At 50.9% G+C, this 121,896-nt stretch overlaps 2 protein-coding genes across 4 annotated transcripts; both read right to left on the bottom strand.

The window, feature by feature from the left end:
* Positions 1-1,102: 1,102 nt before the first annotated feature.
* On the bottom strand, positions 1,103-53,236 carry Slc41a3 (solute carrier family 41 member 3). Of its 3 annotated transcripts, none has more exons than XM_045152418.1 (11): positions 53,218-53,236; positions 36,762-37,064; positions 24,401-24,508; positions 18,848-18,919; positions 15,523-15,667; positions 13,490-13,636; positions 12,543-12,687; positions 9,036-9,115; positions 5,360-5,494; positions 3,349-3,497; positions 1,103-1,880 (listed from the first exon to the last, which is right to left on the bottom strand). In XM_045152418.1, the coding sequence occupies exons 2-11, from the start codon at positions 37,032-37,034 to the stop codon at positions 1,671-1,673; spliced, it is 1,464 nt and encodes a 487-aa protein (XP_045008353.1). In that variant the 5' UTR covers positions 37,035-37,064; positions 53,218-53,236; the 3' UTR covers positions 1,103-1,670. The 3 variants fall into 3 exon arrangements, with proteins under 3 accessions (XP_045008353.1, XP_004671739.1, XP_045008354.1); XM_004671682.2 differs by lacking the exon at positions 53,218-53,236 and adding an exon at positions 47,625-47,716; XM_045152419.1 differs by lacking the exon at positions 53,218-53,236 and adding an exon at positions 37,947-37,964.
* A 1,678-nt stretch (positions 53,237-54,914) lies between these two features.
* Positions 54,915-105,326, bottom strand: Aldh1l1 (aldehyde dehydrogenase 1 family member L1). Its single transcript, XM_004671680.3, has 23 exons — positions 105,176-105,326; positions 100,094-100,243; positions 98,176-98,410; positions 97,564-97,729; positions 94,770-94,871; positions 94,044-94,133; positions 92,904-93,041; positions 90,652-90,777; positions 88,150-88,241; positions 84,293-84,440; positions 83,248-83,367; positions 81,063-81,190; positions 77,416-77,566; positions 75,848-75,918; positions 72,204-72,309; positions 70,668-70,755; positions 66,075-66,168; positions 64,402-64,501; positions 62,863-62,961; positions 58,927-59,092; positions 56,935-57,040; positions 55,620-55,819; positions 54,915-55,173 (listed from the first exon to the last, which is right to left on the bottom strand). Exons 2-23 carry the CDS (start codon positions 100,218-100,220, stop codon positions 55,118-55,120), a joined length of 2,709 nt encoding a protein of 902 aa, XP_004671737.1. The 5' UTR covers positions 100,221-100,243; positions 105,176-105,326; the 3' UTR covers positions 54,915-55,117.
* Positions 105,327-121,896: the final 16,570 nt, after the last annotated feature.

Genomic DNA, 121,896 nt, shown 5'->3' with positions numbered 1-121,896 from the left:
TTTATTCCCTCCAGCTTCCTACATGGCAGGAACTCCTTAAACTTTCTCTTTTCTTTCCACGCTTTTCCTTAGACCCTCCACATGGGATCTCTAGCCACGTTGGGTACCTTTCCTTGGCACTACTTCTCTCAGTAGTAACTATCTTTCTCAGTGTTTTTAAAATTCAATTCTCTGACTAAAATTAGAAACGAACCTAGGGTCTGGGATGCATGGCCTTCCCTGGCCTCTCAGCACCATGTTCCATTCCTATCACCTGGGCTTCACTTAGTGTTCTTAGCTTAGGCAACACCTCATTATCTCCTGTTCCTCCTTGGGCCTCAGCTTCAATGCCTCTTTCTGAGGGCTCTGCTGGACTCCTGTCTTGGTCACATCTTTACTACATGCAAAGCTTCAGGCAGACCACCTGGTTCCGTGCCTCCGGCAGCTGAGACCTCCAGGGACCACCAACCTGCTCAGGCACTGAACTTCTCCTTGGGTTTGGACAACGGGAGACATCACTGGAGATGAAAGGGCAGAAGGTGGAGATGGGATATTCTTTTCACTAGAGACCATGGCTCATCTTAGGCCAGCTCTGCTCCAGGTTAAGTGAGCCCCGGATGGTGACACCCCCATGACGCCTAGCCCCAGGTACTCAGTTATTTGTACGCCATATTTAACTGGGACGCTGAGCGACAGAGCATCTATGGCAATGGTTGATGACGGAATGAACAGACATCTATTTTACCAAACCAGACCTAAGGTCATTGCAATGTGTGGATAAGAAACGGGGAGTAAGCATGCTTCATAAACATGATGACATCCATCAAAACACCACATGTGCCCCACACACCTGTAAGCTCTTGTATGCCAATCCAAAACCAAGGGTGAGGCTGTGGGACAGTGAAACTCAGTTCAAGTATGTGGGAGTCACCTGAGGTTTGCTAAACCCATATGGGGGTGTTACCCCCAAAGGCTCCTGAGGCAGCCTGGAGGTAGGATTGCAGCAGAATGTGCGTTTCTGACGTTTCCTTGTTGCCAGACTGGAGACCACACTAGGAACGCTCTACTAGGAAGACGTCAGAGCTCCTGCAAGTCGCCCACTTGAAGGATGTGAGAGGCTGAGCACGGTCTCATCTGTGCTTTATTTATTACTTGTCTCATTGCTGAAGCCTAAACAGAGGGCTCTGTGAAAAAACAATAGGGAAATAAAACGAAAGCAGCAAGAAGATTAAATTGTGGAACAGGTGAGGGGGACTGGGGCCGGCCCAGGGAGGGGTGCACATTTGTGGTGGGTAACAGCAGCACAGCCCAGCGAGCGGAGTCCAGTGATGGCAGCAGTCCTGAGACCTGGGAACACAAAGGGGCCCCAGCTGGCTCCATCTAATCCAGGTTCGGCTGGTCAGCATGCCTCTTGCTCAGCTCGGAACAGCTGCCCTCCACACACGTGTAGGCACATCCACATGCATTCCAGGTGCACACACACTCGCAAGCAAAGTTCCTGTTTATTTTAGGGCTGTCTTGAACTTATCGATCAGCTCCAGAGTCAAGGTGTGTGGGCACTTTGGCACATTGACAAGGCCACCACAGAGGCAGGCTGGCAACCAGCCCAAGGCCTAAACAACAGCAGACTCCACCATGGACCCCGTCGGTGTAAGGAAGTTCCACTGCGAGCCGCATCTGGCTGGGCTCGGTCAGGGAGGCACGGAGGCCAGTTCTGAGAGGCCAGCCAGCTCTGCTTTGCTCCCCAGGAGTTCATCGAGGAAGAAGCAGAGTGCCAGGAGGCCAGTGCCCAGCAGGTCCCCCAGCCCTGTGAGGTAGGGGATACAATGGTTGTCAGGATCCAGGGACCGGTGCCAGATCAGACGAACCAACACTTCTGCCAGGTACAGTAGGATTATCACCTGTCAGGAGAGCAAGGTGGGAAAAAAAAGAGACCATGCATCACCAAGGAGCAGCAGCTGGGTTTCAAGGACACAAAAAGTGGACATGACAACTCCAGCTTGTTCCCTTCCTCCAGTTCTGCTGCGGCTACAAGCCTGAATCCCGCTTTGGTGGTATTGAGGTGGTGGGACCTTTAAGAGCTGGGGCCCAGAGGAAGGCAGCTGGGCCATGAATGGATCAGTACTGTGTTGGGGGAGGGGGCTGGTCCCCTAGGTCTGCAGCAGCTCTTGTAAAGGAGCCATCCTGGCCTTCTCCCACTCTCCTGCTCCTCACTTACAGGACCTATAGTACGTGGCTTGTTAGGCTTCCTTTCCACTTTCCTATGTTCTGTTAAAAACAAACACGGGTGCCATGATGGTTGGCCCCTTCAACCATGACTATTTGTCAAACAGACCTCTCCTATCAGTTTCCCAGCAGCACAAACCGAGCGCAGCAGGGCCTGAGGCACAGCTCTGAACTCACGCAATGGCACAGAACTCAACTGTCACGTTCACTTCCTGGTAACTAGGTCCTTCTCCCAGCCTTCCTGAGCACCTGAGACCTGCTGTCGCTGGTCAGCTGTGGCCTGCTGCTGCCCCGTTCCTGGGGTCTTGCCAGTACTTCTACTTGGGGTTTGCTTGAACCCCTCTCCCTGGGAGGTTGGCTCAGCCCTCCTAGAAACTGTCCGGAAGTCCATCCAGCCCTGGCCAGGTCCCTTCTCCATAACTGCATGCGCTTGGGAAGACTTCTTGGACTCACCCAAGCCTGGCCTCTGAAGTGTGTATCATGTTGGGACTGCAAATGCCACAGACTTGATAGTAACAGCACCCTCCTCGAACTGCCCACAGTGCTCCCCAGAGGCCTCTCTACAGAAGCTCCAGGCCCAATGGGGCATCAGCTGGAGTCTCTGCAGGCAGTGTGTCGAATACCACCCAAGGCAGTATGAGCTGACTCCCCCACTGCTGTCGTCACCTGCCAGTCCTGAAGGAACATTACTTGAGCCTTCCAGCATGCCCAGCAGAGGCCTGACTCCTGGCCCACCCACCCTCTTTGGGCAGTGGATTGTTGAGTCAGCCTGTTTCACAGACACAATGCATCCTGAGGCTGTTCTTCAAACCATTTACTAAGTGGCCAGGGGAATGCAGCATGTGTGCACTGTGAAGGGTGTGGGGGAAGTCATGTGGTATACAAGGTGTGCAGTGTGGGGTGTGCAGTGTCAGCGTGTGTTTGCCTCTGTGTTCTCTAGACCATGCCCATCCCATTGGGTTCGAACAAGTTGAACAAGTTAGCTGAAGCCTTGGAAGATGGAAACTGTCCTGTGTGCCCAGGAGCCAGGACCCCTCATTGTGCTTGGTGCCTCCCCTAGCAATGTGGAGCTAAGCAGTCCAGTGGATCTGAGTTGCTGGCCACGAACCTCACAAGGCCAAACTTCTCCCCTGCACTCTTTACCTGGATCAGGCACGCCAGCAGATAAAACACCAGGAAGGACTTGCTGTTTGTCACTGAATGGCCTTCCACCAGGAAGATGATGTAGAAGAAAATCAGATGGCCTGGGATCAGCAGAAAGAGCAGGACTCGGGCTGACACAGAGTTCACTTCTGGAGGAAACAGAACCAAGAGGGCCACGTGACCTGCTTGGCAGCAGAAGCCACCTTGGCACAGGACAGTCGCTGATGAGGCACCCACATTCATCTGTTCATCCCAAAGTGTTTGCTGGGCATCTGTGATGTGCCAGGCTCTAGCAGGTGGGGACCCTTTCCTGGCCCTACCCTCAGAGGGCTGACATTGGAGGAAAGAGACAAGGATTGAGTAAGCATATATGAAAACAAGGAAGGTTGTTTCAAAGTGCCACAAATACTGTGAAGAATATAAGCTCAGGTGGCATTGCCGGGCATGAGGTATGTATGACTGGGGACAACTCCTGAAGGTCTGAAGACCTCACTGGGATATGGCACTTAGACCAAGATCTGCCTTTGGTGTAGAGGACTCTGAGCAGAGAAAAGGGCATGTGGGGGAGGTGCTTAAGGAGGAAGGCGGCCAGGGCTGTGAGGGCTTGCAGAAGCCGGCCATCTGGGGAGAGTGCTGGCCTCTGGGCCCGTGAGCAGCTAACCTTACATGGGCTGCTGTGGCTCTGTGAACACAGCTGGGCTGTGTTAAAAAGCCTTGGGTTTTCCTCTACTCTCAGAGTTTAAGAACTTTCAATAAATCAGATTTACCCTGACTCAACCATGAATACTTTCTGAAACTATAATATGTGACTGACTGACTTCTCAAACAGAATTTCAATAAAAAGCAAGTCTCCATTTACCTATGATGTGTTTCATCCTAATAAGGGGAAAGTCCGTGTATCACAAAATCTATCATTAGGAGAAATCATACTAAGAACAAAAGGCTTTATTTGGGGGTTGAGGGTACAGCTTAGAGGCAAACCACATGGCTGGCATATTCAATGCCTGAGTAAAAATGATTTCCTTTTCTTTAAATAAAAGAAAAGAAAAACTAAACCGGGGCTGAGGAGACAACTTAGCAGTTAAAGGTGTTTGCATGCAAAGTCTCCCGGTCCAGGCTTGATTCTCCATATACAGCCAGAAGCACAAAGTGACGTAAGTGTCACTTGCACTGGCAAGAGATCCCAGAGCGTGCATGTGCACATGCGCGCGCGCACACTCACTCACTCTCTCTCTCTCTCTCTCTCTCTCTCTCTCTCTGCCTGCAAATAAGTAAAAAATAAAAAGAAAAGAAAACTCAAAAGGAAGAAGGTAAAATTCTGGAGGGACACGAGTAAGCAGGGGCTGCATGCTGTCCTGGAAGTGAAGGAAAACTGAGTATAGCAATGTGTGTGAGTGAATAAATGACAGAAGAAAAAGCTCCTCTATGAGGAAATGACAGACTAGAAAGACAGCAGAAGCTGTGTGTACTTGGGAGGCTGAGGATGGGGCAATCATTTGAGCCCCAAATTCAAGGCCAGTCTGGGCAAATAAAGACCACCACAAAATAAAAACCAAGGGGATGGGGAATAAACAAGCTAAAAAGAAAAGATAACTGGGACTTGCAAGAAGAGGGAGATGCGTCTTCCGACCCTCCTACCTAGCACAATATCTACCTTGGACACTGCGAGAAAGCAGCAGAAAACACCGAGTGGAGGGCAAGGGCCAAGGGCACCAGCCAGAGGCCTTGAACTCCAGCGGGTTCCTTCAGGCTGTTTTTTTTTTCTTCATGGACCTCAGACTGGGTCATGAAGAAGTTGGCATCCTGGGAACATGAATGCCAGGAGACAAAAAGTCTAAACATGGGTCTGGTCTTTTGAACTAAAGGTATACGGAGGGGCTGCCAAAGCAAGCAGAGACCTTCAGATGGTGACCACTGTCCCCACACCTCAGGACAGGCTGCTACCCCACTCTGGTCCTGTCACATGACCGCTCCCCTCACATACACACAGCCTAGGGAAGAAGAGACCCACCTGAGGTGCAGAAAGTGGAACATGGGTTCGGACAGAACTTTTTCATCTGGAGGGGCAGGACCCCGGGGGTGCTCCACATATGCAGGAAGGTGGAGATACGGCTGGTCTGAATGGCCACCAGGTTACCACCGACACCTGTGAGGGGAAAAAAGTATGCTTCCTCTTACAGTTCCCCATCTTCCTCCTGGAAGTCATCCCTGACCGACTGAACCTTTGCTCTCTTCTCCTTCCTCCCACTTGGCAACCCCACAAATGACCACCTTCACGGCTAGACCTCTAAGATGAGGGAAGTGGGACCAGTAAAGCTGGTGGAGGACAGGACCTGCCTGAGACACAGCTCCCCGAAGGGTGAGGATGGCTCCCATTTTTAATTCAGCCCCACAGATAACTCTCACTAGCTAAGCCAGATGTATGCCAGGGACCCCAGGGGCAGAAGCCAACAGTCTTGCTGGCTCTAGCAGGGAAAAAAGTCCAAGGACTGTGGAAGAGAATGGCTATATATTTATGACTTATTTTTCCTGACCCAGACACATTTATAAACAGGAAGAACAAAAAAAGTCTTCAATTACTTGGTAGCAGTTAACAAATTCAGCTCTTACTCCAGTCCCTAGCTTTTCTTAACCCACCAGCTCTGTGGCAGAGGAAACACCTTTGCACTTCAGGCCAGAGGCAGATCTGTGGCCTGCCCCACTGCCCACCCCTGCTTACCGTCCCGCTGTGGTCTGGCCTGCTTGGCCTTCTCAAGCCCTGAGCGGTCTCTGAAGGTGATGCCCAAGGAGTCTTTAAGGAATTTCGCCGCCTCGTGCTGTTCTCCTTCACCATGTCTAGCCACAGTAGGACTTAACCAGGTATGGGCCAGCAGGGTGGTCCACTGACACCCAGCATTACAGCCACTGTCCCCATTTGGTGAGCAGGGAAAGCTGTGGACATGTAGGGGTGGCCCAAGCTATTTCTGCAGCACCAGGATGTCAGGGCCTCAGGACCAAGCCAGCAGGGTGATGACTTATCACGTTTTGTTCCTCTCCTGACTGCCCGGTTCTGCACAGTGAACTGTTAGACCACAGACACCAAACCACCTGGGCTAACAGCCCAACGCCCCAGGTGGAGGGTGAGGCAATCACAGGAAGGGGTCAGAGCAGATCAGGATGGCAGGGATGGTGGCCCAGGAAAACCATAGCACAGGGCCCATGTGCGGCCCAGAAAGCCCGAGAAGACAGAAACCCACAGTCCTACATGTTAAAGTCTGAGATTTAATGTCACCAGTGAATCTTAAAACAAGCAGGGCTGGAGACATGGCTTAACATTTAAGGTGCATGCCTACAGAGCTAAAGGACCCAGGTTGAATGTCCTAGAACCCAGATGCACAAGGTGGCACATGCATCTGGACTTTGTTTGCAGCAGCTGTATGCACTGGCACACCCATTCTCACACTCTCCCTTCTCTCTCTCTCTCTGAATAAAGAAATAAAAAATATTGCTTTTGGTATTTAAAAAAAAAAACAGGGCTGGAGAAATGGCTTAGAGGTTAAGGTGCTGGCCTGAAAAAGCTAAGGACCCATGTTCAACTCTCCAGATCCCACGTAAGCCAGATGCACAAAGGTGAGGCAAGCACAAGGTTGCACATGCCCACTAGGCAGTGCATGCATTTGGAGTTTGAGAGCTGTCACTGAGGCCCTGGAATGTCAATTTTCTCTCCCTCTTTCTAAAATTAAAAAAAAAAAAAATATGGCCAGGAATGGTGGCTCACGACTTGGGAGGCAGAGGCATGAAAATCACTGTGAGTTTGAGGCCAGCCTGGGACTACAGAGTGAGTTCCAGGTCTGCTTGGGCTAGAGTGAGACCCTACCTTTGGTTGGGGGGCATAGCTGGGCATGGCAGCTCATGCCTGTAATTCTAACACTTGGGAAGCTGAGGCAGAAGGATCACTTTGAGTTTGAAGATGGCCAGACTGGACTACTTAGTGAGTTCCAGGGTCAGCCATGTCTACAAACTGAGGGTCTGTTTCAAAACACCAAAAAAATACTTTAAGAATATTTTTAAGATGGTGTCTATGAGAGCCATGGAAAGGCTTCCTTTCCTGGGATCCTTTCAGGCCCCTTTCACCCGAGAAAAAACTTTCACTCAGCTGCCCAACCACCTCCAAGGAACTGGGCTGGATCTCTGAGGACTGGTATTGAAGAAGACTCAGGAGAAAGCTAGCTTCTTTTAGGCAGTTTCAGTTAGGGACAGGAGCCCACAGACAGAACCTGAAGGTGTCACTATGCCTTGGAAGGAGTGGAACTCACGTCTGATCCAGATTCATCTACAACAGCTGCAGTGGCCCCTGCTGCCCACAGACTAGCATCTACCTAGATGGGCTGGCCTTAGCTACTTAGATGAACTGGCCTATTGAGTCTGCCCTTTGAATCTACAAAGCAATCGTCTTCCCCTTACATACCTGAATCTAACATTAAAGAAAAAATCCATTTTCAACTGGCTGTAAAGGCTTGCATGTGCTCTCTCTGCCCTGTGGTCTCTGCCTGGATACACACATTTGCCTGGCTGTGGGTGAGGGAGAGCACAGCTCTGTTTCTTGGCCTGGGAAATTTTCTATTGCTTCTGCTTTATGCTTTGTGGTGACTTCTCTCTGTAAGGGCATGCATGATTTTCCTCTGATCTCTAAGTCCACCACGTGTGTATTCCCTTTACACTCTTGATCGACCACGTGGGTGTTTCCTCTGAAACCTGTGCCTGGAACCTGTGTAACTTCTCTACACTCAGGGTAACCATGGGTCTAACTCTGTTTACTACCCATTTCTCCCTGTCTGACTCTCTCTCTCTCTTCTATTCTCAAACCACCACTACTTATTCTTAACTTTCTTCCAGAGAGACGCTCAGGGCAGCTGTGCTTTCCGCACAAGCGTGTGTTTCTTCTGAATCTCCCTACGTAAGCTCCTAGCTTGTCTTCCTTCCACATGCTTGTGGCTCTGCTCCAGTCTTTCCCTAAAAACCTCAGTTTCTCTTAAAAGAGGCTCATGAACGATGCTGTGCTTTCCACACGAGTGCATGTTTCTCTTACCTTCTATGCGCTTATGACTCTGCTCCAGACATTTTCTAGACCCAATTTTTCCTTAAATAAACCCACAATTTGTGATTTCCCTCAATAATTCATAATGTATCCTTCTTGAGTCCCCATTTTTTAAATCAATTCTTTGTTAAAAATGGGATATAGACCCAAAGTTGGGGTTCAAAAGTTTGGGAGACCTCTCCTGAACCCCAAAATCCTGCATAAGTATTCAGGCCCAACAGGGATCCTGTGATAGTTAATCTCTTTTGTCAACTTGGCAGAATTTAAAATCACCAAGGAAACAAACCTCTAGTCATGTCTGTGAAGAAGTTTCTAGAGCAGGTTAACTGACGTTGGTGGATTCACCCTGTGGGTGGTGCCATGGGCTGGGGTTCAGGACTGAATGACAAAGAAGAGCGTTAGCTGAGCAGTGGTGCCTAGTCGTGTCTGCTTCCTGACTATGGATGTGTGAGACCAGCTGCTTGGTGCTCCTGCCACCATGCCTTCCCACCATGGTTGACTGCCGCCGCAAACGACAAGCCTGCCTTCCTTGACTTGCTTTTGTCAGGTGTCTTGTCTCAGCAATAAGTGACGAGCACAGATCCCCACGGGAACCATGCCAAACACGTACCACATATGACCGGAGTCAGGACGGCCATGCCTTTGTATCGCTGTTGAGAAATGGTCTTTCTCAGGATGAGGCCTCCAAAGCTGGAGAAAGAGAGAGCAATGGCACCACCCCCTCAGAACTTGCACCAGAGGGCCTGGCCAACCACCCATTGGCCTTCCCGCCAGCCTCAGTGAGCACTGTGCTTTCTACTGCGACCCAGCGGGTTCCCAGGCTCCCTGCCGCCACCTCCATTCTGAGTTACCGCTCTTTCAGAAGGCCCTTCCCAAAATGACAATTGCCTAAAAACAAAAGCCTTCCCAAGGCTCCATTGCTGACTGGGCTCCATCTCAGGATGGTTCCTAAGCATGACTAAGACACTGTTCAGGGCAAATATACTGTGCCCCACTATCACCTCAGGCTTCTTGTTCGCAGGGGATGCTGCTGTGAGATCTTGCTTCCATTGGCAGCTGGAGTTCAGCTTGCCCAACCCTTAGCCTGCATAGAGGCTTGGAGAAAGCAGATCATTTGTGGAAGGAGCCTTGGACCCTTCTGGAAGCAAGGACATCTGTTCCACACCTCTCTGCCCTGAGTGTGGATCAGAATGTGAGAATGGACTGGGATTGTTGCTAAGTTTTGTAGCATGAAGGGAGCCTCAAAAGTAAGGCTGGATGGTGTTAAGAGTCACAAGCTCACAGTCCTAAAGGTGCCGCCTGCAGCTATGCTGTGGGCAGTGACCACAGGATCCCAGAATCGTTGCCTTGGGGCCATGCGGAGAGGTCCTGCAGTCTCTGCAGAGGTCTGGGCTAGCCCGTGGGCTGTGAGTCCATGTCACACACTACCACAACGGGGTTAGGATGCCACAGCTCTCATCTCGCCTGCCCAGCTTCCACTCTTCCTGGCTCCCGGGTGCTCCAGCAACTGCAAGCGGGCAGCCTCCTGAGGTGAATGAGGTCTAGGGTTCTTGGTGAGGGACAGAGCACATTGGTAGAGCCCAACTGGGGACAGCAGCAGCAGCAGCAGGTACGTTACTCCAGCCCTGACCCACAGCACCGGTCACCCTTGCGCTGGGAGAGGAGGCAGCCAGGCAGCTGCAGGAGCTCCCTGTGATGGTGAATTCTGGTCAGTGGCCTGACTGGATTAAGGAGTTTCGGGACATTAGCGTGGCACCCTGGGTGTGTCATTGGCAATATGTCCCAGGAGGCCATATCTCTGCCCTGTCCTCTCCCTGTCTGCCCTTCTCTGTGCTTCCTTGTGTGCCATGGCATGACCAGCTTTACTATACACACCCCCATGTTCTGCCCAAGAGCACGGGGCCAAGCCCCTGTGGACGGAACTCTCTAGAACCATGAGCAAAGTAGATAACTTGTTCCTCTGCTAAGTTGTCAGAAGTCAGACATATTGTCAGAGCAACAAAAGGGTAGCAGAGAAAAACCGGTCAGAGATGAAGTTATTGCTGAGATTAAACCTGACCATGTCGTTCTTAACTCAGCAAGTGGTTTGCAGCAGGGAATTTGGAAAGGTTGGGAGAAGCGGGCTAGAGAAGCCCTGCAGTGGTGTGCGTGGGGCTGAGTGGCAATTCTGACTGGGGTTCAGAAGACCGGAATGCCAGCAGGAATTAGGACGGTGAAGGCCTGGGTTCGTGAGGCTTCAGATAGCAGTGAGGACTCTACTGGGACGAGACTACAGACCATTCATTTTACATTCCAAAAGAGACGTTGGGGCTGGAGAGATGGCTTGGTGGTTAGGGCATGGGGCTGTGAAGCCTAAGGACCCAGTCTGATTCCCCAGTTCCCACATAAACTAGACGAACAAGGTGGCACACGTATCTGGAGTTCATTTGCAGTGGCTAGAGGCCCTGGCACACCCATTTCCTATCTCTCTGCCTCTTTCTCTCTCAAAGAAAGAAAGAAAGAGAACAAACTATTTAAAAATGAGACTTTGGGCTCTATTTTGTTCATGTCTTAAAGCTCTGTGGGAGACTAACAATCAAGACCAGCTCAGTAGAGAAAGTGTTCAGACTGCGGCATGGTTATGCAGGCTACTCTTAGCTAGATTTACAGTGAGAAATGGAAACACAAAGAAGATGTAAAAAATGTGTCACCTGGCTAGAAAAGGAGCAAACTGAAAGCTGTGGATGAGGCTGATGTGGCTGGCAGAGAAGTCAAACTGTGTGACCTGGGACAAAGGGAAAGATGCTTTGAGGGCATCTTAGGACTTCACAAGATCCTATGCATCCCAGGCTCTGTGGTGTGAGATTACAAATTCATCTGAGATAGACTTTCCCTTGAGAGAGCCACAGGGGCTCCCTGCTCATCCAAGGCCACCTAGCGAAGGGTCTTTTTGAGTTCGGCCCAGGCACTGAGAGGCTGCCGTCACTGTAGTTCAAGAATCAACATGGCTTGAATTGGCAGCAGACCCTGGGTCTGCACACGTGGTTCCAGTTTGCAGGCATGCAGAACACAAGGGTTGGAGCTTGGGAGACTTGCTACGCAGATTTCAAAGAAAGTCCTTGGAGGCAACCTAAGAGGGTGAAACCTATTCTGAGATGGGGACGCTGGGATGTTCAAGGTGTCAGGGATGTGGAATGTCTGCTAAGGAAGGTTGTGGCTACAAGAGAAGCCAGTCAGATAGAAGCCATGTGGGCTGGAGACAGCAAAGCTACCGCGGTGGGACTTCCCAAGCCTGTTGGAACTTACATTGTGATCCCATATGTCCCATATTCCAGACATGGAGCTACAGGACTTAATGTTTGCCCTACTTATTTTAGTCTTACTTCGGTCCACCTCTTCCTCGTAAACTCCCTGTTCCTGTCTTTCGTAATGGGAATGTTTACTCTGATGCTGGATGCTGGGAACACACAACTTGTTTTTCATCTTACAGGATCTCACAGCTGAGTCTGCCTAGTGCCCCAGAAGACAGAGCCTTTGAACTTAAGACTCCTGAACAATGTTAGAATTGTTACAACTATGGGCACCGTATACAGTTTGTGCTGTGAGATGGATTTGAGCATTCTGGAGGTCAGGGTGGTTTAGAGATTTGTTTGGGGGTCAACTTGACAGAGGGTGTCTGTGATTTAGTCTTGACTGACAGCTTGACTAGATTAAGCACAGCTCGGGGTGTCACTGTGAGCCATTTCCAGAGCACATTAGATTATGAGCGCTCTGACCGGAACAAGGAGTTAGTCCCTTGATAAATTCAAAATGGGACAGCATTACTGGGAAGGGGTTAAGGCAGGAAGAACTTGGCCTCGTTGGAGGAAGCAGGTCACTGGTATGGGGTGTGGGTATCCTGGGAAGTGACACCTTGCCCTGGCCTCTTCCTACGTGCTCTTCATCCTGCTCCCTGGTCAGCTATGAAGTGAACAGCACTCCACTCACAAAGATGTTGTGCCCAAGAACATGGGGCCAGGCAATCACGGGCTGAACCCTCTGAGACTGTGAGCAAGGAATCATTCTTTTCTTCAGCTGCTTCCATTTGGCATTACTTGTCACAGCGATGGGAAAAGAGATTAAAGACACCTCCACTTACCTGCTAATGGTCATGGCCAGTATGATGGGAAGCCACCCGATCTTCAGGATCTTCATGATGGGGGGGTTCTGCTTGGCGATGAGAACCCACAGCGGGGTCAGAGCCAGGAAGCCGATGCACACCAGCGGTGCCAGATACCAGCTGTCTGAGAGAAAGGAGGTGTGTGCTTTATGTGGCCAGTGCCAGCACCAGGACCTGGCTGGGGTGCAGTCTGTGATGTAGAGGTGCGGGGTAATCTCACCACTGAGCATGGACCATCCTACCACAACTGCCAAAGACCTTCAACCATCCCATCAAACAACTGTGAAGGATCCTCTGTACCCTCCACGCCTACTACACTCACCTCTACATCTCTTATGTTTTGGAGGCTTCAAGGCCCTACATGCCCTGCTCAGGCTCTCCCCATGCAGCACTAGGAGTGGGGTCTGACCCCGTGGCACCCCTGCATGTGTGTAACAGCAACTCACATTCTCAGCATTCGGGACAGGTGATAGGATGAAAGAAGGAACGAGCCTGCTCCTGGTCAAGACACCCCTGTCTCCGTGGGCCAGCCTGGTGGCTTATCATGTCCCCAAGTCAACTCTAGCAATGAGGCTGATGAAGAAACTGGCATGTAGAACAGTGTGCTGTTACCCTATGGCACATGCCCTTGAGCACCTCTTGCCTACACTTTATTCTGGTGTCTGGCTCGTGAGTTTGACTTCCAACATGTACAAAGAACACCACCTTCCGCGAGAACAGTCCTTGGACCCTACTTGTCTGGGTAGCAACAGGAGGAATTCCCTCCTCCTTCCTTCTGTAAGGTAAGGGGAGGGCTTAGGCTCCACAACACCAAGCTCTTTCCTATAGGACTGGCACCCAGTTGAACACCAGGGCTTGGTGCCCGAGTTTCTTCTCAGCCCTACTAGAGACCTGTGCAGGCCCCTCCTCCTTGCAGCCCTCCCTACCTTTGTGTCTATAGAAGAAGCTGCTAACCAAAGCCAGAAGGGACAGCGCCATCAGGTCTCCCAGGCTGGCTGCGATGGGTGTGGCGATGTTATCTGGGTTGACCCCGAACTTCCGAGAGCCAATCACTATGAAGACCATCAGCACCCCTGCAGAGGAGGAGACCATAAGGAGGCTTAGACGTCAGGGAGAGAATCCGCAGCTGGTTGGGAGGACCTCAGCAGATGGTTACATTCATGAGAGCCTAGACACACAATAGGCTTCCTCAGTTTCTCCCACTAACCCTAAAGAAGGACAGGACTCAGGCCTCACTCTGGGTCCTGAGTGTGTGATGCCATGGAGGGGTTTGGATGCCTCAATGACACACCTGAGCAGGGCAGGTAGCTCCAGGCTCCCAAATCACTCAGAACTACAAAGACATGGCGCTCACAGTCCCTGCTACATGGAGCGCTGATCCAGAGATGCTCTGAGTGACATGTGAGCTGGCATGGGATTGCCAGTGTCTGGGGGTCCTCTGAGAAACCACTGTGCAGATTTCTCAGGTCATAAACCCGAGGGAAGATGGGGAGAGATGGGCCCTGTGGCAGGAGGGAGGAAAGGCAGGTGGCCATGTGTTCCAGACAGCACTGTGGAGGCCTCGGCCTGGCCATCAGAGACACTGCCAGGGTCCCAGCCAGGAGCCTGGCTGTGCTGTCAGTAGGCAACAGAAAACACATATCCCTGGAGTGCAGATTTTGATGGGAGACCAGAGAGGCACAATTTCCATGGGTGCCAGTCCCTAGGGTCCTCTTTTCTGTCTGAGGGTGCCTCTCCTTGTGCCCCAACTTAGTTTAGCAGACTCACTTGATTCTTTAAGGTAACATTATGTATGCTGGCTGTTAGGGTTCTACCCAGGGTCCTCTTGGGGTTCTAAACTCTACCTAGGGTCCTGGGCCACTAAACATCATTGCAGCACCCTGGTTTTAATTCCAGCATTACAAAAAGAACAAAATAAAGACAATTTGCAATTGCCCCTCAGTGTGGTCCTCAAGCCACAACCACCTGCCAGTTAGTGCTCAAGCCACAGCCTGCATCTTTGAAGTGAACCCTGAGGTAATGGGGCCCATGAAGGGATACCACTGTTTTGGGAATGCTTGTGGAAAACTACTCCCAAGAGGGCTGGGGAGAAGGCCTAGTGGGTAGAGTACCTTCCCTGCAAGCATGAGGGTGAGTTGAATCCCCAGAAACCATGTAAAAATGTCAGGCGTGGTGGTGTGTCTGTAATCCCAGCGGTGGATTCCTAGAGCTTGCTGGTCAGCCAGTCTAGCCTAATTGATTATTTCCAGGCCACAGATAGAGCCTGTCTCCGAGGAGGTGGATAGCACTCCTGAGGAAAGACACCCAAGGGTGTTCTCTGGCATCCACACACATGGTGCAGCCACCCCTCCACACACAAAACTAAGTTTTCAAAAAACCTTCCAAGCTGGGTGTGGTGATGCACACCTATAATTCCTTCAGTGTTTGGGAGGCTGAGTCAGGAGGATGCTATGATTGAGGCCACCCTGGACTACACAGTGAGTTCCAGGCCAGACTGAACATCAGAATGTGAATGTCTCAAAAAAAAGAGATGGAACAAATCAAAACACGTCCATGAGCATTCATGTCACAGCTACTGAATCAGCTACTTTCCTGTTGCTGGGACAAAATGCCCAACTAGAGAAGGGAAAGGTTTAATTTGGCTGTGTATGGGTCTGTGAGCCAGGCTCAATGTTCATGCAGAGGCCATAGACTGGACGAGCAAAGCTACCATCCATGTTCAGGGTGTCTGACCTCAGCATGGACAGTGACCTGCAATCAGCATGTCACAGCCAGAAAGAGAGAGAGAGGCGGGTGCTCCCTCTGGCACACACTGCTGTCTGGGGACGGTACAGGGAGGGCCTGAGGACCCATTGCTAGATACCCAAAGTCCCACCCCAGTACTATACTGGTCCAGTGGCTCACAGCTCTAGCACCTTAACAGGAAGAAGGAGGAGGCACATGTGAGGACAAGACTCACCAAGGGCAAAGGCTGCAAAGAAGGCAGTGAAGATGCTGCTGGCACACAACAAAGACACCTTGGCAAAGTCCAACTCCTCCTTGGACATCAATCCCAGAAGCAGGGCCACCATGGCAGCCAGGAACCCCACGACAGTGGCTTGTACCTGCCAAGGCAAAAGTAAGATTCATGAGGGTCCCTCTGGCCACTGCCATCCTCCTTGCCTCCCAGTCACTCCAAATGGTGAACACATTCCTTCTCCACATCAAGGCCTTCACCCTGTGAACTGCCCAGAGCTACCCTCCTCCCTGGTACCTCCCTCCCAGCTGATTTCCTGGAAAGCCGCCTTGTTCGCTTCTGTCCTCTGCTGGATGCCACCTGCCGCTCTGACGCTCAGGCCTCCTCAGAGCTCATAGCCCCAGGCTCGCTGGTCCCAGTAAAAGTGCTCAGTAACACAGGCATCAGCAGCCAACTGACCTCAGACCCTGTGGGAGGCCCTAAACCCATAACACATGCCTGTGCCCCAACCAGACTTCCTTGGGGCTTGCCTTACATGTGGTGTCCCCAGAGCTCTGGGCCACTCAGAAGCACCTCACCTACAGAGCTCCAGGTCTGAATGCAGTGTCATCACTGTGAACTCAAAATGTCTGCATGGAATAGTGTCCCATTATCAAAGGAAGAGGGAACTCAAGTAGAAACAAGAAGAGCTTTAAAAAAAACCAAACAAGCAAACAAACAAACAAAAAAAAAACCCTGAAAAATGCTCTCCACATTAACCTATATAATTTCAGTTAAAATCACACATGATTTTTCACAGAACTTGACGACACACTTCAACAGTCACCTAAGATGAGTAACTGTGCGCACAGCCCAGACAACTCAGAGAACGGTCAAAGGGGAAACTTCAGCACAGTCATGATCAAAACTTGCTGTAAAGCTGTTGTAATACAAGCAGCATGGCACTGACAGAGAGAAAAATAGCTCAGCAGGACAGAATGAAGACCTGGAAAGCAGTCATGAGCTATAGGAATAAATATGAGAAAATTTACTCACAAATGCATGAGGCTGAGTATGGCACAGGTGGAGGTTCAAATTGTCTTGTGTGGGGACTAAATAACCAGGGTGGGGACAAGTGGGGAGACCTGCTTCATATCATTCACATGCCCTTAAAAATCAAAACCCAAGGTGTTGGCTGGCCCTCATAGTGCTGGAAAGCCCCGTGGGAGCTGCTGGAGGACAACGGTCACCAATAGCATGAATAAGCAGGGGACCCTGAGGACTACAGAATCAACCAGCAAGTCAAGAAGTGCACACTTGTGCGACAGGGTCATGCAGCCTCTGCAGATAACCAGCTGTTCTCTGACGGGACACGAGGCCCACTCAGTGGGAGAGAACTCATATCTGGTACTGGAAACCAAGACGGAATCCCATGATCTGGAAATTCAGATTTCAGTAAGAAGCCCCCCACTGCTCTCTAGAGAAGAATGGGCTTACACACCAAAACATCCCTCTCAAATAACTTGGCATACCTGCTTTAACCCCAAGATGCTCTCACTCTTGGTTGGAGAATCTGCCTTATTTTATCGACGGCAGAGAAAACGGAGGAGAGCCAAGATCCACTAGTAAGACAAAGCTAGCCGGCTTGCCCACCACAAAACATGCCACCTCTACCACAGCCCAGGAGAAACCGCAGAGGAAGTGGCAACATGAATTCTGCTCTTACTGCCAGCTTGACAACCAGTTCCAGGGTGATGGTGACACATACAGTGATCAACCAAAACCCATCCAAGCAGAAATCCAGAGGCTACAGAGAACTCAACACCAAATCAGCCTGCCATGGCTCGAAGAACATTGCAGAACAGGGGGTGAAAAGATTTAAGAGGATTGTCTCACAAAACAACAACAAAAAAACATTAAAAAACAAAACAAAACAGGAAGACTCTCTTTTATAGATACAACATATTATTTCCAGAAAGAAAATATAAGGCTAGGTATCTGTAATCCCAGCTACTGAGGGGACTTAGGTAGGAAGCTCATAAGTTCAAGGCCTGCCTGGGCTACTGAGTGAGTTAAAGACCAGCCCGTGCAACTTAGCAAGAACTAGTCTTAAAATAAAAAGTAATAAGCCGGGCATGATGGTGCACACCATTAGTCCCAGCACTTGGGAGACAGAGGTAGGAGGATCATCGTGAGTTCAAGACCACCCTACGACTACATAGTAAATTCCAGGTCAGCCTGAGCTAGAGTGAGACCCTACCTTGAAAAACCAAATATAAATAAACAAATAAAAATAAAATAAGTAAAATTGAGGGCTGGGGCTTAGCTCAGTGGTAAAGATCTTGCCAAATAAAAACACCCAAACCTGAAGGAACCCTATCTGATGCCAGCACCCCTCTTTGGTTTCCAGCTGTGAAATCACAGCTCAACATCTTCAGGTTTCCATATTTTTAATGGATGACCAAGTGAATGGAAATGAAGGATGGGTTTTGGGCTGAGGAAACTGCTCAGTAGTTAAAGATGCTTCCTTGCAAAGCCTATCAGTCCAGGTTCAATTCCCCACCGTCCATGTAAAGCTGGACAGCATTTGTATGCAGTGGCAACAGACATACTCAGACATTCCTTTGACCCTGACACACCCATACACAAGCATTCACACACATACATGTGCAAATGATTTTTTTCTTTACAGAATGGGCTTTTTTTTTTTTTTTTTTTAATCCAGCAAGGCTATGTGCCAACTTTGGGTCTCCAGTGTCCCACAACTTCCTGTGTGGCTTGGTCTTCAGGTTGGTGCATTGGGAGGTGGTGGGACTTTTAAGAGGAGACATCTAGTGAGAGGTCCCTTCTGTCTCTCATTTCTTGGACACCATGAGATGAACAACTAACTTTGCTACACCAAGGCTTCCCCACCATGATGTACAGACATTGTCCTAACAGCCTTCCCTCTTGCCTGCAGGCAAATCTAGCCCTCACCTCCATCTGCCTTGGGCCTACTGGCTGCAGTACACAGACAAGAGCCCGGATGAGAACTTAAGCCACGGAGGGCAGAAGGAAGTACAGTCCCAAGAAGGATGTGAAGGGCTGAGGGGAGAAGAGACTCCCAAAGGCCTGGGAAGGGGAGGAGGGATCAGGAACAGAGCCCACGGGAATGTCCAGGCAGAAACGACCACTGGAAGGTCAGGTCACCGGAAAAGGGAATTCCCTGTGGATGGGTGGTCCTTGATGGCGGACTGAGCTGCTCCGCAGATATGGTCTCAGTCCACAGACCAGGGACAAGGCTCACATTCTCCAGGCTGCACATGCACAAAGGGAGGCAGGACTGGCATCGGTCTAAGCGGAGACTCACCTGAACTACGGCGAGGTTGCTACTGGTGACTCTCCGCTTCACCTGGGGGTCGTCCATTTGCCCTGTGTTGGCCTGGCACGAAGAGAAAGAGACAGAGTCAGTTTGGCTGGACCCAAAGCAGCCAGGCCCTTCTGGACCAGGCAGTCTCTCTGGAGGAACTCAGGACATCACGTTTTATAGAGAGCGAGGACAGAGATATGGACAAGTGGCCTTGAGAACCAAGCAGGTGTCATGGACTGTCCCTCCACACATGCACATACACAGAGGCACATGTGCTATGGACACTGTCCAGGGCATCTTTGGCATTTGAGATCATGTGTAAACTCAGGCAGGCCTTATGCTGCGAGAAGATCAGTCAGGCTGTGTCCCTCCAATCTCTCCTCTCTAGGTATAGCCCAGTGATCACCAATGGGCCTGTCTGCAGCAGCATCTCACATCAGGATGCATTCTAAGTCCCTCCTCAATTAGGACAGAAGCAAGTTCAGAAATAGAACTGCCTCCTTTAAGCATGCTAGCTGGGCCAGGAGTGGTGGCCCATACCTGTAATCCCAACACTTTAAGAAGTGGAAGCAGAAAGACAGGAGTTCAAGGTCAGCCTTAGCCTGTCTTTTAAAAAACATGGAATAAGCCAGGCATGGTGACACATGCCCTTAACCCTAGCCCTTGGGAGGCAGAGGTAGGAGGATCGCTGTGAGTTCAAGGCCACCCTGAGACTACGTAGTGAATTCCATGTCAACCTGAGCTAGAGTATGACCCTACCTTGTTAAAAGAAAGAAAGAAAGAAAGAAATACAATAAAATGGCAGTTGACTCTTTAATGTCATAACAACAGATCTCAGGATACAGAGCAAGGTTCCCAAGCAGGTGCACCGTCCCAGCTCCTTTCCATTGAATTCACTGAGCACCTGGCTTTCACTAAAGCAAGCCCACTGCTAACAGCCTTGTCCTTCTTACTCACTAGTAGTCCCAAGAGCTCTGAATTCAATCCCAGCAGCACAGGTTTGTTTTTTTTTTTTAAATTTATCTATTTATTTATTTTTTCAAGGTAGGTTCTTACTCTAGCCCAAGCTGACCTGGAATTCACTATGTAGTCTCAGGGTGGCCTTGAACTCAAGGTGATCCTCCTACCTCTGCCTCCTGAGTGCTGGAATTAAAGGTGTGTGCCACCATGACTGACTCTTATTTTATTGATTTTTTTTAAAGAAGGGCTGGAGAGGTAGCTTAGTGGTTAACGGCACTTGCTCGCCAAGCATGCCTGCGCAGGTTCAATTCCCAGTACCCACATAAAGCCAGATGCACAAAGTGGCGTATGCATCTAGAGTTTGTTTTGTAGCAGCAAGAGGCCCTGGCACATTCTGTCTCTCTTCTCACAAATAAATGTTTAAACAGTTTAAAATAAATAAAAAATATTTTATTTAAAGCAATAAGTAAAAGAAACAAGGAGAACAGGGAGGGGGAGGAGAAGGAATATCTTTTGCCTTTAGCATGACTGAAGCCTGGGACATGTCATGTAACTGTTACCAGGCCTCAGTCTTCAATAGTCCATAGTCAATAATGAATACAAGCAGACAGACAAGAACGAAGGTGGCGGTGGATTTGCATAAAACTCTTGATCAACGAGACTTATCAGTATATACATAACATGGCAACTGTGGTGGTTGGATTCAGGGGTCCCCCATAAACGTTGGTGTTCTGAATGCTAGGTTCCCAGCTGATGGAGATTTGGGAATTAACGCCTCCTGGAGGGAGTGTATTGTTGGGCGTAGACTTATAGGTGTTATAGCCAGTTTCCCCTTGCCAGTGTTTGGCGTACTCTCCTGTTCCTGTTGTCTACCTTATGTGGGCCAGGGGGTGATGTTCACCTCTGCTTATGCCATCGTTTTCCCTGCCACCGTGGAGCTTCCCCTCAAGCCTGTAACCCAAAATAAACCTCTTTTCCCCACAAGCTGCTCTTGGTTGGGTGATTTCTACCAGCAATGCAAACCTGACTGTGACACCATCCAACAGAAGATATATACATGCAGTACTATCCAACAACAGAGGACATTGCTGTCCAACCACAGAAGAGGATCAACAGCGCTCTCAAATGAGCTAGAACACCCTCCAGTGCACATGGCAGGTGAGGCGGGAAACTAGCTAGTGCACGTTAAGACCGAAACAATACAGTTGTGGTGGTTTGATTTAGGTGTCCCCCATAAACTTAGGTGTTGTGAATGTTAGCTCCCCAGCTGATGGATATTTGGGAATTAATGCCTCCTGGAGGGAGTGTATTGTTGGGGGCAGGCTTATGGGCCTTATAGCCAGTTTCCCCATGCCAGTGTTTGGCACACCCTCCTGTTGCTGTAGTCCACCTTCTGTTGGCCAGGGGGTGATGTCCACCCTCTGCTCATGCCATCGTTTTCCCCTGCCATCATGGAGCTTCCCCTCAAGCCTGTAAGCCAAAATAAATCTCTTTTTCCCAGAAGCTGCTCTTGGTTGGGTGATTTCTACCAGCAATGAGAACCGGACTGCAACAACAGTGTATCTTTTTCAATCACAAGAGAATGAAAATAGAAATTAAAAGCAGAAGGACCAGAGAGAAGATTCCAGGTTTGGAGAACAACACATTCCAGAACAATCCATGGGCCACAGAGGAGATCACAAGGGAAATCAGAAAATATTTTAGACAAATGAAAATGCAAACACAGTACACTAAAACTTAGGAAATAGCTGGGTGTGGTGACACAGGCCTAGAACCCCAACACTTGGGAGGTGAAAACTTATAAATACATAAATAAATGTAACCAAAAAATAGATTTTTCAAAATAAAGAGTAGTCACAGAGTAGGTTGGGAGGGGAAGGAGGACTCGGAGATATATTTCAGGGAGACAGTGTTTCAGTCTTGCAAGAGGAGAGTTCTTCAGATGGACGATGACAACTGTCATGCAATGTGAACACACTAGGGCCACAAAGCTGAGAATATAAGAAGTGGTTCCAGTTTTTCTTTTTTTGTTTTTGTTTTTGTTTTTCAAGGGTCTCTAGCTCAGGCTGACCTGGAACTCAATATGTAGTCTCAGGGTGTCCTTGAACTCATGGCGATCCTAAGTACCCCTGCCTCCCGAGTGCTGGGATTAAAGATGTGCCACCACGCCCGGCGGTTCCAGTTTAAAGGTTTTTGTTGTGTCTTTTGGACAATTAAAATCTGAGGTAGGCCTGGAGGCACAGGTCTGTTATCCCAGTCACTCAGGAAGCAGAGAATCTCAAGTTCAAGGCTAGCCTAAGCAGCTCAGCAAGACAATGACTCAAAAAGAAATTTTAAAAGAGGTTGGGGTTTTAGCTTAGTGGTGTTTACTTAGCATGTACAGGGCCCTAAGTTAAATTTCCATAAACAAACAAGTAAATACATAAATTGAGAGAGATAGATCTTGTTAGCAGGGTGAAGAGATAAGCTATAGGTGGAGAAAAAGTGTGTCACATGTGCCTGCACTGTGTTCTCAAGCAGCTCCTTGGGCTGTTGGAAGAACACGGCCCCTACAGCTCTGCAGTTCAGGACACTGACTGGGTCTCAAGTTGCCAACAGTAGATGGCAGTCTCTTGTCCTCTGAAAGGTCCAGGGAGCATAACTTTACTGACCTCCATCACACCCAGCTGCTCCTCCCTGACCTTCTCCAGCACACCCAGCTGCTCCTCCCCTGACCTTCTCCAGCACACCCAGCTGCTCCTCCCTGACCTTCTCCAGCACACCCAGCTGCTTCTCCCCGACCTTCTCCAGCACACCCAGCTGCTCCTCCCCGACCTTCTCCAGCACACCTCACTGCTCCTCTCCTGACCTTCTCCAGCACACCTCGCTGCTCCTCCCTGACCTTCTCCAGCACACCCAGCTGCTCCTCCCTGACCTCTAGCACACCTCGCTGCTCCTCCCCTGACCTTCTCCAGCACACCCAGCTGCTCCTCCCTGACCTTCTCCAGCACACCTCGCTGCTCCTCCCCTGACCTTCTCCAGCACACCTCGCTGCTCCTCTCCTGACCTTCTCCAGCACACCTCGCTGCTCCTCCCTGACCTTCTCCGGCACACCCAGCTGCTCCTCCCTGACCTTCTCCAGCACACCCAGCTGCTCCTCTCCTGACCTTCTCCAGCACACCTCGCTGCTCCTCCCTGACCTTCTCCGGCACACCCAGCTGCTCCTCCCTGACCTTCTCCAGCACACCTCGCTGCTCCTCGCTGACCTTCTCCGGCACACCCAGCTGCTTCTCCCCGACCTTCTCCAGCACACCCAGCTGCTCCTCCCTGACCTTCTCCAGCACACCCAGCTGCTCCTCCCTGACCTTCTCCAGCACACCTCGCTGCTCCTCCCTGACCTTCTCCGGCACACCCAGCTGCTCCTCCCTGACCTTCTCCAGCACACCCAGCTGCTCCTCTCCTGACCTTCTCCAGCACACCTCGCTGCTCCTCCCTGACCTTCTCCAGCACACCTCGCTGCTCCTCCCTGACCTTCTCTAGCACACCTCGCTGCTCCTCCCCTGACCTTCTCCAGCACACCCAGCTGCTCCTCCCTGACCTTCTCCAGCACACCTTGCTGCTCCTCCCCTGACCTTCTCCAGCACACCCAGCTGCTCCTCTCCTGACCTTCTCCAGCACACCTCGCTGCTCCTCCCTGACCTTCTCTGGCACACCCAGCTGCTCCTCCAGCGAGGTCCTCCCCGGCCTTCTCCAGCACACCCAGCTGCTTCTCCCCCCTTTCTCCAGCACACCCAGCTGCTCTCCTCCTGCCACCTCCCTTTCCTCTGCTACCTTCCCTTCATGAGAAGCCAGCTGGAGAATCTAGGAGAATTCTCCACCTCAAGATCCTACATTCACTCACATCTGCATAGACCTTCCTTTCACATAAAGTAAAGGTTCCAGGAATCAGGGCTCAGCATGACTTGGGCTGCTGCTCGGCTCCCACAGCCCATCTTTCTCCAGCATCACACCCAGCTGGGCCCCGCCCAGGCCCCCTGCATGTCAGTTGCAGGGCTCTTCTCTCTCCCTTGAACACAATATACCTTCTCTGGCCACTGCCTTTTCTCATGCAGGATGTCAAGTGGGCATCAGAAAAAGGGGGAACCATTCTGTATTGTGAGGAGAAAGAGAATGTCTAGGAGGCACTGGTGAGAAGAGCTGGCTGAGCCTGGTGTCATCCTAGAGAATGGTTAGCACAGGCCTCTTTGTCTTCTCTACTCAACTTTCTCTGGGTCTACAATGCCCACAGAGGTGTCCTTGTGCACGTGTGAAGGAGCCCTCCAGTACCCAGGTGGCAGTATGCAGACTCCAGGACACAGAGACAGGACACACAGAGCCAAGTGACACTGGGGCTGAAGGAGAAATGAAGGCCCAAGGGTACTGCTGGTTCCTCATCAGCAGCCCAATTTGACACTGAGTAGGAAAACAGGATGTCAGGCAGGGAGAGGTGACCAGGAAGGACATGGGAAACAGAAACCCAACAACATCTATCTTGGTGAAAAACCCAATTCCCCACCCATAAAGGGGAGGACCCATGGTGGGAACATTGTCTCTAGACAGCTGACTGTTACTTACAGCTGTTGAGAGCCGTGACGCCAGCGTCATCTCCAGGTTTCCTTTCAGGCCCACCAGCGGCTGCACCAATGTCAAGAGGTCTTTGACCTCCACAAACACGGGCCAGTGCTGGAAGAGAAAGAATAAAAGGGGATAAGCCAACTGTCCATTGGCACGGCTCTGCAGATCTCTTCAGAGGACCTCCAGCACAGCCCCCATGCCACCATGAGATGACCGGCTATACCAAGTAGTGTCTTAAATGGCTTCAAATAAAACACAAAAGGATGAGGAAGTTATGATGCTTTAAACGCCATTTATTTGGGCAGTGAGATGGCTTAGCAGTTAAGGTGCTTGCCTGCAAAGCCAAAGGACCCAGGTTTGATTCCCAGGACCCATATAAGCCAGATGCACAAGGTGGTGCAGGCGTCTGGAGTTCATTTGCAGCGGCTGGAGGCCCTGGCGCACCCATTCTCTTCCATTTTCTCTCTCAAATAAATAAATAAAAGTAAACACCATTTATCAAACCAGCACTAGTACTCTTAAGCAAGTCCTCTCCTGCCTCTGATCCTCAGAAGCCAGGGAATGGACAGGGCCAGTAATGGATGCCAACAGTCTGGCCCAGCCTGCAAATGTACTGTAGAACCACCAAACGCAGAGTTCTGGAGAAGGGAATGACTCACCATTCAGAGTGAAGTCATCTCTCCTTAACGAGCAAGGGCTGCAGAGCCTTCATCCAGGACCTGCGTGCCCATGCTGCGCCAGTCCTGCCTCCCTCTGCTCCCTGCCACTGAGTGCAAGTCACCACCTAGCAGCCTCCTGGCCCCTGGGCTTTCCAAAACAGAAAAATCTATTTGATAGAAACCTGGTATCTCTGCCAAATGTAAAAATAATAAAAATATGAAGACAGTATGGCAGGCGTGTATGCTCCAAGAAAATTGGTAGAGAGAAAACCGTTATTTGCAGAGGTGAGAACCATCCTTGCCTGCTTAATGTGCAATTCACTCTTTTCTCCAGCTTGAGTACAACTTATACATCAGCCTGGACCCCTACCTATCCAGGACTCTACACAGGATCCTCAGACTGTGGAACTCTGGGCTTAAAAACAAATTTCTACTTTTTCCTGAGGGGACAGGAGACCTAGGATCTGGTTTCCATCCCCTCAGACAGGAGCTGTCTGAAGGTGCACAAACTCAAATCACCTCCAGGAGGCGCAGGAGAGTCTCTCCAGGCAGCAGTATGTCTTGGAAGTGAGGAGGTAGCAGAGCCAGGAGGCCCTGTAACAAGGTATTACTTCTACTGTTCTTGATTATTTATGAGAAAGATGTAGTCTTAACTTGGCAGTAATTTTATTAGTATAGACTCTCAACATTTTTTTCCATGTTTATAATTTTTATTCCCTCTTGAAAGTGCTTTTACTTTTGACCAAATTTACTAATTTGTTTAAATCTTTTGTGATAAAGACATTAAATCCTTACAAAACAAAACAAAACAAAAACCTTCCTGCTCTCAGATCAAGGGATAGAGCCCACTGTTTATGGCTGGCTCCTTTTCTCGGCTTATCTACAAGACTGAGATGCGGAACCCTGGCCTGGCTTGGAGGGAGTCCCAGTCAGCCCTCCAGACAAACTTCAAAGGTCAATGTCACCAGGCAGAAGCCCACCTTATCAGCCCTGCTGCTGTCTCATCTGCTGCAGCATGGGGCCCAGGCCTGGCAGGAGCTGCCTATCAGCCCTGCACAAAAGATACCAAAACCATCATACAGGCACTCCCACCCCAGGCCAGGGCTTGGCTGGCACACTCTGTCCCCTTCCACGCACGCCTTCCATGGCCTGGACCCACGTGCACGCTTTCTCAGCCACACACAAGGCCAAACACACCAAGGTCCACACGAGAACAAACTCCTCTCTCCAAGCCTCCTCCCTGCCTCCCAGTTTTCTCTCCCTCTCAGCTCTATGCCGTGCTGGTTGGCTGCCATCGACCCTTTCCCTAAAGGACACAGTAACGTGCCAAGGGTCAACATCGTGAGCTCTTGGAACTCCTATCTGCTGCCCCTCTCCCTGCAGGACAGTGCTCATGTATGAAGCACCCACTGGGACCCCCACCCTCTGGCCTCCATGACATCACCCTCAGTTCTATGCTGGCCTTCCTAACCATTCCATCTTGGCTCGCTGTGGGCCCTACCTCCTCCATTTGACCCTTAGTACTGACTTCTCTTCCTGCCTCACCATCCATTCTTCTTTCTTTCCACACAGTCTCCCTTTCAAGAATAGAGTTACCAGCCAGGCGTGGTGATGCACGCCTTTAATCCCAGCACTTGGGAGACAGAGGTAGGAGGATTGCATGAGTTTGAGGCCACCCTGAGACTATATAGAGAATTCCAGGTCAGCCTGAGCTAGAATGAGACCCTACCTTGGGGGTGGGGGGAAAGGAAGAAAGAAAAAAAATTGGGCTGGAGAGATAGCTTAGTGGTTAAGCACTTGCCTGTGAAGCCTAAGGACCCCGGTTCGAGGCTCTATTCCCCAGGTCCCATGTTAGCCAGATGTACAAAGGGGATGCATGCGTCTGGAGTTTGTTTGCAGTGGCTGGAGGACCTGGCATGCCCATTCTCAACCTCTCTCTCTCTCTCTGCCTCTTTCTGTCTGTCACTCTCAAAAAAAAGAAAATAAAAAGAATAGTTACCTTTCAACAGCTAGATCGACAGAGCCATGTCTCACAGGGCAGAGAGGGGACCTGGATTCTGTGGTTCCACTTCCTTGCTTGTTTGGCACACTCTCCTGTTGCTGCTGGCCACCTGATGTTGGCCAGGAGGTGATGTCCACTCTCTGCTCATGCCATCATTTTCCCCTGCCATCATGGAGCTTACCCTCAAGTCTGTGAATCAGAATAAACCTTTTCCCCACAAGCTGCTCTTGGTCAGGTGTTTTCTGCCAGAATGCGAATCTGACTGCAACAGTAGCTCAAATGTGTGTCCACCACATTTACATGCTGAAGCCCTAACCATCAGTGCCTCAAGGTGTAACTGTTTAGAGACAGGGTCTTCAAAGAGGAGATGAAGTTAAAATGGGATCACATTAGGTGAGCCCTAATCTCATATGGCTGGTGTCCTCGTAAGAAGAGAGGAGGACAGATGTACACATAGAGAGAACGTAGTATTTACTTACTGGCTTAAGACACTGAACATGCTGGAACCTTGACTTCAGGCTTCCACTGCGAAAAAGGGGGTTTCTGTGGTTGACGGCACCTGGTCCATGGTGCTGTGACAGCAGCCATGGCAGACCAAGGCAAAGAGGAAAATGTTGGGTGCCACCGTCCATCCAGGGCATTGCTATCTCTGGAGTGGCATTTGCTCTCATTTGGAATGAAAAGTAAATCCACTGGGCTGGTGCATGAGCCAAAGCCTCCATGTGTCTCACCAGCCTCTCAGCCGCCTACCACTGTGTACCAACCCCAGCAGAAGCTCAGCTCACCATGGTCAAACTCCGCCTGTCCTGTAGAGGCCCCTCTGGCCTGGCTCCACTTCCTGCTCTATCTATCGAGACAACATCTTTCTATCCCCAACCCGACATTCAAGTCATCATAACTCTTAAGCCCTGCCACTGGCCTCTCCAGCAACACTTTAGCGACACCTGCCCGTCATCAAGGTCTTAATCCATCAGTCATGGTGGCTGAGGCACAGAGCTGAACACACGAGCTGTACGGTTCTGCACGGATATGGAAATGTCACACTCAAGCAAAGCAAGCGCGCTGCTCACTTTATGAGAACAACCTGTCTGTGCTTAGTGTAACTTAGGCTCCTGGACAGAGCAGACAGAGCCTCTCAAGCTGGGCAGGCAGTGTCCCTGTCCTGACAGAAGCCACCTCTGTTCCTTACTCTTCACAAATGTGCACTCCCATCCATCCATCCATAGGCTGCATGCTGGGCTTGGCCTGGAGCTTGCTTTTTCCCATAGCATCCTAGAAATTGCTACATTGTCCTGGACATCTCTGAGCTGGGCCTTGCTCTGACTGCCCCTCCTCCCCCACATAGGACTGCTCCCTGCCTCCATCTCCACCCGCTGCCTCGCTCTCAGATGACTCTCAAGCACCTCTGAGCCTACATCAGCTGAGGCACCAAGGGGAAGAGACAGTCAGGCACTATCCAGATCAACAAAACTGCCTCGGGGAGGGGGAAGACGAGCTCTCACGGAGGAGGCGGGGCTGAGATCACGGGAGAAATGTCTCACAAGCTCTCTAGGGATGGACTAACCCCAGCACCCACAAGGGCGAGCACCCAAACCCCGAAGTGTGCAGCCAAAAATGGGGAGGGGTCAGTGAGCCGTCCTTTCAACTTGGAAACTCGAGAGAAGCTGAACAGCCATCACCGTGGGGGAGAGGAGACACTGGGAATACTCAGGAACATGGAGCACTATGATGGATGTTCTTGTGGAAGTTAAACGTAAATTTAATTGCACGGATTAAAGAGCAGTATTGGGGCTGGGTGGAGCTCAGTGGTAGGGTCTGTGCTAGCGTGCATAAGCCAGTCCCCAACACATACCCACACAGAGTTTTCAAGTGTAAAAGCATTGCAGCTCGGGGAGGACCCTCATCCATTCACATTCATATGTCCGTTAACAGCCTCGGCGCTCGTCACAGCGTTCCCCCATCACTGACGGTTCACCTGGTTTGCCTACAAACACTTGAGCCCGGTAACAAACGCAGAAGTGACAGCAAACCGCCCCAAGAGTCAAGCTCGGGGTACAGCAGAATCCGAAGTGGGGGTGAGGGGCTGGGGACAACTCTCAGCCAACGCCTGCCAGCTAGAGACTGTCACACTCCTCGCTTGCTGGGATCCCCCACGACAGGCACCTTGTCCCCCCCACAGAGCCACATGAGGACTCTAGAGGAGGCGGGCCTGACGCAGCTCTGCGTGGGGTGCCCACCACCCAGTCCACGGCAGCTGTGAGAGGCACACACTCAAGCACTTCATCCTCACAAGTCTGAGGGGCAGATGCTGTCACTCTCCCTACTTTACAGAAGGGAAACTGAGGCAGAGATTAAAGATTCCTGCCCTGATTAGCCCTTCCCAATCAGCCCACAGTCAGTGGCAAGAAGGTGGCTGCGGACATCTGGGCTGTGGGTTCACGGACGCTGCTTATAGGACGATGCTCTATAGGCAGCTCATCACTGACTTTCAGGCGCTGAGGTTCCTAGTGGACCCTTCTGCCAGCCCCGGTGACAGTGTGACCCCCAGCTCCTGCCCTCCACCCTGACTCCTCCCCCTCAAGAGCCCAGTACGCACTTGGACAGTGTTCATCACCAGGCCGGCCACCATCATGCCCAGGCCCGACAGCAGTATGGGTACAGCAACTTGGCACGCCATGGTAAGGACAGACTCAGGGAGGACCCCATAAGGGGACCGGGTAAGCTTGCAGCTGAAGCCTCGCAGCTTCTTGTCCTGAAAGCGGAACTCGAGGCTGAGCTGGGTAACCACCATGACTGGGTCCCAGTTGCAATCCCAGGAGCAAGAAGGCCAGCCAGGTGTCCTCTCTCCTCCCTGCCCACTAGGACTCTCTTCTGCAGAAGTCCATGCAGATGGAAGGGGTCCAATAAGTTGCCAGGTGTTCCCAGATGGCAGCGTGGCAGAGGGCCAGAGGGAGGGAGCGAGTAACAAAGGCCAGGTGTACTCAAAGCCTCATGCTGGAGACTGCCAGCTCCTCCTGTCCATCCACAGGTCAGGTTCTCGTCAGAGTGGCCGTTGTGTCCCCAGGACCTCCCTCTGCCAGCCTGCCAGGGAAGCTTACTGTCCCTCTGCAGCGACCTTGACAGTGTCCAACAGTCCAGCCCACGCCAACCTGGGCTGGGCACGAACGGAGCCCACGTGAGCCTGGCTCTAGTGAGTGTCCATGCGGAGGTCAGCACTGTCCTCTGCACATGTGCCCTGGGCTGCTGTGCCCTGGCCAAGAAGGGCTTGGGGAGCTGCAGGAATACCTCTTTGGGCAAGCCTATGGGGGTTTATCCTGCAAGGTCAAGACCTCTGTTGGACCCCAAGACAGAAACCACGCCTGTGGTCAGTTTGGTAAGCATCTTTAGGGGCTCATGGCCACAGGAAGAGGCGGTACACGGAAGAGGTACAGTCCTATTCTCCCTCAAAGACTGGAAAACTTGCCAGGCATGGTGACACATGCTTTTAACCCCAACACTTGGGAGGCAGAGATAGGAGGATTGCTGTGAGTTCAAGGTCACCTGAGACTACACAGTGAATTCCAAGTCAGCCTGGGCTAGAATGAGACACTACCTCGAAAAGAAAGAAAAGAAAAAAGAAAGAAAAAGACTGGAAAACTTGTGCTTCCACAATGACTTTCTACAGTTAGCAAGGTTAGACTCCACTTTGCTGATCACTCTCTGACCCAGAGGGGAAAGGACCCAGCTGGGAAGCCACATTAGATTCTAGGGATCCTAATGCTGGGTGTGTTCTGAGTTGCCAAGGGCCAGGAATGGTATTCAGGCCCTCATCCACAATGGCCCTAAGCTGAGGGTAATCAATGGGTAAAGAGGGCTAGGTCTTACTTCTGTCCCCATTCTCAAGGCACTGCCCCCAGGCACCTGGGCTTGTTCTCCCCCGGGTTACTTATATCATGTTCAAGTCTTAAGTCCCTCAGCTTAGAGGTCCTGTCCTCACCCCACTGCTGCCCAGGGGAACCTTCCCCACTAACTGTCCCCCTGCCTCCTGAAGTCTTGATGTGCCTTACTTACAACTCTTCATCTACTCGTTCAGCTGACATGTTTTAAAATAACTTTTTAAAAATTTTATTTATTTGCAAGCCGAGAAAGAGAGAGAGAGAATAGGCACACCAGAGTCTCTAGCCACTGCAAATGAACTCCAGAAGCATGGGACACTGTGTATCTGTTTTTACGGTGGTAGTGGGGAATTGAACTCAGGTTGTTAGGCTTTGCAGGCCAATGCCTTAGCCATTAACTCACCTCTCCAGCCCTGGTGTGACATGTTTAAACCCCCGTAGGAGCTAGACCAAACAGGCCCTAGACTTCTTTGACCCTTGTTCTACCAGAAGCTAGCATCTCTACCCTGACCCTTCGCTGTGTGACGGCTTGACCAGCACAGCACAGTGGACTAGCCATCGTGTGGGGAGGCTTCTGGGCCTGTACCTTAAGAAATGGCAGTTTTGGGCTGGAGAGATGGCTTAGCGGTTAAGCGCTTGCCTGTGAAGCCTAAGGACCCCGGTTCGAGGCTCGGTTCCCCAGGTCCCACGTTAGCCAGATGCACAAGGGGGTGCACGCGTCTGGAGTTCGTTTGCAGAGGCTGGAAGCCCTGGCACACCCATTCTCTCTCTCTCTCCCTCTATCTGTCTGTCTCTCTGTGTCTGTCGCTCTCAAATAAATAAATAAATAAAAAAATTAAAAAAAAAAAAGAAATGGCAGTTTGCTCTTCTCTCCTTGGGGGTTCATACTGGAAAGCCAGCTCCATGCTAACCCCAAAGCTCTCCCTCACCTGTCCCCACTGCTCTAGTCCAGGGACACCGTCTCCACCATGACCTTGTGCCCTCTCACCCGGTCAGCAACCCACAGAGGCACTCTAGGGAGGCCACTGGCTTAAACACCCTCAATAGCTGAGGCATCACCTGAGAAGGAAGAGAAGCAGGGCGCTCACCTTTAGAAAAGCCAGGTCCACTGGAGCTGACCTTCCCCATGCCCAGCCATGTGCTCCACACAGGGACGGTCTAGGCCACGCCTATGCTCCCTCACACCCTCTGCTGGTCCGCCTGTCCCAGGACCCTCTCAGTTCCCAGGCTAATAGCTCCTGTCCCAGAATCCCCAAGTGTAGGCAGGCGCCTGTAGAGGAGTAGATTGCGGAACTGCTCACCTTCCTTCCTGAGGAAGGGCCTGTCTGACCTGCTGCAGCCTTTGAAGAGGAAAAGCCATTCCTGACCTTGCTCCACAAAGCCCTTTCAGAGTTACTAAGTGGACAAAAGACCCCCAGGCTTTTCTCTGACTGCAGCATAAAGCACCCATCTTTTGCAAATGAGGAAACAAGGCTTGAGAAGGCATGCCCACAGTCACAATGTCCACTGGCCCCCAAGACAGGCTGAAGACCTCCTCTCCAGGGCCATTCTCTGCTCTGGCAAGAAAGCCAGTCAGGGCCTGGGGCTCCATGGGAGAGTGCGCGTAGAGTGCTGTTACCCATGCTCCGGACTGGTCTGTTCACACATGCGTGTGAAGCAGCGGGAGCCGAGAGAGAAACACTGGCTTCTGAGAAGCCAACCAGTTTCAGGACATCAGCTGCTTTGAGAAAGGAGCCCTCTAGGTGGCGCTACTGCAGCTGCCGAACACTGCGGCAAGACGCCTGTTTCATTGGCAGATGCCCACTGCTGTGGTAGGTAAGTCAGCATTTTCTTCTAGCACTTGTGCCTCCTGCAGGGTCGCCACAGTTGGAAGGTGGCAAAACAGACAATACACTCACATGCAGTGGCTTCATAAACCGTTGTCCTCAGTGTCCGGAGACACAAGAGTAACAATCAGCTGTGCAGGCTCACATAGAAAAGCAGTGTCCAATTTAGTCTGAAACCATTACAAACTTGCTTCTTTGCTGTTCGAATGGAGCAGCATGCACGCTCACAGTGCACAGCTCACTGGCAGGGGCAACAGCAGCCTTTCTGCTGTGGTTTCTTTTTGGACGGTTGTAATTATTTGTTTTGGGAGCCATCAAGCTATCAGCAGAAATAAATAAAAGAACTCACTCAGATGAGAAAAAATGACTTCCCTGGGAAAGCTGAGAACAACACACATCAACACAGCTTACTGGGTCATAACCCAGAACATCAAAATGTGATTTTAAAAATAGTTCAGTGGCACAGTGGAAAATCGCAAAGCCGGACTGGGTTCCAGGCTGGACAGTGTGCAGTTCTGGATGAAGCATCAGGTGGTTCCCTGGGTGACCTTGAACAAGGCCTGTTCCTCTCCAGGCCTCCAGCCCACTCCACAGTCCTGGCCCACAGGGACTAAGACAGAACCGTAGCTCCCAATCCACAATACACACTGACACCCTGGGAGGGGCCCCACAGCTCAGAGGCAAAGTGCTATGTATGCTCAGCATGTTCAAGGCTAGGGTTCCACCCCCAGCCATGACAGGAGGGAGATAGACATGCATAATACCACATCCCTCCCAGCTTCTGCTGAGAACTCCACAGCAAACCTGAACACCTTCCCAGAGCAGCTTCTGGGTCTCCATTCCCCTTGGCCACCTTGAGCCTGGGCAGGACGAGCCAGGTAGCCATTCTGAGCGGCTCCTGAAAGCATTCTCCTTGATCAGGTTTCTGGTCCAGGCTCAGCAAGCACAGTACATGCACAGGAGCAGGGAAAGGCCGGAAGCCACCTTCCACCCCTCAGGCCTCCCCACAAACACCTCCTACAAGGAGTCTTCTGCAGCTTCTCTCCCCAAGACCGCCTCCCTGGCTCACCTTGGTACAGCCTTGCTCCTTGCTGTGGACTAACCAACTCATGCGCCTGCTGTCTCCCTCTTCCCTAGACTAGGAGTGCCCCAGGAGCAGGGGCACCATGGCCCTGTGCATGGCGTTTTATACACAGACTGTATGCTACCAAAATGAAGGAATGAACCAACAAGCAGAGAGTGGCAGAAGCAACAAGGAAAAGAAACTCAAGTCAGGGGATGGGGGTGTGGCTCAGCGGGAGAGTACTTTCCCAGCATGCAGGAGGCTCTGAGTCTCACACCCAGCCCTGAAAACATGAACAAGAAGTCCCAGGGTCCTTCTGTAGGATGAGTAACGTCAGGCTGAAAGCCATCAGGACAATGTGCTGTTCCAACATTTAAGAAAGGAAGGGCTCCGAATGGCCTAGCCATGGTTAACTCCCCCACCCCTGGGAACTCTGTTCCCATGGGCAAGGCCCTCAGCAAGGGTTCCCAGGCACCAGACCTACTTGTTCCTGATTAGTAGGCTCCAGTCATTGCCAGCCCTGGAAACCTTCTATGAAAACCACTCCCATTCCTACAGAGCCTGCCTCCACATCCTGGGCTCCCTGTGCTATGCGCGGCTCTGAGGATGTGCTGCATTCCCCACGTCGGGGCTGTAGTGTGGACGCCTAAGAAGGCGCTGTCACTTTCCCTCTGCCCAGTGCCCAGTGTTGCGATCACTGTCCCCATAGCCAAGGGTCCGCTGCCTCCCTCACCAATGCCGGAGGAGAGACGACAACTGGCCTCACACACGAGCCCTGGGTGACCCAGGGCCCCTACAGCCAACTCTTACCACAAGCTCACTGGTAACTGGCTGCTGGGGGCTGGAGAGCTACTTCAGCCTGCTGGGGCTGAGCCTCGATCTGGTGCCACATCCTCTCACCCAAGGGCACATCACAGCAACAACCCACAGCTGGCTATATTCAGAGTATGTGACTTGGGGTGTGGCCTGGGTTCTGGCAGGTGCTCTCAACCACATGGTTGGACTTACAAACTGGCTTGGCAAATAGGGCACCAGGGATACCATCCTCTCCATGCCCCGACGCTTGCAATTCAAACAGTGGTTATGGCTCAACAGGACCTGTGAGCCGCAAAGGGCTGCACGGCACACACATGCCATCTTGCACCAGAGGTTCTACTTGCAAATACCACTGCCTCGGGCAGGTGAGATGCCGCCTCAAGCTGACTTCCTGTAGTACTTGTTATGCAACACTTGTTAGTGGCACTGCCTCAAGGTGTTGCTGTGGACTACATTGTATCTAGGTGTATATATATCCTAACCCCCTAAACCTCAGAATGTGACTGGTTTTGAAGACAGGGGCTGGAGGAATGGCTTAGCAGTTAAGGCATTTGCCTGCAAAGCCAATGGACCCAGGTTTGATTCCCCGGTTCCCACGTTAGCCAGATGTACAAGGGGGCACACGCATCTGGAGTTCGTCTGCAGTGGCTGGAGGACCTGACATGCCCATTCTCTCTCTCTCTCTCTCTGTCAAATAAATAAACAAATAAATAAAATATGTTTTTTTAAAAAGACAGGGTCTTTAAGAGGCAATGAAATAAAAACGAGCAAGCCAGGTACTGTGATACATACCTACAATCCCAGTACTTGGAGGCAGAGGCAGGCAGATCAGTGCAAATTTGAGGCCTCCATGGTCTACATGGGGAATTTTAGACAAGACAGGGCTTGTTAGTGAGATCCTGCTTCAAAGTAACAAAAGCAAACAACACAACAAAAAGAAAATGAAGGCATTCAGACAGGTCTAAACCAATATGACTGGTGTCCTTATAAGAAAAGGAGATTTGGGGCTGCAGAGATGGCTTAGCAGTTAAGGCACTTGCCTATAAAGCTTCGGGACCCAGATTTGATTCCCCAGGACCCACATAAGCCAGATGTACATGGTGATGCATGTGTCTGGAGTTCATTTGCAGTGCCTAGAGGCCTCGTATGCCCATTCTCATTCTCTCTCTCTCTCTCTCTACCTCTTTCCCTTCCTCTTTATATCTTTCTCAAATAAATAAATTTAAGAGAGCAGGCGTGGTGGCGCACCTCTTTAATCCCAGTACTCGGGAGGCAGAGGTAGGAGGATCGCTGTGAGTTTGAGGCCACCCTGAGACTCCATAGTGAATCCCAGGTCAGCCTGGGCTAGAGTGAGACCCTACCTCAAAAAAACAAAAACAACAACAGCAACAACAATTTTAAGAAAAAAAGCTGGGTGTGGTGGCACGTGCCTTTAATCCCAGCACTTAGGAGGTAAAGGTTGGAGTATCACTCTAAATTCGAGGCCACCCTGAGACTACACAGTGACTTCCAAGTCAGCCTGGGCTACCCTGAAAAATACACCACCAACAACAGAATGGAGATTTAGACAGAGACACACAGAGAGTAAGGATGCAGGAGGAGAAAGATCTACAGGCCAGGAACCAGACACCTGCAGAAGAAAAAGCTTCTGTTTTTAAAGAAGACCACAGAAGAACCAACCTTTCCAACACCTTGACCTCGGGCTTCCAGTCTCTAGGCCAGAAACAAAAGAACTTTTTGTCCTTTAATCTCCATTCTGTAGGACTCTGTTATGGCAGCCAGAACAGACCAGTACAGTTGTTAAACATGAGAAAGGAAACAGTCAGGGAAATGTTGGTGTGTCTGCTCACAGTCACCTCATGTTTGAAATCCAAAACCACAGGAGCTGATCAGCTGTTCTGTTGTGCTTAACTTGGGTTGTGTTCAGTCTCTGTCACAAGTGACTAGAGGAACTTTGATACACAGAGAAGGTGTCAGGAAGGCGTCTGGCCCTTAGCCCATGCGACAGTGGAGTGCCCCCCTTCCCCCCATGCAGCTCCCTTTCAGGCCGGGCGTGGAGCACAACTGCCCACCCCGGCTCATGTGACAGTGTAGCCCACCCCCACACAGCTTCCTCTCACCTGGAAGTAGTTCAAGAGCAAGCCAGCCCAGGACAGGCCCAGGCCAGCAACCAAAAAGGGCACTGCCACCTGGAGGCCAATGGTCACCGTGGTCTCCCTGCTGGGCTCAGGCTCCAGTGGTTTGGGGGACGCCTTCTGGATCTCGAAGACCCCCAGATGTCCATCTTCGGAGGCCTCTGGGAGTGTTCCTGTGCCCTGGGCAGGTGGCAGCCCCAGCCCGTCTGGTCTGCCACAGCCTTCCAGCCTCCGCTGTCGGGCCTCTGTCCCTTCCATCAGCACACGACTGAGTCTGGCAGGCCTGACCTGGGAGACACAAAGTGGCAAGGTTGAAGGACAGCACTGTAGCCCCGTGCCTCCCCAGGACCTCTCAGACCCTGCCCACCCAGAGGCTGGTGCCATCTATCCACCTCGAGGTCCTTTCAGGGCCTGTCTCCAGCACTCCCACTCCCAGCAGCTTGCCACGCCATATGCACATATGTGAAGATGAAACACGCCTAGCGGAGAGAGCTGCATATGCTTACAGACTGGAGTCAGCACATCGGGGTGAGCCTCCAAGTTCCCTATCAACTAACTCAGAAAGCCTCCGAGGTGCAGCTAAGCGACACAGCAATCACCTAGCATGCATAATGTCCTGGATTCTGTCCCCAGTTCCACAATCAATCAATCAATCAATGAGCAAAACAGCAAAACTGATCAGAAGCACCTTGGTCTAAACACTGGAAATAAACCTAAGAGTAGGGGTTAAAAAAACTGCCAAGTCTCAGCAAAAAACAGACATCTCTCAGGCGTCACGTCCTGAGCAAACTGAAGAGGGGGTGTTTGAGGCCCCGTCGGGTTATTTCCAGAACCTGTGCCCCGTGCTGGTCATAAGCCCTGGGCGGCAGCTCTCAGTGTTCCCAGACTGCCCTGAGCTTGCCAGGCCCTCTAGTAGACATCTCACTCCTCAGTTTTTCTTTTGTTCATCTGTTCATTCGTTTGTTCTTTTTCATTTAAGTATTTTATTCATTTAATTAGTTCGAGAGAGACAGAGTAGGTGTGCCAGGGCCTCTAGCCACTGCAAATGAACCCCAAATGCATGGGCCACCTTGTGCATTTGGCTTACGTGGGTTCTGGGGAATCAAGCCTGGGTCCTTAGGCTTCATAAGCAAGTGCCTTAACCGCTAAGCCGTCTCTCCAGTCCCTTACTTTTTCTTTTGCTGGCAAGGTTCCTCCCTCCTCATTCAGCCTTCCAGGCGGCTATGGGCAGTTGTGTGGTTACTTTTCCATTGTTGTGGCCTGGCAGAAGCAATTTAAGGAAGAGAATATTTATTTTGGCTCACAGTTGAACAGGGTAGGCACAGTGGTGGGAGCTTGCTCACATCTGGATGGTTCAGGAAGCAGAGAAAGGAAGGTGCCCACGTTTAGTTTCCTCTCCCCTCTCTGGACAAACCCTCACAGACACACTGACAGGCATGTCTCACTAATGCCCTAGGCATGTCTTAATCTAATGAAAATTAACCATCACAGCTGCTAATTTTAGAGTGAGCACATGTCACTGATGTCAGTAATACCGTAAAGATTGGCATGTCTGTTTTTTGCTAAATTAATGAGCATCACGCTAGTGAGAGATCTTGTCCCAAAAAGCAAGGTGCAGAGTACTTGAAGAAGACAGCCAACACTGACCTCTGACATCTATGTGCACATACATGCACCTATACATACACATACATACAAACCAATAATCGAGGCTGGAGAGATGGCTTAGCACTTAAGGTGTTTGCCGGCAAAGGCAAAGGACCTAAGTTTAATTCCCAGGACCCACGTAATCTAGGTGCCCAAGATGGCGCAAGCGTCTGGAGTTCGTTTGCAGTGGCTGGAGGCCCTTGTGTGCCCATTCTCTCTCTGTGTGTGTCTGCCTCTTTCCCTCTCTCTCGCTCTCAAATAAATAAATAAATAATTTTAAAAAAACTATTAAAAAACAATAATAATAATCAAGGAGAAATTCTGGAGTTGGCACAAGGTATGGTGGGACAGGCCTATAATCACAGCACCTGGAAGGCAAGAAGATCACCCCATGAGAGGCCATCCAGGGTGACATGGTGAGACCCTGTCTCAAAAAAGAAAAGGAAAAGAAACACTGGGGTTGTGACACATATGTAGAAGGTAAAGGTCCCTGAAGAGCTGACCTGAGCAGACAGAGAACAGCAGGGCTGGAAAGGAAGCCAAGACAGATAGCCAGCCTGAAGAAAGAAATGAGAGAGAGAGAGAAGAATAAAGGGGGAGGGGGGCGCTCAGAGCTCAAAGCATCACGGAGCCCGTGAAGCATGACAACAAAAACACTATGGAAAGCCTGAGAGACGGAAAAGGCAGAACAGACACATGCGCATCGGTGGACAGACATTTAAAGAAGTGTTAAAAGGTTAGCTTCCTCCTCAAGAAGCCCTACAGATACCAAGTGTATATTCTCAGAGAGCCCCACACCAAGATCTTTTTTAGTATTTATTATTTATTTATTTATTTGACAGAGAGAGAGAATGGGTGCGCGCCAGGGCCTCCAGCCACAGCAAATGAACTCTAGACATCTGCGCCCCCTTGTGCATCTGGCTAACATGGGTCCTGGGGAATCGAACCTGGGTTCTTTGGCTTTGCAGGCAAATGCCTTAATGACTAGGCCGTCCCTCCAGCCTGCACACCAAGATTTTTGAAAGTGGAGAAGAGCAGGTGCTCACTGTGAGCAAGAGGGGAGCGGAGGGCAGGTTCCTCGAAATAAGCCCAACAGCCTGCTTCTTTTCTGAAACCACAGAGCTCAGAAGGCAGGGCTGAGACAACCGAACTGCCAACCATCGTGATTATCCTTCCAAAATGAACAAGAGACTGGGGGTCCAGCCCAGAGTAAAACATGTGCTTCGCATGTTCTAGGGCCCTAGGTTTAATCTCCAGCAGAAAGAGGAGGCAGGCAGAGAGACAGATGGAAAGATAAGATTAAGATTTCCCGACAAACACAGAGAGGCATCACTAACACAGCTGCCCTACAGGATTCACAAATCTGAGTTGCTCTGGCTGAAAGGAAGGGTCCCAGATGGCAGCTTGGGTTCAGATACAGAAATAAAGAACACCACTAAAGGTCATACATGGACAATTCTCTTTGAGACAGGGTCTCATGACATATGCCTAGCTGGCTTCAAGCTCACAATCCTCTCGCTTGTGCCTTCCACATGCTAGGGTTATAGACCTGCAACACCACATCTAGACATGTCTTTGCCAACCCTTCTGTGTCCAAGCAGCCAGACCGGCTCTTATCTCTCCTCCCAATGCAAACTGTTCTTGCTAAGGCCAGAGGTCACTCTCCTGACATGCGTGGCACTTCAAACAGTTTCCCCAGACCTCAGTGTCCCCCACTTCTCAGTTCAAGAGATCCTCCAGGGCTTGTCAATTCACCAGTATGTCCTTTCCACATCCTGGTCCCACACTCCTGCATCTGACCTCAGCCCCTGCATCTTCTGAAATTAAATGCACCCCAATTCAGATGTGTAAGGGACTCCTCATATGCTGCTGGCCTAGCAAGATATCAGTCTGACTCTTACAGCCCCTTCCTTCCTTCCTTAAAAGGCACCACTATCCTAGGGACCTTTACAGTTCTCTGTCACAACCCCAGGGTGGCATGGGAAGCCCTGAGCAGGAGGGAGGTGGGATGGTGTGTATGCTGTTTTCAAGGACTCAGGGACAGTGAGAGACCTCAGCCAACCCTCCCAGAGCCAGATTTGTCCCTACACCCAGAACACTGAAACATGATGAATTTCGTGGCTGTGAAATGCTTTGTTGGGCATGGAAAGAAAACTACTAAGTTCGGGCTCTGTGATTTCAAAACGGTCCATCCTGACCTTCCCTATGGGACAGAGCTGAAAATATGTAAGAGATATAAGCTTGGTTACCCATGATGCCAAGTGCTCTAAGGACAGTCCAGCACACATCATAACATGGTTAAAAACCAACATGAACCCTAACCTCAAAAAAAGGGTACATTTCCTAGCCCTGTCATGTTTCAAAACAGCTTTCCCTACAATTCTTAGGAAATAAAAGTTCCCACAACTAGAAGCAAGAAAATAAAATCAAGTTTTTTTTTTTTTTAAATTCTAGAATATTCTTCCATCAAGGATGTCAGGGGTGTGGCCAAGTGAAAGAAAAATTTGAAAGGACTATCATTGTCCAAGAGTAACATCAACATCAAATAACAAATACAGTGTAAATGTCACTATTTTTTTTTTTTTTGACAGTGTCTCATGTATCCTAGGCTGGCCTCGAACTCACTATGTATCTGAAAATGTCCTTGAATTCCTGATCTTCCTTCCTGAGTGCTGAGAGGTGCTACAGGCATGTGCCACCACACTTGCTTTATACAGTGCTGGGGATCAAATCCAGGGCTCTGTGCATGCTAGGCAAGCACTCTATCAACTTGAGTTACAATTTGAGCCCCAAATGTCACTATTTTCATTTTTAGTGGCACTGGGGATCAAGCCCAGGGTCTTGTACACTCTACCCAAGTGCTCTTCCATGGATCTATATTCCCAGGCCGTAACTGTCATTTTACAGTTAATTCTGCAAAATGCCGAGGGCTCATTAGCTATGAGAAGAGAAAAGCTGAGCTGGGGATGTGTCTCAGTGGTACCGCACTTGCCTAGCATGCATAAGATCCCCAGTTCTAACCCCAGTGCCACAAAAAATTAGGTTAAAAAAACAGAAAAGTGTTTAAATTAATAGAGGACATATGAAATAAAGAGTAGCATAATGAAAGAACATAAAATCAATTAATTAAAATCATAAAGGATGAAGCAATCTATTACAGAGACCTTCTCTTACTAATTTCAGTAAGTCCTACAAGACTGCGCGGCCAGGCCTTTTGTTAACTGTGCCATGGCTAAAACACTTCACAAGGTGACAAGTTCATGTCTACATGTGAGCAGGAGCAAGTAGACAAGGCCACATAGTACTGGCAAAGTGGGGACCGGGACAGGAAAGCTCAGTGGTGGAGCACATGGCCAGGTGAGGTAAACAATTGAGAGAGGGCCCCACAGTGTGTTCTAGGAGCCAGGCAACTGGAGAAGCCTGAGCCATGCATATAAGCGCATGAAGCTTAGATTGGGCACAGTGTGGTGGTATGCAGTTGAAGCACCCACTACTTGGGAGGCTGAGGATCACTCCTGCCCATAAGTTCAAGCTCACCTTGGGCAACACAGAACAGCTCTGTCTCAAAAAAAAAAAAAAAAAAAAAGGGCTGGAGAGATGGCATAGCAGATAAGCGCTTGCCTGTGAAGCCTAAGGACCCCGGTTCAAGGCTGGATTCCCCAGGACCCACGTTAGCCAGATGCACAAGGGGGCGCATGCGTCTGGAGTTCGTTTGCAGAGGCTGGAAACCCTGGCGCGCCCATTCTCTCTCTCACACTCTATCTGCCTCTTTCTCTCTCTGTCACTCTCAAATAAATAAATAAAAATCTTTAAAAAAAAAAAAACAAAAAACAAGACACTATACACCATCTCTGGATGACCCAGTAACTATACTGAGATTCAGGTGAGAGACAAATGAGCTCTCAATTTCTAAGAAACTAGGTCAGGACGAAGAGGTGGAGCCTCTGCCAGGCGAAGCCAGAGGAAAGCCTCACCCTCACAGCAACGCACTGCCAGGACCTAGTTCCCCACCCAGAATCAACCCATGGATAACCATGTGTCAACCACAGCTGCCCGAGATGAGACAGCAATTTCCTTTTAAATTTAGTGAGATTCCCTAAACCCTAGAAAAATGCAAAAGTAGCAATGGAATTATAGAAGTTCAGGAAAACAGCAGCAGGAATCTTAAACATAATGAACTCTCTTGTCTGAGGGGCATTGGGAAGCTCCAGGATGGCCTATGGATAGCAAAGCCCATAGAACCTCTGCACACCCTTCTGAGTACTTTCTGGGTCATTATACCTAATGCGAGGCCCATGCCATGTACACAGTCACCATGCTGTTCAGATTATGTGACAAGCACAAAGGTCTGTGTGTCCAATACAAACACAACTATTTTCTTTGAGCATTTTTGATCCAAGGTTGGTTTAATCTACAGATGAAGAGCCCACAAATGGAGGGGGGGGGGACCCACTGTACCTGCATTTCCTATCCATGATGTGTGAGTTTCCTAACCAGTTTAGTCTGAGTGAACCAGTTAAAGAGTACAATCACTGTAATCATGTGCATACTGAAAATATCGCAGGAGTTGGATGTACCCAATGTATGATTGTAATCAGATGTTCAAGAAGATAGCATGTGCGTTCAATTAATGCTTAAATGTATGAAGAAAAGAGAGTATCATTCATGGGGGAAAGACCTATAAATGTGTAGGAGCTATGGGAAACATGCAAGCTTCATTGCCTTTGTAAATAAATGGGGTGCACTGTGAGGGAAGTCCATTCCCAGATACTTTTTAAAGATTTTGCCTGTGCAATAAATACATTGCAATCTTGAGTCCCTGTCCTGAAAAGCTCTAGAAGGAGAAGGCTCTTCACGCAGACATACATCTCCAAGTCTCAAGGACAGAAAGAGAGTAGTGTCCCCCTTTTGCAGGCTCCATCTGCAGACTGGGCAGGGCTGGGCAGGGGCTGGATGAGCTGAGCAGCACAGAAAGACATTCAGAAAGCTTTCTGACCCTAAATCGGGCACTCAAATCCCTAAAGCCTACGGAAGGAAAAACAAAAACAAAAGATCAGGCATGTCAAATTCTAGTAGTACAAAACCTGAACAAAATTTTTAAAAAATTAAGTCTAGGAGGAAGTATTTAAAATATTTATTTTATTTATTTATTTAGAGAGAAAGAGGCAGAAAGAGAGAGAGAATAGGCGCACCAGGGCTTCTAGCCATCACATATGAACTCCAGACACAAGCACCACCACCATGTGTATCTGGCTTACGTGGGTACTGGGGAATTGAACCTGGGTCCTTTGGCTTTGCCAGCAAGCACCTTAAGAGCTAATCCATCTCTCCTGGCCAGGAAGAAGCATTTTGAACCAATAAAAGATGATGGTTGAGTGTGCCAAGAATAACAGAGAACTACAAATCAACTGGGGACAGAAAAATCAATGGGGGTACACTGACAGCCAAGTTATGGGAGCTGAGTGGGGAAAATTCAATCAGCTTAGCTGGGATTTAGCAGAGGTGAAGTGCCTCATCTCACCACCAGAGGGCCCCAAGGCAGGAGTAGAGATAAGGCCACACACCCATTAACTTGGCTGTGACCATTCAGGCCTCATTATCCTCACTCAACAGGCATGCATGTAGGTGCCCAGAGAGAGAGAGCTGGTCAAGGTATGCAAGAAAGTCGCCCAGGGCAGGCCAAGCCCAAAAGTCAGCCAGCATCAAACACTCATCCCCACCTGCTCTGTGCCCTACTTGGTGGGAAACACTAGTCAGTGAGCAGGAACTTCATGTCCTGGGAAGGTGGTCAAAAACACAACTCCATTGGTAATATCAGGGTGTTTCATGAGGAAAATGTTTTCAAATGCCACCTGTGTAACAAAAAATGAATAAAGGAGCCAGGTGTGGTGGCGCACGCCTTTAATCCCAGCATGCAGGAGGCAGAGGTAGGAGGACTGCCGTGAGTTCAAGGCCACCCTGAGACTACATAGTGAATTCCAGGTCAGCCTGGGCTACAGTGAGACTTTACCTCAAAAAGCAAAACAAAACAAACAAACAAACAAAAAGCACATACATTCATAAAAATGAGTAAAAATAAACAGTTGGACCTAGAAGGACAAAATGAAGGTGGCTCCTATGGGGAGTGGGTTGCAGATCTAGGAAAACCTCTGTCCTTTAGCCCAAGGGAGAAGTGAGGCCAGGCTGGGGGAGGACATTAACTCTAGAGTAAGACCATAGGGTGGAACCCAGGTTCAGTTAACCCCTAAGTATATCAGACAATGTTTAGTTGTCACCATAGAGAAGGGGTGCTTAAAAGGCCAGCCCCCCGCCCCACTCCCCACAACCTGGCCCAGTGACAAGTGTGGAGGCTGAGGAATGGCACTGCTGGAGAGTATGATTAAAGATTTGCCCTTGGGCTGGAGAGGTGGCTTAGAGGTTAAACGCTTGCCTGTAAGGCCTAAGGACCTCGGATCGAGGCTTGCTTCCCCAGAACCCACGTAAGCCAGATGCACAAGGGGGCGCATGCATCTGGAGTTTGTTTGCAGTGGCTGGAGGCCCTGGCATGCCCATTTTCTCTCTCTCTCTCTCTGCCTCTTTCTCTGTCGCTCTCAAATAAATAAAAATAAAATTTAAAAGTTCTTGTTCTACATTAAAAAAAAAAAAGATTTGCCCTTAATGTGAGCAGGCTTTGAGAGGGCCTGGGGCAGGGCTAACTGGCCAGAGCCCTTCACAATGTGCAGCCACTAATGCAGCTGCCTAAGGGACAGCCATACCATGGAAACATGCTGTTGCCATGCAGAGGCATTTCAGCATCCAGGAAGACTGACCTTCAGCATGGGCCTGTGGGCACCTCTTCAGTCATACAAACTAGAGCTCACCCAAAGCTGTAACAGGGACATTCTGACCCAGGTGGGCACAAGTTCTGAAACAAATTCTGATGGGCCTTGATTCAGCTGCCCACCACCTACCAGTAAAGAAGGATCACCTTTGGGCTTCATCTCCTTGACCTCACAGGTGACCTCCCTCCCATTGGAGTTCCTCCTCTCCCTACATGTGTGACCTTGCAAAAGTTAGGCTTTCTGTGTCTTCATTACTTCATTTTCCAGATGGAGAGATTACCTACTGCATAAGGTTGTGACAGTTAAATGGAGTGCAGTAGGCACCCTTATCCAGTTATATCTTCTGAGGTTTCAGTTACCTGCAACTATTTGTGGTCTAAAAATATCAAGAGGAAAATTCCAGAAATAAAGAATTCACACATTTTAAGCTGTGTTCCATTCCAAGAAGCATGGTGAATCCATTCTAATAAGGTTGATGAAATCTTTTATCATCTAGCTTTGCCCCACCCAGGATGCGAACCCTGTTTTTGTCCAGAGTATCCACACTGTATATGCTACCTGTTACTCACTTAAGAACCTTCTCAACAATGGTTAGGGTACCACAATGCTATTGTTCAAGCAATTCTTTTGGACAGGGGTGGGCGGGAGGGAGGAGGGGATCGAAGTAGGGTCTTGCTTTAGCTTAGGCTGACCTGGAATTCGTCTCAGGGTGGCCTTGAACGCACAGCAATCCTCCTACATCTTCCTCCCAAGTGCTGGGATTAAAGGTGTGTGTCACCACGCCCAGCAAGCAATTCTTATTTACTGAGGTCCCAAATCACAAGAGTAATGGTGCTTGCAATTATACTACAGTATATTGCAACAACTGTTCTATCATATCAGTTGTTAATCTCCTTCCTATTTAGTTTATAAATTACAAGCAAATGCCTTTAACCACTGAGCCATCTCTCCAGTCCTAGTTTATAAATTAAAATTTTACCATAGGTATAGGTAATAGTTAACCTTGATTGTCAACTTGATTGAACCTATAATTACCTAGGAGACAAATCTCCAGGCATGTCTGTTCAGGAGTTCCTACATTAGGTTAGCTGACATAGGAAGACCCACCCTAACTGTGAGATGGCACCATTCTATGGGTTGGATCCCAGGCTGAATAACAAGGAGAAATCAAATTGAATATGAGCATTCATTTCTCACTCTCTTTAAAAAAATATTTTATTTATTTGAGAGTATGGGCACAACAGGGCGCTCTTGCTACTGCAAGTGAGCTCCAGATACATGCACCAGTTTGTGCATCTGGCCCTACATGAATACTGGAGAACTGAACCGAAGGCTGGCAGGCTTTGAAAGGTGGCACCTTTATCCAGGGGGCCACCACTCCAGCCCCATTATCTCTCTTCTCCTCTTCCTCACCCCCACCTCTTCCTGCATCCTGAGAACTGAATGTGACCAGCCTGTCTCCTTTCCCACCATGATGAACTAACTATATCTCCTTCAAATTGTAAGTCAAAACAAACCTCCCTTAAACTGCTTCTTGTCAGATATTTGGTCACAGCAATGACAAAAGTAACTAATATGGTATGTTTACATAGGGAAAAACACACAATATGTAAGGCCTGGTACTATTCCTAAATCCAGGCATCCTTTTGGGTGCTTGGAGCATGTACCCCTCAGATAAGGGAAAACTACTGTGTTCTCCTTACAGGTCACCTGATCTGTCCCTCCTCCCCTATTCTGACCCCCTCCAGGCTCTACAGTGTTACATTCGGTCCTTAAACCCTTAAACTACAGCAGCACCAGGCCTGATACAGACAGGCAGGAGCCGCATCCAAAGGTGTGAGGAGGGGCCTGCAGAATCTGCATTTCTAAATGATCTCCTCAGGGGAAGTAGTTTGAGAGTACTAAAAATAAAAATTACAAACGTCTAAAAGCGTAGGATGTTAAAGAGATTTATTCCACAGACTGTGGATGGAGATGTGCGTGGAGCTCTGCAAGACGCAGGAGGTTTTCACTGAGCGGCAGGACAGCGCGGCCAGCCTGCGCTAGGGATGGGCAGCGAGCGCTCTCCAGGAGCCAGGGCGGCTGGGGAGGTCAGCGTCCGGGAAGGGAGGGAGGGAGAGGAGCCAATTAGTTCTGACTCTGGGGTGACAGGACCCTGCCTCAGCACCGAACCCCGGCCGGTGTCTTCCCGGGTCACCCGATGGGTGTCTCCTCACCTGCCCTTAGGTGCGCCCGGATCCAGGACCCCACTCGCCCAACCGCCTCACCCCTCCAGCCTGCGCCCCCCGCTGGATCTCCGCTCCCAGGCCCCTCAGGTACTCTCTCCATCGGTCTGTCTGTCTCCACCCCGGGTCGTAGTCCTGCTCAGGCCCGCACTTACCCGTCCTCCCGGTGGGCGGCGGCGAAAGCGAGGCTGCGGAGCGCGCGGGGCCGCGAGAGACTCTGCGGCGGGAGAAAACGGGAAGAGCCTCCGCCCACAGCCGGCCCCGCCCTTCCTAGCCCCGCCCCTCAGCCTGGACCACGGGCGTGGGCGTGGCCACGGGGAGGACCCGGACGGCTACGGGGTGGACAGAGGGCGGCCGAAGGGACCAGGGGCAGGGTAACGAGGGGCGGGGCTGAGGTTGGAGAGAGGGGACCGCGGGGCGGGGTGACCGAGGGGCGGGGCTGAGGTTGGAGAGAAGGGACCGCGGGGCGGGGTGATCGAGGGGCGGGGCCGAGGTTGGAGAGAGGGGACCGCGGGGCGGGGTGATCGAGGGGCGGGGCTGAGGTTGGAGAGAAGGGACCGCGGGGCGGGGTGATCGAGGGGCGGGGCTGAGGTTGGAGAGAGGGGACCGCGGGGCGGGGTGATCGAGGGGCGGGGCTGAGGTTGGAGAGAGGGGACCGCGGGGCGGGGTGACCGAGGGGCGGGGCTGAGGTTGGAGAGAGGGGACCGCGGGGCGGGGTGATCGAGGGGCGGGGCTGAGGTTGGAGAGAGGGGACCGCGGGGCGGGGTGATCGAGGGGCGGGGCTGAGGTTGGAGAGAGGGACCGCGGGGCGGGGTGACCGAGGGGCGGGGCTGAGGTTGGAGAGAGGGGACCGCGGGGCGGGGTGATCGAGGGGCGGGGCTGAGGTTGGAGAGAAGGGACCGCGGGGCGGGGTGATCGAGGGGCGGGGCTGAGGTTGGAGAGAGGGGACCGCGGGGCGGGGTGACCGAGGGGCGGGGCTGAGGTTGGAGAGAGGGGACCGCGGGGCGGGGTGATCGAGGGGCGGGGCTGAGGTTGGAGAGAAGGGACCGCGGGGCGGGGTGACCGAGGGGCGGGGCTGAGGTTGGAGAGAAGGGACCGCGGGGCGGGGTGACGAGGGGCGGGGCTGAGGTTGGAGAGAGAGGACCGCGGGGCGGGGTGACCGAGGGGCGGGGCTGAGGTTGGAGAGAGAGGACCGCGGGGCGGGGCGATCGAGGGGCGGGGCTGAGGTTGGAGAGAGAGGACCGCGGGGCGGGGCGATCGAGGGGCGGGGCCGAGGTTAGAATGAGGGTATGTGGCTGAGGCAGTGAGAGGGGACCAATGGGCGGGACAGGGCCCTGGTCATGGTGGAGGCGGCACCTCGAGCTGTGAGTGGACGTGGACTGGGATGAGTGAGGGCGGCCCCATGGGACAGGATAGGGGCGTGGCCACAGAGGTCGGGCAGGGACCCCAGAAGAGAGGTCTCCACACAGTGCGAGAACCAGCTTCCTTCGTGACCCACATCTCCCGCTTCATTTGTTTTAAATCTGGCATTCCTTTAAAGCATTCGAGCAGACGTTCACCTTTAAACACTTGGCTGTTTAATCAATAAGGCTGTTCTTTAAATATGGCTGGGATACTCTTACTACGAACAAAAATGACAATTCACAGCCCTCTTCTTTTCCCTGGTTGGCTCTGACTTGTAGGAGGGATGCGAGCTGTGAAGGTGCGGAGTCTCCACAGCCTTGACCTGCAGGGTGCTGTTGTGGCCTGCCCAGGCTGATACAGCCTAAGGAGAGACCCAAGCAGGACAGGCAAGCCCAGGGCACCCATAAACTGGCCTGTGCCACTTTCTCCCTTTCACTTGAAGTTGTGAGGATCAGAGCACTGGTTCAGGAATAGAGTCATGGCTGGATTCTAAACAGCCAGTATCTGCAAATAAAAAACAAAAACCTGCCTTGCCAGAACTTTTCAATTTGGATCTCTAGAACTCACGCAAAGTGGGACAAAGTGGCACCTACTCCCAATGTGCCCATGGCAGTGGGGGGCAGAGTCAGGAGAAGTCTGACAATTACAGACCTACTAGTCTGGCATTCAAGTGGCAAAAACACAAGAGACCCTGTCTCAAACAAGGTGCAAAATGAGGACCGACACCCTGAGGTTGTCCCCTGACCCTACATGTGCACAGTGGCATATTTGTGCCCATATCAGAGCACTTACCTGGCCTGGCATGCTCGAGGTACTGGATCCCACCCTCAGCAATACAAAAATAAAAAATGAATGATAAACTGGGCGTGGTGGTGCACGCCTTTAATCCCAGCACTTGGGAGGCAGGGGCTGGAGGATGGCCCCGAGTTTTGAGGCCACCCTGAGACTACATAGTGAATTCCAGGTCAGCCTGAGTTAGAGTGAGACCCTACCTCAAAAAACAAAAACAACAAAAAGGAAAGAAAAATAAAAGGAAATGATAAAATTCCATCTGAGGTTAAGGGTCTTATGGACTGAGTCATCCACAGTGTCCATTTATATGTTGAATTCTCAACCCTAAAAGTGATTGCATTTGGAGAAAGGGTTTGTATAAGGAAGCAATAATAAGTGAGGTCACAAGGGTCCTACTGGGAAGAGGAAGGGACCCCAGACAACTCCTTTTCATGTATGCATGGAGAAAAGACACACATGAAGACAGTTGTCTGCAAGGTAGGAAGAGGCCTCACCAGAAACAACCACCCTGGCACCTTGATTTTGGACTCCAGCTTTCTGTTACTGTAGCAAAATAGCTAACACAATCAAGGTATAAAGAGAAAAAGGTTATTTTTGCCTCAAGTTCTGAAGGCTTCAGTTCATCACTGGATGAGGCTATACATCAGGGCAGAAGTGTTAATGGAGCAAGTTATTCCCCTCATGGTCAGGCAGCAAAAGAAGGGTCCCACTATCCCCTTTGAAGGCATGGCCATAATAAGCAGAGGCCTTCCCTTAAGGCCCTATGTCTTAAAGATGCTACTACCTCCTAGTAGCCCCAAGCTGGGGACAAAGATTTTTAACACATGGGTCTTGGGGGTACATTCCAGGTCTAAGTGTTGGAGACTTCAGTGTCCGGGAAGGAGAAAACATGTGTCATCTTGGTTGAGCCACTCAGTCTATGGCATTAGGAAAGCTCGGGGGATTAAGACTTTCTCAGCAATCTGACCTCAAGAAAGTCATGAGACATCTGTCTCCTCACCTGCAGAGGGGATAAGTGGTGCCCATCTCCTGGCGTTGAGGACTGAACAGAGCTTCTCTGTGGTTGCGCTGTCTGTGGGCAACAGCGATCCAAACAGCAGCCCATTTTCCAAGTGGAAAATTTTAGAAATAAACAAGTTTAAAACAAGATTTTTTCATTATAGCATATTATTATAACTTGCTTTAGTGCTAATCATTGTTAATCTTTTATCATTCTTAGTTTGCAAATTAAAGCTTTATCAGAATTGTGTATGTACAGGAAAAAAAATACCATATTGTTTAAGGTTTGCTACTGTCTGCTGTTGCACGTACAGGACTGCCGTCTTAGGTTGGAGAGTCAGTCTATCCATTCATCTCTGGGTTCCCAGCTCCCTCCAGACCTCAGGTGAGGTTGCTGCTGCTCAGGGACTCCCTCCATACCATACAGTCTTTGTGGGCAGCTGCAGCTGGAGTCAGGCAGGAGTGCCCTGGGCCTGGACAGCCACAGCTGTTAGCGAGGTGCCAGGAGGACCCTCTGTAGCACTTTCGGACACTAGCCGATGACACAGATGAAGGAACAGGTGCAATGGCAGAGAGGGAAAATAGTTTTCAGTTGCCAACTCTGTACGCTGCGCTCTTTGCCAACCCCACGCCTTCCTGCAGCTCGAATGGTGCATAGCTGATGCCCTTTCATGGGTGGCAAGAAGTGCATACCTGCCCAAGGCCACGCAGCCTTGCATGACAGGGGAGGGATTCAAAGTCTGGCCTGAGCCTAAAATCATGGCTTCTTGTGAAAGGAGGCTCTCTTCCAAACAAGCAAGTGGGTGAATGAAAGAAGAATGAGGGCTGGTGAGATGGCTTAGTGGTTAAGCGCTTGCCTGTGAAGCCTAAGGACACTGGTTCATGGCTCGATTCCCCAGGACCCACGTTAGCCAGATGCATAAGGGGGCGCACGCATCTGGAGTTCGTTTGCAGTGGCTGGAAGCCCTGGCATGCCCATTCTCTCTCTCTCTCTCTCTTTCTCTCTCTGTCTGTTGCTGTCAAATAAATAAATAAAAATAAACAACAACAACAAAAAAGAAAACCCTCTTCTAAAAAAAAGAAAGAAGAATGATTGTTGAAAGAAGGAGAAGCTGTGGCTTACATAGTTGTAGTTAAATGGTCACTGCTCAGGGTTAAGGATGTGGCTCCATGGCAGGGTGCTTGCCTAGCAGGCTCAGGCCTCTGTTGCATCTCCATCCCATCCCCCTAAAACGACAACTATTCTGTGGATTTTTTAATATTAAATTTACAATGTCAATTTTACATACAAAACAGGAGTTGTTTCCAGGAATGAAATTTGGTCTCTGATGAACGCAAAGATGCTTCAGGTCAAGGCTGTCCTTCATCAGTCCCCTCCTGAATCTCCCACACAGGGCTGCCCCTCAGAACTCCCCTCCTACATCCCCAGAGCTTGCTTATGATTTTCCCCAGCCTGTCCATGTAGTGTGCAAGGTCATCCCTGGCCCTCACGATAAAAATGGAGAAGTTGATCCATCCTTACTGCTGTCCTCCCAGGGATCTCTGGGAGCCACTGACACCAGCTGCACAGGAGGTCCCTGCCTGGCACAGGGCAGGGCTAAGCCTGATGCAGTTCACCACACCATAGCCCCAGATGAGGCCCTTCAAGGCCTCTGGGCATACTGGCTAAGAGCCACTGAGAAGACAAGGCTGTCATTGGGAACCCACTAGTAATTTTCAAAACCATGAGCATGAACAAAAATTTCATGCCTTGACAGTAATAGTACCTCAGATGGATTTCTTCTGATTTTATGTTTTGACAAGGTAGGGTCTCACTCTAGTCCAGGCTGACCTGGAATTCACTGTGTAGTCTCAGGGTGGCCTTGAACTCATGGCAATCCTCCTACCTCTGACTCCTGAGTGCTGGGATTAAAGGTGTGTGCCACTACGCCTGGCTGGATTTATTTTTTGATGTATAAGGTTTGCAGGGGGGGCATGGGTGTGCACATGTCAAAGTGGGCATGTGTGTAGAGGTCAGAGGACAACCTCCATTGTGGCGCTCACTTTTCATGTTGCTTTTGGCTGGGTCTCTCCCTGTTTACCACTGCCTTCACCAGGTTAGCTGGCCCATGAGTTTTTCAGGGATTCTCTTGCTTCCCACCTTGCTATAGATGTGCTCAGATCACAAACATTTCCACTGCTGCATCTGGCTGTATGTGGGTTCTGAGGATTCGAACCCAGGCATGTGTGCTTGTGCAGGAAGCACTTTATTCACTGACCCATCTCCCCAGCGCTTCCTTCGGATTTCATAGCCCACGCTCACACTGTGGTGCAATACCATCACCATGACAGGCCTGGGAAGCAGGCAGAGCACGCATTGCAGTTGCTACTTATAGAGCAGGAAACTGAGGCTTGCCCACCAGTGGCTGGCCATGCCAAATTTAGAGGGCTAAGCACTTCCCTGACTGGTCAGAAACCCTCTCACAAGACCTGGACATTTTCTGTAGCCGGAACCTGCCGATAGGCAACACCAAAGATTGCTATGTTCCCTCTGCGATGGCCGCATTTACTTACTGGGCTTCTTGGTGGGCTCTGTGGGACCCTCAGCAAAGCCGTTGGTTCTGTCTGGAGGGAGGAAGCTGAGAGTTCAGAAGCAGCTGGCTCAACTTCCAGTATCAGGGGCTACCTCCAGGGCCACAGGAGGCACAGCTGGCATGCACACGTTGCCTTGACCCCGGGGCCTGGTTTACTGTGAACCTCACAGGCAGCACCCCGCAGCTGTGAACCCCCTCTCCTGAGAACTGACCTGAGGGCCCGAGGAGACTTGACTCCAGCGCTAAAGATAGGTTCAGCTGACTGCACAGAAGGAGGGGATAAGAGTCAGCCGGCCCAGGCAGCCCAGCGAACCAGTGTAAGGTCTCCTCACAAGACCCAGATCTCTCTCCCAATGACCAAAGGGTCCAGAAATCTGGGTTATCATCATGTTTGGAGGCAAGCAGTATATGGAAAAAAGAAAGGCCAGAATAGGGCTACAAAACTTGTGTTTACCTGGAATGTGTTAATATTCATATAGTACAGTATGCTTGTATCCAATGATCACAGATTATTAGTGATTTTTTTTTCTTTATAGTCCTGAGGATAGAATTGAGGGCCTCACCCAGGCTGGATAAGCTTCTACCACTGAGCTACAACCCCACCTGCATAAGACCTTTAAGTCACTGTGGGATGTGAGTAAAAGAGCAGAGTTTGCAATGCAAAATATGTGTCTTTTTCCATCTGAACTAAAAGTGAACTCTCAGATCTCTGCATCACCGTATGTGCTAAGAATGTACGGTCTAACCCAAGGTCCCAGGTGTCATTGCGGCAAGCCCCTCACATGTCGGTGGGGACTGAGAATGGAGCTTTGTGGCTCTTCTGCCCTGAAGGGATGCACACAGGGAAGCCAGCACTGACCCCTGGGGGACTCTGGGAAACCCACACAAAGCCTGGCCCAGGCCCAAGGGAAGGCTACATTCACTGGGACTCACTACGATGCCTCAACCATGAAGGCATTAGAGACAAAACCCCCAGAGCTCACGAAAGAGACAAATGTGGACATCGGTGCAGCTGCCATCTCCATCCAGTCATTCAGGAGATCAGTTCCAAGCTGAGTCCACAAGGCTTCCAGTGAAAGAGAAGGGAGCATTCTTTCCCTTTAATAGGGAACAGGAGACAAGACTGGACATTCCATCAGCCCTCCAGGGGGACAGCTGGACTCTGCTAGGGGCAGCAGGAGGGAAGCTGGCTCCAGGCTGTGAGCAAGCCCACAGAGGTAGCTGAGTATTTTTCATAGTCATTTAAGGAGCTGCAGCTTCATTACTGTAACGCCCAGGGCATGGAAAATAGGGTCCCCTTCCCATCCCACTTGGAGTGAGGTGGTCACAAGGAGGACAGAACTTTCCATTGGGAGCTAAGGCCTGAGAAGGAGGGCCTGCAGCTGGCCTGTTCACTGATACTCTATCCAGGGTCACTGGCAGGTGAGTCATTTTGCTCAGAACGGGCTTCAAAGGGCTCAGACAGGAAGGGAAACACAAGCTCATAGCAGCCACACAGCTGTGGGTAAGTAGATGTAAACTGTGGAGAACCTGGAACTCGGCATGGCCCACAGTACTTGACAAAGAACCGCAGTTACCCCTCCTATTGTAGCTTACAAGTGAGGTGCACTCCCTGACTCAGGGTGACAACTTCCTCAGCCACCCAGAGGCGCCCACAGACAAAGTGAAGACACAGGCTTCTGTTCATGACCTTTATTTGCCCTGTACACCACTTCAGGCCACCCAGGGCCACTTCTGATTGTCCGGAGGGTGTCCTGTTGGTGACGGGGCGCAGGCTGAAAGGACTCCAGTGGCTTGAAGGAGAGGATGCTATGTTCCCGGCTGGGGACAGGAGGGTACTGAAGCTCCAGGGAGGGGCTGATGCTCTGGGAGACCTGGTCTCAGTACTCAAAGGTCACCGTCTTGACCCGAAGGTACTCATTCAGGGCCTCCTCCCCTGCAAGACAGCACATTGCCGCTGGGACATAATTGGCTACACACTGTTCATCTCATAGGACCCCCTGGAGTAAGCTGGTGGGGGAGTCTGGCTCTCTTCACTGGAAGATGAGAAACTGAGGCCCGGAGGGGGGGGGGCACATACCTGACCCAGGTCATCCCTAAGGGGAGCTGTGACTCTCACATAGGCAGGGGAATACAGAACCAATGTAGGAAAGCTGTTCTAGAGCCTTCCCTGGTTCCTATTGCCTTGTGATAACGGGAGAAGTGGAGGCAGGTGCTACTGCGTGACATGCCCCCCTCCCAGTAAGAACCCAGCACCTAGCAGCCATGTTGCTCCGTGTACCACCCTAGCAGCTGGGACACAGCCTGGTACCCAGTGGCCTTTCATAGATGCTTGTTGAATGACTAAATGAAGGGCAGCCCTAAGGGGCAGGGTTTGGTTACCCAGGTCTTTGCCAAATCCAGACTGCTTGAATCCTCCGAAAGGCGCGGCCACGTCAGTCTTGTTGTACGTGTTGACGAACACGGTGCCGGCCTGCAGCTTGTCGCTCACGTACAGAGCTTTGCTGATGTCCCTGGTGAAGACACCAGAGGCCAGGCCAAATTCCGTGGCACTGGCTCGAGACAGCACGGCGTCCATATCCCTATGGGGAAAAATCCAAGAGGAACTCCCTGAGGGAGGCTCAGAAGGGCCCCAGCCCTGGGCTTGGGACAAGGAGGGACCAGCATCTGCTTCCCCAGATGGGGGCCCAGCCCCAAGCTCACTGCCACATGAGACCTAAAAAAGGAGAAAACTGGGCTGAGGTCAGAGCAAGTCCGGAGCATATGAGTGGAGGAGAGAGGGGCAGAGAACTAAAGGGAGATGAGCGTGGCCTGTCCCGCCAACAGTCAGTCAACCACCAGGACCTTGGTCATCGGCCTTACTTTACAATCAGGAGCGAAGCCCAGCACGCCTGGAAGGGCAGGTGCCTTTGGGCACTAGGGCAAGCCAAGCCTTAGCCCTACAACCCAGCGCCATGTGAGTCTGACCTACTAAATCAGTAGATGTTGACAGTTTCAGTAACATTGTGACCGTAGTAATGAAAGGAAAGAAACAATCTTGCAAGTTACACAAAGGTACCATAAGGGCCAGGGGCTAACCTGAAAAATGACAGGCAAGAGAAAAAAAAATAAAAAAAGGTGTGGCAGGTCGCGTGTGTTCAAAGAGCCATTGTCCCCTCCCACTGCAAGTAGAATTTATTTCTTCCTTTTAGTTGGGCTGGACTTGGTGACTGCTAGGCCAAAAAGAAAAAAAAGTATGAGCTGGCCACTTTGGGGAACCAGGTTACACCAGTAAACCATCAGTTACCTGATACTGCTGTGTGGAAAGAACCTACAGGAGGCCCCAAGCCGTGGTGACCACAGCTTATGATGTCAAATGAGTCCTGACATGGCGTAGAACTGATGGGCTCACCCCGTCCAACCTGACCCCCGCACTGCTGTTATCCCAAACCATGGTTTTGGGACAATTTAATGCATGGCAGGTCACCATCAGAATAGGACTTTGTGGGCTGTAAGAAACACCCAGAGAGCTACAGGGAGACAGGAGCTCAGGAGGGACAGGGAGGGGACAACTGCCTTTGTTCACAGGGACCTTGGGAGGAAGCCACCACAGGCTTTGTCCATAGCTTCCACTCTGACTCAGTTTCCCTCCTGGCTGCCATGCAGAGACCCTAGTCACACGTGGAAAAGGCCTCCAGAGGCAAAGAGGATTCCGTACCCATCAGCAAACCGAGAGATGATCATGATGGGCCCAAAGGACTCCTCCTTGGCGATGAACATGTGGTCCTCCACGTCTGTGAAGACGGTTGGCTCAAAGAAGAAACCTGCATGGGAGACAGTAGCCCAGGGTAAAAAGGAGGTACAGGCCCCTGACGGTCCCCTCTTTGCTGTGGCCAGGGCCTGGCTCACAGGGTACTGTGTGCTATTTTGGCTCTGACTGCTGCATTGCAGGCCCAAGACCCTCTCTCTGCCTTCGGGGTGGGTTTGGCCCAAAACAGGCAGCCCAGAGTGTCTGCTGCTCCTCGCTGGGTTCCAAAAATCCCCTGCCCTCCTTGTCCAGGGGATGGAGGTGCTCCACCCATGTTCTTGGCTCCTAGGGGCTACACTGGCCCCTGCCAGTGAACAGCACCTTCAAAAACTCTTACCCTCCACCCCAAACCTTGTCAACCACCCCCTTCTATGCCTTGTCCCACTATCTCTGGCTTCAAGGAATTCCTGGTCTAGGGACACAGGGAGGCTTTTGGCTGAATGTCACTTGAGTTAAGTGACAAGTTGTTCTCATGGTAGAACAGTGGGGAACTGTTTGCTAAACAGAGAAGCAGCATTTACAGAGTGCAGAAGCTTAGACACATCTGGAGACAGCATTATAGACAGTGGAGTGTATCAAGGGCGAGTCATGTAGGCCACAAAAGGCAGACGATGTTTGAATGTTCAAGGCCAGCCTGGAACTACAGGCTGGGCTAGAGTGAGACCCTGACTCAAAAATTAAGAATTAAGTCAAAAAGAGGAAGCATCTGAGACTCACCCTTCCTTCCCATCCTTCCACTAACTAGAGCCTCTTTGGTGCAGGCTCGTCACCCGTTATGAAGGAGCTGATGGGGAGAGCAGGCATAGGCCTGTTCCAGGAGCAGGTGGTGTTAATGGGGAGGCAGCACAGGACCTGTTCCTGTGGCTTTACTCTCCTGTTTTGGGTGGCTTCATCAGAGACAGGAGGCAGGTGTGTGTCTGGGGCCGGGCTGGGACATTGATAGCTGTTGAAGTGAAGTGCATGAGGAGGCCTCCCTTGGCCTCTGGTTGTGTGTTAGGCGTTCCAGATGGGTGGGCCCAATGCCTGTGTCTGGGATGATCTGAACCATGGCTAATAAGGATAAACTCCTCCAAGCAAAGGACCTACAATGAGGAGCCCTGGAGGCATGCTCACAGCCCAGAACAGACTGCAGGAGGATAGGGCGCCGGGACTTTCCATCTGTTTTGTAACTCCTTCCTCAGAAGGGAAATCTTCCCCTCCTGGAGGGAGGAGTGCGGAGGGTGGTTCATAAAACAAGGCCCCTCCCTAAGGTTGCAGTTGCGGGGGAGAGGCCAGTCTTTGGTGGAGCTGCCTGCAAAGCTGTGCGGGGGGCTCCTGGGTTGTGGCTTTCATGGTCCTCACCCAGGCTCTTCTGGGCTTTTCCATGATGCGGCTGCCTTGGAGTTGCCTATGCTCCTGTAAGCAAGCCCTCGCCGTGCTCCTGTAACTGCAGGAGATGCCCTGGTCCACTAAGCTAGACATAAGTGGAACCGTTTGTTTGGTCTGTCCTCGGAGTCCCATCTGGGGGTGAAGATGTTTGTTCACCTCCCTGCAGGAAAAGTCACACACTTCCACTAAGCAACTGCTAGGTGGCAGCAGCTAAAGGACGAGAGGGAAGCTCCAAAATCAAGTGTCTGAGAATGTGCAAAAGACAGGCCAGCAACACGGCCCAGCGGTCTAGAGACTGACCCAGGGCTGGGGACTGTCGCTGCTCGACAGCCCTCACCTTCTTAGTCCCAGACCTGGGGTCGGCAGGTGACTCTACAGTCAAGGCAACTGGGGTTACAGTTTCAGAGGGAGCGTGGGGTCTGAGCCTAACCTCCCAAATACTGGCCTCCAGCTACCCCCAGTTAGAGTTGGGAACCAGAGTCATGGTCCCCGATGCTCCCATGTACCCAAGTAAGCCAGAACGCTCTGCCTGACCTGGCCGAGGGACTTGATGACCACCGCAGACCAGCGTGGCCCCTTCCTTCACTCCACGCTGGCAATATTCCAACAGTTTCTTCAGGTGGGCCTCATGATTCTGTGGGCCATGGTTGGTGGATCTGTCCAGAGGGTCGCCAATCTTCATCTTCCCCACCTCCTCCACCTACAGAAAGTCCACAGTGTCTGATGATGGCCGTCGGGGGCCACCTCCCACATCTGCAATTTTTGTGCCAGCCATGGATCCCTGAAGAATGGCCCCACAGGCCTCTGTCCTGGCTCCTGCGCTTTCCCAGATTCCAGCCTCAAACCTACCTTGCAGGCTAGAACTCTATATATTTCCCATGTGCAGAGACCCCAAGGTGAGGGTGAGTGGGAGACAGAGGGGGGTGTGTGACGGGGGGGTGCAGGTGAGGCACAGCACAGGTGTAATTCCTGTTGCGCCTGCATCTGGCTAGGAATACGTCAGTCCTGCTTGCAGTAGCCTTAAGCGACAGAGCAGGTCAGTGAGTGGAAAGGAGAGGCCTGAGGCTGAATCCACCCATCCTACTTCTGTTTTCCTCTACTTCAGCAAACACCTTGAAACTCTCCTCTTTCGGGAAGCCTTCCTTATTGCTTCAGCCAACTTCAAAGTGATTTTGCTGGGCTGAAGAGATTGCTCAGTGGTTAAGGCGCTTGCCTGCAAAGCCAAAGGACCCGGGGTTGATTCCTTAAGACCCACATAAGCCAGATGCACATGGTGGCACATGCGTCTGGAGTTTGTTTGCAGTGGCTGGAGGCCCTGGAATGCCCTTTCTATTTCTCTCTCTCTGCCATTCTCTCTCTTAAATAATTAAATAAATAAAATAAAATGAGTTGGACTGGAAACCAGACGCCTGTTACCTGCCGCTTCAGTTTACCTAAGTAAGCTGGAGTGCTATGGCTGACCTGGCCGACTAACCTCATCCTTTACATGCACGTCCTATTCCTAGCCTGTCTGCCACCATGCATGGGCCCCTCGGAGCCTGTGGGGTCTTTGCACATGGGGACATACAGCGTTTCCACTGTGGAGGTAGGTTTGGAGGCTGGATGCTGGGGAAGCCTGGGAGCTGGAAAAAGGCTTGTTGGGGGACCCCACTGCAACAACTCCTTGTTGACAGGGACATAGAAAGACTCATCACCACACACACTTAGGGCATGCCCAATAATGGACCAGGGCAGTGGCTGGCTCTCATCCTTCCAGAATGTGATTCAAAAGAAACCTCTTTTCTTCATAAGGCAGCCTGCCTCAGGTAACAAAAAAAAGATGACTGAGTATAGGATTGCAGCTCTTTGGGGAATTATTCCTGGGATGTTGGTTCCTGCGGTCACCTTGTGGGATAGTCTCCCTTGCTGACCCCAGACAGTACCCTGGCTCCTTCCCTGCCACCCAGCTACACTGTTTAGTAACCCCTGCTCCTAAGCACATTGTCTTCAGTTGTCTGTGGGCCTGAGTCCTACCCAAGCTACTTCTGTGCTGGGTCTGTCACAGTGAGAGGCCCTGTTCAGCCAGGCAAGCCAGCTCCTCGCCACAAATGAACCCATTTCCTGGCGGTGCCTTTCAAGGAGACAGTCTGCTTCTCAAGCCCATGGATCTACTCTGGCTGTGACCAGCTCTGGCCAGCAGAATGGGATGAAAATACTTTGTAAGCCCCAAGACTCATCTAAGTCTTTGCTCTCACTCCTGGGTCCTGTCACTGCCCACTATGAAATGCCCGAGCGGGCTGGAGAGATGGCTCACCAGTTAAGGTGCTTGCCTGGGAAACCTAAGGACTCAGGTTCGATTCTCCAGGTCCCACGTCAGCCAGATGTGCATGGTGGTGCGTGCATCTGGAGTTCGTTTACAGTAGCTAGAGGTCCTGGTGTGCCCATTCCCTCTCTCCCTCTCTTTCTCTCTCTGTGTCTCAAATAAATAAATAAACACCTCTTTTTTTTTAAAAAAAAAAAAGGCTGAGCACAAACTATAGTAGGAGAGACCACAGGAAAGAGAAGAGCCCTTCCCGCTGGCCTGGAGACTAAGTACAGACGTGGGAGCAAACCTAGGTGAATGCAAGCCCTGCCTCCGCTCCCCACAGGACCATGAGCTAGGTGCATCTTAATATGTCAGGCCATTTGGTCTTGAGAGCCATCTGTTATGCAGCAAAAGCCATGACTGTCCCTCTTAGAAAGTTCTTTCCAGACTGGAGAGATGGCTCAGGGGTTAAAGGCACTTGTTGGCAAAGCCTGCTGGCTCAAGTTCAATTCCCCAGTACCTATGTAAAGCCAGATACACAAAGTGCATCTGGAGTTCATGTGCAGTGGCAAGAGGCTAGCATGTCTATGCTCTCTCTCTCTCTTGTCTCTTTCTCAAATAAATAAATATTTCTTTCCCTTCCTCACTGCCCTTCATACTTGGGCCCATTATTAAGATCCAGTACCAGAGTGCTACAGCAGGGATTTTCCCCAAAGACCTATGTGTTGAAGACTCAGTTGCACACTGTGGCAGTGTTGGAAGGTGCTGGAACATTTAGGTGGGACCTATCTGGAGAAAGTGAAGCCACCGTGGTTGTGCTCCTAAAGCAGACACTGTGACCCCAGCCCCTTTCTCTCTTTGTCTCCCAGAGCCATCAAGTGGGTAGTTTTGCTCCGCCACACACTACCCACCATGGTGATGTGCCTGCCTCAACGCAGGCCCAAAGCTATGGAGCCACGCAATGATAAATGAAGCCATGAGCTCAAATAAACCTGTCCTCTGTATAAGTGGTTTTTATCTCAGGTATTCTCACAGTGCAGCAAGCTGGCTGCATGTGATCTGCCCCAGGAAATGCTCCTAACCAGCCACGCCACCCCATCCTCCTTTTCCAATGCCTGACCACACTGCAAATCTTCTACAGAGCCAGCGACTTTTCCCAGCATCCCTGCACATTTCTGCTGAGCTCCAGCTGGTTGTCCAGGGCATAGAGGCAGGCTCTTGACTGCTGCAGTGATGACAACGGCCTCAGCAGCCGCCACCTGGCACTACTGCATGGATCGAGGATGGAAGGGAGCTCAGGTTGGGCCAACCAGTATCTTGCCCCGTAACTTTTTGCTAATACAGTCGGTGGGAGGAGTTCTTTCTCGCCCAGGTTTTATGTTACAAGAATGTCAAGCTCACCACACACACACCACCATACCCCACATCTGGAGGGTGGTCAGAGAGACTGAAGCCAATCAGCAGAGACAGCAAGAAACCAGACCTTAAAGATCTTCCTGGCTGAGGCTCTGTGGCATACCCAAGACCCTGGGGTCCATTCCCAACACTACAGAGACATCCTTAAAGGAGTCAAGAAGATACCTTCGCCCCAGAGAGCCAACTTCTGTCCTGGTGTTCTGGGCTTGACGGAGACACTAACTCTAGTGTGAGCTACGTCAGTGCCCACCAGGTACCCCGTGGCTACCCTCCAGTCCATGGACAGTCTACTTGACTCCAGGTTACTTGCAGAGGGTACTTCATGCTCCAGGGTTCCTGATGTGGGGGTCAGGCCGGACTTGGACTTGAGCTGAGGTCACTCCCTTGCTCTGGCCCTTCTGAGCTGGTCCCTCCCCTGGCTTCCCCTGAGGTCTGCCTTTGGTAAACATGGTTCTCACCTCAGGCTCATCTTCTAGTGAAGCGCTTAAGACAGGCCCCTCCATTTTGCTGGTGCTGGAGATGGACCCCAGGGCCTGGAACATGCTAGGCTGATGCTGTACCACTGAGCCAGTCCCTTAGCAGCCAGGTCCTTTTTGGATATGTCATTTGAGTGATGTTTCTATTTCCTCCTGAACTAATTAAAACCCAGAAAGAACCCAGAGAGCCCCCAGGGGTCTCAGGAACAGGTGGGTGGGTGGCTCCCAATGAGGGGAGAAAGGGCTCCCCTCCTGTAGTCCCCATTCCAGCCCAGGCTCTGGTATAGAACTTACCACCTTCTGCACAAACTGGTCGTGGATGGAGTCTTCCACAAAGAGCCGCCCTGCCGCAATGCAGTTCTCCCCTTTGTTGAAGAAAACTGAGCTCATGCCCTTTGGAGAAAAGGTGGAATGCTGGGTCACAGACTGCTTATTCCAGGGTGTCTGCAAGAGCTATGACTCCTCAGGGAGGGAGAGGTATGCCCACATCCTGCCCTCTTTCTGCAGGCCAGGCTTGGTCAGCACTGGCTACATAAGTCCTATGCCATCTTTAGTCTATAAAGAGGCAAGAAATAATGGTGAAAAGTTGAGAACGTTAAGGCACAGGCCATGTGGTGAGAGGGACGGACCCTCATTGTGCAGGACAAGGCTGCTGTCCACCAGAGGGAGTGAATTTGGGCATGCTTGGGCCCCTTGATCCCTGTGTGGGCTCGCTGGATGGCCCAGAAGGTGCCAAGTCTTCTTGGGAGCTGACTGGAGAGGTGCCAAGGAGTGTATTGGCATGGAGCAGGTGGCAGGGCGACGTCACAGAGGCTCAAAGACAACAGCAAGGCTCTCTTGGGGAGGGCTGGGAGAAGAGCAGCCCTGGCCCCTGGGAAAGGTCCAGCCAGAGCAGAGAATAAAGGCTTTTGGGATGCTCTGGGAGCCCTGGCCCTACTGTGGGAGGTGGGTGGTGGGGTGCAGAGCCAAACCTGGCTCTCCTAGAAGCTGGGATGGTGTGACCTAACAGCAGGCTCGGGCCTTGGCTTTATGCAAGCCCAGCAACATCACCCTGCACAAGGACAGAGATCCCGGACGCTGACAGGTTCCCGGGGTTTATGAACAAGTCCTGGGCCTCCTTTGGTTTCCCTACGTAGCCAGGCTGGATTCCTCTTTATGACAGCGCTGGTGTGTCACATCCCTGTTCCATGTGGGTTGGGGCTTAGACAGGGCTATGAGGGGTGGTTGGGCACCTATTTGAATGTGGTCCTACTATTGTTCCCCACAGGAGTGGAGAGGGTACCACATCACACACATGACAATGTACACGCTCAGAACAATCCCACACTCTTGTGGCAGGTGCTATGCATCACCATTGCTTTAAACCCTCAGACATGACAATCCTTGTGGCCACCCCAGGAAGTGGGCACTGCACTAGCCCTGTGTGGCTGCCCAGTGAGTCTATGGTAGAGCTGGGAATGTGTGCGCATGCCCACCAGGAGAACGGGGTCTGTGAGCAAGGTCTGCCCAAGGGCTCCAGGACTGGTCTGCCTTCCACACTTCTCTTAGGATCACGGCCCCAGTGAGCCTTACAGTTATGAAACTTCTAGAGGAAAAACTTTCTGGAGGGCACATGTCATCCTTGCCCTAAGCCCATTTCCTGCCATGCTATAGTTGTGGTGACACCATGGATGGGTGAACTCTTGAGGCTAGGTTGACCACAGGACTTGGACCATGGAATCGAGAGGTCTTCCTGATCTCGTTGAACCGATCTTCCCTGTTATTGTCCCTGTGTCTCCCCACCTCTTCCCTCCATCTGCCCATCCCACCCTAGCCCCTAGGCCCAGCTCTCACCATCTGCACCGCCTTGCTGAGGTCACAGTCAGCAAAAATGATGAGGGGCGACTTCCCACCCAGCTCCAGGGAGACCTTCTTCAAGTTACTCAGGGCACAGCTGGGGGAAACAAGGGTTGGGGCTGATGCCTGGGGGCCCTGGAGCAGGGAGGACCCCCGGGTTGGGGGTCAGGACAGGTCCAGAGTGTGCTGGACTCAAGAGAGCAAGACTGAGCCCTGCACTTGTCCCCACCTCCACTCCCTCCACACTTGTGTTCCTCCAACACCACGCCCAGCCCCAGCTGCACTGCTCTTTCTCCAGGCCCCTGCTACACTCTTCCTTTCTCCAGATGCCCCGTGCTCAGGAGGCTGTGGGGAGAAGCCAGGGGCTCAGATGGATCTCAGAGAAGGAGCACCTTTCTGCCTCTGGGCTGCAGTGAGGAGCCTTTCCTCCCATGATCTGTTATGTACTAGGGGGGCTGCCCTGAAAGCTCATACGTTGACCCCCAAAGCAGAGAGAGACAGGCGGTCCTGTGTTAGAGGAAGGCCTCAGATAGCCTGCAGGCCAGGGCGCTCAGCTGAACTCCAAGCTCTCCTATTTGCACCCATCACTCAAAGAGCAGATGCTGAAGCCAAGCCCTGGTAGGGATAGGGTAGGGGCTTCCAGCAGAGCCAGCGCTCCAGCGGCGGCCCTATGGTACAGCCTGTGTGAGATGCAGAGCCTGAGCAATGACCTTCATGGAGCTGCTGAGAGAGCTGAGGCCTGGGCTTGTATGTAGGATGTATTAGGAACAGAGAGCCAGGAAGAGACATCAGTCCCTTAGAGGCTGAGTACAGGACTGAGAGGTGGCTGGAGGTCCTGCAAGTGTCCCGCCACAGGCACTGAGTAGAAGCCTCAAGCACTAGCCACGTAGGCAGTGGGGTATGCTTGCTTCTGCGAAAGAATCTGAAAAGAAACCGGCAGCTTTGATGCTAACACGACCATCCCTTGGTATCTTTGGGGCGGACTGCTTCTAGGACTATGAATATCAAAATCCTTTTGCTGATGTCTCTTTTGTAAAATTACCTACACACACCCTTTCATGTACTTACAGCCACCTCTAGCTGACTTACAAGATCTAATACAAGTGCTGTGTAAATACTTGTTAGATTGCATTGCTTAGAGAAAACACATGCACATGCACACACACTCTGCACATCACAGACAAGACTCATTTTTCTGCAGTCCTTTGATAGAAGTCATGGACACAGAAGGGTGATTGTCATCAATTCGATTTAACCCAACTAATCAAAATATTCAGTTCAACTTGTAATCAATATCAAATTGTGAATGCCTACATTTGGTGTGAGTTTTTGAAAGCAGTGTGTCTTTTGTTACTCACAGTGATTTTCATCCAAGATTCTTAAGCACTTGGTGCTAGGGGAGGGGGACATATCCAGCAACATGGAGCCAGGACCTTGCTGGGCTGAATGGGCACCACAGAGAGGCCCCACAGGCCACCCAAGGGCTGGCAGGAAACACAGACACACTCTCTGAGTCAACGTCTGTGCTGAACATGGCAGTGGTGGTGGTGGTGGTGAGGGACGACCATGCCCACTGAAGCCTGGGAAGCAGGTCCCAGCTCCTGGCACACACCTTCCACATGCAGACATGGGGGTCAGGGGGGCTTCCCCTCCCTCCCCCCTTCACCTGCCTCTTCATGATGTGCTTTCCAACCTCCGTGGAGCCCGTGAACCCAATTTTCCTCACATCTGGATGGTCTAAGAGTCGCTGGCCGATCGGGGAGCCTGTAGTGGAATGGGTGGGAGAGACGAGGTGAGCCCTAGGGGAAGGCAGAGCCCTCGGGCCCTCACATGCCCACCAGAGGGCCAGAGCTCACACTGTGCTCCCTACAGGCTTCTTGCCGGAGTACCTGTGGCTCACTGGGTCTTGGCTCTGCTATGAGCTGAAATATGTCCCCCCAATTCAAAATCTGAAGACCTAATTCCCAGCACCTCTGACTGCAGCTGCATCTGGAGAGAGGATCTTCAAAGAAGTCACTAGGTTAAATGAGGCTATTAATGTGAATCCTACCCTGCGTGACTGGTACCCAGGGACGCCCAGGTCAGGGCACAGGGGAAGGATGGCATTTAGAAGCCAAGGAGAGGCCTGAGAAGGAAACAAGTCCACCTCACTCCTTGATGGTGGACTTTCAGCCGACCGAACTGTAATTGTAACTGATGACGTTGAGGCCTTAGCGCCTCATCATGGCAGCCTGAACAAACCACACTGCCTGTGTCTGTCACTCGTCAGAACGAGCTCCTAGCGGGGTCGGTGGCAGATGTAGTGATCCAAGCCTTACCCAAGCCCACCACTGGGGGATGCGGCTGCCTGGGGGCCACCTTGCTGCGTCCTGTTGGCACCGCTGACTGGAGTCCAGCCTGGCCCCGTGCTCCTTCCCAGAGTCCCTGCTTCAGTGAGACTGGGGTGGGGGGAGTCCCCTGCAGCCTTCCTCTGTCCTACACAGCAGGCTCTGCTCTCCTGGCTTGCTTCCTCTCTCAGACTGCTCTTTCCCATCTTTTTGGCTTACTCAACCTTAAAATACCTAGCTCCCCGGCTCCACCCTGAATGCCCTCCTCTCCTCAATTTACACAGCCTCCAAAGGCCATCTTCAGGAACGTCATGTCCTAAATCTGTATCTCCAGGCAAGCTTCCCTGGAATGCAGACCCATTTGTCATCCTGGGCCTACTCAGCCCTTGGGCTGCTATGTCTTTGGGACTCTCAAGTTCAACAATAAGACAATGACTTGTTACAAACCAGGCAAAAGATATAAACATACCTCTCCAGAAATAGAAATACAGGGCTGGAGAGATTGCTCAGTGGTTAAGGTGCTTGCCTGCAAAGCCTAAGGATCCAGGTTCAATTCCCCAGTACCTTTGTAAGGCAGACGCATGAGGTGGTACATACATCTGGAATTCGTTTGCAGCAGCTAAAGGCTCTGGCATGCCCATTCTTTGTCTCTCTGCCTGTCCTCTCTCAAATAAATAAGATATTTGGGAAAAATATTTATTAGAAAAGAAATATAAGCCGGATGTGGTGGCACACACCTTTCATCCCAGCACTTGGAAGGCAAAGGTAGGAAGATCGCCATGAGGTCAAGGTCATCCTGAGACTATGTAGTAAATTCTAGGTCAGCCTGAGCTAGAATGAGACCCTACCTCGAAAAACAAAATATACAAATGGTCAGCACATATATGAAAAACACTCAGTAACATTTACTACAGAAATCAGATTAGGGCTGGAGAGATGGCTTAGCAGTTAAGTGCTTGCCTGTGAAGCCTAAGGACCCCGGTTCGAGGCTCGGTTCCCCAGGTCCCACGTTAGCCAGATGCACAAGGGGGCGCACGTGTCTGGAGTTCGTTTGCAGAGGCTGGAAGTCCTGGCGCGCCCATTCTCTCTCTCTCCCTCTATCTGCCTTTCTCTCTGTGTCTGTCGCTCTCAAATAAATAAATAAAAATTTAAAAAAAAGAAATCAGATTAAAACAATGATGGGATTCCACTCCTTGTGCATCAGAACACTGAGAACAGTTGCTGGGGAGGGCTGGGAGAAGGAGGAGCCATAATCACTGTTGTTTCTATGGGGTACTATGGAATTGTACCCAGACCAGCAGGCATTGAAATCAAGTGCCTTTAACCACTGAGCAATCTCCCCAACCCAATAAATAAAAAATTTTAAAAATCACAGAACATCACACTAGACTACTGCTCTCACTGCTAGCCTGAAAATCAGTTCCTGGGAGATACACTATGGTTACTCAAATTTCATCAAAACGAAGATCCAGAGGCTACAGAGAATTCAACACCAAATCAGATCTCTAACACACCCACCAAGGCTCAGGAAACACTGGGGAAGAAGGGGCAGAAAGATTGCAAGAGCCTCAGGGTGGGTTGGAGTAATCTTACCCCGAGCCTGACTGAGGCCTTCATGACCCTTGCAGTGGATGCCAATCACACTATTGAGGAGGCCCCCCAGTGGAATGGGACTGGGGAAAGGAGATATAAATTATAACCTGTGGCTGGAGAGGTGGCTTCGCGGTTAAGGCATTTGCCTGCAAAGCCAGAAGATCCCGGTGCGGCTCTCCAGGACCCGCATAAGCCTGATGCACAAGAGGGCACATGTATCTGGAATTTGTTTACAGTGGCTGGAGGCCCTGGCGTGTCCATTCTTTCTTTCGCTCTCTCCCTCTGCTTCTTTCTCCCTCTCAAATAAGTAAATAAATAAAAATAAAATCACCTGGAAACTTAAGATAAAAAACTTAAAAAAAAATGAAAAAGAACAGCAACAACAAAAAAGCAAAATTCCACTAATCATGCTGCCCAATGGAGGCACGAACAGCTCAAAAGAGGATAGAAAAGGAAGATCATGCCAACAGTAGACATAGCAGGTAACCACACCAAGCAAAACAAACCTTACGACAAAACTGCTGGTTATGAAAGAGAAACAGTAACCTGTATAATGATGAAAGTGTCACTCACAGACTGGGGAGATAGCCCAGGCCCCATCTGAAATGCTGGGTGTCATAGCAAACACCTGTAACCCCAGCCAGCACTGGGGAGGTGGAGGCCCCAAGATCCCTGAAGCTTCCTAGTCAGCTGGCCTAGCCTGACTGGTGAGCTCTGAGCCAAAGAGACCCTGTCTCACAAAAAGACGCTAGACCTGAGAAACGACCTCCACGTGTGCCTGCACACACGCCTGTGCAAAACAAACAAACAAACAAACAAAAAAAAGTGTCAACAGTATGAGATGTCAAACCAGGTGTGGTGGCACATGCCTGTAATCCCAGGACCCAGGAGGTAGAGGCAGGAAGATCGTGAGTTCAGGGTCATTCTCAGCTACACAGTGAGTTCGAGATAAGCCTGATCTGTCTCCAAAAGAAAGAGTAAGAGGTGTCACCAAAGCTCTTTGAATTCCTTTTCCTTCCTGAAACCATAAAACACAAACATTTGCTAAATAAACTTTCAAATCAAAGAGTCCTTTTTAAAAATCAGCCAAACATGGAAGGGAGTAATAAATGTACATAACAGTTGGAGGGAGAGAAATTACAATGAGATAGGTAAAGAAATCCACAGTTTTTCATTCTTTTTCCTTTGAGGGTGTGGGGTAGGGACAAACAAGCAATAACTTTTCATAAGCTTAGAAAATCTAAAGAGACAAAGGGGTGAATATGATGAGGATATCACAGTGACCCAAAGAAGAATGAAAGAGGAGATAAAATGATAAGATAGGGGTTGGGGAGATGTCTCAGTGGTTAAAGATGCTTGCTTGCAAACTCTGAAGGCCTGGGTTCAATTCCCCAATGCCTGCCCAAAGCCAGATGCACAAAGTGGCACAAGCATTTGGCATTCTGATTACAATGGCTAGAGAACCTGGCACACCCACACACTTACACACATGCACATAAATAAATAATTTTAAAATGATACTATTCTTTTGGTTGTTTTTGGTTTTTTGAGGTAGGGTCTTACTCTAGCCCAAGCTGACCTGGAATTCACTATGGAGTCTCAGGGTGCCCTTGAACTCACAGCGATCCTACCTCTGCCTCTCGTGTGCTGGGATTAAAGATGCACACCACTATGCCTGGCTTAAAAATAATACTATTGGGCTGGAGAGATGGCTTAGCGGTTAAGCGCTTGCCTGTGAAGCCTAAGGACCCCGGTTCAAGGCTCGGTTCCCCAGGTCCCACGTTAGCCAGATGCACAAGGGGGCGCACGCGTCTGGAGTTCGTTTGCAGAGGCTGGAAGCCCTGGTGCGCCCATTCTCTCTCTCTCCCTCTACCTGTCTTTCTCTCTGTGTCTGTCGCTCTCAAATAAAAAAAAAATTAAAAAAATAATAATACTATTATTCATGCACACAACTCTGTGTCAACATATTTAAACCTGCATAGGAAAGACAATTTTGCCAACAAACCAGAGCATTAAATACAACACAATCTAAAATGCAGTTAGAGGTACCACCATATCTTTAAATGCTATAAACCAGGAATGTTCTATAGAGAAATTCTCTCATGTGTGCAAGGACCACTAATTTCAAACTATGTCATCTCTTCCTGAGCCCTGGCACATACAATGTGGAAAACATCCCAGGTGGCATCCTGAAGCTAAAATCCTTCTGGATGCTGGTCTCTGTCCAGGGAGACACTCCTCTGTGGCAGGCAGACGCCCTGCCCGGGCCCTCACCACCCTGCTCCGGCTGGTTGTGTGTCAGGCTGCCTGCAATCCCAGCCCTGACCCAACCCCAGCCCTCACCAGCTCCTGGCAGGATGTTGACCACGCCCTTGGGAATGCCGGCTTTCAAGGTCAGCTCTGCAAACTTCAAGGCTGTGAGTGGGGTCACCTGAGTGGGGAGGGGACAGGGAAGAAGATGGGGGGAAGGGGTTTGAGGCAAGGCTCGTCCTTCCCTCTCTTTGTTACTCTTCCAGCGTTTTTAAGCAGGGAAGGGCAGATGTGGATTGGGGCTCTGTGAAGACCACAGAGAGGCTGGGTTCACGCCTACAAGCTCCTTGCCAGCCCTCTACATCCCTCGGCCAGGCCTGGACCCCTTCCTGCCCTGCTCTTCTCCTCTCTGTTTGTGCTCAGCCCTGAGGCAGCAGAGTCCCAGAGACCTGACCAAAAGGCCCATCTACAGAAGACTCAGCTACCCCATCAGGGTGACCACCAGCAGCCTCTAGGGCCTTGGCAGTAGGTGCTGCCCTCTGGGGCTCCTGCAGAGGTTTATTTATTTATTTATTTGGGCTTTCAAGGTCCCAGGCAATCAAATCTTTCTGGGTATTGTAAATTGTTGGCACAGGTGTTACTCCTGGTCAAGGTTAGATCGTTCTGAACCTCCCACAGGCCCTGGCTGAATGGCTCTGTGTAGGGGAAGGCTCGCTTCTGGGGTCTCAGACCTTGTCAGGGGCCTTTCTCAGGACTTTGTGTATCTAAGGGCAAAGGACAAGGGTTGCAGGGGGGGGAATGGCCTGACTAGAAACGACCTCGTTTCAGCAAGAGGTTAAGGTTCCCTCAGAGGGTCTTTGCCACACCTAGAGAAGCCAATGCATATCAATTAATAATTTCAATGCTGGCAGTGCATCCGATCCAGGGTGAATTCTGTGCCAGACACCTTTACCAGGCTTGCTACGTCGCTGCCCTGAAGGCTAAAGCATTTCCAAGACGGGACAGGCGCGGCCTCGTAGGCACCATGCATTCCAGGTGATGGCCCATCTTGCCTGCAGTTCCTCCTGACACCCCGGGAGGCAGGCGGCAGAGGGACAGTGATCACCAACATACAGATGAGACTGAGGTGGGGTTGGGGAGTGTCATCACTCACCCACTCATGGGAGTGCACCCGTGGACCCCCAAACCCAGCCTCTACCCTCCCACTGTCAGTAGCTCCTGCACTCCACAAGGGCTGAAGGGCCCCAAATCCCACTGCATGACCCGCTTCCCTCCGGATCACAGAAGCCAGACAAGAGGTAGGGCACCAGGGTGAGCATGGGCCAGGCAGGGGCCCCAAGCAGGTTTTTGTGCTACAAGTTCAGAGTGCCATGTCTGTGCAGAAATCCCTGCTCCTGCCCGCTGAGTGGTGCCACATGCCAGAGCAGGCGCCTGGTCTCCACCACTCATGGCTAGAAGAACAGAGCCTGTAGGGGACAGCTCTGACCCCCCTATGTGCCTCTTGCTAGGGTGACTCGGGCTGCAAGGGCCAGCTCCCAGCAGGAATGTGGTCTGGGTGGAGGGCTCCCCGTCTCCTCCTGGCACAGCAAGCTCCACAGGCTGTAGGTGGTCCAGAGCAGCCCCACTCACCTGGGCAGGCTTGATCACCACCGTGTTCCCAGCGGCCAGGCAGGCAGCTGTCTTCCAGGACAGCATCATCAGGGGATAGTTCCAAGGGATGATAATGCCACAGACTCTGGAAACAAAAGCAGAGGGCCTTTGTCCCTCCTCAGCCTGGATGCTCAGAGCAGACCTGGCAACTCCCGACCCTGACCCAGGCTGGCGTCCGCTTTGAAGGCAAGGCTTCTTGTGCAGACAGCACACCCTCCATCTCTACCTGGATTCCGCAGGGGATGGGCTAGGGTTCGGGTCAGTTTCTGATGGGAACTGTCTAGAGGGAAAGGCAGTAGGGATGGTACAGTGGGTAAGAACAAGTGCGAACTCAGGTCAGGAGGTCATGAGAATTTAAGGGGTCACAGGGTGGGGTCCTGAACGTGATGGAAGGTGAAGGTAGGATCCACATGGAAGGCCTGGCCCTCAGGTGGGCTCACATCCTTAAGACTAGAGAACTGCTCTGTTAACCTGGAAACCAGCTCCAGGGAGATAGAGACAAACATGATGGTTACTGAGATTTCATCAAAACAGAGAGACCCAGAGGCTACAGAGAGTTCAACACTAAATCAGATCTCTAAGAAGCCCACCAAGGGTCAGGCTTATCTACTCCATGAAGGGATGGTGCCCAGTGTGGGAGCCACCCTTGGGAACGTGTCGCTGGGCACAGACCTGGGGGATAGCAGGTGTTCAGGCTGCATTTGTTCCTGTGTATCTCTGCCTCCCCAGCCCCTGCACAATGGAGTCCCAGCAGCTTTGCTTCTCTGTGGGATGACTGGACAATGAGATGAGCCCCACACAGACTACGTCCTCACCACCATTACAGGGCATTTCTGAGGAAGGTGCGTCTTAGCTGGGCCCAGGCACTGAAAAGGTATGTACAGACTCTGATGGGCCGAGTGGCTGCATGAAGCATCACAAGGGAGGCATAGGCTGTGCTGAGTCACGACAGGCCTGGTAAGTGTTGGCCAGGCCAATGGGGCACAGGACCAGCTGGGGAGCCTGCACCTCACCCTGGGAGTGGTGGACCACACCGAGGGGCTTGCATGGCTGTGGCCCCACCCAGCACATACCCAGCAGGCGTGAAGGAACTAGATGGGTGGCAGAGAGCAAAGCCTGAGGCTATATGATGTTCCTATGATGTTTGGCTCTTAGGAGAATGAGGGAGGCTAGCAGAGCTCCAAAGAAAGAAGGAGACGTGTCAGGAGAGTAACCCTGCTGTGGACTGTATGGTGTCCTTTTCCCCAAAATCCCTATGTAGAAGTTAAAATGTAACTTTGGGGCTGGAGAGATGGCTTAGCGGTCAGGGCGCTTGCCTGTGAAGCCTAAGGACCCATGATTGATCTTTCTCCATAACCCAGACGCACAAAAGGTGAGGCAAGTGCAAGGTCGCACATGCCCACTAGGTGGCAAAAGTGCCCGGAGTTCAACTGCGGTAGCTGAGGCCCTGGCGCACCAATTCTCTCTCTCTCCCTGTGTCTCTCTAAAAATAAAATAAAATGTAACTTTGACCATAGGGTTATGCAGACATAATGAGTAAAGGTGGAGTCACACTGGAGGAAGGGGGGCTCCTAAGCCACATAACAGGAGACAGACACTCACAAAGGGGAAATGACATGTGGGCATGGAGGCTAAAGTCAGGGTGACACTTCTATAAGGTAAAGACTGCCTACAGCCACCAGCAGACAAACCGTGGTATTGTAAATTTTACATGTCCACAAAGACTGTGTGTTGGGGGCGTGGTCCCCTGCCTGTGACACTGAATAGGAGGGGAACATTGAGGACGTGGGGGGAGGGGTCTAGGAAGCAGTGAGGTCATTTTGGGCATGCCCATAAAGGGAGTAGTGAGACACTGGCCCTCCCCCTCTTCTCCACACCCTGGCTGCCATGAAGTAACTATGTTTCCTCATCCATACTCCAGCCACAGTACACCTAGCTGACACAGGCCCAAAGCAATGGGGCCAAATGACAATGGATGGAAATCTCTGGAACTGAGACAAAACGATTCTTCTAAGTTGATTGTCTCAAGCATTTTGTCACAGTAACAAAACACTGAGTGGCACACAACAGAAGTCAGGAGGCTTGGAACACAGTGTCCCACACTGCTCTCAAAAGACACCAGCCTCATCTGACTCCAGCTCCCAGAACCATAACTGCCCTTGGATTAAGTCAGCCCTTTGTGGTGTCGTTCCTGCAGCCTGGGCAAACCTAGATACCCACCAATCAGGGGGAAGGCTGAACCCTTCCCCAACACAGCCCCCCACCACCCCCAGGCTGGCATTGTGCAGAGCCCGACCTGGCTCAGGGTCAAAGCATGTTGGACAGTGAGACACTTGGGCCAGGTGGGCATGTCCTTGCCAAGCTGCCCTGAAAACCGGCCTTTCACCAGCCTCGCTCTCTTCTTGATGGCTTTTCTCAGTGAGAGGCTTCATGGGTTTGGTTCATCAGTAGGGATGCTGCCCTGAGTGTCCAGCCTTTCACCCTTGCTTCCTTCTTCCCCGTCACTGCCCTGCCACCAGGACTCTGTCCCCTCACTTTGCTGGACACAGGGTCGGGGGAAGAACGCTATGGCAGCTGAAGCACTTTCTCTCAATATATCTTTCAGGCTCACATGGACGTCAGACTGTGTGCAGGCCCTTCATACACGTGTGAGGGATTCACCAGTCTCTGGATACTGTGGACCCTGAATGCTCATCTGGAACATGGCCAACCTTCCCTCCTCTGCTGCTTTGGCGCCCTCTGGTGGCCAAGACTAGGAACTTCAGGGCTGGATTTAATTTGCAGCAGTGCAGGTGGCTACTGGCTGCATTTGCATTTCATTTCCCCTTCTGGGAAGTGCCTCCTTTCCTGTTGCTGATAGAACCGTTACCATTTATTTGACTGGATTGAGATATGTCTATTAATCTGGTAAAAGCACACTGCTGGTGTGTTCACGAGTGTTCCCATGAAGGGACGGCACAGCACATGGATTGTTGAGGTATTCCCAGACACTGCTGGCATGTGGGTCAGCACACTGCCTGGGGAAACCCTCCCTGAATGTGTAGGCAGAGGGCCTGGAAGGAGCAGTGAGCAGAAGAACAAGGAGTCTTGTGTATTTTTGCTGCTGCCATTGCCCGCAGATCTCAGACAACAGATTCTTTAAACGTGGACTCTCATCAACAGCTCTCCAGAGAGCTCGCAGGCCTCCAGCCTCGGGATGGGGCTGTGTCCTGGGTCCCTCATGTTCGGAGACTTCCAGCCGCTTAAGCGTAGCTGCTCCTGGTCATCCAGCACTCCAGCTTGCAGACGGTACTATGGCTATAGAGCTTCCCCCTCAATTATACGTACACCCCTTGGTCCTGCTCCATTGGAGAACCCTGACTTTTAATGGGACTCCTTCCTGTTTATGCACAAGGGTCCTCTTATACGCGTTTCAGATCAACTTCTCTTTGGATGTGTCTCCCGTTCACCACCATGACTCTAACTGACATTGTGCTATTGAATGGTTAAAGACCTGAGGCGTCATCAGAATGGCCCCAGGAATGGAGCAGGGAGTTTAAGAGTGATGGAACAGCTGCTCACCAACACATACAGGGGATGTTACGAGCCACGGGTCAGTGTGTGGATGAGCCAGCATGACTCACCCTATGGGCTCCTTCTTGGTCAAGGTCAGGTTGCGGTTGGGTCTGGCCTGGTTGATGGGGATGGTGGAGCCCTGGAAGAAGCAAAGCAGTGTCACTAAGGGCTCTTATCCTCCCCCCACCCCCAGGTAGCCAAAAAAAAAAAAAAAAAAAAACCAACCAGGGATGAGCTGGATAGGAGGCCTACACTGCTGGCCTACACCTGACAGGGACAGCTGAAGAGTTCAGGGATGGTGGCTGGACAGCCAGGAGAAACAAAATGTTGGTTTTACCTTAAGCTGTCAGGCTGAGCCCTTGGGAAGGAGGCAGATCCTGGTAGGGACAAAGCCTTTAGCTCTGATATATGGGCAGAGAAAGGGTGAGGTGGACCTGGAGGCCAGGATACCCCTGGAGCCATGTGAGCTGTGACCCAGCAGCAGAATGGAAGGTGGCACAAGGCAGCCCACCTCCCTTGCAGCCATTCTGCTCTGTGCTTCTCAGCCCCTGGTGGGGAGGAAAATTGCTACGGAGCCAAGATCTGGTAGAGGCACCGTGATCCCCACAATGGTGGGTCTCCATGGGTTACTTCCCAAGGTTGCATGCTTGATCCCAAGACTTAAGAATGTGTTGGTCGCCCCATGGATCTTAAGCAAGATGATGCATGTGGGCCTACAGGAACTGCAGGAGGCTCTTTCTGCCCTTAGATGCAGGCAGACAGCTTCAAAGCTCACAGGTGCCATGCTGTCATTGGGAGATGGAGGTCTTGGGCAAGGACCAGAGAGACAGAAGCTCTGGTCTTTAGCCAGCAAGGATCTGGGTGCTCAGCCACAGAGAACTGGCCTCTGGCAGCACTTGAAACAAGTTCTCCAGAGTCTCAATGTGAGCCCAGTCCAGCCATCCCCTTCTTCTGTTGCTATAGTTTGGATCCTGAATGTCCTAGAAAGGCTCATGTGTAAATGGCCTGGACCCCAGAGGGATGCTAGTGGGAGGCTGTGGAGTAGGTTAGGTTATTAGGGATACCCTTGAAGGGAATAATTAGAACCCCATTGTTGTCCTTATTTTCATTTTGTATCCCACCTGCTATGGTGTGAGAAGTTTTATCCCACAACGTCCTCTCACCCTGATGCATGGCCATGGCTCAGGAGCCCATGAAAATATACAGGGGATGTAATGAGCTACAGGTCGGTGTGTGGGTGAGCCAGTGTGACTCATCCTTATAGGTCCCTTCCTGGCCAACGTCAGGTTGTGGTTGGGTCTGGCCTGGTTGATGGGGATGGTGGAGCCCTCCCAAAACATGAGCCAAAATGTACTTTTTCTCTATACAAGCTGACTCTCTTAGATACTTCTTACAGCAACAGAAAGCTGACTGATTTACTTGTGAGACTCTGGCTAAGTCTCTCTGCTCTCTGAATGCTCTCCAAGCCCAGCAGGAATTTGCATCAGTAGGACCTTGAGTTAATCAATGGACAAGGTTTCAAGCCACCACATGGTAGTTGTATGGCAATGTGCTGGCTAACTCACTATCTGGGAGTTCCCCTCCAAGGGCCTGCCTACATGAGTGCTCACATGAGGCTCAGGGGCCCACACCCCACCTGGATCTTGTCACACCAGCCAGCAAAGTAGCGGAAGGTCTGGATGGACATGCCCACGTGTGTCTTCAGGGCCAGTGTGTAGACAGCGCCCGCGTCCAGGCTTTCAATGGTGGCTAGCTCTTCCTGGTGTTGTTCCATGAGGTCTGCCAACCTGGCCGAGGTTAAGGGGGAGAGACAAGCTTAGGCCTGGCACAACCCCACTTGCTCTTTTAAAGCCATTCCTCAAAGAATCAGGGACTCTGCCCTCTTCTCCCAGGTCTGCCACACTCAGATATAGGACCTCACGTTCCTCACAGATCAGTGAGGGTTACTTGACCAGATGAACACGAGGATGACAGGCTTTGACTTGGGCATCCACTCCCCTCCCTCCTTCTCTCCATCCTTCTCTCCTTCCTCCCCTCCCCTCCCTCCTTCTCTCTCTCTCTTCCCTTCCTTCCCTCCCTCCTTTCCTCTCCTTCCTTCCTCCCTTCTTCTCTCCATTCCCTTCCCTCCCTCCCTCCCTCCCTTCCTTCCTTCCTTCCACACCTATGGATTAACAGCTTCTGCAGGTAACTATGAGGTGACCTTTCAGGGGTGGTCACCCACCTGCTGAAGACAGCAGAGAGATTGTCATTCCAAGAGGCCACCCTTCCTGTCTTTGGGCAGCTTCCATCAGGAGAAAGCATATCCAATCAGACTGACAGGTCAGTCTTGGGGACATGTGCCTAGGGTGGCATTTCTGGAGACAGAGAAGTGGCACCTAGGCTCATAACTAGGGATGACAAGGGAGGGGTGCACAGGGAAGGTGCATTTCAGCCCACTGTGACTCTATTCTATACTGTCTGTTTTTCTAGCAATGCCTCTGATGGCCATGCCACTGTGGCCAGCCCGGGAGTTATAATGGTGCCTTCTCACTGACAGGAGGGCCTCAATTGCTGTGGGAGCAAGATGGACAGGGACAGGATACCACAAAGGAATAGCCTCAATGTTGGAGAGAGGCACCCTGGGTCCATGGGTAAGTGCCTGACTAAAGCTGTCCAGCTAGTTCCCATCCTGCCCCTGTCTGCACACAGGCTCTGTGCAGCGGTCAATGGCCATGCCCACTCCTGACCAAAGTTGTCACCCTCCACAACACCCTGCAGCCCCTTCTACACTGGGGTCTTAGCCACAACTTCATGACTGGTTGAGTGGCTCCAAGATCCCATGCCCTGTTCATTCTGGGGCTCCACAACCATTCTCTTTGTGTTGGCCTTATCTGGGTGCTCAGGAGAGTGCTGCCTCCGGCCTCGGGGTTCTTTGGGAGCCATGCTATATTGAGCCAGGATGCTCTGTAGCCACTCTTCTGTGAGAGCTTGTCCTGTCTTGCTGAGCTGTAGCACCTAGCTATGGACATACATGGAGAAGGAACCTGGTCACTGGGGAGTCCTTAGGGCCTAAGACATTTGTCCTGAGTCAGGATCTCCGCTTAGAACAGCATTGCCAGGGTGAGTTAGCAGGGGTTATTATGACGAATGCCACCAGGTGGAAGCATAGCATCTCCATATATCTCCAAGGATATTTCAAATGCACAAGTTCCCTGTCTGCAAGCACAGAAGGGTCTCCCCACATGGCTGGACTTCCAAGTGTCACAGTTCTGCCCTACTATCAGTTCTGGGGATCCTATATCATTAGCTATGCCTTCCCAAAATTTATGGGCTTTCCAAAAATGTCTGGAAATCTCAGTGGGCTGAGCAAGCCTGATCTCCTCAGTCCTTGTTGGTGCCAACTCCCCAGTACTGATCTGTTTTGCATGCCACACAGGTCCCTCACAGGTTCCGGGCTGCTGGGCTGCCTCAGGATTTCTGACCTCAAGAACAGACACAAAAGCCATTTATATTGTGAAGCCATGTGTTGTTTTTGTTTTCCCCACTACCAGCAGATAAACCAGTGAAAGCCAATCTCCAGGTCCCAAGCAGCCAGACGCACAGTGACGCAAGGGCACAATGTCGCGCATGCAATTTGGCTGACTTCCCGTGACTCTGCTTGGTTCATCTCACCAGCACCCTCTCGGCTTCTGGAAAGTTATCACCCAGCTCTAAGAGACTATGGACGTTTCCAGAAAAAAAAAAAAAAGGACGGCTGACTAGACTATCAGAACTCTGTGATGGTGGAGACTTGGAATGTCACATGCCCAGAGCCAAATTACTTCGCACTGTCTTCAGTCCCCTTAATTCTCCATTGCTCAGTTTTATGTCTGACCTAACATCCTTGTGACTATCAGGTGAAACCTTTGGAGTGTACTAGCTTAAACCAGTAGCTTCCAACAACCCAACAGCTAAGAATGTCATCAGATAGCATCTGAGATCGATAACAGAGGTTTACTATAATGTCCCTACATATTTCTACTGATTTTTTTTTTTTCCATAAGGTCGGTCTTGCTATAGCCCAGGCTGACCTGGAATTCACTATGTAGTCTCAGGCTGGCCTCGAACTCACAATGATCCTTCTACCTCTGCCTCATGACTGCTGAGATTAAAGGCATGCAACACCACACCTGGCCTGATATATATATATATTGGCTTTTCTGAGGTAGGGTCTTGCTCTAGCTCAGAATGACCTTGAATTCACTATGAGTCTCAGGTGGCCTCGAACTCACAGCAATCCTCCTATCTCTGCCTCCCAAATGATGGGATTAAAGGTGTGTGCCTGGCTCTGATAACTTTTTAAAATGTCTGGAATTATGACTTTCTTTTGTTTTGTAACTATGCAAATATCATAAAACTGTTTCAACACTGTATCACTGTATTTGGAGCAACTTGACTTTGAATAAACTACCTCTTACTCCCTTTGAAATGAGAACTGTATTTGATATTGACAAGGGTATCTTCTCCTTCCTCTACCCAAGAGCCCATGAGCCTCATCCAGGATCCCTGGCACCTGCAGTTATAAGCTTTAGTAATCAGAAGTCCTTATCTAAGATTACTGGCTAGAACTACAGGGAGAGGCCCCTTCTTCCCTTGCTTAAACTTATTTTAAAAAGGAAGACATGGGGCTGGAGAGATGGCTTAATGGTTAAGGGGTTTGCCTGCAAAGCCAAAGGAACAAGGTTCAATTCCCCAGGACCCACATAAGCCAGATGCACAAGGGACGCATACATCTGGAATTCATTCACAGTGGCTGGAGGCCCTGGTGCACCCATTTTTTTCTCTCTCTGTGTCTACCTCTCTCTCTCTTGAATAAATAAAAAATAAATAAAATATTTTAAAAAAAAGGAAGACATGAGACCTGGAGGTTTCCGCAGTCAGCCCAGGTTCACTAATAACAAGAAGAGACGGGCACAGGCACACCCCTGCCCTTGTTGTCCTGTCCTGGGAGAAGCCCCCAGTCCTCGTTGGCACTGGGCTGTGTCTCAGTCACCCTAAGTCATGGCCCGTCTGAAGCACAGCCTCATTTCTGCACCTTCTCACTGTCGCCAGCACCTCTCCCCTAAGGCCGCTTCTATCTGTGGACATCCCTCCTGCTTCTTGAGTCCTCTTCTGAGTTTCAGTCTGGTAGCTTTGGTCATATGACCCCCTCAGTGCCACGTCCTACTGGTAGGACCCCAGGAAAAGAGGCATCTGTAGGAGAGCCCACCCCACTGTGCCCTTATCTAAAGGTGGGGAGGGCTGCAGGTGAGTGTCATGTCGTACCTGTAGAGGAGTCGGCCCCGGTCACGTGCATTTATCTTCCCCCACAGTCCATTCTCAAAGGCATCCTTGGCTGCTGCCACTGCCTTGTCAACATCACTGACTTGGGCCAGGGATACCTGGCAAATGACCTGTGGCAGAAGCAGAGCTGTAACAGCCCTCCCTGGACTCGGCTGGCATTGTTTCTCCCACCATGTCCCCACCACTTGGGCAGCCTCAGTGGGAGTTTTGCCAACAGGGTCCGGGGTGGGGGTTCGCACACCACAGGAAGACAAGGTCTATTTCTACCCTTAGTCATCACCTATCTCATCACAGTCCCCTCACATTCCCACAGATCTGAGCTGCAGCTGAGCTAAGAATGCCATCAGATAGCATCTGAAATCTGTAACAGGTTCATTATAACATCCCTGTCTGATGTTTTTTACTGATATATATATTTTTTGAGGTAAGGTCTTTCTCTAGCCCAGGCTGACTTGGAATTCACTATGTAGTTTCAGGCTGGCCTCGAACTTACAGCCAAGCAGCCTAGCACTGTGCACACCAGGAGCCAAAACCTACTGGCTCAGTGAGTCTGGCCAGAAAGGGTTCTACATACTGGCCCCTCCACATCCATGCTAATGCTTCTGCCCATCCATGCCCTGACAGTGTCTTGGTACAATACTGTGAAGGCCTCTCTCCTCAGTCTCCTGTGGGATGTGGTTCAGGGAAGCAAGACAGGGCCAGTGTGAGAGGAGTGAGACCAGCAGCTTCTTGTAGGTGGCTACGAACAGCCTTGTCCAGGCCACATTCACAGAATTAGATCCTTGAGGGCCCCACACCATCCTGTCTGTTCCCTTGTAATGCACATGCTTAAATATCCTCTCAAACGATCCATTCTGAACATGCTATGTTCTGCAGAGATCAAGTGATAGCACCAGATGGAAGGTCATCCTTGTGTACCCACAGTGGCAGGTCTTGTCTCTGTGACTGCCACATGTATGTATGGTCTGTGGTGCATATATATGCAGCTGTGTCCTGGGTCACTATATCAGAGAGTCACAATCTGGGGAAATGGTAAAGAGCTCACTTTGCAAGCATGAGGACCCAAGTTTGATCCCTAGGGTTCACATAAAAATGTCCTTCGGGGTGTGGTGGCTCACACCTTTAACACCAGCACTTGGGAGGTAGAGGTAGGAGGATCACCATGAGTTTGAGGCCACTCTGGAACTACACAGTAAGTTCCAGGTCAGCCTGGGCTAGAGTGAGACCCTACCTTGAAAACCCCCCAAAAAAGTCCTGAGTGGTGACATAATCCCAGAGTGAGAGAGGTGAAGACAGTCTAGCCTAACTGGTGAGCTCCATGCCAATAAAAGACCATGTCTCAAAGGAGATGGATGGTATTCCTAAAGAGAGCACCTGAGGTTGTCCTTTGGCGCGCGCACACACACACACACGCACACACACACACACACACACACTCCTACACACATATACACATGTATAAAAATGTTTGGTAAATGCAAGATTCCGTCAGAAGACTTTGCTGACAGTGAGTGTGCAAATATTAGACATGGGGGCACCTGCACTGGGGTGGCTACTGCAGTGTAGAGGAGGCAGTACCTCGTTCTTCCCTTGGTCTTACCCATTTACAGTCTCTAAAGCAAGGCTCAAGTCCCTTCGAAGTCCTCCTGCCTCCTCCCAGCCTTCCCTTCCTTATCACTCTGCTTGTGGTGGTTTCAATCCCTCATAAACTCAGCTGCTTTGAATGCTTGGTCCCCAGCTGGTAGCAGTTTGAGCGGGGGTGGAGCCTTGCTGGAGGTGCGTTTCTGGAAGCAGGCTTAGGGGGGTTATACCTAGCTTCCCCTTGTCAGAGTTCAGCTCACTTTCTCTTGCTGCTACTCCCCACATACTGTGGCAAGGAGTGATGCCCGTCCTCTGCTGGACCACCATCTTTCCCCTGCCATCACGAAGCTTCCCATTGAGTCTCCATGCCAGAATGAATTTTTTATCCCATCAGCTGCTTTTGGTCAGGTGTTTTGTTCCACAACGTAAAGGCGACTACAACATTGCTCTAACTTCACTCGTAAGGTTTGGGCCAGGACACTTTCATGTCCTTTTCAAAGACACATATCCAAGCAAAGGCAGGCGCCTCTAAGGGCTAGGCGGGGATAGAGGGAGGGCAGAGGAGGGGACTGCAGCCCACACTCACACTTCCATCTGTGGGGTTGATGTTATCGTAAGTCTCGGTACCCTCGCCATCAGTGAATTTGCCCCCGATGAAGAGCTGGTGGGGCATTCGGACAACCAGCTTGTTCACCGTCTTTTCCACCTGGAAAGAAAGGAAGACTTTAGGGCAGGCCCTTTACACATGGGCATCCGTGACAGGCCTCACACAGGCAGTTACAGGGGTCACATAACCACATGAACATGCCCCACCAAAGGGCAGGGGTTTCGGGTGCTGTCCTGCAGCTAGAGTGGCAGCTGTGTGGTAGGGAGAGGCAAAGAGAGAAGACTCAGGCAGAGTCCCTGTGCTGGCTGGAGTCTCAGCTCTGCCGTGTCTTTACTACATGACCTCAGGCTGGTTGTAATCTCCTTGCTTGGGGTGAGAGACCCTCAGCAGTAGAGTGTTTTGAGCAACAAGGACCTTTGAAAACTCAGGCATGCTGCCCACCACTCCCACACTCACCACTGCACACTGAACCCATGTGTCCCCCTTGAAGTCTGCCCACAAGTCAGTCCCAGGGACATCTATTCATTTCTGAAGTTTAGTCACTGGTCATTTGTCTACTGTCCCAAGAGCCACCCATACTTCTTCCCCAGCTTTTCTTCCAAACCACCAACCAACCAACCAACCATCCCCAAACTCTTTCCCCTGGGAGTTGGTAGGCTACTCAGCTACTCTAAGAGAAGTATTTTGGGACCTTTCTCATTTTAAACAAATAGGGTTTCAATCACTTATCACACTTCATTTGTACCAGCTGCATGCACAGGGTCACATGAAACAAAAGCCTCTCCTCGTTTTCCTGTCATCAGGTCTGGGGACACAGAGCTTGCTTGTCTTCTGAGCACTAGACAGCAACATCCTCTGTCCATAGTTTGGCCCCATTACTACCCAGGCCTGCCAGGAGGGCTGGTGAAACTGAAGGGTAGGCTCCTGGCTTCCTGATGCTCAGGTGGCCCCTGGTGTCACTGTAGATCCACATGTGAAAGGCCCATAGGTTTGCAGGTCACGCCTGCCAGACACCAGCACTCACGTAGTCAATGACACACTCGTTCTCTTCATCCTCCCCTCGCAGTTTCCTCACTAGAAGTTGGATGAAGTCCCCAAAGGTGGTGGCCATGTAAACATCTTCATTTTCTAACTCCAGGCCATCACACAATTCCTTCACTTCCTCCACCAGCCTGGAAGGAGGAGATAACAATGGGGAACAGGGCAGACACACACCAGACCATTGACAGAAGAAGTGGTATGAATGCACTCACCCACAAGGGTTTTAATCCCAGCACCCCATGTGTGCTGTCAGCCTAGGGTTAGGGTGTAAGTCCAGGCTGTGGACTCAGAAGGCCTTGGTTATAAATGTTTTCTTGAGCCAGGCGTGGTGGCACATGCCTTTAATCCCAGCACTCGGGAGGCAGAGGTAGGAGGATTGCCATTGAGTTCAAGGCCAATGTGAGATTGGATAGTGAATTCCAGGTCAGCCTGGACCAGAGTGAGACCCTACCTCGAAAAACAAAAAACAAACAAACAAAAATATGCTTTCTTTACAACATACTAACTTTTGCTGTTGGGTAAAGGACTGCCTTATTTGAGTCTTCTAGAAAATAGAAATGATAATTGCCTCTCTAGAACTTTGTGAGGAGTGTATAAGACAACACATCTATTAGCTGTAATAACTAACAGATTATTAATAATCTCCACAAGACACTTAAAGATAAAAGACAAGTCATAGATTGGGAGAAAATATATCCTAATCATGTAACTGATAAAGGACTTGCATTCAGAATATTCAAACCCAGTCCCTGGAAAGCAAATAATTAATGAGAAATAAGCAAAAGACCCAAGGGATGTTTCACTAGAGAACCATGGGGCCAGTGAATACATGAGGCACTCAACACCATCAGGGAAATGAGAATTAAAACCACAATGAACCACAGCCACATACTTACTGGATTGTTTAGAATGAAAAGGCTTGGGCTGGGGCAGTTTGCTGGCAGGGCAAGTGATTTTCAGGCATGTGGGTTCCATCCCCAGCACCACAGAAAAAACACAGTGGCAATCATGTAGCCCAGCCTGTTAGTTCCTACCCTGTCCCTGCTTCCTGCCAACAGCCTCAAGGTTTGATTGTGTAGTGTAAGAGACCTGTGTCCAAGATTCTGAAGGGCATCTTGTCCTACCACTGACTGCAGTGTGTGGCAAGCCCCTTCCCTTCTCTGGTTCTCTGGAGAAAGGACTGACTTACCAAAAGTCAAAGGTTAGACCTGAATTCGGACTTGTACCCAGGCCTTAACAAGTTCAGCACACATCTGCTTACTGTGCAATCCAAAGTAGTAACAACAGTGATACTAAGTCACTACCTACTGAGCATTCATTAGCCTACTCAGTGCCCAGTACCACCCATTCTACAGACAGGAAATAGGCAACTTGTTACTCTGCTAGCAAATGGCAGCAGGGGACTTCCCAAGCTCTGGGCTGGGCTCGCCTGTCCAACATACCTGAGACCTGCTGAAAGCTGAGGCAGTGTCTGGTGACCTGTTCATCTCGATACCCATGGGCACTTACTGAGCTTCCCTGAGCCTGGGAAAGTGACTCTTTCTCTATCCACAAGCCTGGGGTGCTACCCAGAGCAGTCTGGGCACTTGCGGAAGAGAATTTCTGTGTCCATGAGATTCAGGCTCCAGCCCTTGTGTGTTTGTTCTACTGCCCACTGCAGATGGCAGTCAGGGAAGACAGAGGGACAGGGGACAAACCACTGCTGGCCACAACATGCCTCTCATCCGGTTGCCTGCTAACCACCAACATGCTTCACTTCAATCCTCAGATAGGAAAGGACACACTTGTGATAGGTGATAGGAGACAGAAGTTGGCTAGTCAGTCAGGGCAACAGAACCCCCAAAATGAATGTGTTTTTTCCCATGACTAACAGCAGGAAATGTCACTAAGCTTGCAGAAACCTGGATGTTACAGACTCCACAAAAGATTTTTAGATTAGGTGTGCACCCTTGCTAGAGGACAGAAACTCGGATCCTTACTAAGATTACTGGCAAAGCTGTAAAATCTGGTGTCTGCCCATATTAACCTGCCCACTTGGTCTTCCTCACGTAGCCACTCCCCATAAAAGCCAGATATGAGTCTCAAGGTGGGCTTCTCAAAGCCCCTCATGCTTCTCTGGGAAAGAGCTCTGCCCTCATCCCTCATGGGCCTTTTCACATCCCCTTTTCCTTCCTGGGCAAGAGCTCCACCTTGTTTCCTTCTCTTATGTTCTGGGCTTAAGTCCCCTTCTCTTCTTCCTCCTAAAGTTTTTTGTTGTTGTTGTTCTGTTTGGTTTTGGTGTTTTGAGGTAGGGTCTCACTCTAGCTCAGGCTGACCCTCTGGAATTCACTATGCAGTCTCAGGGTGGTCTTGAACTCACAGCGATCATCCTACCTCTGCCTCTCAGGTGCTGGGATTAAAGGCGTGAGCCACCATGCCCGGCCCTTCTAACATTTTAAGCTATGATAAAAAATCTTTCTGAACCTTATCCTCTGGTCCATGAATTTCACTCTTTGAATTCATAGGAAAAGGATCCAGGGAACACCCCAAATTACTGGTGCATTGGTGAACACGGAACCCCAAACTCCGGTGTCACTTTCAGCTTCACAATGGGAGTTCAGACATGAGGCAGCCACAAAAGTTGTCGTCAGCAGCCACACAGACATGTCTTTCCGCTGCGGCTGCAGGTGCACAGTGCATGGGAATGGTGTGTGGACATGGAGCAGTTGTGTGCAAGTGGCCGTGAGAACATGTGCGGAGTCTAGCCTGGACAGCCTCCAAGATAAACCAACTGTTTACACTTCATAAGTCAGTAAGTTAAAAAGAATGAAACCTTATGTTTTATCTAATTGCAATGGAAAAAACAGAAGCCAATGCAAAAGGTAGATTGGGAAACATCACAAATATGTAAGACTGGAATAGCTCACTCTCAAATAGTTAATGGGCCAATGAAATCACAAAGGAAATTGGAGTAATTCCTTCAGTCAAAGGAAAGCAAAAACACATTATTCCAGAATTCATGAGATTCAGCAAAGATCATGATAAGAAAAATGTTCCCCTTTTTTGTTGTTGTTGTTGTTGTTGTTGTGTTTTGGTTTTGAGCCAAGGTATCACATAGTCTAGATGATCTCTAATTTGCTGTGTAGGTGAGACTGGCCTTGAACACCTGATTCTCCAGCTTTTTTTCTCCCAAGTACTGGGATTACAGGCATGGGCCTCCATGTCTGGCTTTCTTGCAAGCAAAGGCTCCCTTCCTTTCATTGAAATAAGAACTTGCCAGTACTGAATGCAAGCAGAACAATTCACGTGAAGTTGAAGGTCAGGTAAGCTGATGTAAGAGAGACCCAGCTGGTCTTTTCAGTCTGTGTAACTCTCAGGGCACTCTGCCTCATGCCCATTCCCACCACCCCCATGTGCACACAGCTCCTCCAACCCTCACCCACAGCTTTGAACAACTGGCGACCATCCAGTTAGCAGCTGGAACATAGTGACCCTTCCCAGGCTATCGTATCTGCCTGGCTTATGGACACTCACAATCTCGGAGCCATGGGTCACAATAAATAAGCCCAAGGTCCCAAGCCACCACACCTCAGCAACCACCAGTGGGGGCTGTGTTGTTGGCACCAGCTGAGCAGCTGGCCACCGACCCTCCTGGCTTAGGCATCACGTGGCAGTAAGAGGCCAGCTTGGGGGTGGATACTTTTCCCAGCTTTTGCAGTGGTTTGGTCTGCCCATGAGACCAGTACCTGGGGCTCTTTTTTGTTCTTTCCTGCACAATTCATGAGCTACCAGGTGTGTGGGGACCTGTGACTGAGCAACAGATACCAGGGACAGGTCACTCGTGCTCCTGTGGCCTCTCACCTCACAACATCCACTGATGCAGCCCCCGATTTGAAGAAATCTGTGGAGTCCTCCACCTCCAGGACGTTGGGCAGGATTCGTTGCCAAGCACTCTGTAAACAAAGCCCAGGAGTGTGGCTGCTGGGCAGAGGTAGCGTCTGCCCCACTGAAGCCCATCTAGGAGCCTTGTGGTGGCCATGGCTGGGGCCACTCTGACACCAGGCTGCTGTCCTCATGGCCATGTGTCTGGGACTCCTAACACACTCCAGGCGGTGGGAGGATGGTTGGGGGCCAGAAAGGCAGAGACTGCCTGTGTATTAGAGTGACCACCTTCTGCTCAACTGGGCCCTGGTGTTGCTGTCATTAATTGGGGGGGGGGGGTGCTCCTATGACACTGCCATGGGTGCTATGGCAGTATAAGATGAGTTTCTGAGGGTGAATGCCAGTGAGGGCGTCTGGGACCTGGATCTAGTCCACCCTGAATGCTGACTGGCCAGTACACCTCGGCCCTGGAGCCTATGGGCAAAAGCATAGAGAGGCCAGGGCAAGCCTAGTGCCAGCACGGCTTGGCTCACTCACCAAAAGGGCAGCCAGCAGCTCAGGATGGGGCGGGATGCTGGAGACTAAACTATCCAATCACAACCTCCACGGGGGACCGTCTGCCCATTTCACACAGGCATGGGCTACAGCTGTCATTCTGATTGTCGGCTCACAGCGATCATCCTACCTCTGCCTCCCAGGTGCTGGGATTAAAGGCGTGAGCCACCACACCCGGCGTGCCTAGCGCCCCTCACCCCCAGCAGGCCTAGAGGCAGAGCCAGAACTGCTCTCGGAAGCTTTATGAAGTTCTGGTTTGCTCTTCCCACCTTCCTGGGGACCAAATTAGGACCTTGTGTAAGCTAGATAAGCATCTGCTGCTGAGCCATAACCAGGCACAGTGGGCTGAGGGAAGAGTGGCATACAGAGAAGGGAGATGGACAGAGAGAATGGGTGCACCAGGGCCTCCAGTCACTGCAAACAATCTCCAGACACATGCACCACTTTGTGCATCTGGCTTTTATGTGCATACCGGGGAATTAAACTCTGGCCGTTAGGCTTTGCAGACCAGTGCCTTAACCACTGAGTCATCTCTCCAGGACCTCCCCTCCCCCCCGCCCAAGTGGGCTTTCTAAAAAGATGCTTAATTTTTCCTTTTTCATGAAAATTGTTCTCTGCACTCCTGGACCACACAGCTCCTGTGGCACCCTCTGTGGAATCCTCAGATTTCTACCACCCAGGCTCCTTGGGGCCTGACTCACCTCCATTTACTTCCTTCTTCACTGGAGGTGGCTACAGTGACTCCCTGTGATGGCTCCTCATACAGGGTGGTCCCAGTGCTCTCAATGCCTGGGCACTGGCTGTTGCCATGAGGTCTTAAGATCTCCCCAGGACTTTTCCCTCCCTTCAGCCCTCAGCTTTCTTCCTTTCTTTCTAATGCTGACCCTCACCCTCAAGTGGCCTCTTCCTTCCAACCCAGCGCTCTATGCGGGGACCTTCTTGAAGCTGTTTCACTAATCTGCCTGGCTGTGTGGATTGCTACCCTGTGAGAAGGTAGCTAGTTACATGTGTCATTCTAACTGCTTGGCTTCTGGGAGGAGCTCAGCAAGTGTTTCTTAAGACAGTCCTCAATTTGTGAGGTTTCAACATATAATAGTAATTCTTCTACGAGGATGTGAAGGTGCTAGTCACTTGGGAGACAAGGTACGTGGAATTTGGCACTTAGATCTTTCCTGGGCCAGTGGTGCAGTAAGATCCTCTCACCATGCTGGGCAGCAGTTCGCTGTAGCTCCCAGATAACCCAGTGATCACAAGGGGCCACGGCCACACTCCACCGGGCACCATGCGTGCGGCTGAGCGGCATTCAGAGCATTTTCAACTTACGACCTTTGCCACTCAGGATGGGTCGACAGGACAGATCTGGTCCCATGATGAACCATGGGTGAGTTGGTAGAAACAATTCCACACTATCACTCCTTCTACCAATATCATGAGTGGCCCCGGAGAGAGGGAGCAGGTGGAGAGGGCCAGAATGAGTCCTGGGAAGTGACACTGGCTCAGATTCAGGTTGGAAGACTGAGTTCCAACAAGGAAGCACTCTCCTGACCAGGTGAGGGCTAAGTTGGCTGGGAGCCCAGGTCGGTGTGACCTCACAGCCTGTGCTGGTCACAGCCTGGGATGCTTCCTCGTGGGCAGCCGCTCCCCAGGTGATGGGCTAGGCCCCCCTCCTGCCTCTTCCAACTGTTCCAGAGCTCAGTTTCCTATTAACAAGGAGTCCCTAGAAGAATTGGCCTGGGCTGGCTGAACCCCAGGAGCCTACATGCAAAGGAAGGAGAACACAGAGACATCAGAAAGCTCCTGAAATAGCTTACAGTCAATGTTGCCTCCAAGAGCAGCAAATATCCCCACCTCCAGGGCATGTGACTCACAAAACATGTTAGTGCACCACATGCCCAATGGGACAGATCTCCTGAGGGCACCTCTTACCCGCACAGCCTCTGCAGTGGCCAGCTCCGCCTCTGTCAGCTCAAGGGCACTGCTGGAACCTCCCTTGAAGAACTGTGAGGCCGGGAGCATCCTGCCATCCTCCAACTGGATGTTCTTTACCAGCAACTGCAGACGGAAGGATTTTAGTCCCTGTGGTCAGACTAAGGCACGATGCAATGACCCGGCATGCTGGGGGAGGGTGCGGGGGGGGGCAGGGGAAAAGCATGCACTATGCTCCTTTATAACCAGAAGGGAGCAGGGAATCTCAGATGAATGACAGAGAGTGTTCAGAGCTGAAAAGCCACTATTCTGGGGACGCGGAAGAAAGCCGTTTGTGCCCATGCTCCGTCTTTGTTTTGCATACCTCCCCCATTGTGCTTGCTTCCTAGACCAAGTATCATTAACCACACCGTCACTCCCAGGAGAGCATGGGAACATCTAGAGGGCAGATGTCTGCCTCGGACACAAGTGGAGAGGGGAGAGGACAGAAGAATCCAGCAAGCCTCCGATCTCCACTCTTGGGTCAGCACTTCAAGCAGACCCTGCTTCCGGTTCTGAAGGTCTTGCAGAGGGTGAGCCATTCCTGCAGAGCCACTCTTATCAACAGAGACGAGTCAGTCTGTCATGAGCTCATCTGAAATTCGTTATCTCATGTGGTATTTTTCCTGTCCCCTAACAAAGACATTTATTGAATAAGCTATGCATGAGCAAGTAGGGCCCAAGTAATTTACACAATAGATTACAAATTCAGTAACTCTGAGGCAGACAGAATATTCAAGAGCCACAGTCTGTAACAGTTGCAGCTCCTATCATGCAACCAGGGCTGGATGCAAGGTCTATAGCACTGACACAGTTGCCTGTGAAGCCTTCTGGAGCTTTCTATGAGCTGAAGGCCAGCCAGACCCAGCAGGTAAGGTAAGCTTGAAGCATGCTCCTCCAGGCTCCCCTCTTTGCTCTTCTATCTCTGTGAATGTCATGGGCAGTGGCAGCTGGGGTCCCTCAGAGTACCCGTTGTTGCTCACTCCATGCAACAGGGGCTGCAGGGGCTGCCGACCTAACACCCTCCTTCTCACCTGCTGCTAACAAGCAAACACTCCTGAGCTGCGAGGCCAAAGGCTGGGCTTACTACTCCTTCACACTGTCCCACGGACAAAAATACCAGGGGTCCATTGATATGGGTATGTGGAGCCCCCATTGGCTAAGGCAGCACACTCTTGGAGCCAGCTTGGGTCAGATGAGCCCAGAGGAGCCTGAACTCTGACCTTTGCCTTCTCACTGCCTTACGGCTTTGTTCCAGAGCATCCTCTTGACAAATCACCTGTGTGATTTCTAGGGTTCCTAACGCTGGGCAGGTAGTGTCAGTCTGCATCTGTCACTCTTGAATACCTAAATGTCTGGCCACTATAAAAGGCAGGCGCCATGGCAGCTTTGGCCTCCCCAGGGGGCAGAGCCTGACTGTCGGACACCAAGAGAGAGCCCCACATCAGTCCCAGCACAGCGCTCCCCTTCATGCTCGGCCCATACCAACAGAGCCAACACAGTCACATGACCAGGTGGTCTGGCTCAGTGAGTGCTGGCAACTCTGCCAGACCCTGCCTCTTCCTATCCCATTTCCTATGGAAGAAGTAGTCACACATTGCCCACAGTGGGCTCTCGGGGAGCCAGAATTTTATAGAGCCTGAACACCAGCTCTGACTAGCTTGGGTGACTTTGAGGAAGTTATCTGTCTCTATACTTCATTTTTTTTTTCTGCTGTAAAATGAAAACAATATCAATGCACACCTCACAGGGCTGTCTGGAAGATCAAATTTAATGCATGCAAAACAGCACCTGGTGTAAGTATGCCCCATCCAGCTCAGTGCTGTTCTGATGTGCACAGTCTGCTAATACCCACCAGAGCCTGCGCTCTTGCTGGGCCAAGTCACTATGCCAACTTGGAATGGGGTGTCAAGGGCTACACCCTGATGATATAAATAAGCTCCAAAGCTGGGGCTTCCCAAGAGGGTTTCTGCCACAAAGGGTGTCAAACTTGACAGGAACAGCATGGGGCGCCACCTTGGACAGCCTGTGCTCAGAGCCATCCAGTGGCCAGGGGCTGGTATGGGTTGCTTCCAGGCTTCCTATGGCCTGGCACTTCCTCCTCTTCCTCTCACAGCAGCCTGGGGTCTTCCTATGGGCCCTGAGCCTAAGCACAGCAAGGTGGGTGGCCTTGAGCCTACGGTGAGGCCAAGTGACCCCAGTGGCACACTTACCATTCTGTCATCATTCCCGAAAAGGATGAGTCCTGCTTTGGTGACCACACCTGGTCGATGGGCTCCTGGAATGGGCAAAGCTTCTCCCTCGGGGACCAGGCCGGAAGTGTTCAGTGTTGAGTTGAAAAACGTCAGCTTCTGTGAAGGTAAGGGGAAAGGCAGGAGATGGTGGGTGTAAAAAGACCCTAGTGCCTGTATCCCATCCAGGACTATGCATGGCCAGGAAGACAAAGTGGGTGCTGGGGGATGGTTGCGGCCTGACAGCATGCAAGGCTGGGTGGCCCCTAGACCCAGCCCCGAGGGGCACAGGCATGGGAATGCCTCCTGTGGCTTTGAACCACAGCTCTGACTCCAGGTGCCCAGACCCCTAGGGGAAACATGCCAACAGCTTATATAGTTAGGCCACCGGTACAGGGGATGCTGCTGAGCAATGGTCACTTGGTCATTGGTTGCAGATGCCTTTGTTGATGTGAAGTGTCTGGTATTGGTATAGGAAGTGAAGAGACTTCTGCAGTGTGTGGCAGGCAGCGAGGGGCCAGGGACTTGGACAGTGGGCTGTGTGGAGCACTGGCTGCTCTCAGTGGGTCCACAAGGACTCACACAGTCAGCCACCTCATGAGAGCCCAGGAGCCCCCAGGTTCCCCACTGTCAGTATCTGGCCTGCTGCTGCCCAGTCCTGACCCCGAGTAAGGGGCCCCTCCCCTGGGACCACGATGTCTGAAAGCTCATGTAAGACTCAAACTATTCAACAAACAGGGCGCTGGGAAGATGGTTCCATGGGACAAAGGCACTGGATTGCAAAGCCTGCTGGCTCAGGGTTCAATTCTCGAGATACCTATGTAAGCCAGACGCAAAAAAGTGGTGCAGGCATCTGGCATTCATTTGCAGAGGCAAGAGGTGTGCCCTTCCCCAAAACATACACACGTGCATATAAATAAATACATTTTAAAAGTTTGATAAACATTCTACTGGGTCCCACCCAGGATTGCTGCAGGTGCCTGGAGCTTCCAGTGACGCGAGAGATCTGATGTTACCCCGGATGGTGGACAGGGACTGCTAGTCCTAGGGAAGCGGACACTGGAGTGGAGGGGGGGTCAGCGCAGAGGACGCCAGCTGAGTGCCAGCTTCCTCCAAACATACCTGCTCACAGGCCTCTGTCCAGGCACCAGGCACCTTGTCATTCCCACGGATCCAGTTGTGAATGGCCTCTGCTGGCTGGTCCCAATTGATCTATGGGGAACGGATAATCTCTTCTTTACTTTGCTTCTCCCAGTCTCCCCAAGAACCCTAGGCAGTGGGCACTGGCATGAGTCCCAGAGTTGGGCTCTGATTCTGAGTCCTCTGATCCCCGTCTCTCCCAGGCTGAAGAGGCTGTTTTTCTGTTGCTATGGTAGCCGAGCCTCTGCAGCGCCCCTCGCAAAAGTGCTCATCCTACAGGACTCTCAAGCAACGTCTCAATGCCTGACTGGTCTCTGAAAACCTCTACAGCATCCACGATCCTCAGACAGAAAGAGCTCATGGTTCCCAGTTCTTTCCTTCTCATGACTGCTCCATGAAGCTCTCTTGAAGCCCAGTCTTGAAGACTTCAGCACTAAAGCTGATATTTTGCCCACACCCGGTGCTTCTTCTCTTTCCCAGGTGGTGATGCTTGCTTGTCTGTCCTGAAGATGAACAGGTGAGCATCCAGAACCCAAAGGGACTCTGTCACTGCACTTCCCCATGTTGAGATGCCCTCTTCTTGTTTGCTCTGTTTCTGCAACCCGGACCTGGGCTGCTATTTCTTCTGGCCTCAAACCCCAGTTTCCTGGGACTCCTCTGCACCCCAGTTACACAGAGGCAGGTAGCATGGTCAGGTCTGGCACTCACCCTGGCTGTCTCCTTCTTCTGAATGCCCTCGTAGGTGGCCCCTTCCTCAGGCTGAGGGAGGCGGATGGCTGTGCCCTCAGCAATCAGCCGCACAGCCTCCACCTGTAAGGAGACTCCATCGTTGGCCTGTCCAGCAGCAGTACCCTCCCCCTCACCCAGCTCTGCCTGGCACACTGCGGGCACCTAAGAAACAGCATAGATGGCAGCTCCACCCAGGCTTTGGATGATCCCGATTGTCATGGTTAATCTCTCATTGTCAATTTGGCAGGATTTTGAATCACCATGAAAATAAATCTCTGCTCTGGTCTTTGAGGGATTTCCCAGATTAGATTAGCTGAGGTATGAGGACCCACACTAACGCTGGGTAGCACCATCCCATGCGCTGGGTTCCGGGACTACACAAAAAGGAGAGAGGGGCTGGAAAGGTGGCTCAGTGGCTAAAGGCACTTGCTGAAAACCCCTGTGGACCCGGGTTCAATTCCCCAGAACCCACATAAAGCCAGATGCACAATGTAGCACATGTGTCTGGAGTTCATTTGCGGCAGCAAGAGGCCCTGGTGTACCCCTTCTCTCTTCCTCTCCCTCTTTCTTGTAAATAAATAAATAAGTAGATAAATAAAAAATGAGTAAGTAGGGCTGGAGAGATGGCTTAGCGGTTAAGTGCTTGCCTGTGAAGCCTAAGGACCCCGGTTCGAGGCTTGGTTCCCCAGGTCCCACGTTAGCCAGATGCACAAGGGGGCGCACGCGTTTGGAGTTCATTTGCAGAGGCTGGAAGCCCTGGCGCACCCATTCTCTCTCTTTCCCTCTATCTGTCTTTCTCTCTGTGTCTGTCGCTCTCAAATAAATAAATTAAAAAAAATGAGTAAGTAAATAGAAAGATGCTGATCACCAGCATCCATCACTGCACTGCTTCCTTTGTGTGGGCTTAATGTGACTGGTTCAGGCCGCCATGGACACTAACCTGGAACTGTAAGCTGAAATAAACCCTTCGTCCCTTAAATTGATATCTGGCAGGTAGTTCGTCCCAGCAACAAGAAGGTAACAAACGCACCGATCTTTCCACTTCTACAGCCAGGTGAGATAAGCCTAGGGCTAACAGCCATCCCGGTTTGCATGTTAAAACCATCTAAAACCGTCTCTGTCTTGAAGGAGATCGAGACCTGGGCCCTGAAGCCAGCTTGGAGATCTGCCATGAAGCAGCTTATCCAGGAAGGAATCAGGGAAGGGAGAGGACAGCCAAGGAGCCTGTGCCCACTCTGAGGAGAGCCTAAGAGATTCAGAGGTGTCCATTCCGGGAAAGAACAAGAAACTCTGAAGCAGGACTGCCTGAGGAACACACTGTAGTGACAAACATGGCCTGTGTTTGCACAGTCCGACACAGTGGCCAGGCACTGGGGGCTTCAGAGGGCTCATGCGCTGAGGGAGTGTGTGTGTGTGTGTGTGTGTGTGTGTGTGTGTGTGTGTGTGTGTGGTGCTAGGGATGGAACCAGGCCTTATCATATGTGAGGCGATTGCCCTTACCATTGAGCCACATCCCCAGCCCTGAATTCTCCAACCATAAGTAAAATAGATGCATGCATGTGGCCAGAGGCTACATCTGACCGCACAGCTCAACAGGGATTTGAGCTGCTTGCAGTGGGATGTGAAGTCACACCTTCTCCTGTCTGAGGCTGGGTCTCCAGCTCACTGCTAGTTTACCACGGTGAATGGGAAAGCAGTGGACATGAATGGGACTGAGGGCAAGAAGGTAGCTAACATGGGGCCTGCGGTGGCATTTGTCCATGGCTATCATGCTTGCTCATTGCCACCTACTAAACTTCTTGTCCAACTCCTGATCTGGAGTATCAGGTGTCTTTGGCCTTCTGGGATCAGCCTGTCTTCCCAGACTGAGCAACAGTGGCCTGTACACACACACACACACACACACACACAGAGAGAGAGAGAGAGAGAGAGAGAGAGAGAGAGAGAGAGAGAGAGGGAGGGAGAGACCCTCAGCTTCCAGGCCCCTGCAGGGCCAGATCTCTGGGGGCTTGCTTGCTGTACCAAGTACAGCTGTCCCAGCATCCCATATCCCTGCCTTTCCATAGTCCTGCTTCATGGTCCTTCTTCCTCCACTGGCAGAACAGGAAGCACGTGACTGAGGCAGCCAATAAGAAGACACCACTGCCCTGACCACTGACCCATCAGGGTAATTTTATGAACCAAAACTGGTAAATCAGAGTCTTCCTTGATCTTTTTATTCGTGAATCTCATAGGAGGAGGGTTTGTTACCCCCATGGAATCATGAGCTGGGAGCTTGGAGCAAGGAGTAAGCTACCTTTTGTCTCGTTCAAGGCACTCAGCCTGACTGGGGATGAGCCTAACTAATGGAGAAAAAGGGACCTAACCCTTGGCGAAGTGGGGGTGCCAAGTGAACGAGTAAATGTGAATCTGAGTAACAGTACAAGCTTTTGCATTTACCCACTCCTGGCCTAGCTTGTCTTTAGACTTGTCTAACTAATGACCCAAACCCAAAACGTGCCCTTTTTGGCTAAACCATTTTGAGTTGGGCATCCTCTATTTTGAGTAAGAGTTCCTTCTCATTTAATAATTTGTCCTAACCTTGTCTCTTTGGAACCCTGAAATGCGAGCTCTTTCTTTCCAGAGTCGGAATTTGGGGGAGACGCCTATCGTTCCCTGGACCAGCGAGTGCTTCTACGGAAGGCTGGCAGACCCAGGACCATGTCAGGAATTGAGCCCAGCAGCAGCGCAGGCGCGTCAAAAGAGGGCAGATGTGGCCAGCTCCCAGTCTTACCATCCCTTTGATGCCCTCCGGGAAGAGGAAGCGGTTGTACAGAGTGCTCACAGTGTCGTCTGGGAGCACCTCACACTCCTTCTGGAGTAGAAGGTCCCCAGTGTCCAGACCATCGTCAGCCCAGAAGATGGTAAAGCCAGCCTTCTTATCCCCATGAATAAGAGTCCTAGGAAGCACAGGAGGAAGTGCTGGGGAGGGACACCCTGGAGGCAGCCCCAGGACCCTGCCAACCTCCAGGCCCCTCCACCCCAAGGACAGCTGACGCCTGCTCCTGCAAGACTGTGGAGGAGGGAAACAGCTTTATGCCACCCATGAGCAAGCAACATGGGAACAACTCTAGGGCCTTACACACAACAGACTCCCAGTGGCCGGCGTGACTGGTGTCCTGGGTGGGTGTCTTGCTTGTTACGGCCTTCGAGGTATTCTCTGTGACCGCTACTGCTGCTACAGAGCCCTCTCTCTAACCCTCCCCCAGCGTGTGTCCCAGTGACACACAGCACTGCAGATGCCAGTGTGATAACTATTCAGCAATCCCAGGGACATGCTTTGGGCTGAGGGAGGGTGACATGTCAAGCAAGTAGTGGGAGAGCTAGGGACAAACTCCCATCTTACCAGTTGATGGCTGACGCCCCACGGTGTCTGGGGAGCAGGGATGGGTGGTAGATGATGGAGCCATGCCGGGGGCCATTGATGACCTCCATGGGAATGAACTGGCTGCAGAAGGGCAGGACGTTCAGCTCAGCACCCAGGGCCTGGTATTTGGCCAACACATCAGGTAGGACTTGTCCCCGAGCCCGCCACCGGGGGATCTTGAACACAGGTACTCCGTCCTTCTCAGCTGCCAGGCCTGTGGGAGGAGTAGGTGAGAGACCTGTGCCCTGACACCTGTGCCTGCCTGGCACAGTGCCTCCTGCTGAGCACCAAGTCTTCCTAGTGACTCCCTTGTCCACATCGGCTGGCCTAGGATGGTACCCTCCTGACACCCTCTCCAGAAGCCTGGCCAGGCCCAGCAGCAAGTGGCATTCTCTCATCTCCTTCCTCCGCTTTTCTTCCTATCCTCGCCTCTTCTTCCTCCTCCTCTTTCTTTCCCTCTTGCCTCATCCTCCTTACCCCTGGAGGCTTGGGCCCATACCTCTGCGGCCAACTGCTTCCTCCCTAGAAGGAAGCGGGCTGGAGGAGAGAGGACCAGGAGAAAGGATAAAAGGGACTTGACTCTTCCTATGAGGTTCTTGTCCCCTCCCCCCAGCCCACTGCTTCAATGCACCACCCCAGAAACGAGTGCTCCTTCCCAGAGCAGCAGCTGCACCCCCTGTTCTCAAAATCTGCAGAGCTAGTCCCAGTGTGCACACATCCTTCCTCATATACGTACTAAGAAGCCTAGGTCCAGCCTCCAGGGCTCCTTTGCCCTCCTCTTAGGCCTGAATCTCAGCCCCTAGCCTCTCAGCCTCCCAACTTTTTCGATTCTCAGCCTTGGCAGCAGTAGTTGTCCCTAGGAACCAATGTCCCCAATCCTGCAGGACTCTTGTAAATGTCCACGTCTCCGAGAGATCTTCTGGTGTGGTATCAGCCCCGACTGACCCGACTCTCTCTCCCTCTTCCCCACCACCTCTCTGCTACCATGTCCTGGAACGATGGTTAATTTTCATCGACAACTTGACTGGATTTGGAATCAGCTAGCAGACACACTTCTGGGTGTGTCTATGAGGGTTTAACTGAGGAGGGAAGACTCACCATCCCATGGACAGGGATCTCAGACTGAATATAAAGGAAAGAAGGAGAACGTGAGCTGAGCACCGGTGTGCATCTCTCTGCAGACCCAATGTGACCAGCCTCCTGCCTCAGCAAAAGCTGCCTTTCTTGCCACGATGGACTGTGCCCTCAAACCAAAATAAATCTCTCCTTCCCTAAGTTGCTTTGTCAGCTATTTTTCACAGCCAAAAGAAAATAACCTAATATGCCTGGTGTGCAGTGGCTCTAAGGAAGAGGGGGCTGTGATGTGAACAGGTTGGATGGTACTTGCAAAAGCAGCCCTCTGTGACCAGTGGCACACTTTTTCAGGACACTGGAGGACAGGGCCAAGTAGCGGCCCCAGCCAAGGAACTTGCTAGAAGTAAGAGTTTTCATCTCTATCCACTCTGCCACTGAGAGCGTTTGGGTGGGTTGAGCACCCTTTGCTGATAGCCTCCAATGATGGCGATAAGGTGCATGTGTGCCTTGGACAAAGCTGACTCCAGGTGACCCTGCACCTCTAGAGGTTTGATGCTTGGATCAGAGAAGCTCAGACTGGGACTCGGGAACAACTGGGCTTGTCCATGACCCTAGGTGTGGACAGGTCATCATTTCATTCCCGAAGAGTCTAGCAGCTAGCTAGTGTCAAGCTGATACAAGGTAGAGGGTTGATGCCTGCGTCTTAGCTGGAGTTGTACCATAAGACCCTGAAGATTTCACCCAGTTGTCTACCACAGCCCCTCTGTGTGGGCAGGCAGGCTTTCCTCCCACCCCCTTAGCAGCGCCTGAGCTGCCCACTTACCCAGTGGGTCTGCTTTCCCATCCTTGTCTGGGATGGTGAACACACCCACCACGTCATGACCTTCCTTCCTCAGCTGGCAGTAAACCTCCTGTCCAAACAGGCTCTGCCCAATCACGGCGATCTTCATGGCAGCGATGAGATGGAAGGCACCTGGCGAGGGAGCAGCCACACGGTTAGACAGACTTACTGGCCTTGCGGAAGCCAGTCCCAATTGCAACAAGCATGCCTTGTTCAGGCTGCTTCACATGTCAACATGTGAATATGGTAGTCACCATCCATTCTACTGCACAGGGTCATGGTGGCCATGGAGGCCCAGAAGGTGCATCCTTCACAAAAGTTAAGTAAACGTGGATCACAGACCTAAAGGTCAGTGACTTAAAAAATGTCACTGGAGGATTCGTGAGAAAGAACGATAACTTCAACTTCATGACAACTTAAAATTTTTACTTTGCAAAGGACACTGTAAAGACAATGAAAAGAGAAGCCATCAACTGAGCAAAAATATCTATAAAGAGATATCTGAGAAAGGACGACCCACTCTTAAAACTTGAAGATAACGCAATTAAAATTTGAGCTAGAACCCTGAATAGACACTTCTCCAAAGGTAAGTAGAGATGGAAAGTAAAGGGCTGGAGAGATGGATTAGCAGTTAAAGTGCTTGCTTATGAAGCCTAAAGACCCAGGTTTGATTCCCCAGTACCCACATAAGCCAGATGTACAAGGTGGCACCTGTGTCTTGAGTTTGTTTGCAGTGGCGAGAGGTCCTGACATACCTATTCTTTCTCTTTCCATGTGTCTTTTTCTTTCTCTCTCTCTTAAATAAATAAATATGAAAAGGTGTCCACATTGTATCTCATCAGGGAAACACAATTTAAAACAACAGGGGATGGGGATATGCTCATTAGCAAACTGCTTGTCTTGCAAGCACGAGGCCCTGAGTTTAATTCCCAGGACCCAGGTTTAAAAAGTCAGGGGGCCTGGAGAGATGGCTTAGTGGTTAAGGCACCTAAAGCCTAATGGCCATGTTCAACTCTCTTGATCCCACGTAAGCCAGATGCACAAAGAGGAGGCAAGCTGAAGGTGGTACATGCCCACTAGGTGGCACAAACATCTGGAGTTCTATTGCAGTGGCTAAGGCCCTCGCATGCCAATTCCCTCCCTTCTTTCTCTCTCTCTCTAGAGTCTCTCTCTAAAATTAAGAGAAAATATCTGTTTTTAAAAAGTCGGGGGCATGAAGAATGATTCACTGCGGGCTGGAGAAATGGCTTAGCGGTTAAGCTCTTGCCTGTGAAGCCTAAGGACCCCGGTTCGAGGCTCAGTTCCCCAGGTCCCACGTTAGCCAGATGCACAAGGGGGCGCACGCATCTGGAGTTCGTTTGCAGAGGCTGGAAGCCCTGGTGCACCCATTCTCTCTCTCTCTCTCTATCTGTCTTTCTCTCTGTGTCTGTCACTCTCAAATAAATAAATAAAATTAAAAAAATTAAAAAAAGAATGATTCACTGGGCAAAGTATTTGCCATACAAGTGTGAGTTCCTGAGTTCGAGTCCCCAGGACCCACTAAAACTGGATGGAATAGTGAACAATAAGAGTCCCTAAAGAGTCTAAAGTGAAAGGGGAGGATCTGCATCTGAAAGTTGTCCTCAAACCTCCACACATGCTCTATGGCATGTGCGAGCTCAGCCCTCATACACATGACCATGCATACACACACATCATACACATACCCCCCCACAAATATCCAAGGACTGGGGAGGTTGCTCAGTGGATCAAGCACTTGCCACATGACTCTGAGTACCTGAGTTCAGATCCCCAGACCCCATTAAGAAGCCAGAAGCTATGATGAACTTTTGTAATCCTACTATGCCTATGGCAAGAAGGGAGGCAGAGACAGGAGGATTTCCTGGAAACTTGCAAACAGAGCACTGAGCACCAACAAGAACACTGCCTCAAATGCGGTGCAAGGCGAGGGCCCACTGAAACTTGTCCTCTGCCCTCCATATGCCCACCATGGCACGTGCAAAACCACACTCACATGTACAAATACATACATGCTCACACACCAAATAAATACATAATTAAAAATATTTTTATTTATTTATTTGAGAGAGAAAGAGAGAGAATGGTATGCAGATGCATGCATCACCATGTGCATCTGGCTTACTTGGGTATTGGGGAATCGAACCTGGATCTTTAGGCTTCATACACAAGGGTCTTAACCACTAAACCATCTCTCAGTCAAAAACGCATAATTTTAGCCAGGTGTGGTGGTGCACGCCTTTAATACTAGCATCCAGAGGTAGGAGGATTGCCATGAGTTCAAGGCCACCCTGAGACTAAATAGTGAATTCCAGGTCAGCCTGAGCTAGAGTGAGATCCTATCTCAAAAAACAAAATGAAACAAAGAACATAATTTCTTTAAAAGCCAGGCATGGTGATACGCTTCTGACCAGCCAGCCTAGCCTACTTGGTGAGTTCCAGGCCAGTGAGAAGTCCTGCCTTGGAAAAGGTGGATGGTGCCTGAGATACAACTGAAGTTGGCCTCTGGCCCTTCCATGCACACGTGTGTGCATATGCACTTGCACCTGTGTATCCACACACATGTACACAATGAAACATCGCTAGGCATCTATTAAAATGGCCCAAATCCAGAACAGCGGTGAAGTCAACGCTGGTAAGCAACGGAGCAGCAGGAGCTCTCGTGTGGTGGGTGTTGGTGGGCATCCACATAGGTGCAGTCTCTCTGGAGGAGAGTTTAGCAGGCTGTTGGAGCAGGATCCAGCAATCTTCCTTGGCAATTCCTCAAGTAGGCAGAAAACTACATAAAGACTTAACAAATGTGGACAGCAGTGAGGGCTTGTAACTGCCCAGACGTGAAGACAACCACAGTGGCCTTCAGTGAGTGAATGGAGAAGTAAACTGCGGCACATCCAGGACTAAGCAGAGATGAGCTTGTGAGTCATGAAAACATGAGGGAACCTGAAGTGCTGAGAGAAAGAAGCTGAGCTGAAAAAGGCTCCATACTGTCCAATTACAGCCACATGGCACTCTGTATAAGTCTAATCCAGGGGCAATATGATCAGTGTTTGCCAGAGCCTGAGGGGAAGAATGACCAGGTAGTGTACACTTCTCTCCATGGTATTATAATGGTAGACATGTGCCTTTTTATGCATCGCCAAAGCCTGCAGAATGCTTAATACCAAAAGTGAATCCTAACGTAAAGCATGAACCTTGGTTAATCATTGGCTCATACAGTGCAGTAAATGTTAATATGGGATGAGACAGAGGACAGGCTGACTGTATGGGAACTCTGTACTCTGCACTCAATTTTCCTGTCAACTTAAAGCTGCTCTAATAATTGTCTATTAAAGAAATAAATATAGCTCTTCAAGAAAGTCCAATTGCATTAAAATAGTTTGATATCACATATGAGACAGCATCAAATTTTATGAAACATTTGGTGAATTGGAGGAATTAAAGACCTAACCCTGAAAGTGCAATGCAAATGAATGCGATCAATTTTCACAATGAAGCAATTTGCTGAAAGGAAACAGAGCCAATAGACAAAAAAATATGCTCAAATCACAAGCAATGAGAGAAATGTAACATAAAACAAAGGGTTACATTCCTTCTATAACACTTGTACTTACCCCAAATGATAAAATATCTAATGCTGGCTAAGTCGTGGGAAAGGAACATAAACTGGTGCAAACTCTCTGGGGGAACATTTGGCAATAAATATCAAAGTCTTGACACCGGCTCATTGTTTCTAACTCAGTGATTTCAGGCAGCGGGCATTTCTATGCTGTGGAACGTCACACTGTGCAAGCCATACAGTCAGGAAGAGTGTGGGACTCTGTTTCTGTCTGGGACTATGTAAGGGAAGGCACCCTGGCAGGTGCCAGCCCATGCCAGCTTCCTGAGGTGCCAGCGCATGCGGGGGGGTGTGCATCGTGTTTGCTTGTGCGCCGGCTTGCTGCCCTCTCCCTCTCTCAACAAGCGTTCACTAGGTAACCCAGGCCAGCCTTTCAATCCTCCTGCCTCACCCTTCTGAGTGCTGGGACTGCTGGCCTATACCACCACACCTGCCAGCCTCCACAGGGAACATCCACGACTCATGGAAACATCAAGGGAGTAGAAAGGCAAGCAAACAGACAGAAAACTGTCATCGCCTGCAGATGGACAATCAGGGCAGCCACCAGTTGGTTGTTACCAGAGTCCAGGGCCACTGGGTTGGGCAGGGGCAGGAACAGGAGCTGTGGGAGGGAAAAATCTTCAGCTAAAGTTGGCCTTTGGCCTCAAAAAGAACAGGTGCCCAAGGGGGAAGAAGCCAGGGAGGGCCTCCACTTGAACCCCAAGCGGATGGATTTGGGGTGTGGCCTCTCATCATGGCCTCCTTCCTCCGGTTGGTGGGCCCCTGGGGACCACTCCACCCTCACAGCGTCAGGTTCCCAGCTTTCTGCTGCCGCCAGAGCCCCGACTGCAGATTAATGGTGGGGGCCACAGGCTGGGATCAGGCCGACAGTGGGCAGGGCATTCAGCCACAAGGGTTCCTTTCTTGTAGCTGCCTCTGGAGGATCCAATGCTGACCCTCTCTGGCAAAATGACCACTTTGGCTTGGTTCCTAGCAGGGGGTCGCTTTGCCTCTGCAGGGCCCACCTCCCTTTGGGGTCGAGATCAGTGTAAGACACTCCCTCTACTCTGGGCACCGGTGACGGGGCGCTGTCTCCAAGAGCCTGCAGGCCTCAGCTCGGCCCCTATGAGTGGCTGCCATCCCGTCAGGTCAGGCTTCAGGATCCTCTGCAAGGGATGGTCGTGTGACCAAGAGCTGGTCTAGGAGGAACAGAACTAGCACATGAGCTGGTCTTCCTAGAGTCCCACAGCAGGGAGGAGAGTGTCTCTCAAGGAATCTCAGGAGACACCTTCTATGCACCACCGCTCCGCTCCGTAGTACAGACAAGAGACAAAATTCCGAGCTTGAGAAAGTCACCCGAGGCTATAAGCTCGGGGTTGGAGCACTTGCGTAGCGTGCGAGGGGTCCTGGGCTCCATGCTCAGTACAACAAAAGAAAGAAAAGAAACTTACCCTAGGCCAAGGAGACCAGTGAGCAGGGAGAAAAGGGCCACCTGATGCCAGAGCCCTCACTTGGGAACCCGACGGAACGTGCTGGTTCCGCCGCTGGCCGGTGTCGGGTCCGCCTTCCTCCCGCGCACAGCGGGGAGGAGGAGGAGGACCCGAGAGGGAACCAGACGCCAGCACAACTCGGGGCTGGGCGGTGTCACAAGAACCCTTCCAATCATAGGCCGGCCTTGGGCCAGGCCCCCAGACTTGGCCAATCAGAGGCCCCTTCCCCAGTTCAAGAGAAAGGGGTGAGGGGCTTTGGCAAGTGGGTTAGCGGCCCAGCAAGGGCTGTCCGGAGTCCTCTTCTCTCTTGGGGAGGGAGGGGGCTCAGCTCTTTCCTTCTGCAAACTGAGCTAACTGACACCCACACTGCAGGACCAGGCAGTCCCCCGATCCTCGACGGGCTGAGGATCCCTGAAGCCCGGGCTGTACTGGACAGCCTTCCTACCTGCGGCCAGGGCCAGGCTCGGACTCACCTGGCGCGGTGGGTGGGGAGGAGGTAGGGGGGAAGAACAACGCAGAGGCCCAGGCTGGACCTCTGGCTGTGGATCCAGGGCTGGGGATGGCGCCTCGGGTCAAGGGCTGAAGGTGGGACCCGCCCACCTCCAGGCCTCCCGCTGCTAAGGCGAGTGGAGTAAAGTCGCCATGGGTGTGTGTGGGGGGGGTGGGCTGTCCCTAGCTGTGTGCCCCCCGCGGCCGTTTTGCTCACCCCATCTGGTAGGACGTGGGCTTGCTGCGGACCCTTTAAGAACCCCTGTGCCCATAGGTCTGAGCACCTGGATGATGGTCCTCACCCAGGAGCGACAAGCAAAGGCCTTGCCCTGTGCCGTGGACAAGTAAAGACCCCGCCCGCGGCCAGCTGGGGTACCTGGGAGGGAAACACTCTAAGGCAGGCTGTGTCTGGTGTCCAGTACCATTCTCTTCCCCCACACCCTCTGGTTTTCCTTGGAACAGCTCCCCTTCTTTCCTGACCCCCTCCACTTTATCCAAGTGTCACAGACCCCTCCCTGAGAACCTGAGAGTGAGTCCCCATACCTCCCCAGCCAAGGCAAGTGGAGGGAAAGAACACATGGTCCAACCAACAGGCCCTCGGCTTCCTTACTCAAAGCCTGTTGTCCAGGGGGCTCCCTTACCTGGACATCCTCTTGCCACCTGCCCTGCTGTCTCACACTGGCTGTGCCTTGAACAGACCCCCAGACAACAACAGCAGCCACCTCTGTCCCCATTAGGGCAGCCCTATTCACCCAGTGAGTGTCAGACGCTGGATGAAGAACCTCAGAAGCACTATTCCAGGTCACAGGCGGGCATTGGGGGGAGTGGCGATGCTAGCAGTCTCCAGCCATGCCACCCGGAGCTACTTTCCATATACCAACACTGTCTGTCCCGTCCCTTGTTGAGCTGTCTCTCCCTCTAGCCTGTAAGCTCTTCCAGACAGATACCTTAAGAGATGAGAATGCTCTTGCATCCCCAAGTCACTGTGATGACACATGGTAGCTGCTCAGACAGTGTTGGTGGAAAGACAGAATGCATGTGCTTTCCCCTCGTACCAGCATGAACGAGCAGGATTGAGGCAGCTCACGGAAGGAAGCCTGAGCCCCGTGCCCTTGTTTTAGGGCACTGGCTCCATTCCCCGGGTCTCTGCTGTCCCTCGTACACACTGACTTCTTGGACTCATGGACTCCTGTGTGCTGCTTCCTCCCACTACCGCCTCTTCAGGGAAATACGTCCTAACGGCTACCACTGACTTACAGCGGTCTGTCCCGCGACCACAGAGACCGCTGACTTTCCCTTTACAACCACCTCCACTGCAGACCTAACACTCTCCTGGGACTGAATCATGCATCTGCTACTGGACCGTGAGGGTGTGTGTGTGTGGGGGGGGGGATTCCACAACATCCAGTGTGTGGATGTTACTCAATAATTTTGCAGGCTAAGCCAAATGTGGTGGTGCATGCCTTTAATCCCAGCACTTGAGAGGCAGAAGTAGAACTGCTGTGAGTTTGCGGTCAGCCTGGGACTACAGAGTGAGTTCCAGGTTAGCTAGGGCTAGAGTGAGACCCCACCTTGAAAAAAAAGGCTGCAGGCTAAATGAGTAAATGTTGAGGGGCTGGTTGGTTTGTCCATTGGAGCTGGGATAGAGATGGCAGAGGACGGGAGATAGGAGCCCCTTAAACAGCAGCTTGAATTTCCAGAGCCATCCTCTCAGACGCATGGAGAGGAGAGAGCAGGTTCAAGCAGAGTCCCTACATGATGCGGCCCATTTGGATTGGTCAGTATTCTCACTGCAGTAACAGGAAGCCTGACAAAATCAAGTTAAGGAATGAGGAGGTTTCTGCGGGCTCACAAATGGCAGTACAATCCATGATGGCACAAAGGCAAGTGGCAGAGAAACGAGGCAGCGCGTCAAATGGAGAGAGGGGCATGCTTGTGTTCAGCTCACTTCCTCCACTTGATTCAGTCTGGCACACCAGCCCGTGGAACTGTGCCACTCCCGTTCGGGATGTGTTTTCCCTCCTCTGTAACCCCCCCCCACATCATGCATTCTCACAGACAAACTCAGAGGTGTCTCTCTGGTGATACTAAATCCACTCGAGCTGACAATAAAGACTAACCACCACATCACCCTTGAGGAAGAGGAGGCAGGAGGAAGGAGCAGACTTCTCTGCAGTAGTAGTAGAGGGGCAGATATGAGCAGACTTCTCTGAAGAACTAGGAGAGACACGGGTGTGAGTAGACTTCCCTGCAGTAGCACGAGACACACAGGTATGAGCAGACTTCTCTGCAGTAGCAGGAGAGAGGGAAGTGTGAGCAGAGTTCCTTATGGTAGGAGGAGAGAGACAGGTGTGAACAGACTTCCCGGCATTAGGAGGAGAGACACAGGTGTGAGCAGACTTCCCTGCAGTAGCAGGAGAGAGGCGGGTGTCAGCGGACTTCTCTGCAATAGTAGGAGAGAGGCTGGTGTGAGCAGACTTCTGTGCAGTAGGAGGAGAGAGGCAGGTGTGAACAGGGTTTCTGTCCCTGCAGTGAGAAATTGTTTGCTCCCAGCCCTACCCCGTGAGTAGGAAGTGTGGCAGACTACTACACACATGGTTTATGGGGATCCAGATGAGGGTGGTGTGGGTAGGTGTGCAGATGCACAGAGGGAGAGCTGCTCCCTGTTATACAAGTGTGATTCAACTCAATCTGGAACTCAGTAACTGGTCCCAAAGAAACATTAACCTGGCCAGGACTCTGGCTTTGGGAAATCAAGGTGAGTAGGGCAAATGACCCAAACTTTGCTTTTGTTTTGTTAAGACAGGGTCTTGTTATGTAATCCTGTCTGGCCTGGAACTCATAATTGATCCTCTTGCCTCAACCACAGGTATGTGTCACCATGCCCTGCTTAAAATTGTCTTTTTCCATCTGTGGCCAGTGTTTCCCTGTGCTGGTCTCCTGAGACCTCCTGTTTAGACATTCTTCTCCCACCTTGTGAGCCACACATGGTATGATCTGACATCCCATCCCTGGGACTTTGTCCCAGAGTTCATGGCTGTGTTCCTCCATATTTCCCCTTCAAAGGCTCCAACCTGTCGGCTGACATACTAGAAAAGAGGAGTTGGCCTCATTACCGCTCTGGCCTTGAATGAGGACCTGGAAATACAAAACACTTTCGAAGTGCTGAGTTGTCTTCACAAAGTTCAGGGTCTTTCTCATGTCACCTTCTCATGCCAGGCCTCTCTGGCCCTGAGGAGCCCTTGTAAGGTCAGAGGAGCCTTAGGGACTCTCGGTGACCAAGCACAGCTGGACAGAGAGAGGCAGCTGCAGCCTGTCCTCCAGGGGGAGGGTGAGTACACAGAAGTCAAGATGAGGGGAGATGCTAAAGAGAGGCCCCCGCTGGAGAGTTGAGGCCTGGAAGGACTAGGATGGTCTCAATCGGGAGAAAATAAGAACATCCTGGCTGGAGGGAAAAGTAAGGAGGATGTGTGGCGTGTGGAGGTGGGGACGTGGGTCAGTGAGACCATCACTCATGCTATGACAGGATGATTCTTACCTTAATTATACTGAGTGGGGTGAAAGATTATAGTACGCGACATGAAATGTATCAAGTGAAACTAATCAGACCCAAAAGGACAAGCACTCTATGATGCTACATGTGAGGTCATTAGGGCAGTGAAATTTAGAGACAGAACGTGTCCCAGAGGGTGGGAAGGACGAGGGAGTTAGTGTTTAAAAGGAATAACTTCAGCTTGAGAAACTGAAACGTTCTAGAGATGGCTGGCGAAGAAGACTGCATGATAATGTGAGTGTACTGAATGCAGCAGAACTATATTCTTTAAAATGGTTGATGTAAGCCGGGCGTGGTGGCACACGCCTTTAATCCCAGCACTCAGGAGGCAGAGGTAGGAGGATCATGAGTTTGAGGCCATCCTGAGACTACATAGTGAACTCCAGATCAGCCTGGGCTACAGTGAGACCCTACCTTGAAAAACCAAAAATAAGGGGGCTGGAGAGATGGCTTAGTGGTTAAGCACTTGCCTGTGAAGCCTAAGGACCTCGGTTTGAGGCTCCATTCCCCAGGACCCACATAAGCCAGATGCACAAGGGGGTGCAAGCATCTAGAATTCATTTGCAAAGGCTAGAGGTCCTGGCATGCCCATTCTCTATCTATTTTCCTCTTCTTCTCTCTATCTCTCTCAAATAAATAAAAATAAACACCCCCCCCCAAATAAATAACTAAATGGCTAATGTGTTAAACCTTATACAATGGGTATTTTGTGTGTGTGCACGCGCACACATGCACATGTGTGTGTGTGTTTAGAGCATATGGATGGTGTGGTGTGGTGTGTGGTGGATACATGTGTATGTGCAGATACATGGGCCTCATGTGGGTACATGGTGAGGTCTGAGGAGAACAGTAGGTGTCTTTCCTATTGCTCATCAGCCTTATTTGTTTCCTTGAGATGGGAGTCTCTTCCTCAACCTGGAACTGCTACCAGCAAGCCCCCGTGATTCTCTGGTTTCCCCGACTCACGGGGGTTACAGACATGCACGGCATTGCCCAGCTTTTTACATGGGAGTCAAACGTGGTGGTCTCCAGCCTGAGAGGCCTTTGTGCTTAAGCTGCATATGCATTCTTAATCACTGACCCACTTCCCCAGTTCTGTAATGGGTATCTTGCAAGTAAAAAAAAAGAAAAAAATTCTAGCTGGGCATGGTAGCACATGCCTGTGATCCAAGTCAGGAGGCAGAGAAAGGACGATAAGGAGAGCGAGGTTGTCTTTGGCTACATAGTGAGTTTGAGGCCCATCTGGGTTACATGAGACCCTGCCTCACAAAACAAAATTGAATAGTCAGTTTTTACTGACCATCACCTTAATTTTATTTTTTACAAAAGTCCACTTGGCACAAAGGAGCACTTGAGCCATGTTGACGTGTTCCCGTCTACCCAGCAGCAGCGGTGACCAGCTTTGAGTATTCCCGCACTAGCAAGTACAAGGCAGGAGCCAGATGAGTAGGAGACAAGACAGTATGTGGCATTAGTCTGGGCTCGGGATGGCCCTGAGGAGTCGGAGCATGGGGCATTAGCAGAACCCAGAGGAGAACGTGTGGCGTGACCACAAGTGAATGGCACAGCAGCCACAAGGGGAGCCAGGGGATCCTCATCTCCCACAAATCTTGCTACTGATTGGCTCATGGGTGACCCCTAAGTGCATGCCTTCGAGGCCTGGTCCTCACAGTGACTGATGTTACTACAAGGTGGTGAAGCCTTTGAGAGGTGGCACCTTAAGAGAGGGCCTTAGGTCATTAGGGACATGCCCTCAAAGAGGACTGTGAAGCCCTAGCCCTTTTCTTTTCCTCTCTGCCCTCTGCCCCATGATGCCAGTCATTTGCTCCCCCATGTGCTGCCTCCACCCAAGCAAGGATCAAGGGACTATGGGCTGAGATCTCCAAGCAGAGCCAAACAGCCCCTCTTTTTCTGTCAGTTAATTACTGCAATGATAGCAAGCTGACCGGTCTTTCTCCCTATCACCCGCCTCCCTCTCTACGTCTCTCCCTACTTTTTCCCTCCTTCCTCTGATCTTCCATAACTTCCAAGCCCAGCTAGACCTCAGAGGCATTGCCTACCGACACAGGCTGGCCAGGTCAGACTCCTGGGCAACAAGTGGCACAGGGTGGTTTGAGAGTGGACTGAGCCTTCAGGAGAGAGACCACTTCAAGAGGCCCAATGAGGGAACTTCACAAGACACAGAAGTTTGCAGCAGTGACAGGTGTCAGCAGAGCTAAGGAGACAACCAGGAGACACTGAGACAACCACACCCAAAAGGCTGAAAGCTCAAGGACAGGAGGTGGGGTCAAGGGAAGCAAGGTGCAGGCAGACCACATACACACTGGGCAGGGGTGTGGTTCCATGATGCAGCACTTGCCTGACACAGGAGAGGCCCTGGATTCTACCCTCAGCACTGCAAGCAAAACAACAGACAAGAAACTCTGACTCCTGTGAAAGCACTAACCAGGATCAACTCTGCTTATCTTCTGAGATCAGATAAAAAGAAGGGTATGTTCAGGGTGGAAAGATGGCTCAGTGGATAAAGTACTTGTCTTGCAAGCATAAGGACCAGTGTTTGGACCCCCAGCCCCCACATAAATGCTGGGTGGGTATGAGTGTCCACCTGTAATCCCAGCACACTGGGGGCAAAGACAGGGGATCCCTGAGGCAAACTGGCTAGCTAAGACTAGCTGAATCTATAAACTCTGGGTTCAAGTGAGAGATACTGCCTCAGTAAAAGTGGAAAACCGAGGAAGTCACCCAACAGCAACCTTTGGTGCATGCATACATATGTGCGTGCACACACACAAGCATTTTCACTTGCACACTCATGTGCCCATACATATACACAGAAGCACACAAACCACACTGTGGTAGTTTGAGTCAGGTGTCTCCCATAAACTTAGGTGTTCTGGATGCTAGGTTCCCCAGCTGATGGCCACTGGAAATTATCACTTCCTGGAGGTGGAATATGGTTGGGGGTGGGCTTATGGGTGTTATAGCCAGTTTCCCGATGCCAGTGTTTGGCTCACTCTCCTGTTCCTATTGTCTACCTGATGTTGGCCAGGGGATGATGTCCACCCTCTGCTCATGCTATCATTTTCCACTGCTATCGTGGAGCTGCCCCTTGAGTCCACAAGCCAAAATAAACCTTTCTTCCCCCACAAGATGCTCTTGGTCAGGTGTTTTCTGTCAGCAATGCACTCCTTACTGCAACAGTAAAGTTGTTACTGAGGAGTGGTGTCATTACTGCTAGAGCCCTGACTGTGTGGCTTTGGCCTTTGGAGCTGATTTTTGAGAGGAATGTGGAAGGATTTGAAATCATGGCCTAAGAGACAACTTGCAGTGCTGTAAGTACAGCTTGATGGACTATTTTGGCCAGAGTTGAAAGACCTGAATGCAGTAAGGATTGTGAAGTTTGGCTTGTGAGGGTGAGAAAGAGCTTTACCTGGACTGGGATAAAAGCAGTTTGTGTGAGAAGCTTGCTGTTATGCCTGTGTCCTGAGAACTTGTGCAGGGTTGTATTGCATAGAAATGATGTGCGCAGAGGGATATGGCATAGGAAGAAATCTTTGGGCTGAAACTTTTGCCTGCTCAGCTGCAATTGTATGAGAAATTATAAGCATTGAGATTGGGCCAGCTGACCTGCATTGGGACAACAGAAAAAATGCAGTTTTTTGAAGGGGCCTGAATGCTGAGAGAGTGTCTGTTCTTCAAAGTCTGCTTTATTCCCCCTAGATTACTAAATTGGCACCCCCTTATGGAATATAAGAAATGCAGGAAAGAGAAGGTCATTTAATTTGCAATATGGTAGTGTGTTTTGGAAACGGCCACAGGCAGTGTGAAGCAGGTCAGCTAAGGATTGCCTGCATAGAGACCTGATGGAGCCGTGAGGATGAACTGTGGTTTGCAGTGGAGACCCAGTAGAGATTCTGGGACCACAGACAGCTGCTAAGGAGAGCTGCCAGCCCCGATGAAGTTTTCCAGGACTGTGAGTAGCTTAGCTGGTGGGGCAGAATTAGAACTCCAGAGACTTGTTGCTTGTTAGAATTATTGGATTTGGAGACTTGTCACTGGCTAGAGTTGTTGTACTTGGAACTACAGAGTTAGATGTTTGCCCTGTTTAATCTTGTATTGGTTGAATGTTTCTTTGCTATGTCCAGTGTTATCTTTTGCCATGTGAGTTTTTATTCTGTGCCATTATGGTTTTTGGGGGGAATTTTTTAGTATTATGTCTCAGTTAAAATACCTTGGATTATAGAGATGTTTGAATATCATTGGGATTGATAAAAACTATTGGTACTTTTAAAGTTGGATGAATGCATTGCATTTTACATCATGTATGGTTATCAGTTTATGGGGGCCAGGGGCGGAATGTGGTGGTTCGATTCAGGTGTTCCTCATAAACTTAGGTGTTCCAAATGCTAGGTTCCCCAGCTGATGGCAATTGGAAATTAAAGCCTCCTGGAGGTGGTGTATTGTTGGAGGGGTAGGCTTATGGGTATTATAGCCCCATGCCCCCATGCCAGTGTTTGGCATACTCTCTTGTTGCTATTGTCCATCTGATGTGGGCTGGGGAGTGATGTCCACCCTCTGCTCATGCTGTTGTTTTCCCCTGCCATCATGGAGCTGCCCCTCAGGTCTGTGAGCCAAAAGTTCCCCACAAGCTGCTCTTGGTCAGGGATTTTCTGCCAGCAATGTTAACCTGACTTAACACACACATGAAAAAAAAAATCGAACACATTGTCTTCCCCATCTCGACCATTGTGGCAGGCAGCACTGTCCTTCCCCATTGTATGTTGTCTGTCACCTTCCTGATATCTTTCTTACTTCAGAGAACTGAGCTGGGATTCCTCCTAGCAGGAAATGGCCATCCTAGGGCTTTCTAGGGGAAGCAGTGATCAAAAAGGGACCTTGGCCATTCTTGAGGGAGATGGCTACATAGCTCACTCTACTTCCAGCATTCCCCTGTGCTAGAGTGAGATGGAATCCACTAGATAGGAAAAGGAAATTAGGTTCTGCCAAGTCTGCAGTAAGGAGCAGATAGGGACAGGGTGAGGGCCAGAGCTGTGAACAACCAGGTATGTGACCAACATAGGAAACCAATGTGGAAGTCAGAATGAGAAAGAAAGCGGCTGCCTAAATGCCTGGCTGCAGGGCCTTTGGGACCTCAGGGAGAGCTAGTGCCAAGGGCAGAGCCAGTGTGGAGGGTTGAGGACTTTGCAAGTGTTTGACCGGGAAAGGGAAGGTACAGAGAAGAGCATTGTGGGAAGGTGGGGAGATTTAGTGGTGGAAACTTTCAAATTAACAAGGCACTGGGAAGAAAAAGTTGGATGTGCAAGGAAGAAAGGGAAGAATTAGTCATCTGTGTGGTTCCTGGAAAGTTGGGAAGGCACCCCCAAACAGATTTAGGTAGTCTTTCTTGACACCACAGCAGCAGGTAAGGAGTGGGGTGGGAAGGAGGATATATAAGTAAATGCATAGATGGATGGAAGGAAAGAGTGTATGCAGGTGGATAGGTGGAGGAATAGATGGATGGAAGAAAATATATATGTAGACGAAATAGGTGGACAAATAGATGAATGAGTGGGTAGAGGACAGAAGAGAGAGGAAAGGAAGAGCAAGAAAGAGGGAGGGAGAGAAGGAAGAAAATGATGCAGAGCTGGCTATGTAGACGATGGGTTTTTATATAATGGATAGATGGATGTGGGCTTCCTTTATGTGACAGTTAATCTTCACGGTCAACTTGAATGCATTTGGAATCACCTAGAAGACTCACCTTTGGGCATGTCTTATTAAAAAAAAAAATGTGTTTCCAGGGAGAGAAGACCCACCCTGGATATGGATGTGACTGGTACCATCCCATGGGCTGGTGTCCCAAACTGAATCAAAAGGACAACGTAAACTGAACGCTAACATTCCCGTCTCTGCTTCCTGACTGTGGACGACACGTAAGCAGCCTTGCGCTCAGGTGCCGTGCCTTTCCTACCACGATGGACCGTATCTATCCCCTCTTAAACCATGAGCCAAAACAGACCCTTCTTTCCTGAAGGTGTTTTCGTCAAATCTTCACCTGTGTTTTCTGTTGATACCAGATGGGAGAGCCCACCTCATACTTTCCCTTCCTCATCTAACAGCGAGGTTAAAAAAAAAAAAAGTCACCTATCAGGTTGGGTGGATGAACAGGGCTAAGTTTGAGGAAGTGAAAGTAGTCACTGTGGGGTCTGGAACAGAAGAAAGGTGGCCGTGGGACCCACGGGCACCACATGCAGATCCTCTCTTAACATCAGCAGACTACTTACAGAGCAGCCAGGGAGGAAAAAGCAGCGGGTCCTTGGGGATCTTGCCTGGATGGTTTCTGTGACAATCCAAGGGCAGCAGTGCGCTGCAGTCACTCGGCTGGATGAGGCGAATGCTCACGGGTTGATGGTATTTATAGAGGTCAGTGGCCTCTCTGAGGTCAACTTGTGGTCAGCTCAGAGCAAATGAACGGGAATCTGAGGACATGTGGGCAGAGGGTGGGAGGTGCACGTCTGAGCAGGTGGTTCGAGAAGTGGAGCTGCCCCGGGTTGGTGGTGACAGACCCGAGGGGTCAGGAGGAGGTTCCCCAGCAGGGACCTGGTTGAGCCGGGTGACTGGAGACACAATGTGACCAATCTCCTCACGTCTTTCCCACCATGACGGACTATACCCCTTCTTAAGCTGTGAGCCCCAAATGAATCATCTTTCCTTAAGTGACTTTCATTAGTCATTTTTCACAGCAGTGAGAAAGGTTAACTGACACATCCTATGACTGGATCGTAAGGCTCCAGGTATTTTACCCAACATAAAGATACACATCCACACAAAGACTTGCAAAATGTTCAGAGCAGCCTTATTCATCACAGCCAAGAATTGAAGAGTGTGTTCACAAGCTGGGCTGCATTCCTACAGCAGAGCATGACTTGCCCATGACAGGAAGGAAGACACGCAGTAATGACATGCCAGTAAAAGAAGCCAGGTGCAGCGGCTCATGGCTCTGTGATGCTGTGCTGGGGTCCTGCCCTGGCTTGAAGGAGGGTCCCCAAAGAGAGGTGTGAAAGGAAGCTGCGCAATAATGACTCAAAGTCAAGTTCTGGTGCAAGCTGACAGGCTAATGCTGAAGGCAGCTGAGTTTCTCCATCTCTCTTTTTGCTTGCCTGCTCTGCTCTGGTTCTCTCTTTTTTTTTCTTTTTCTCTTTTTTTGCCTTTTTCTCTGTTCTCTGTTTTTCCCTGCTTCTATGCTGCCACAGCTTTTAGCCTCAGTCTTTTCTTTTCTTTTTTTTTTTTTTGTTTTTTTCTTTTTTGAGGTAGGGTCTCACTCTAGCCCAGGCTGACCTGGAATTCACTATGGAGTCTCAGGGTGGCCTCGAACTCATGGCGATCCTCCTACTTCTGCCTCCCGAGTGCTGGGATTAAAGCCACCACGCCCGGCTATTTCAGTCTCTTATTTTCTGATCATGTCATGCAAGAACAAACTTCAAGAAAGGTACAGTTTCAAAGAATTCATAAGCAATTTTTGTTATTTCTTTACATCAAACAATCCCATAATTATTCACCTTAAGTAAAGTCGTCAGGCCCCTATAATGATTGACTATTTTCACACTTTCCCCATGTAAGTGTGGTCAAACACTTGTGGTTTCCTGAACTTCTACTTTCAATTACTATATTAAAGGTGAGAGGTAAAACAACCACAAATGGGGCTTCCCATCATTAATCACTGATCCAATAGACCTATTTATCCCCCAATCATTTCTTTTGAATTTCCCTTTTCATGTCTCTCCAATACTTAGACTTTGGTCCCCCCGAATGAACTCTTTCTGACCTCAGTTGTTTTTCCTGTAAGGATTCTTAGTAAAGAGTCATAGTTTGCTGCAATTGCCACCATTCAGACAAATTAGTCATAGAACAATTTTTACATTGTTCCAGGAGGTTCATTGTTTTCTCCTAAGTGTACTGTATTCCATGCCTGACTTTCTTTCAGGCCTTTAAGGAAAACAATTATCTCTGATCCATTTTCTTGTTTTTCCAATTCTATGCCAGGGCCTCTTTCACATACATTGACCAACACTTCACTAACACCAATTTTTGCTGGAAAAGTAGACTTAGAGATTAGTACACCAAGTGAAAGGCAAACATTATACAGAAAACCACAGATATCTGTAGTGTAGAGAGCCAAAGATTTTTCTATAGAGGGGCCACATTGGACTTCAAGGAAGAGACAGCGGGGCTGGAACTGTGCCATGCAGCTCTTCCGCGCTCGATTCCTCGTGATCCTGAAATGGCATGCTTGCCGTCTCTGGCAATTCTGTGAAGCCCTTCTAGGATGATGAAGGCCAGGAGCAGTCAACAGGAAAGTGATGCCAACCACTTATCTAGGCAATAAACATGACCTCTAGCTTGTCTGGATGTTGGCTGCATAGATCACACGAGTGTTGAAGTCATTAAACAAATGTTAAGACTGCCCTGGAATTCCCGCTAAGGCCTTGGGTTGAAGGCTTGTGGAATTTTTAGGTGTGAGGCGCCGCATGGGACACTGGTTCCTCGTTTGACAGGACTGATAGAAACATTCATGCACTGTCAAATCTAAAGAGCCTAGCATTAGTGGAGTAGCGGAGAAGGCTCTGGCCACATCAGAAGTGACTGGTGTGCATGTGTGTGTGAGGAATCATGAGAGGAGGCTCTACAATGAGGCTGGGGAGTGGAAGAGTGGGCTCAGCCTCACATTTCTCAAGACTTCTTTCAAAGGTCTTCAAGTGACTGCAACACTTCCCTAGATACTCGCACTGGCCTCTGCTTCTCAGGAGGGCCCTGTCATTCAACTAGGATGCTTTTTGCCCTGTGTGCCAGCCAGTGCCAATCTATCCTGCTGGGGCAGAGGTAGAACAGCCTAGGAAGGTCTCCTTGCTGTTTTGGACACCTCTCCTGCATGATGACAGTCCCTGCCCCCTGGCCTAGCATAAAGTTAAGACTCTGAACTGGTCAGCTCCTGGCCTCTGCAGACACCAAGCCCCTGCCCTCAGCCCAGGGCCTTCCCTGATGTCCCTGAGAAGTCAAACCACAGTCCAAGTCTCTATGCCCAAGGAGGCCTTTGACCACTGGGAGATGGCATGGGTGGATAGATACGGCTTTCCAGGCCCTGGACGTAAGTTTTGAGACTCATTTTAAAAGGCTCATTGGAAGGTCTCATGGGATGAAGCAACTGGCCACCTCTAAACCAGAGACCCCCAGCTATGGGGCAGGCTGTGTTTTCTCTGCTCATCTCAGTCTGACTTCTGGGTACCAGGCAGGGGCCTGGCCACCACTGTCTCTGCAGGTTGAGTAGGTCCTTTTGTTGAGCCAGCAGGCACATAGCGCTCCCCCTGCCGACACCACCTCCCATGGGGGCCCAAGATATGGAAAGATCCTAGCCGTTCATGTGGGGCTCTGGGGGGCATTGACTCTACACAAAGATGTTACTTGGCTAAAGGGGCTATAGACAGCATGCCAGCCACAGCCCTGCTAGATCTAGGAGGCCACATAAGACTCTTTTCCAGGGTCCTGGCTAGTGACCCAAGTCACTCACTGTCTAGGTCCTGGAGGCCCCCGCCATCAATACGATCTACTCCTCTTCCTTGAGCCCTTTCTTGCTTTGGAATATTTATTTTGTGGGAAGAGGTGGTGACAGGGATGTCTGAAGCCTCCCTCCCCTCAAGCACCTATCTACTTTCACGCATCCCCTTGCTCCCCTGCGCCACGATTCGGGCCAGCAGTTCTCAGCAGCATGTCTTTTTCAGGTGGGACCCTTGAGAACACTGACACTGAGAATCCTCTATCCCTCTCCTCTGGCAGGGAAAATGGCAAAGTCACAGGTACTGGGGTCCCCAAGGAAAGGGGGCTGCCCTGGAGAAGAGGGGGCTTTTGGCAAACTTCAAACAAGTAGGAAGCAAGCCTGTGCTGTGTGAAGCCACTGAGATCAGGGACCCTGACGTTACTCAGCACAACCTCACCCCTGCTGACCAAGGAGACCTGGACAAAAAGGCCTGTGTCTAGAAGCCAAGGCACTGACAGCTGTGCTGAGTTCTGGGCTCTTCAGAGGAGAGCAGCGCAGTAGGCATTGCCTCCTGCTTCAGGGTGCAGAACTGGGCATCATGGACTCCACACCCCCAGCCCCAGTCTTCAGTAAGAAAAACACAATTATATAAACAGATGTATTCCCGCAGGTGTCCCGTTAGAACACACAGAGAGCAGCAGCCTGGATTCTGGAACCTACCCACAACTGGTGCCGAAGGCCAGGAGGTGAGATAGGCCAGGCAGGGCACTGCCACTCCCTCTGGCAGCCCCTGTTGGCCTGGGAAACTGGGACTTGGGTTGAGGAAGGGGAGGAGTGAATCCAGGGATTGCAAGCTCTGGTTTCCGAGCCCTGCTGAGGCCCTAGTGGCCCAGCTTGAGCAATCTGCTATTGCACATTAAAGTCCCACTTGAAACAAGAACATGGGCACCGTGTCCCTGGCCCTCGTGTCCCTCAGCAAGCCATCTTCAGGTCATGTTCTGCAGAAGATTGCAGGCCCTTTGTTTCTAGGGGCTATTTCAGCACATTTGATTATAGTACCAAGTCCTTGGGCTGGGAGTCTGTGGGTTCTTGGTGAGATTGACGCTGTAGGCTTATGAAATGGCATGACTGGTAGATTGCACAAACCCCAGTGAAGTCAACTCTAATGAAATGCTTGTTCACTAGGTACACAGCTTTGTAACTGGGGCAGGTAGTTTCCCCCACAGCATGCACCTGAGAGAACCTTTCCTGTCCTTGCTGTCAGCAGGCTGTGGTAGATGGCCACCCAGGTCAACCGTCATTGAAACAAGCACCCACTGTTAAAGAGGTAGGTCTCTGTGTTTAGAAAGCCAGGAGACTCTGCCCTCAGATCCCCACACTCTCTGGATAACATTATTAAGCATCTGTGATGTGCTGGACACTGTCTTAGCAGTGAGGAGCACATGGTTTTAAAATGTTTTATTTAGAAGCCGGGCGTGGTGGCGCACGCCTTTAGTCCCAGCACTCTGGAGGCAGAGGTAGGAGGATCGCCATGAGTTGGAGGCCACCCTGAGACTACATAGTGAATTCCAGGTCAGCCTGGAGCAGAGTGAGAACCTACCTCAAAAAACCAAAAAAAAAAAAAAAAAAAAAAAAAAATTTAGGACTGGGCGTGGTGGCATATGCCTTTAATCTCAGTGCTTGGGAGACCGAGAAAGGAGGATCGCCATGAGTTCAAGGCCACCCTGAGACAACATAGTGAATTCCAGGTCAGCCCCTGAGCTACAGTGAGACCCTACCTTGATAAACCAAATATATATATATATATATATATATATATATATATATATATATATATATATATATTTACTTGTATGTATGTGTGTGTGTGTGAGTGTGTGTGTGTGCGTGAGAGAGAGAGAGAGAGAGAGAGAGAGAGAGAGAGAGAGAGAGAGAGGGAGAGGGAGGGAGGGAGGGAGGGAGAATGGGCATGCTAGGGCCTCTAGCCACTGCAAACGGACTCCAGATGCATGTGCCACCATGAGCATCTGGCTTACATGGGTCTTAAGGAATCGAACCTGGGTCCTTTGGCTTTGCAGGCAACCACCTTAACCACTCTGCAATCTCTCCAGCTTGAGAGCATGGTTTTAAAAGCACCTCAGAGGACTGTAAGGAGAACAGGATAGCTGGTGCTAGGTGAACAGTGGGATATATGGAGTATTATAAGAATTATGATGCTTCAGGCTCTGACTCAGGTGGGCAAGGAGCACATCCTCCATTCCTTCCTTCCTTCCGTGGTGGCTGCCAGCATCTGGCAGCGAGACTTCTGGAGAAGAGAAATGTCCTAGCCGGGCCCCCACAGGACCCTGCAGGGCTGTCTTCCCCCTCTGCTTCTCCAGGCTCCCTTCTCAGCTGTCTCCCTCACCTCACCAGGTCTCAGAGGCCTTGCTGGACATCTGCTTTCTTTACCATCCACCTGATACGGTCCCCTCTGCCTGCCACAGTGTCAGGGGAAAAAAAAGCCAATTTATCAATGTTATGTCATCTCCTGTTCCAACTCTACAAGAGCGGGAGCCAGCTGCTAGGACTGAACTAGGCACACACAGACACTCAGTGACTATCTAACATTCCTGCATGTCTCCACACCCATGGGAGGATGTGTGCACACAGGCTGTCCCAGGGCATCTGCTCCTCTTTTCCTCCTTCCCTTTAGGTCCAGAGGAAGAGGCAACCCCCCACCTCTGTGGGACCTGCCTATCCCCTGGGAGCCAGTCTCCCTTGGATGGCTCAGGGGCCTCCTTCCAAGTTCGTCTATTCCCTCATCCTCATTTCTTGTTTATTGTCCATTACCACAAAGCATGCTTGGGTCTCCTCATTGTTCTCCTCCCTCTCAGGTGAATACAGACTGTTCTCACTGTGGTTCCTGTCAGATCATTAGAATTGGGCACAGTGATTTGTATGTAACGTGCACAGCAGGAGTTTGTCCTAGAGCGACAAGTGACGGCTGTAGTTTGAACCTCACTCTCCAAGGTTAAGACGCCATTGCACTAGGCACCACTCATGAAGGCAGTTTACTAAGAGCTGTAGAGAGATGGATGGTCAGAGAATGTGCCACCCTGGGGGCAGCTT

Source organism: Jaculus jaculus, chromosome 6 (assembly GCF_020740685.1).
Source record: "Jaculus jaculus isolate mJacJac1 chromosome 6, mJacJac1.mat.Y.cur, whole genome shotgun sequence".
NCBI lineage: Eukaryota > Metazoa > Chordata > Mammalia > Rodentia > Dipodidae > Jaculus > Jaculus jaculus.
This window is presented reverse-complemented; position numbering and strand designations above follow the sequence as displayed.

Bases quoted from the DNA above. Each gene is read 5' to 3' on its own strand.
- Slc41a3 (XM_045152418.1), bottom strand. From the start codon at position 37,034: ATGGAAGGGACAGAGGCCCGACAGCGGAGGCTGGAAGGCTGTGGCAGA. The intron at 18,920-24,400 runs GTAAGTAACAGT...TCTTCGTGCCAG, and splicing joins CGTCACGGCTCTCAACAGCT to GCCAACACAGGGCAAATGGA. The intron at 9,116-12,542 runs GTAAGTGGAGGT...CTCTTTCTCCAG, and splicing joins CTGGCCATGACCATTAGCAG to CTTTGGAGGCCTCATCCTGA.
- Aldh1l1 (XM_004671680.3), bottom strand. From the start codon at position 100,220: ATGAAGATCGCCGTGATTGGGCAGAGCCTGTTTGGACAGGAGGTTTAC. The intron at 84,441-88,149 runs GTGAGAGGCCAC...TCCTCCTTCCAG, and splicing joins GCATCAGTGGATGTTGTGAG to GCTGGTGGAGGAAGTGAAGG. The intron at 62,962-64,401 runs GTGAGAGCTGGG...TTTTCTCCAAAG, and splicing joins TCAGCAAGGCGGTGCAGATG to GGCATGAGCTCAGTTTTCTT.